This window comes from Pleurodeles waltl, chromosome 8 (assembly GCF_031143425.1).
Source record: "Pleurodeles waltl isolate 20211129_DDA chromosome 8, aPleWal1.hap1.20221129, whole genome shotgun sequence".
Classification (NCBI taxonomy): Eukaryota; Metazoa; Chordata; class Amphibia; order Caudata; family Salamandridae; genus Pleurodeles; species Pleurodeles waltl.
Genome location: NC_090447.1, coordinates 1,110,417,005 through 1,110,561,183, shown reverse-complemented (window position 1 = coordinate 1,110,561,183; position 144,179 = coordinate 1,110,417,005). Strand labels below are relative to the sequence as shown.

At 45.4% G+C, this 144,179-nt stretch overlaps 1 long non-coding RNA gene across 1 annotated transcript; it reads left to right on the top strand.

Annotated features, from left to right (window-relative positions):
* Positions 1 to 30,314: 30,314 nt before the first annotated feature.
* LOC138249189 (uncharacterized) lies at positions 30,315 to 132,873 on the top strand. The gene is made up of 3 exons (XR_011194768.1): positions 30,315 to 30,399; positions 31,139 to 31,202; positions 132,714 to 132,873. It is a non-coding gene; the product is annotated as an uncharacterized lncRNA (long non-coding RNA).
* The last annotated feature ends 11,306 nt before the right edge of the window (positions 132,874 to 144,179 follow it).

Here is a 144,179-nt window from a genome sequence, read left to right as displayed (position 1 = left end):
CCAACCCCATCAAAAGCACGGCGGAAGCAGTACACAAAAGGGGAACCACTCAGCTTTCAACACTCTACAAAGTACCAGAATGCCATGGAGCCCGAACAAGAGGTCCTGTAGATGCTGGTGTATCTGCTAATACACCAGAAATATCAAAGAAGGCTGCGGTGATGACCACAGTGAGTAGTGCACCTAGCACACAGGGAAGGGAGGGAGGAAAAAGAGACTGACACACACATGCAACATGCAACACCCCCACCCACACCCTCACCCACAACACCATACAAACAAAAACATGCATCAACATTACATTTACACCACATAACTCCCTGGAAGAAAGCAAGGACAAAAGGAATTGAGTGCAAATAGTGATATTTAGAAATATGCAAATAAAGTTAACGATTGTAAACAACAGTTTATACAAATATTTAAAATAAGTACAGAAGGCCGTACACTGTCCTTTGCAAATGTTTAGGGCCCAGTGTGCAAAAAAACATGGGAAAAGCCCACACTTGACTCCTGCCTCAAAACCGACAGAACACTGCAGGGGCATCAGGCACAAAACACTCAGGGGGAAGGGGGGGGACCTCAGCCAGAAGATGGTACTACGCCACTGCTCCTAGAGGGGGCAACATGCCCACAGCGATGTCCTGGCTGTGGTACAGGTGCTGGAAGTAGTGGAGGGAGACACCAGGCCGTCTCCTGCAGCCTCGGACAGCTGCCTACTGAGGATGATGCTGCTGACTGTTGTTGTGGCAGAGGTGGTGCAGGTGGCAGTGCAGGGGGGGCGGTGCAGGTGGCGTTGCCTGCGGTGCTGCTTTCCACGGTACAGGTTGCTGGTCTGTTGGTACGGACGATGGGCACCAGTCCCTCACCTGAGGCTCCGAGGCCTGAAGTGCATAGCCTTGGGTTTTCTTCCCCTTCCCCACCTTGGCAGACGCTGCTGGGACCTTGGCACTGACAGATGCTGTTTTGGAGGAGGCCTTGCTAAGTGGGTCGTGCTTTTTGGCTGTGCAGCATGCTGGCACCTTCTTCACCTTAGTAGGTGGCCGAATGTGTTGGTCCTTTGCAGAGGTAGGTGGCACACTGGCAGCCCTGACGGGAGCCCCCTTTGATCCCCTGGGACTTGCAGGTACCACAGCGGACACCGATTTGGTGGCTGAGGTGCTGACCTGGGATCTTAACACCCTGGCCCGAGGGGAAGGACTGGGAGAGGAGGCATGGGAAAGAGGTCAAAGTTTGCAAGGAAAGGTTTTTTAGACACACTGGGATGGGAAGATGGAGAGGGTTTGGGAGTGTAGGAATTGGGAGTGGTTGTAGGAGGTGTCTTTCTGCTGAGTTTGGGTAAAGGGTGCTAGGGCTGGATGCTGTTGTGAGGTGGATGGCTGTTGGGTGGGTGGGTGCTTGCGTTTGTGTACATTGAGAGGAGTGGTCACAGACACACTGGGAGAGGACACAGGGGAGGTGTGCATGGTTGTGGGGCTGGTGACTGCTTGTGAGGGGTGTGTTGTGATGGGCGTGCTGGTGAAGGATGTAGTGGATGAGGATGTAGTGCATGCAGGTGTGATGGAGACGATACTGGGAAGGGGTGGACGATGAGGAGGAGGGGGACACAGTGGAGGCTGTGGATGTTGGCTTGTCTGCATGGGAATGGTGCTCGTGTGAGTGCCTGTGTGATGAAGTGTGGTGCTTGTGTTTGCCTGAGCCACTTCTGTGTGTTGATTTGGGTGATTGTTGGTCTGAAGGTGTACTTGGGATAGGCTGAGGTTGAGGGGATTGGGAATGGGTAGAGGAAGTTGGAGGGGGGAGGCTAGACACAGGGACAATGCCTGCCATTGAATCTGAGGCCAGAGACGGAAATGCTCTCTGTTGGACTGCCATGCCAGAATGAATGCCCTCCAGGTATGCATTTGTTTGTTGCAAATGCCTCTCGACACCCTGGATGGCATTCAGAATGGTTAACTGCCCAACAGTGAGGGATCTCAGGAGGTCACTGAGGGCAGCAGGGCTGACTGGGGCGGGGCCTGAGGTGCCCGGGGCAAAGGAGATGCCCACCCTCCTGGGTGAGCGGGCACGGGAAGCATGCTGAGGGGCTGCTGGGAGGGCGGTGCTGGTAGGGGGGGTGGCGGCTGTACCTGTTGTTGGGGTGGGCACAGAGGTGTCCGTATAGGAGCTTCCATCGGAGGAGGAGTCGCTGTCACTGGTCTCCCCTCCAGTCCCTGTCCCACTGGTGTCTTCACCCTCGGTGGATTAGGCATCATGAGCCATGTGGGATGCAGCTCCCTCCGTCGTCGGTGCCGCTGCTCCTTCGCCAGATGATGCTAATGCACACAAAGACAGGGTGACAAAACAAAAAGAGGGGGGAGAGACAGAGGATACACTTGGTCAATGCCAGCAGCAACACTACCATTGGCTTACACAACACACAGGGAGCTGCCATATGCACTAGGCCATGCCCAACCAGTAAGTAAGGTAGTCACAAGCCCATGGGGTACAATGCCTAATGCCAGCATCTGCACACATGACACCCACAGGACCCTGCCCAGTAGTATATGCCCACTTACACCATTTGGTTTGGAGTACTTCAGAGCCTGCACACAAGGGACCTACCCTGCCATGATCGCCCTGGCCTAGGGGTACCCACAGCCCCCACCCCCACCCAGCTAGCTCCTAAAGTGCGCAGTCAGGATTCAGAATTCTCTTGTGGCTGCTGTGATGCCCTCAAGCGCCCATCCAACGCCGGATAGGCCACCACCAGGATGTGGAACATCAGGGGTTCATGGTGCGACGGGCACCCATTCCACGTTGGGAGGCCAGCCCCAGCTGGCCCTCTGCCGTTTTTTTGGTCCAGCAGTGCAGGTCCTCCCACCTCTTGCAGCAGTGGGTGCTCCACCTGTGATAGACACCCAGGGTCGGCACCTCCTTGACAATGGCACGCCAAATACACTTTTTTCTGGTGGGCACTGACCTAGAGGGAAAATACAGCAGAAAAGGAAATGTCTCACCCATCTGGACTGGCATACTCATTGCCCTCCAGTTCCCACCCATGCCCTGACGCACATACACTGACCACTTCTCATACAACACTCAGGCCAGGACGCATCAGCTCCCCCCAACATATGACTTACATTCACACCACTCCAAAAATGCACTGCCCACACATCATGCTCACAGTGTACTCACCTGTTTGACTGGAGGACCGCAGAGTAATGTGCACTGGGGTAGGACCCCATCCTCCAGATTCTCCAAATCCTCTGCAGTGAAGGCAGGGGCCCTTTCCCCAGGCACTGTAGCCATTGTTGCTTCCAGACTCAGGTCACAGCAGCACTTGCAATGTAGGTCCTCTCCCGTTGACGGTCAGGTAGTATGAGAATGAATAGTTAGGAAGATGGAACTACGTCACAGCCGGCATACATCGCCATTGGCTCCTGAAACCCATAGGGCCCAATGATTACCAATGCGAAGTTGCTCGGGGCACAACGCCAGCGCACTTACCTCATTTCAACTTGTCCCTCCTCACAGGTCAGGCAGCCACCATTTCAGGGGGGCACATGGCATGGCACCTAACTGCATCACAGTAGACATTGGCCCATCAACTGACTCTCGACTTCACATACTGCTTGTGTGACCTAAATTCAGCAACAGTTGTGCATTCTTTGTGGAAATATGATTTTCTGCTCACCGTTATCCTCCATGGGCTACAACCGCTGAGGCAGATGATGAGATGGCGGCATCCTCTGGTGTACAGAACCCTGTTGGACAGACACATTATCATCACATACAGACTTGATCGTGCCACAGTTCAAGAACTGTGTGCACAATTGGAGCCAGACCTGATGTCAGCTATCCGCCAGCCCACAGGAATACCACCTCTAGTGCAGTTTCTGTCAGTGCTGTATTTCTTGGCAAGTGGTTCCTTTCAAACTATAGTGGCCATGGCATCAGGAATGTCTCATCCAATGTTCTCCAAAGTGTTGTCCAGAGTTTTGTCTGCCCTGCTGAAGCACATGCGCAGCTACATCGTGTTCCCTCAGGTGAATGATTTGGGCACAGTGAAAGCTGACTTTTAAGCCCTGGGACATATCCCGAACATCATTGGTGCCATTGATGGTACACATGTGGCATTCCCTCCCCCCCCCCCGGAGAAATGAACCGGTTTATAGGAATAGGAAAAGCTATCACTTGATGAATGTGCAGATGGTGTGTTTGGTGGACCAGTACATCTCCCATGTGAATGCCAAATATCCTGGCTCCATGACGCCTATATCTTGAGGAATAGAGTATCCCCTATGTGATGGGCCAACTCCAGAGGCACCGGGTGTGGCTAATAGGTGAGCCCAAGGTCCCCACCCAGTATAAGTAGGTGTCTGGGTATGGGATTGTCCCTAAGGGTTAGTGTGTGTCTAACAGTTGTTCCTCGATATTTACAGGTTACCCCAACCTCTCATGGCTACTGACCCCAGTGAGGAATCCCAGGACAAGGGCAGAGGAATGTTACAATGAGGCACATGGGCATACAAGGAGGATTTTTGAGAGAACTTTCAGCCTTCTGAAGGTCAGGTTCCGGTGCCTCCATCTGACAGGTGGATCCCTGTACTAATCACCGAAGAAGGTCTGCCAGATCATTGCGGCATGCTGTATGTTGCACAACCTGGCCTTGAGATGTCAGGTGCCTTTTCTGCAGGAGGATGAGCCTGGAGATGATCTTGTGGCAGTAGTGGAGCCTGTGGACAGTGAGGAAGAGAAGGCAGATGAAAAAGATGTGGACAACAAAACAAACAATATACAGCAGTACTTCCAGTGATACACAGGTATGAGACAGTAACTAATCTTTACTTTTCAGTAATCTTTTGGACATCGTACATGGCAGCCTCTTACCCTCTGTCTATGGACACTGACTGTACCATTTGGATTCTCTATTTTCAGATCTGTGTGCCCCATTCTGGCTCCTGCTATATGTACTGCTGCCAACCAAAGGTCATCCTGTAGTATATTTCACTGAACAAAGATGTTGCAATGCTTTGATGATGTTGTACTAATATATTTTTGATTCATGACACTGACTCCAGTATGGTTTTTCTTTCAAGGGTGTTTATTTTTGTGCCAAAAAGTATGGGGGTATGTGCAAGGGGCTTCGGTGATGGTGGAGGAATGTCCTGTTAGAGTCCAGTCCATTGGTATCACAGGTGCATTGTCCGAGGGGACATAGGAAGTGGAGCAATGGCAGTTCAAGGTGGACAGGGTGACATAGTGGGACAGAAGGGTCTTATTTCTTGGCAGGGGTCTTGGCAATGTTCTCTGTCTTCTGCCTGGATTGCAGGGAGCGTGGTTCTCCTTCTGCAGGTGCTGGTGGGCTGTTGATCCTGTGACGGGGCCTCCTGTCCACTAGCACCGGTGGAGGTGGAAGGCTGTTTTTTGGTTTGGCTAGTGTCACCGGCTCTTTGTTGTGCCACTGCCTCCCTCGTGGTCTTGCCCATGTCAGCCAGCACCCCTGCAATGGTGACTAGGAGGGTGTATATTTTTGTTAGGTCCTCCCTGATTCCCAGGTACTCTCCCTCCTGCAGCCGCTGGGTCTCCTGTATCTTTGCCAGTACCTGGCCCATGGTCTCCTGGGAATGGTGGTATGCTCCCATGATGTTTGAGATTGCCTTGTGGAGGGTTGGTTGCCTAGGCCGGTCCTCCCCATCACACAGCAGTCCTACAACAGCTTCCCTGTTGTCCTGTGCCTCTGTCCGCTGAACCGTGTGCCCATTGCCACTGACCCCAGGTCCCTGACCGTCCTGTGTTTGTGAGGTTGCCTGGGGTCCCTGTAGTGGTGGACAGACTACTGATTGACGTGTCCCGGGGATGGTGGCATGGGCCCACTGGGTGGGTGCTGTGCTGGTGTTTCCTGAGGGGGAGGCTCAGTGGTGGTTTGACTGGGGTAACAACTCTCTGGAGGTCCCTGATGGGCTGGGTTGGTCATCGTGATCCAGGCGTGCAGAGCTGCTGTCATCACACTGGGCCTCTTCAGGGGGGGCTGGATGTGGCTGGCACCTCCTCTCCGGGATGTTGGGTAGGGGTCCTGTTGGGATGCAAATGCATTGTCAATGTATCTGCGTGTGCCATCTTGTGCATGGCTGTGCTTCCCTCTATGAATGTGATTTCTCTGTCGGCTAGGCCTTGTGTGAGTGGTGATTTTCTGGACTGGGAGAGTCTCTCTATTGGGAATTCTGGGGTGATGGGTGCCCATGCAGGTCTGTGATTGGTGTCCATGCATTTGGGGGTGCATGCAGGGCTTGGTATTGGGATGGATGGGTTGTGTTAGTGGGGTATATATGAGTTGGTGGAGTGATGGGGTGGGGGTACGAGTTTGTGATGGCATGCAGGTAGGGGAGATAATGTAGTAAAGCTTTGAGTTACCAGAGTCCAGTCCTCCTGCTACTCCTGCGAGGCCCTCAGGATGCATGATCGCCAAGACTTGCTCCTCCCATGTTGTTAGTTGTGTGGGAGGAGGTGGGGGTCCACCGCCAGTTCTCTGTACAGCAATCTAGTGTCTTGAAACCACTGAACGCACCTTCCCCCGTAGGTCGTTCCACCTCTTCCTGATGTCATTCCTTGTTCTTGGATGCTGTCCCACAGTGTTGACCCTGTCCACGATTCTCCGCCATAGCGCCATCTTCCTTGCAATGGATGTCTGCTGCACCTGTGATCCGAATGATTTCCTCCACCATGACCCTTAGCTCCTCCTCAGAAAACTTGGGGTGTCTTTGGGGTGAGTGATGTGTGTGAGGATGTGTGGGTTGAGGTGTGGGGTGCTGTGTTGTGGTGTGTGCTGTGAGGTACATGGATGGTGTTGGGTGATGGTGCTCAGATTGAGTGGGTGCTCCTGGCTTGTGTCTCTCTCAGTTCACAATCTTTTTTTTCTCGTAAAGGGTTGTTGGAAATGTGGGTGGTTGTTTTTATTGGATTGGGTGTGTGGGTGTGGTGTGTGAATGTGTATCAGGTGTGTGAAGTATGAATTGTCCAATATGGTGGTGTTTTGTAAATGTGTGTGTATTTTGAGCATGGCGGTATGTACCGCCAATGGTTTACCGTGGTTGAAAGACCGCTGCGTTGATTCATGGGTCGTGATACTGTGGGCGTATTCCTGTTGGCGTAACGGCGACGGTTTTGCTTTCGACAGTTTATCACTGACCTTTGGTCTGGTGGACTTGTGTGGGTGTCTGTTTAGTGGCGGATATCTATATGTGGATCATAATACCCGTGGTGGGTTACCGCCGCGGTCACAATATGTTGGCGGCCGTCAGCATGGCGGTAAGCAGCATTTACCGCCAGGGTTGTAATGAGGGCCTATATGCCTAACATAAAAACTACAAGGGGTAGGGTCAGCCAAGGCTATCCCACCAAAGAACACAAGGAGCAGTGAGAGAAATTGTGCTGGCATGTGAGTAGGGCCTTTGGTGTAGACTGCACCGTATACCAGCTGAAACACCAATGAGCGGATGTGGTGAGCTGAGACGCCGAGCTACTCTATCATCTTGACATGGAAGTTGGTGACCCAGTTGGTAAGTACATATTTGCTATCCCCTTTTAGTTGTGTGCATTTTGAAAAATTATATAATCTATTTCTCAACGCGAAGGGCAGATATTTTGGGGGGTAGAATGGTGTAATACAAGTTAAATCTGTCAAATGGTATCATCATGCCTATGGGAGCTGTTTGCAGTGGCCTAGCAATAGGCCCTTCAGCTGTGCAGTACAGGGGAGGCCCAGGGGTCCCGGAGTCCCTCTCTGGCGTAGTGCAGGGTGTGTGGTCCCGTTGCATGAGAGCTCATGACTTGGTCCAAGGCATGAGGGCCACCTGCCATGTACGTTGCAGGGAGGCCCCTCTCAAATTTGTCAAGTCACTGGCAGTACATGGTTTTTGGTACACACCAAATACATTCACATGTACATATGTACATGACCCCAATTCACATATGAGCCTGTATAGAGCAGGAATGTTTCATCTAGAAATAACCTGCACATATAACATGTGAGGAGCAAAGTAATGAAAAATCACTGAACATTTTAACAGTCTAATGTGTGTTGAATTGTTCAGCACACATATAGGGGGTTATTACAACTTTGGAGGAGGTGTTAATCCGTCCCAAAAGTGACGGATATACCACCAGCCGTATTATGAGTTCCATAGGATATAATGGACTCGTAATACGGCTGGTGGTATATCCGTCACTTTACCGTCACTTTTGGGACGGATTAACACCTCCTCCAAAGTTGTAATAACCCCCATAGAGTTGTGTGTAACCTTGCCTATTTAATAACTTCCAGAGGGTGGTCCTTCCAAGATTGAATGTTGATATAGTTATCAAAAGCATGCACCCTTGCAACATGTAGCAAGGAAGCATGTTTTATGCCTGCTCTGCACTCTACAACAGTGACATCATTAGTCTGATATTGTCCTTGAACTCTTCTATATGGCATATATCTGTCCATTTTTAATCAATATCAACTTTGTCACATGCTCAGAGTCAAACTTGCAAACTATACCAGATATTTGTGATGTCATTGTTATATGCCTCATATGTACACAATGTGTGTGTTCAATATTTGCAAAGCAATATTCCATGTTTTTGTCTTGTAGGTAGTCCTGCACCATACACCTGGGGTGAGGTAGAGTCCCTCAGGAATGCTAATGCTACCAGTGAGTATCAATAGAATGCGTTTTTAGCTCTGTAAGGATTTTTAACATTGTGAAGTGTATGGGGTAGCATCATTCACCTGTAAACAATTTATATTACATGTTAATTCAGTAGAATGTGCAGTGGATAAGGATCAGTGTCAATGTGCATGTAGTGGTAATGTATGAAGACCCACATGATTGATGGCTTGTTATCTGCTGTGGTAATCTTTGGCCAGCTACGGTTTGGATGCTTATAGCACATGCACCATCACAAGCCCCAATATCTGCAGATGGTCAGACGTTTAATTGTCTAACACCCATACCATGGCACAAACACCAAAAAATTGTGTTCCAAAATATGCTACAGAACAATAGCATGGGATAGGCTGAGATTTGTCTGGAGCGGTTATGCTTGCCTATGTCCATATTTGAGCATGGTGTGGGTGCAGTATGACACATATCCCAGATAATATTAACAATTGTCAACATTAAAGTGCCATTGAATACTACAGACAGTGAATATCTTTACTAAAATACTTCTGTTATTGTTGTTTAGCATCATACTATGCTCATGCATGCAGAAAATAGTTATCCTCGCTCCCAAATTAGTACAATGTGAAAGACTATAGGCATTATCAGACATAGGGGCTTATTCTGAGCCCGGCGGAGGGAGCCGCCAAATGACCGCACCACGGTCATAAGACCGCAGCGGCCATTCAGACATTTCCTCTGGGCCGGCGGGCGCTCTCCAAAAGAGCGCCCGCCGGCCCAGAAGAAATGCCCCTGCAACGAGGACGCCGGCTCAGAATTGAGCCGGCTTAGTTGCAGGGGTGCGACGGGTGCAGTTTGCACCCGTCGCGTATTTCAGTGTCTGCATTGCAGACACTGAAATACACAGTGGGGCCCTCTTACGGGGGCCCCTGCAGTGCCCATGCCATTGGCATGGGCACTGCTGGGGCCCCCAGGGGCCCCGCGGCACCCCCTACCTCCATCCTGTTCCTGGCGGGAGACCCGCCAGGAACAGGATGGCGGTAGGGGGTGTCAGAATCCCCATGGCTGCGGAGCGCGCTCCGCAGCCATGGAGGATTCCCCCGAGCAGCGGGAAGTCGGCGGGAGACCGCCGACTTTCCGCTTCTGACCGCGGCTGAACCGCCGCGTTCAGAATGCTCGTGGGAGCACCGCCAGCCTGTTGGCGGTGCTCCCGTGGTCGGTGGCCCTGGCGGCCACCGGCCGCCAGGGTCAGAATGACCCCCATAATTCTGTTAAAAAACTAAAATGATTTATGATTCACACATGTAACAGTAGCTATGTGTGTAGCTAAAGTTGTGTGACCATGTGAACAGTCAAGGAATCACAAAACAACCTTCCTCCTTATGATCAATGCTGCATATGTAGTTGTGAGGGGGTACAGTTAATCATTATCATTGATTAGAGTAATTACATTGGCCAGATGGCATATCACTGTGTGGAAAACGAGATGCATTGCAAAAATGAAAAATGAAACATTTTCGTTTCATTTTTTCAGAGCAGGCAGTGGTCCATAGGCCCACTGCCTGCTCTGAAAAAATGTTTGCAGTGCCATTCACAATGGGGAAGGGGTCCCATGGGGACCCCTTCCCTTTTGCGAATGGGTTACCACCCATTTGGCATGGGTGCAAAATGCGATTGCAAATTCTGCATTGCAAAGCGACTTACGATTAGGAAGGGAACACCCCTTCCTAATTGCTACTCACAAATCCGTTTTGCGATTGAGTAACCAGGTTACCGAATCGCAAAAAGATGTTTGTGCATTGTGATGTGCAAAATGATTGCTACATCTGGGCCTTAGTGAGGAAACATTGCTCTTTTTCATAAAAAATGAAGTTTAGTGGTTTACTGATGAAAGGACTGTACTTTAGAACTTCCCCCAATTTGATATCAACAAATTAAGAGCTATGGTAGAGTATTATTTAATATCTGCAGAAGCATTGAAAAGAGCTATTGACAGTGCTCACTGCTGTCAATAGTACTTAAGAGTGCCTGTGTTTTGAAGGGCCACAACCTGCTGATGTGGAGGGCAACAAAGGTGTTGATTGTAATTATAATGACATTTATATAGCACTTCTTACCCCTGACAAGGCATTAAAGCAGATTACTGTGAGTAGACACTACTCCGGAACCCAAGGTTATTGTTTAATCTAGTGGTTAAATGTTGGTTATTGCAATTATCTCATGTGCTCTTCAGGAAAAAAATGCATGCATTTACATTTACAGCTAATTTGTTATAGATTACATTAATACCAGTTAAATGTGATCATCAAAGGGGCTGAGTGGTTTTTAGGTGAATGGTTGGTGGGATAGATAAACTGGGAGAGATTTGGTAATCTTAGGCATTATTATTGTAGATAGTGTTAGAAATGGGGTCTTTGGTTGGCAGTCAGGTTACCCCCTGTCCAAGCAAGGACCCTCACTCTAGTCAAGGTAAATCACGCACAATCCAAATGATCCTGTGCCCACCCTCTGGTAGCCCGGCACTGAGCAGTCAGACTTAACTTAGAAGGCAATGTGTAAAGTATTTGTGCAATAAATCAGACAATAACACAATATAGCACCACAAAAATACACCACACATTGTTTTAGAAAAATATATAATATTTATCTGGATATTCACAGGTCAAAAACGATTAGAATGTAATAAGTATATGTTGAAATATCACTGGGAAAGTAATAAAATATGACTTTAGAATTGTAATATTACTGCAAAAGCAATGTAAAGTGTCTTAAAGTCTTCTAGAAATAACAAGTGTCTCTTGCAGGGCAAAGTACCTGGTTTGCATTGAAAAATCCTCGCAAGGGGCCGCAGAGGAGATGCGTGGAAAACAGGTAAGTGTGTGTCGGTTTCTCCCCTTCGCACAAGGACTTGCATCGATATTTTCCACGCTGGGAAGCCGTGCGTTGATTTCCAGTATGCGGACTCGGATCCTCTTCGGGTTGTGGGGTTTTCGGACACCCCAGGGTCGAAGCGCGGAAAATCCTGGCCTTGCGACGAAGTCACAAGCGCTGCGTCGATTCCAGAGGGCGATGCGTGGAAATTTCTCCTGCACGGCAGGCACAGTGTCGATTCCTCTCTGGAAGTTGGGCTGCTTCATTCCGGGTCAGCTGTGCGTCAATCCAGTGGGCCGTGTGTTGAAGTTCTGGTCGTGTCGCAGGTGCTGCATCGATCTTCCTGTTGCGGAGTCGGGCAGCGTCATTCCGGATTCAGTGTGCGGTGATTTTTCACCGCAGTGCAGGCTGTGCGTCGTTTTTTGCAGGCTGTGTGTCGTTTTTCTGTGACAAGGAATTTCTTGCATAGAGGAAGTCTTTTCTGGTCCTGAGACTTCAGGGAACAGGAGGCAAGCTCAAACCAAGCCCTTGGAGAGCACTTCTGCAGCACAGGAAGAGAGCAGCAAGACAGCAGGGCAACAGCAAGGCAGCAGTCCTTCACAGAAAGCAGTCAGGTGAGTCGTTTGGGCAGCCAGGCAGTTCTTCTAGGCAGGATGGAGGTTCTGGTTCAGGTTTCTTCTCCAGGGAGTGTCTGTCTTGGTAGGGCAGGGGCCCTGTTTTTATACCCAAAAGTGCCTTTGAAATGGGGGAGACTTCAAAGGGTGGCTCAGAAGTGCACAAGTTCCCCTTTCAGTTCACTCCTGTCTGCCAGGGTCCCAGAATGGGGGTGTGGCAGCCATTTGTTTGAGGGCAGGCTACTGTCCATTGTCATGTAAGTGTCAGACCCTCCACCCTCCCAGCCCAGGAGGACCCATTCAAAATACAGATGTATGCAAGTGAGGCTGAGTATCCTGTGTATGGGGTGTGTCTGAGTGAATGCACCAGGAGCTGTCAACTAAACCCAGCCAGATTTGGATTGTAAGGCACAGAAAGATTTAAGTGCAGAGAAATGCTCACTTTCTAAAAGTGGCATTTCTGAAATAGTAATATTAAATCCAACTTCACCAGTCAGCAGGATTTTCTATTACCATTCTAGCCATACTAAATATGACCTTCCTACTCCTTTCAGATCAGCAGCTACCACTCAAACACTGTATGAGGGCAGCCCCAATGTTAGCCTATGAGGGGAGCAGGCCTCACAGCAGTTTAAAAACGAATTTAGGAGTTTTACACTACCAGGACATGTAAACTACACAGGTACATGTCCTGCCTTTTGCCTACACGACACCCTGCCCTATGGGTTATCTAGGGCTTACTTTAGGGGTGTCTTAAATTTAGAAAAAGGGGTGTTTTAGACTTCGCAAGTACTTTTAAATGCCAAGTCGAATTGCCAGTGAAACTGCACACACAGGCCTTGCAATGGCAGGCTGGAGACAAGGTTAAGGAGCTACTTAAGTGGGTAGCACAATCAGTGCTGCAGCCCACTAGTAGCATTTAATCTAAAGGCCCTGGGCACCTAGAGTGCACTTTACTAGGGACTTATAAGTAGATTAAATAGTCCAATTGGGCATGATCCCATGTTACCATGTTTAAAGGGAGAGAGCATATGCACTTCAGCACTGGTTAGCAGTGGTAAAGTGCGCAGAGTCTAAAAACCAGCAAAAACAGTGTCTAGAAAGTGAAGGGAGGCAGGCAAAAAGTTAGGGGTGAACACCCTAAGGCTGTCAGGTCTAACAGATAGGGTTTTGAATCAGGAGAGTATGTGGTCTATGAAATGAGGTGTCAGCCTTTTGCAGAATTACAATAAGAGAGAATAAGATAGGTAGGCATGAGACTGAGAGGAGACTATAGTCAGAAATAGAAAGCATGCAGAGGATGGACTGTAAGAAAAGAGTCACTCTGAACAAAGAAAGGAGAGGAATCAAGCCTAACTGGAACAAGTAGGATTAGGTCAAGTTCCGTTTTTTTCTAAGCAGGGTTTTAGGAGTATAGTGGAGGGCGGCTTTCTGAGACAGCAAGCAATTTTAGAATGTAAACTGTAGAAGGCAATCTGAGGACGTTTACTGTAAAAGGAAACCATTATACATAGTGATCCATAGCTGGGGCAGGCAGCTTAACACATGCAAATTTGAGTATACACATCACTTGAATATTAAGGGGCTTATTCCTGAGAGGATTGCACTGCTGGAGCATCACTTTTTGTGAATCTCAAAGTGACTTTGAGGCCACACAAAGTCACTTTGCCTTTCTCTGCACAACGGAGGCATTACTTGGACGTTGCAGTGGGTTGTTCCATGGAACACCCAGGGATTCTGATGTTGTCCCAGATTTACTTAATCACATAAACCTGAGGAAGTGCCAAAATCTTATGCCTACTGAGTTGAGACATAACAAGGAGAAATATTTTCATTGCTCCTCATTTTTTCTTCCTTCCATGTGTGCTGCAGCACACATAGAAGGAGGAAAGCGCTTCTCAGGATAGTTTTTGTGCAGGAAGGTAACCCTTCCTGCAAAAAACAATCCTGCATGCAACGCAGGCATCCCTGCACCGTGGTGCAACTGTGCCTGCGTTAGCATGAGGCTACAAAAACAGGACTGTAGTGCGTAAATACTGTCCAGTGCTGCCCTTTCACTTTGCAGTAAGGCCATGTAGCAAAATGACTTGCACTGCTGCCCTATGCCCAAACTCTGTAAATACATTCCTTACAGTTTAGCTTGCTATATGCCACCCTAGTCTAGCCCTTTCAAAAAACATAGTCTGGAGTATGCCAACCTTTGTAATGGGTCTGTATGCTGCACAAAGTATAATTTATAAACCTTGCAAGAAATTCTGGACATATCTTCACAATCATGATGATGACTTTAGTAGTTCACCTCTACTCTTTCTTAAATTAAATTATGAACCAGTGTGAAATTTGATTTTGTGTTACTTCACTAGTTATTATTTGTACAGCATGACTTTCCCATTATTGATGCATAGCTGCATGCTTTACGGCTGTGCATATTTCTTTTACACAATTTGATCAGATATACAAAAAGTAGCCATGACGAAAAACAATCAAGTCATCAAAAATACGTCTGAGTCAAACATTTCCACTCTCAGTCAGGTCTATATTAATACTGCTTAGCCATTACATCTCAAACTCTCTTTATGGTGTGGCCTCCTAAGAGCCACAAATATACATTTACTTTTCTGGCTGTGGAATTCTGCCAGCAGTGGGTGAAATGGAATTTGTGCTACTCATTACATGCATGTGGTAGAAAAAGAGCTTCTTTGTTGACAGAGTGCTACTGGAAAGACTAAGGGCCTCATTATGAGTTTGGTGTTTAGACTGCCGGACCGCTATGTCGGAGGTACTGAAAACATCACCATATTGGCGGTCTTACCGACCACCATATTATGAGTTACACAGGCAGGCCTGTTGACCGCCAACAAAAAAGGGCAGGCCGGCAGCAGCACGGAGGCCCGGAAATAGGAGGTCCAACATCCAGCCCCGACAGAACAGTGACCAACCACTGACCGTAATACAAGCCCAAAGTCGCAGTGGTGGGCACCTATGATGGTCAGCCAATGGCAGTCTGAACCACAGCGGTTCACGGTCACCATAATAATACACAACTGCACATTGAATAAATTTGAAAACAACACAGCTGCCGCACATTGCCACAATGGACACATCTGCAAAGGACACTATAAAACAAACCCCTTTGCACACCACTATCCTTTGCATTTACACTGCGGGACCACGCAAGGCAAAGTGACTCTTTTCCCATACTGCACAGGTACTGGCCACTATTTTTGTCACCATCCCATACAAGACCCTGCACACACTTTTGTCCAGTCACACCCTTTTGCACTAACCACCTTTAGTAAGCCACTGTCACTTTTTTAAATTTCAATTTTGTTCTTTTTTTCCCCACCATGCCATTTCATGTTTCACAGATGAAGAGTTGAATCATGGTGGATGAAATCCTAAGAGTAGAGTTTGGAGCGCTAGTTCAGCACACTCTACTCAGTAGGAAAATGGAAATGTGGGACCGGATATTGATGGAGTGAATGCTGTAGGCACAAAAAGAAGGACATTACGAAGCGGTGGAATGTCCTCAGGGGAAAGGTCCATTCCCTGGTCTCCGGGCACCAGTTGGAGGCCTAGAATACTGGTAATGACCCTTCCAGTGCCCCATTACAGCTCTATCCCTGGGAGGAGAAGGTCTTGGCCATCCTGAATGCTGAGGGCTTCACAGAAATACTTGTGGGAGTGTAGACTGGTAAGTCACAACACTGAAAATGTCATGCATGCTCACTTTGCAGCTTTTGACACCTTCAATGTCACTCCACTTACTTGCCAAGTACCCACCTATCCAAAGACCCCTGTCTGGCATCTAACAGTTGAAGTGTACTCACCCGGGGATAACATCTGTGTATAGTGTGTGTATTACAGGGTGTTACATGACTACAACTCCCAGCAGGCACTGTTCTATAACTCCAAACACCAGGCCAGTGTACCCTTCACCAAATACCCTTGTTTGTTAACTCCTAGTTGTAGTGAACTCACCTGGGAGGATAACAAATGAATAGTTTTTGTTGTATGAGACTGACATGACTGCCAAATCCAGGAGGCACTGTAACTGCTACTCCACTCAGCCAGCCCTGTGTTCTCTTCACCAAATACCCTTTTTTGTTAACTCCCAAATGTAGCGTACTCAACTGGGAGGATAACATATGGATAGTGTATGTAGAACAGGGACTGACATGACTGCGAAGGCCAGGATCCACTGTTACTGTAACTCCACTCGGCCAGCACTGTGTCTTCTTCACCAAATACACATGTTTGTTAACTCCCAAGTGTAGTGTACTCACCTGGGAGGACAACATTTTATAGTGTGTATAATAGAGAGAGTGACATGACTGCAACTCCCAGCAGGCCCAGTTTCTGTAGGTCCAACCACCAGCAAGGTGTTCTTTTGTCCAAAGCCCCCTGTTTCTTAACTCTCTATTGAAGTGTACTCAGCTGGGAGGATACCATTTGTATAGAGTGTGTACTACAGGGAGTTATATTACTGCAACTCCCAGGAGGGCCTGTTCCTGTAACTCCAATCACCAGGCCAGTGTGCATCTGTCCCAATGCATCTGTTAGTGACCACTCAAATGAAGTTTAATTTAGTCACCTGGGAAGTTACCAATTTTCAATTGTTCAGAAGTAGAGGGAGTGACTGACTGAAAAGCCCAATGGGCCCTGTTTTTCTAACTACAATCACCAGCCCAGTATCTACTTGTCATAATGCATCTTCCAGTGAACTAGCAAATGAAGTTTACTCACCAGGCATGTCACCAATTTTCAAGTGTTGGGAAGCAGTGAGAGTGACCTGACTGCAACTCCCAAGAGGCATTGTTCAAGTGACTTCAAACAGCAAAACAGTGGTCACTTGTCTAAAAGCCTTTGTCTGCTAACTCTAAAATGAGGTTTACTCTCCTTGGAGGTACCAAGTTAGAGATCATGTTCAAGATGTGTCTGCCCACCCAGCTCCTTCTTAAATAGCTAACCCAAGATGAAACTATTAAGGACAGGAAGGACAGCTTACCCAGTGCACAAACAATGATCCCAAAGGCCACAAGATGCATCACCAGAATGGTATTGTCAGCAGATATATTCACACTGCACTGACCACATGACTACAGTCACATACACCAACAAACTCATGGGTCTGCCTGCATGAAAATCAACTAGGCCCCAACATGGTCAAAGTTGCATCCTGACCAGCCATTGTCCTGCCTGCACTGGTGGCAAGATCTAATTCTCAGCCTATCCTCCCAACTGCTAATGACCTGCACAATTCAGCAGCTGCTTGACTTTACTGGAATTGGCATGCTTCACAAATGTCAGGTCAATACATCCAATGGCATGGGTACCTGTCACAATGGGACAATCTGCAAATCACCTATGTACAAGGGCTTCTCAAAAGGTCACTGTAAACTTTGGGAGGTAGATGTCACAATTCAACCAGTAACATTGTATGTTTCACATTAACAGGTCAAGCTGCCACTGGGCACACAAAGGCCACTGAAGAGAAAGACACTACCCCAATGCTTTCATTCCTCAGTGAAGAAGACACTGGATATTGAAGACAGTTCCGGCCCATCTGGACCACCTGGTCAGACCCCAACAGTCAGTTTCACTGTGGCCACATCATCACCTCCCAACCTGGTTGCCTAAACATCAGAGGCAGCCTTTCACCCCCATCCTGTGCCCCCTGGACACTATCTACCATCTTGGGCCACCCACTCCATGTTCCTGAGACACAGCACAAGACCTTGGATAATGATGGTCCTGTGAAAAGTGGGAGGGGCACCCTGAGGCAGAGGCACAGGCCTGTGAGGGTAGGGTACATGGGAGGATGCTGTGGGCCAGTGGGGTGAGGCCACTGGGGATGCTCCTGGCCAGGACCCCATCAGCCATAACTTGGTGGTCTGTCAGGAGTCCCAAGGTGTGATGGGCCAGGTACATGCAGCACTGCAGGAGATCAAGCAGCTGCAGAGGGACATCCATAGGGATATGTGTGGACAGTGGGAGGCCCACAATACCCAAATAACCTCCCTAACAGGGGTCTTGAGGGACATTAACAGTACCTTGATCAGGGATCAACACAAATTTGGCCCTTCCTTTGATGGAGCAAAACAAGGCCCTTCATTGGTGACAGCCATTGGAAGGGAGGCCACTGTTAGGGGAAGAACCTGCCTCAGACACCCCTGCCTCTGTAGCTGAAGACCCCCCCCCCCCACCAAGCAAGCGTGGATGTCCAGCAAAGACTCCAGAAGGGGGGGATGGCAAGACACCCACCATTGCCAGCAAGTGACCTCTTCCTAAAGAGCCTCCTTTATGTGCCACATATCCACTCTGTTGATGTTTTTCAACCACCTTCCATTCCCTAATGGGAGGCGTACACTGGACTTTGGTCTCACAATTGTGTGGCATCTACTCCAATGATTTCATCCACCATGACTGAACCTTTTACTGTTCTTTTCAACTATGTCCCAATTCAATTTTAAAGCACACAAATCACAAATTAATTGTCTGCTTGATTCTGTTCCACACTTTACTATGTTGAGATGAAAGACCATGTGAAGCAAATGAGGTAGAAACAAGGTACTAATGCAAGGAGGGATATGTTCCAGGTACAGTGACCTGCTAAGGATTACTAACAACACACACAGACAAATTACTACAAGTGTTGGATCACACCAAACATTTTATTTCACTGTACAGCACATAGGCTGGTTATATGTCTGGACTGTCAGAGCCAAGAATGGCTGACTCATTTTGTATCAAGGTACATAATAAAATGTATAGCCCCCCAGACTACAGAAGGAAGGACCCTGTCAGACACTATGCTATAGAATAGTCTAATAGAAAAGTGAATGGTGTTACTAGCTTGTGTGAGCCACATCACATACCGAACCAAATGAATTCAACATCACATAAACCAAGGTACAGATCAAGGCCTTGATCACAGGTCCATCATGATGCAAGACTTTGCATCTTGTGGTATGACATAAACATATGTCAGTGTTGTCACTTAGGCACTGTGGCCTGCAATGATGGAACATAGCTACACTCCATACAGGTCATAAAAGAATAGTGTTTAGCCTATTGGAAGGGTAAATGCCATGCTTGCACTTGATTACAACATATTTCATGCCCACATGATCACACACATGATGCAATCGGCCCAAAGCAGCACAATAAACAAGTACAATGTGCATTTCTGACCTTCCACCCAAGCACTGTTTAAGCTTTCTTGACACAGGTCCCATACACCCCAAATCTGTGACCTACATTACCTAGAACAATTCAAGTCCACTTCCTATGTTGGAACAGCATCAGATACCTGCCAATGTCACAACTCAGAAATGCCCACATGGGGATGTCATTGTGAAGGTACCTGTACAAAGATAAAACAAGGATTATAGGCTTGAAAAGAAATCCTATTACACAATTCATTTAGCAAGCATCTGGAAAGAAAATTACATTGCAATGAGACAGTAGCTACATCAAGGTTGGGACATGGCAAAAGCTAACACTTCAAGCACCCCTTGGCTGAATATTGTAGAGTATTAGCTCCCAGTACTTGCCAAAACACTCTACTCCACACAGTCAAACAATTACAGTTCTTCGTACCTTTACAGTCATTATGTCTCGTGGCATGCTTACACTCAAGAAAAGTAGCTATTGATGAGATCTTCCCACAAGTTGCTTCTTCCTCTTAACCACTGTCATCCTTACTTGGCATCTGAGGAGTCTCACCCAGTGGCACTGCAGACTGCCCCTCTTCTGGGATGCACAGGATATTCCTCTGCAGGGAAATGTTGTGGAACATGCAGCATCCCACAGTGATGTGACACACTTTTCCGGGTGAGTAGGGGAGGGCGCCACCTGTCTGGTCCAGTCACCTACATCTGGCCTTCAGGAGCCCGATAGCATGATCTACTACCAGCCTTGTTCTTATATGGGACTCATTGAAGTGGACTTCCCCTGGCATAGTTGGATTCCTTATTGACATCAACAACCAAGGACAGTTTGGGCATGCAGAGTGTCCTGTGAAGGTATGGGACATATGTGCAACAGTGATTACCTCTTATCAAAATTGTGGCACCAGATATTGCACACACAGAACCAGAACAGATGGGACTCTCTGGGTACAGTTGTGACATCAGCTGGGGAATAGTGCTGCTATGCATAATGAAGGAATCATGGACTGAACCCGGATAATGAGCACAGGCCTGTGAAATGTACAGATCCACCAAACATAATGCTTGAACATTGATGGAATGGAAGTTCTTTTTGTTGCAGTATACTTGTTCATTGGCATGCAGTGGGATGAAGCCAACATGTGTGCCATCAATAAGTCCAACACTTGTGGGAGGCATGCAAAACCATAAACGTCAGCCTTCACAGGGGCTAAATCCTCACATCGGGGAAACTGGATGTAGCTGTCCAGGGGTTTAAATATTGCTGGCAAGACATCCTTCAAAAACAGACAATAGGTTTGGACATATAAATACTATTACAATACAATACAATACATGCCAGCTGACTGGGCCACTGTATGTTGGAAGGATCCTATGGCTAGGAAGTGCAATACTGACATGACTTGTACAATGGGTGATATGCTGGTTGAATAACTAATAGCTGGCATCAGATCTGGCTCCAACTGACAACATAGTCCACTATTGTTTGCTGATTCTGATGATATAGGAGTATGCTAACAACCAAAAGACGTGAACCCTCATACCATATCATTCAAGGCCCTCTGAGATTTTTCTCAACAGACTCTCAACCATGCATTCTACACTCAACTGTGAATGTTACCACCATGGGGTGATTTAATTGGTGGCGTTATTACAGGGTCTCCATTCACTTCACTATCCCGTTATCCACATGAACTGAAGGATAGTTCAGTGAGAAGGTAAGGGAAAGAATGAGAGTTAACTTGACCTCATGTCCTAAATTCCTATTTATTAATGTCCATAAAAAGGATAAGGGTAAGATTGAAAACAGGGGATGTTATAAGAATCAGCAATGAAACCTATACAACTAAAATAAAGGTCGACATGTTTCAGCCTGACACAGACACTTAGAGTCCATGGCTTTCATCAGGACCTATTGTTAATTAGATTACCTGCAACATTCAAGTAATCACCAAATGTAGTTATGGTTTGGGGTTCAACTACTGCTGCAACTTTGAGAGCACAGAAGGGAATGTAAAATAATCAACAGACAAGGAAAATATCATCAATATTATTCATTATGTTCTCAACCCATATTCCCATTGCCCACTCCGTGAAAGCTATATTTCGAGTGCATTAAAAAAAATAACTTAGTCCTAGGTGAAAAAAAGGTGCCATTGTGATATTTTTATGTACATTTATTGACTGATCATACTTCACTGAACATTAGGAACTGCCTTTGATAGCCGGCAGAAATCATCATGATGGTAGGAGGTTGCAACCACTGCGGACACTGCCATTGGCTAATGTTCTTGCTAGTGATTGTTGTGGGTCAATGACTGTGTCCGCTGGTGGTGAGAACTGCGTACATGGCAGATGTGAGTGCAATGTTCGGCAGAATCACTCACTTGACTCCTGACACTGCTGTCAGCAAGGCCTCCACTAGCGAGCTGCTGTGCACCTCCTCTGGGAGGAAACATGCCATGTGCAGCAGGTAATAGGGCCTCTTTCGTCTCTCCAGAGGAGCTGATGAGGCTTATTACTGAGGTCCTATCCCTGTATGGACAGCTCTATGGTGTCCCAGAGGAGCAGGTAAGTACCTCATGTGCACAGTTTTCTCCGTATTTCACCATCCGTTCTCTGCTCACAGGCTAGATTGTCGCCATGTATGCCAGTTTGACTACTCATGTGCCTGTAGGTGCAGACTGTGCGGCATCAATGAAAGAGTCAATGTGAAGGTGTTGGTGGCCAATACCATATGTTGAGTTCATTCACATTGTGTTGTCTGGCTTTGTGGGCAACTAGATCATCCTTGTGTTGGGTGTGAAAAACTAGGTGAGGAGACATTACTGCCATTCACTTACATCTCTTTCCTCATGGTTTTTGGATGTGTCAGACAACATGTATGTGCATGACAGCGTGAGCAGCATATGCATGTTGCATGAGTCAGTTGAGAGTAATGTGAGCAATGTGTATGGTGCCGCAGAGATTTCTTCAGATATCTGTACTTGCTGGACTGTTGTTTTGAAGGCATATCATGAATCTCTGCTCTTCAGGTGCCACACACAGCACATGCCAATTAGCTGTTGGCTGCATGATGTACAGTCATGCATGGAAGTGGTGGGAATGTAATGTCACATATGTTCTGTCTGCTCAGCCTGCTGAGACCAGGGCCTGTCACATTTATCTCCCAGTATGAGTTTGCATCTAGGATGGCGTGGAGTCACTGTAGCTATACATCTGTGGCACTGTGGCTACTCACTGTACCCCAGCAAAATCTATCATGTGGGCAATATGTCACTCTGATGTAATATCCTGCCCAAAATGCCTCATTTTTTAAAATAGTTTGGAGATGGATCCGCAGGTAAGTTTCTGATCTTGTCTACATTTGCCTTAGCATCATTGTCAATGTGTGTAATTGACTCATGACAGGCTTCTTACTCCTACAGCCCTGTTGCCACCTTCACACAGGTCCTATTTGTCCTGTGCAGGCTTATTACATAAATTACATTCCCAAAGTGCAGACAGTGTGTTGATTCCTGGGAGGCCATGATATGTGACTCAGTAGATTAGTCATATAGCAGAAATTGGAAAATGCATGCCTTTGTTTTTTGGATGCCATCTCTCTAGGATGGACACACATGTCCAAAACATGTTCTGTGCTCGAGGTAAATACCACAGAACCCCGCCCCCTGAAGTGGCATGAGTCTGCATTTGTTAGGCCACATGTCCACCCATGGACAGGGTAGACACTTTCTGTACCAACCATGCCAGTCGATTCATTTTTACCCATGTGTGATGTTTGAGTTTGTACTCTGGCAGTACAGTATGCAGAGATTCATTCTCACATAGTGTGAATGTGATGGTCTATGAATGCCAAAGGAGTTTATCCTTCAGAAGCCACAGTTGTGCAATGTGTCTCATAGTGGTTCACATCTCTGTCATGTTGCTAGATGGCCCGCATGATGTCAGTAAGCTTGCTTATTCATTGTAGGGCCTGAGTAGGGTGGTGGGTTTGGTTGTTCTGCAGATTGGGAAATTTATATCTGTAGTCATGGCTCTGTACTTATTGGCTTGTATGTGTCACACTTGACAAACAGGAAAGTTCTAGCCTGATGTAACTGACATGTACCTGACTCAACTATTTGTGATGAGGCTTGTGAACATGATCTCTTGATTTGTCTTGTGCATCCATGCAGGTCAATGCCCATCAAAAGTAGGGAATATGGAGAGCCATTGGCGAGAAGTTGAGGACTCTGGGGGTCCACAGCTGGAGGAGCGCCCACTGCAGGAAATGGTCGATGGACCTGAGACACTGGGCCTGGAAGATCGTGCTGGCCCAGCTGGGGCTGTCCTCTCTACGTGAAACAGGTGCCTGTCAGACCATGTCCCCCCCAATGTCCCAATGTACCACATTCTGGTGGTGGCCTATCCAGAGCTTGATGGGTGTTTGAGGGTAGCACAGTAGCCACAAGACAGTGAGACAGGGCATATCCCTACTTCTCCCATTGACAAGTGATTGAGTCAGGTTCTGACAGCTCCCCCTGACAATTAGAGATGAGCCATGTGTCACACAGTAGATGAGTGATTGTTTAGCCATGTTATGTGTTGTGCCTTTGGGTACAAGAATACCCACAAATGATAACCAGGAGCCGGAGTGTGATACCACAAAAGAAACCTTAGTTGTTAATCTATCAGGTACTCTCCTGTCTCCATCTGAACTCTCAGTCCTTGAGAAAGGTTTGGGTTTTGTACCAACCCCCAAGGAAGACCAATTCCGATTGAAATGCGAAGTCACAGACTTATTCCGGATGGTCGGGTTACACTTCTTTTTCAAAGACCGCCCTCTACCTGATCTAAGGTGTGACACTAACTTGAGGAATCAGTCCACCTTCATGCCCCCATCCACTTCGGTCCCGATAGAAGTACTTACCTTCGAAAAGGTGGTACGCCATGAAGTCCTACAATTAAGACCTCCGCATCCCTTTCAGAATACATCAAAAATGGAAAGGGCAGCTATCCATTCTCTGTCTGACAACCCGGACATTACAATCAAACTTGCGGACAAAGGGGGCGCGATTGTTGTGCTTGACACTACATTCTACAGACAAGAATGTCTCAGGTTGCTTAGTGACAGCAGATACAATGAACCCATATCTACTGAACCCACTGCACACTTACAACGTACAATTCGTGGGATGATTATTGAAGTGGAACTAGCTGGTTGGATCACTCAACAAGAAGCAGAGTTTTTGGACACTAGTAACCCCAAAGTACCCTATTTCTACAGTCTTCCGAAGATCCATAAATGCAACCCATCACCTGGCCGCCACATCGTATCAGGGATAGGATCCATTCTGGAACCTTTGTCCAAATTTTGTGATTTCATTTTCCAGCCCATTGTTCAAGAGACTTCTACTTTTTTGAAAGACACTAAAGATACTTCGAACTTACTAGAAGACATTAACAACAACGACACCACCGACATGTTGATATGCCTCGATGTCGAAGCACTATACACAAGATATATTCCAGTCAACCACCTGGACTTACAACACCCCTATCAGCTTCATTATGCAGTGTGCTAGTATGACTCTCAAAGAGAATTTTTTCCAATTTGAAGATCAATTCTACCACCAAAAATAAGGTACTTCTATGGGAAGCACTTTTGCGCCTAGACTAGCCTGCTTATATATGTACTCTTTTGAACTACGGCATATATTGACTCCAACCCAACCCTTTTTCTCCAAAATCAGACTATAGCGGCGCTACATAGATGATATTTTGGTAGTATGGAAGGACGATATAGAACAGGCACAAGCCTTTACGCAGTGGATCAATACTTTGGATATTCACCTGCATTTTAGCGCTATCTTTTCTAACAAAGGGCCTGATTACAACTTTAGAGGAGGGTGTTAATCCGTCCCAAATGTGACAGATATCCTGCCCACCGTATTACGAGTTCCATAGGATATAATGGATTCGTAATACAGCAGGTGGTATATCCGTCACATTTGGGACGGATTAACACCCTTCTCCAAAGTTGTAATCAGGCCCAAAGTGTCCTTCTTTGACCTACGTATCACATTGCTGGACGGAGTTTTACACTCCTCCGTGTTTCACAAACCTACTGATAGGAACAGTCTTCTTCTATATGACAGCCACCACCCTAAGGCCTTACGAAGTAACCTTCCTTTTGGCCAATTTTTGAGAATTAGACGTAACTGCTCAGAGCTAGCTGACTTTAATGCACAAGCAGATGTTTTATGTGGTAAGCTGAAGGAACACAACTACCCCAAGTCCATCATTAAACGGGCTAAAAAGCGAGATAGTAACATTCCTAGAGATACTTTGTTAACCAATACGACGCGTGACTGACAGTCTAGAATGACATGCGTGACCACTTTTACTCCGTTGAGTAATCGTATTAAGAAGATCATTCAGAGACATTGGCCTATTCTTAATAGCTCTGGGGAATCTCTAGAACACCCCCTTTTTGCTTCTAAACAAACCCAGAACATTAAGGATCTCGTGGTACATACTAGACCGAGACCTTGTGGCCAACTTGCTGCTTCCATTACTGAGAATTGGCTGGGTGTTAGGGGGCACCACCCTTGTGGTGGATGTAATGTTTGCCAGCTCACCACCAGCACTCAAGAATTGGATTTGGGTGAACAAAGGAAATGGCAGTTAATAAGACATACTAACTGCAGTACTAAGAATTGTATATACATGATTACGTGTCCCTGTGACTTACGATACATAGGCACGACTACCAGAGTGGTCAAAACATGCATGAATGAACACCATAGCACTATCAGGTATCATAGGTCAGCCACAAAAATGACAAACCATTACATTGAAAAGAATCACACACACAATGACCTGAGATGGGTTATTCTGGAAACAGTTAAGGATACCAGGGACAGTACCACTCGGTTATTTGAGAAGGAACAACATTTGGTTTTTAGATTGAAGACACACCAATTAGGTCTTAATGATGATATACCTTGGAACAGTTTCATTCATCGATAGGAGTACCCCCTTTTTCCGGCTCTCTGATCAATTCGATTATCCTGATTGCAAAATTACAAGAACTAGGGGCCAGATGTATGAAGAAATGGCTTTGCGAATCGCAAATAACGATTTTTAAGCAAATCAATATTTCCAAGTCGCAATAGGCCATGTATCATAATTGCGATTCTGAATTAGCGATTTCTTAAAAATCGCTATTTGTGGTTTGTGAGGCCCATTTACCGAATCACAATTTGCATTTTTACAAATTGCGATTCGGTAATTGAAAATCGCAAATTGCGAGAAATTGCGCGAAAGCACACCTGGAGGAGCCTGATGACATCACAAGCAGGAAGTGGGTCATCCCAGGCAGTTTCAGGTGCCACACCCAAACCAGCACTCAGAGAGAGTCAGCCCAGCCACACTGAGCAACACTCTGAAGGAGGCAGCACACCAGAACAAACATGGACACCTCTGCCCAAGGAAAGGAGAAGGGAGAAAGAAAGTGTAAGCTTAAATTTAGCGAGCAAGAGCTGGAGGTGCTGACAGAGGAGGTGGTCAGGAGCCATGACCGGCTTTTTGGCAAAAGCTCACTCCAGGTGCCTGAGAGTGAGAAAAGGAGACTCTGGGCAGACATACAAACAAAGATCTGCACTGTTGGAGTGGCACAGCGCTCGGTAGAAGAAATTAAGAAGAGGTGGTACGACATACGGTCCAGTGCCAAGGAGAGGGTGGCAAGACGACTGCAGGAGGCCAGGAGCACAGGAGGCGGCCCACCCACAGAGTCACCCTCCACCCCGATAGAGGACCTAGTGGAGTCCACACTCCTCCCTGAAGCAGTCAGTGGGGTCACTGAGATTAACACCTCCGGCACACCAAGTACCAGCAAAGGTAAGTGCAATATTGAATTGTAACCCCATATGTGTATGCACAAAAGGCCCTTAGGAATTAGCAAGTAATGTAAAACATTGCGAGAAGTAGTCCATTCCACATCTTAGAAGCAGCACAACAATGCATTATGGGAGTGGCAGTCCACAACCCAGAGCTGAAATTAGCACATACAATGTAATTAAGTAGAGCGACACCCAGAAGAACACAACACCCACAATACAGTGAAGAGAAGTACCTGTACCTTTATTACCATTGTGTGACCATAATTGTAACAAACATAACTGATATGCTGCATATTGTTGTTGCAGGTGGGCCAGGCCCAGCAGCCACAGCATGTGCCAGTTTAGGGGAGACTGACACCCATCCTGCTTCAGACTGCAATACAAGTGGGTCTCTGAACATTGCGCCACTCCGAAGCAGGGCCAGGGCACTGCAGCTGCTAGAACTCAGTCAGGACTCCGATGAGCAGCAGGAAGGCCCACATACACCATCCCCAACTGGCAGATGCACCCAGATGCAGGAGCCCAGTTCGCAGCAGACCACAGCACCCCTCAGGATGGCTACAAATGCAGGTGCACAGGCATATGAGGCAGGTGAGGGAACCTCCTTCTTTGGTGGCCTGGAATCGGCTATGTTGCAGCAGCAGCGCCTGCAGAATAAAAAGATCACTGCATTACAAAAACAGATGCAGCAACATAATATCAACATGGGGTGCCTGCATTGCCAGCTGGGGTGCCTGAATGCAAACATTGAACAGCTGCATGAGGGACAGGTCCAGGCAAAGCAGGACACAAGGGAGCTCACTTCTGCTGTGAGGGAACTATGTCAGGAGTTGCGCCATGACAGGGTGAGCCACCGCAGGCAGGAGTGGCGCTTCATGAGCATGTTCGGGGGATTTTATGGCTCTGTGACTAGGCTGGCTAATTCCACCTCCCACATTTCACATCGTGCAGTGGCTGAACAGGTGGAGGCAGCACACAGCAGCAGGGATGTGGCTCACGGACTAGTCCAAATCACAAATGTGATTGACAATATCATGGGAAACAGGTCAGCCACACCAAGCGAGCTTGGACTGGGGGACACGGAGGACACATCCAGCCTCAGCAGCCTAGCTCTGCCAGCAATGGACACCAGAGGCAGACAATCGAGGTGCCAGTGAGGCAACTGGGCACTCGAGTGGCGTGCGTGGCCGCAATAAGTGACTGTAGTGGCCAGAGGGGTAATGAATACACTATGAAGGAATAGTGCTTTACTGCGAACTGCTATTGATTTTTTTTTAACTCACTTTTGTTGGTATTCGTTGGACTTTAAGGTAATACATTTACTCACTACAGGTACATTTGTCAGTGCATTTGTGTTTACATACTTACATCTGGAATGGTTGTGTGTGATGTCAGCACGCCTTTGCCTTCCCTCTGCTGCACTGGTCCTGTCTGCTGGCTGTAGGGGTGGTATGGGATCATCATCCTCATCTGAGTCTGGCTCCGATATTTCCACAGGTATGCTCCTGGTGGTAGCTATATTGTGCAAGATTGCACAAGTAGCCACTATTCTACATGTCGTCTCTAGGCTGTATTGTAGTACCCCTCCACTTTTGTGGAGGCACCGGAAGCAACTCTTCAGCAGGCCAAAAGTGCGCTCCACCACGTTGCGGGTCGCCCTGTGTGCTGCATTGTATCTCCGTTCAGCAGGTGTAGTAGGATTTAGGTAGGACGTCATCATGTAGGGGCGCACTGCGTAGGCACTGCTCCTGGAAGGGACAGAGGGTATATTGAGTAACTGAGCCATCTGACATCAGCATGCCATCAATGCGCCAGTGTACAGATGGACAATACCTAGTAGATATCCTTCTCCAAACTCCCCAGCTAGCAGTCTTGTGTTAATGCCGCTATGGCGAAAGAGGTATGAATCATGGGTGCTCCCTGGGTACCTGACCACGGGATCAGTTATGATGTAGGAGGCATTGCATATCACCTGTATGTTCATTGAATGTTGGTATTTACGGTTGAAGTACACATACTCTGTGGCTGATGGTGGACAGATTGCAACATGTGTCCCATCTATGGCACCTAGGACATGGGGGGACTGTGCTATCTGGTAGAAATCTATTTTTGTCTGCTGTATTTCCTGTGGGGTGTGGGGGAATCTGATGTACTGGTGTATCCTGCTCAGCATGGTGTTCATAAATGCATTGAAAAATCTAGAGAGGGTACTCTGTGAGACCCCTCCAGCTGCTGCTATGACCCCTTGATAGCTCCCTGAGGCAAGTAGGTGGAGGGAGCATAATACCTGCACATGGGTGGGGATACTGTGAGTCCTATGTGTTATGCGCTGCAGTATGGGTTGTAGCTCAGCCATCAGATCAAGTATCATGGCTGAGTTCAACCTATGCCTCTCAAATATTTCCTCCTCAGTCTGGTCAAAAAGTATAATGCGCTGCTGTCTCCTCCTCCCTCTCCTCAAACCTGCCAAGATCCTCATCCTCCTCGCCATTACGTAGAGTGCAGCCATTGTGGAAAAGAGTCTGAGGCATTCTGGGCCTCTTTATATAGGTTGCACCTGGTTATCACCTGGTTTCTCTTAGTGGTATTTTGCATGTGAAAAATTCCATTATGCGAAAAATCGCAATTTGCAATTTTTTGGTGCATCGAATTGCGACTGGAAATACCGAATCGCAAAATGCGACCCGCAAAACCAGGTCGCAATGCAAAAAATCGTAATTTTTGTGATTTCTTATTTTTGGTCTGCGAATGCCTTTCATGCATCGCAGACCATCGCAGACCACGTTTTTGCATTCGCAAACGGCCGATTTTTGCGATTCACACCGTTTGCGTGTGCAAAAAAGTTTCATACACTGGCCCTAGGTCTCTTCTGATTATGGTAATTTCCTAACATCTTTACCGGTCCCCATGGCACTGCATTAAGCATTAACTTAATAACACAGATCCCAGGACAATGGTTTAATGTGTTTTTCTACACATTGCTTTGCAATCTTTTTGAAGTTCAGAGGTTTGTCTCCCTCTTCTAATATGCCCTCCCCGCTTGTTGTACCTTTTTAGTGTCTACTACCTCTCAGAAGGCAGAGACACAATAGTCCTTTTTCTTTCTCTATGCTTTTCCCTTCTCTCAAAAGCTCCACCTTCAACCCGAGCCCCAGTATTCCGGGAGCTCCAAGCCAAAGTAGGAGTAACCGCTAATCGTGGTTAATTCCAAGTAAGTGCATGTTTCCTGTCTTCTATTTTGTACCTTTTCACTTACAGCACTTTTACAACTTTTGGATACCCCCGCCTTAGTTGTACCGGCTCCCCGGTTTATGCAGCCCGTTATATTTATTCAAGCCGGCATGGATTCCAGGGGGGGATTATCCACATGCCAGCTTCCAGGACCGCGTACTATGGTCCCGACGTCTATATTTAGATGCACTTCGTACCCACATGATTATTTACATTTGTATGAGAGATGGAGTTCTATTTCTTTAAAACCTCGGCATTAGGTCACGCCGAGGTTTAACACCTGTGCCGATCATCTTGTTGAAGCATTCTAGTACCTAGAATACGTACACGTTTATCGAGCCTTTACAAATTGTTGGTTCTTGGATTTCTGACACTTCCCTGTAGGAGAGCCTAGACCAGTGTTATTTATGCTTACCTGATCAGATCAAGTGATTTTTGTCATCTCTGTTCATACACTATACAGACATGTTTATTTTCTCTGCCAAGAAGGGAGTGTTCCGTGATAGATTTCACCAGTAGGGTATATACCTGATAGATACTAAAAATAACCTGTTTTATTTAGACACCTTTCAATTTTTTCAAGATAGCGTTAAGGATGTACCATTTAAATGCATCAAAGATATTTTCCCTATTCAGAGGGACGTTCTTGGCCTGACCTTGTATTGACATGATGTATATTTTCAGTCTAACAGTTCTTTATTTTGCATCTCTATACTTAGACCATATTGGACCACTCAAGCTTGGTACTTTCCCCGATGGGGCCCACCCACTAATATGAGGAGGGTAAGCACTTGTGAAAATTTTGCCTCATTGTGTGTATTTTTAAAACGCAAATATTTTTTTCCTTCACTGTTGTTTTTGCATATTACGGAAGGGAGTTTTCACATGTATGCGGCCTTGATTTGTTGATTCACTGCACATAATTGAGTGTTTGCTACCTGTTTACCAATCATGTTTTTTCTTTTCATAACTCTAGGTTCCTGCTAAATATAATTCGCAACAGATCATTAAGACTATTAAGCAAGAAACATGTTGACCATGCTTTAAGAGTAGTACAGGGGATCCTGTATCTACTTCACCATACTCTAAATTTAGGGAATTAGTGACAACTGCTGATACTTATCTCGTATTTGATATGGGGAGTTTAGACCCTAATTGATTGTCTCCCCTCACTCCTCTTTTTAATCTTGACAGAGGTTGAATATCACAATAAATTATGTTTTACCTCTAGTCATTTTTAACAGCACTCTTCTTTTTCATACCAATTCTCCATCACTACACCTTTTTGACTGGCTGGTTACCATTGGAAAGATCTCCGGCAAAGAGCCCCCCTGTGGGGCCCGTCAGGCATTGCAGTGCCGGCCTGATGAGGAGCAAAGCCCTATGATGAAGCATGTCACCAGATGGTGAGTGAGGGCTCTTGCTTCAATAATTTGAACACCCAGGAACCTTTGAACTATTGGTTCACACCCTTGTAGTGGAACTGTGTATATACATTTTTGCTTTACATATTTGATGGGAGTACTATACACAGGACCAGGAATTCATTTCCGAACCTCCCACTCCACTCTAGCCCCTCTCTTTTTTGTTGTTGGATGTGTTGTGCCTTGCCTATTGTCTCAGGGACCAAGGACATAACAGGGTGGAATTCTATAACCACCTGCTATGCAGGTATGACAATGGCTGTGTGCATCTATCAATCAAGTTCTGTTTGTTGTAGTGGGTGTAATTTCTACTCAACATATCACTACTCCTAAATGTTCCAGGCCAAAGGTAAGTCGGTGATGGATCACTGTCTTTTACCATGTGTCTGGGTAAATGTGTATTTAGGCAACTAGCATACAGAGGCTAGTTGTCTTAAGTGTATGATGGGTGCTGGTGCCTCAATGCAAGCTGTAATGTGAAGATGTCCAACATACATATAACAGGGCTAACATTGTTCTTTGGATGCAGCTATAGATTCCTACTTTCCATTGGTAAGTAGGAAATGTCCATTAACATGATGTATTTGCTATCACTTTTACCAACATTCATTATGTATACATGTCCGAATGTGTCCCTTTCTCTGTATTATACATTTGGGAGCTGCAGTTTCATGCATGGTCTACCTTTGTTGATGGGATGATTTCCTCACATGTATGAACATGGCACTCTATTTGTGGAATAGGACATTTATAATCAGGCTACAATGTTTTCTCCCTTTTTTTTCTGTTTCAGAGCAGTGACCAACTACTGTATTATCCCACTTTGGTTTCTTTATCTGTTGCAGTGACATACCATTTTTCTCATTTTTTTGGTGCTCCCCTTTCACTGTGGGTGTTTTAGGCTGGTAGCTGTCTGCGTTTTATTGCAGCTTTCTGTTCCTCCCATGTCACTGGCATTTGATTTGGCTCTATTCCAGTGGTGTCCTCGTTAACCTCGGGCCCTTAAAATAAGATTATTTCACAAAAGAAGCACCCAGTTGTTTAGTTCTCTGCTCACAAAAGCCACAATATGCCCTTTGTGGTAGAATGTAGCTAAACCTAGAAGCAATGATGTGAAACTTGCTTAGCCTTGCATTGCATCTCGAGGGGAAGGGCCCCTCCCTGGCAGCACTCACAACATCGCACACAGGGCATTGATTATCTCCTTTATTAGGGCCATAACTCTTTTCAGGCTGCTCTGCTATTTAAAATGTGAAGCAAGAATGCTTGCAAGACTTTTAATTCTGTTAAAATAAAAAGCAAATACTTTTCCGGCCTTATTTTCCAATTTCTGTTCAGATTTCTAATGTCAGTAGCTGCCAGTGACCATAAAAACATGGCAGGAAAAGACAAAATTATGAGACAGGGTTGACCAATTTTTGTGGGGAGAAATGTCCAGTTCAGAAATTACAAAGCCACTAGCTATAACTCAAGAACATGTGAGACCTATTGCATTGCAAATGCGTGTTGTGTTAGAGCCAGGAATGGGAGTTGAAGTCCTAACACTCAAAGTGCAACCCAGTGCATCCGGAACCATGGGATGAGTTGGGACTCTTAAAGGACCTTCAACGACCTTCTGGAAGAAAATACTGAACTTTGGAGAACTTTTGGAAAAAGCTTCATAAGTGGACCGACCCGATGTCATGAGTTAAGCCGACTTGACTTGGAGGTTCATCTGGCTGAAAAGCTCCGGAGCGCCAAATTTTCTGGAATCCACTGAGGACTTGTGGAAAGGCAATCTGATGATGTTGATTCAAAATTAGCCTGCTGTGGAGGGTTGTCTTACGTCAGAGAGAAAAAGCTCCAAGGAAGTGACAAAGGCCGAACGTAAAAAGTTGATTGAGGCTTTCCACGCAGCATATCAAAGGAGGGCTCCATGAGGTTGTATCCAATTTCAAGTCCAGCCCAGATGACGTTTTCCATCACAAAAAAAATCTAAGTCCGAAGGTGGAATTCTTCACCGAGGTCTCCTGTAACGAGTATTGGAAGAGGGCTCCAGGGAGGTCAAATCTGACTTGCGACTTCATCCCGGTGAAGAAAATTTTCAAGAAAAAGACTAAGGGCCTGATTATGACATTGGCAAAGGGGGTTAATCTGTTCCAAATGTGACGAATATCCCGTCCGCCGAATTACAAGTCCATTATATCCTATGGAGCTCAAAATATGGCGGGCAGGATATCCGTCACATTTGGGACAGATTAACCCCCTCTGCCAAAATCACAATCAGGTCCTGAGTTCGAAGGTAAAACTTTGACTGAGGCTACCTGCTCACTGTAGATGAGCAGGGCTCCATTGCGGTCGGCCTCAAATTTAGACTTTGCCCCAGTCAAGTGTGACCAGATGTCTAGATTGGCACTTTTAGTTTCTATGCATTAAAAAACATTTATTCTTTAAAAATTCATTTCTCCTGTTCCATTTATTAGATATTTGTTGTTTTAGTGTCATTTTAAAGATAGAAATATAATGTATTTTTATAAACTGAAGTTGCATTCTTATTGTGTTTTTTGTTCTACTTATTTATTGCTTTGTATTTTTTAAAAGCTTTTTACACCTGTCTCCCAAGTTAAGCCTAACTGCTCCTTGCCAAGCTGCCAAGGGCTGAGATAGGCTTAATTTATTGAGACCTAACTGAACCTAGTGGGGTTAGTGACCTCTTGATAAGTGTAGGTACCTACCTGCCCTTAACAATAATCCACTTTCTAGCACCCATGCAGTTGCAGTTGTACGTGCTTTGTTGACTTGCACTTCCACATTGTGCAGATGGGCATGTCATTTTGGTCTAGTACTTTGTCACTATGACACATGTAGGGCCATATCTTGTGCAGATGTTGCTTAAGGGGTGTGTGCAAAGTGATATGTATCCAAGCGCAGGCTCCTTCCCTGAGTGCTCCTGATGTCCCCATAACTATTGTGCAGTTATTGTTAGCATCATCCTCTTTGTATATTTGCCTCTCTGTCTATTGTGCATGCCATTGAACCTTCCACTGTGCTGTGGTGTGAGTGATGTGTGTGTCCCCATTGCAGGGCTGTTTAGTGGTAGTGAAGTTTGTGTTCCATGCCACATCCATACATATGTGTGTTGTATGTGATGACAGTCCATGTCCTGTGAGGTTGTGAGATGTATTTTTATATGTAATGTTGGTGTGTTGCTGGTGATGTGTGAGGCAATGTTGTGTTGCCTTCACTATCCCTGTGCCTGAGATGTGTGGCCATGTGTGACCCTTTGTTTTGTGTAGTGTTGCAGTGCAGTGTGAGTGAGTGACCTGCCTAATGTGGGTGTATTGTGACTGTGAACTCAGTGCCCATAGCGCATCCCCCCCATATGATGTGAACGACAGTGGAGAGAGCTGTTTTTACGGTTAATGACACAGGTAGGTGTGTGTACTTACAGTTGGTTACACCCACGGCAGCTTTGATTTTGTGCTCCATTAATGATCAGCAACAGTGGCAGATCATGCATGATGGGTTCCATGGTGGTAGCAGATGTTTAAGGCTGCCTGCAGGTGAGTGTCTCCCTTTACAGTCCCTGTTTCAGCCTTCTGGGACATGGTGGCTGGACTGTCATGGTCACATTGGTGGTGTGCAACCTCGTATTGTGTCCAGCGGCAGCCTGTTTGTGCAGCCTTGTGACCGTGGCGGTCTGTGCTGCCTGGTGGGCTGGCGGCCAGTGCAGTCTTTTTTACATAGTCCAGCATGACTCATGATATGGCAGTTCTCCACTTACCAGAGGCTTCATTACTTTCAGCCCAGACCACTTCACACCTCATTATGGGGGCTTGGCTCAGGCTGCTAGAGGATTACAAATCAGGGAAGGGCACTACAGGGCTGATTTTAGTAACTTTCAGAATGAGTTCTAAAACTTGTTCCCGGTAAAAGTTGTAATTAATCTAACATTGGCAAGTCATTGGATTTATTCTAATTAAAAATTTGATATTTAACATGACATATGTAACTCTTTCCAAGTGGAAATGAGAATGTATTATTTCAAAAAAAGTCTTCCAATGTTAGCCTATTGGGTTAATGCACTACAATAGGAAGAAAAAAAATTGTCACTTCTTCCCTCACCAGGGCTTCCTAAACAGCTTTTATAATGTCTCTGCTTATATTTACACTGCACCCAATCCTTGGGTGACTGTGCGGGTAACGTATATATACAAATTGGGTAGTTTGAGACTTGGAAGTACTTTCAATTTCAAAGTCAACTTTAGGTTTAATGTTAATTAAAAAGCAGCCAACAAGGCAGTCCCAACTTTAGAATGACACCAGACACAACAGCACTGCACCCATGGGGGACCAGACTTCACTGGGGTCCCTAAACCTACATGCCCAACCATGCAAATGGAACTTACAGGTAGGCTGTCAAAGCCAATTATAATTATGCCTAATTTTCATAAACCTTTTAAATAAAGCACTGCCCCCGGGGCTGGTTAGCAGTAACCACCAGTATCAGTCAAAAAATGGGTGTGATTAGGTCCAAACTTTCTTGCATATATATTTCTAATTTTGTGACTGGAGAATGCATGTGTGTTTACTTCAACATGATGGAAACATATGCATTACACGGGGAATATGACATTTTAGTGATAAATTATATCTAATGAGTAACAGAAATTGAACTAACCATGGGGTCTTGTGACCTTACTACATCGCTGAGATGTCTGAAGTTTAGAGGTTACATTGGTTGTATATTCAGTGTAAACCCACATGTTTTATCGTCTAGTGCAAATACTACAATATATTTGATTTATGTATTTGCAATGATGGGTACTGTTTATGTCTATGATATGGCAATTTGTGTTAAATGATTACACACACAACTGTATGGATACATTCCACTTTAGGGATTGCTATGCAATTTTGTGTATGTATCCATTGGCATGCAGGCAGGTGGGACCAGACTGGTGATTGTTAATGATATGTTGAGGTGTTTTATTTTGTTTTGTGCATTGCACATCATTACACTATTGCTTGCAAGTATTTTATAAACATGCACAACCCCAGTGCTAATGTAAACAAGCAAGTCTAAGGATGACTGATAAAACAGTGACTTACCTTCAGGTCCGGTGACAACAGGGTTGATTTTTGTCTTGGTCCTATAGCAGCAGCATAGCCACAACTTGTACGATCAGATTCATGACGTCAGGAAAGTAGAAAAGTAGTAAAGTGGTCAGTTTCATTCTTTTATCCCTCCACATCCACCAATTTGGGTGTAGTGGATTAACCACCACAGTTGATTCTGAGGGAAGGCACATTATGATTGGCTCAGTTGTAAAAGTGGATAGAATTTTTATGGTGGTAAAAGTGGATGGACTTTGAACTATAACTAGCACTCAAAGGTAACTATAACTCAAGCCCTTGCCATGCACTGCTAATTACCCCAGATATTACAGCACTGGTGACATCTTTTATAACAGCAATAAAATATCAATGAAACATTAGCTGTCAATTTATTGAAGAAACAACTGTGCTTGGTGGGAGCAGGAGATAAAGTTACTTTAGGTTGTTTGTTTTAGTTATTTGAAATAACTCCAACTATAACTGCTGAATTTTCATGGTTTTGTGCAAGTATATTCAGAACCTAATTATTAACGTCCCTGCAACCTTTGTTTTTTTAAAGTGAATATATATATAAATGGAGATGACTTCATGAACTAAATATATTGAGAATGGTAGGGTCCTATGTGGTTTACACATTCTCATCCTGCCCTCATTGAGTGAAATGGATGTTGGTTTATTAGAAGAGTGGAGAACACAGACATCAGATTGCTCCGCCAAACTTATGGGCACTCTTATCACCCAAGCTAAACGACACATGGATGAATAGATTAAAATCATTGAGGCTTTGATAAAATTACTGGAAAAAGTATCTAATCAGGATGAAGTGCAGTCGTTGTTAAGCAAAATGGGAGAACAAATCACTAAACAAGAAGAAGAGATTAAAACACATAAAGCACACATTCAATAGAGATATATTGGATTATGAACATGGCAAAATGTATACTTTTGCATGCAAATATGATACTCAAAGGATTAAAGAGAAAATGAACAATGGAAAACAATTGGCTGCCAGTTATAGCAATACTGATATAAGTTCAGATCTGTGATCTTCAGCAGGTGAGGCACCACTGAACAAATTGGACTGTCGAGGAGAGATGCGACTTCTGCAAATGGCAACACCACAATCAGGCAGAAGCAGAGGACTAGGTCGTGGAGGCACAAAACGAGGCCGGGCAAGGGGAAAAGATGCAAAACACAAAATCTAGATTTAGGTCCAAGTTTGGTGACAAAATCCACTGAATCCAAAAAAAAACCTATTTTGACTGATAATCAAGAATGGATTCTTAACTTAGGGCTCAGTTTTTGTCCAACCATTGATTGGGATTATGCTAAAACTGAAATTGAAATTTACAAGTTTGAATGAAAATGATGTCTTATCAAACATTTTGCAGTAAAACCCTCGGACCCCACATTAGATCAAGCACTACGGAGTGAGACTTTCTCAAGATTCACAATAAGTGATACTTCTGATCTTGTTATGATTAAGGATCTAGTGGATGACAATGTATAGATTCACAGAATATACGTGCTAGTGATTGTACTGATATTACAAAAATGAAGATGATGGGATTTACCACTGATTTGAACATAGCTAGCTCTTTGAAACCTTCTAGCAAGTTTAATCCTCAGTTACACAGTGGAAATCTAATCGATACATTTAATGAATTGACAGTGGGAGACATCGATAAAATTCCAGAAGGAATCTCAGATAAGGAATATAAACTCTAGAAATTTCACTTCCAGAGACTGGAAAGATTTGAACTATCTCAAACATAATCGCTCTATCGTTATCAAGCCGTCAGACAAGGGTGGTAATATTGTTATCAAGGATTTGACCGACTATACTCAGGAAGCCTACTGGCAATTGAAAAATAGTGAACATTATGAGAAGTTACAGGTAAATCCCACAGCCAAATATCAATAAATTTACCATCAGCTGCTATATAATTGGTGGACAGATCAACTTCTGGAATATGAAGAATATCAATATTTAAAAGTTGATTTTCCAAGAACTCCATGCATTTATTTTCAACCCAAAATTCATAAAAATTAACACCATCCTCCTGGAAGGCCAATTGTAAGCATGAATAACTCTCTTTCTGCAGAATACTTCTAGATACTTAGATCTCTTTTTATGTCCATATGTAACTGAGTTGTTGTCATATTTATGGGACACCACTGACTTTTTATCTAAGATACACAACATTCCTTGGCAAGAAAGTTATCTGTTGGTTACCATGGATGTTTCGTATCTCTATACATCAATTAAACATCAATATGGCATGAAGGCATGTAGGTACTTTCCAAGAACACAGCCTATAGAATCTTTGCAACATACTGAAATGCACATGTCGATATTAGCATTTTGTCTTATGCACAATGCTTTTCTTTTCAACAATGAATGTTTCCTGCAAAAACAAGGTAGAGCGATGGGGGATTCTTTTTCCTCCCACCTATGTGAACCTTTACATGGGATGGTGGGGAAAAGAAATAGCATGGTCTGATGCATATAATATCTACATGAAATATGAAGTATTGTTTGTGAGATACATCAATGACCCTTTTCCCATGTGAGATGGCCAGAAAGAAGCCCTACAAGAGTATATCAATCTGCTCAATAACAATGAATTAGATATTTGATTGGAGACCTTGTTTAGTAGAAATAAGGTTGTGTTTTTGGATGTCATGATTGAAGTTAAAAATGACAAATTAAAAACTTCAGTTTATAGCAAACTGACTGAAGTGATTCCATACTACATGGTAATAGTGGGCATCCAAAGGCATTGAAATGGAGTATACCATATAGTCAATTTCTGCGGGCTCGCAGTATTTGTTAAGATGAAGCTAGTTTTGAAAAGGAAACCATGGACATGAAGCAAAGATTTTCAATTTTTTAAAAATGAAGCAATTGCAAAAAATCCTTTGCCTAGACAGTATTTTTAATTTAACCATCAACATTTAGCACTTAACGTAACGCAATTGGCATATCTTACTACAAGGTGAACACATAAAAGAGACAATTAGCCAACATCCTCAAATCACTTATCGAAAGACTCAGTTACTAGGTGATCATTTGCCTAAGAGTTTGTTTGTCAAAAATGAGGATACGAATAAGACATTGTGGCTAACCAACAAAAGCCTGGGTTTTTGGAAATGTGGCCATTGTATGGCCTGTAAATTTGCTATGAATGTACAGAGCTTTCAAACATTTGAGGGTCGAAAGTGTATGATCAGAGATCACATCACATGTGAAACCGAAAACGTAGTGTATGTTATAGAATGTGGCTGCCAGAAAAAATATGTAGGAAGCACCATTCACAAATAAAAAATCAGGTTCTTGCAACATCTCAGAGCCATTAGAAATCAAGATAGAACGTATCCCCTGGCCAAACATTTTTGGGACATACATGGAGGAGACTGCAGTTCTTTGATGTTTTATGGTATTAGATTGATTAGAATAGGTCCCAGAATGGGTGATAGAACATTGGAGCTGAGACAAATGGAATCAAAAATGATTTTATCTCTTGGTTCAGAGAATCCTTGGGGACACAATCTTGATGCTGAATTATATGTGCACTTATGAATAGAAACAAAAGATTGGGTCCTACTATGTTCATTAAGAATCAGTGATCCATACATATAGTTGGAATATAGTCTTGTTACTTTACACCACTGCAATTGGTAGGGGATTGTTTTTAAAAAATTGCTATCAATACAGATGTGTAAATAGGTTAGATTGGATAGTAACAGAAATAATGATGAACATTCAAATTTGCAACATTGGTATTATGTTTGTAAGGTATTTTAAAATTTTTATATTAGCACTAGGCACTTTAGTTTAGGGGATTTGGCTGGACTCTCAAATGATATTTTAAGATAAGGTTACATAGATGTTGGTGATAATCAGCCTTGATATGGTCTATTAAAATTATGAGGAGAACTGAGGAGACGAATATTAGTTATATGGCAGATTGAATTTAGGATCACATGTACCATTACTAATAGCCGATGAGACTGAGGAGTTAAATGTCACTGTGATTCAACATCTATTTGCACAGGGGGATTGTTGAAGATATTTTAAATGACAATGACAATTGTTAGTAGGGATCCAAATATTAATATTACTGTTTCCCTTGATCATATTTGGTCATGTGAGAGATCATTAACAAATATGATCCATTGCTAAGTTGCAGAAGTATATGATGCACATGTCACTTTACTTTCCCTCTGTTAGGTATTAGATATTTTGATATATGAGAATGTTATTCGATTTTAAAAAAAATATCTGCGTATAATTGGTATACATATAATTAGGCTGTATTATGTCAATGCAACTGTTATATTTATATTTATATTTATAGATAGGTTTGCTTCAGTTGACAATATTCTGATGAAAATGTCATGAAATTGTGGAAGTATATGATGCACATGTCACTTTATTTCTCCTCCAGTAGGTATTTGACATATAAAAATGAAATTCCCCTTTTCTCTAACTAAATGTCTGTTTACAATTGGTATGTATGTTTTGATATTGCACAATTAGGCATTAATATGATAATGTAATTGATATATTTATATGTAAAGATATGTTTGCTTCAGTTAACATTATCATGATGAAATTGTCTGGAATGACCTGGTAGATATTTGAATAGGGAAGTTTAAACAGTATAACATTTTTGTTATACATATATATTATGATTGGTAAGCATCATCATTTTTTTTGTGTGATAGTTATGGACAAGATATGAAGTAGATTGAAGATAGTGTTCTCATTTGTGATCTATTGTCAACAATGATTCAATATGAACAGTCGATGATGAATAACTAAAACAGATCGATATGTTAAAAGATGTATTTGAGGAGGACTTTGTGTGGTGTTGAATTGTCCAGTAGAAGGTGTCAGCTCTTTGTTTGGAGGGGGTGTGTTGGTGGCACACAAGTGGGAAGGGTATGCCCAGAAATGGGTCCCTTGTTCACTGTGCCACTGGATACAAGCTAGCCTGCATGATGAAGGGCAATACCAGAAACCAGTCCCAGGATGCTTGTTTCCAGTCCAGGGGGGACCTGGATTGGCAGTTCGGGCTGGACTGTTCCCATGAGGAACAGGGTCAAGACTGATTTGCATATGGCTGGGCCCAATCTGGGGGGCATGGTAAGCAAAAGAACAACAGATTAAACCCAGATCTGTGATTGGGGATGAGTGTTTGCATTGTTCAGCACTCCGTCCATCATCATTTTGTGTTGCTAAACTTGCCCTAAGTGGTAAGGGTATACCCAGACATGGGTCCTTTGCTCACTGTGCCACTGGATTCAAACCAGCCTGGCTGATAAAGGGTGATACCCTGAAACCGGCCCCAGGATGCTTGTTTCCAGTCCAGCGAGGACCTGGCTTGGTAGATCGGACTGGACTGTTCCCATGAGGAACAGGGTCAAGACTGATTTGCATATGGTTGGGTCCAAACTGGGAGGCATGGTGAGCAAAAGAACGATGGATTAAACCCAGATCTGTGACTGGGGGTGAATGTTTTCATTGTTCAGCACTCCGTCCATCATCCTTTTGTGTGTATATATATATATATATATATATATATATATATGTATATATATATTTCCTGGGCCAAGTTTCTAAATAAAAAGCGTTTTTTTACTTGCCTATATCTTTGATGCCAGTGAACGAATCTTTCCCCAAAAAATTCCCAGTCCTGTCTGCTGCTGCCTGGAAAGTTTTGGGCGTGACATGTCTGAGGGGGGGACGAGATAAAAGTGGGATCCCAAAACACGTTTTCCGTATTAATTTTACCTTAGGGACTTTGAACAGCAATAGCAAAAAAATGCTGGACCGAATTCTGTCAAATTTGTCAGGAAGGTCGGTCTTGATCCAGAAAGAGTGTTTATTTTTTTGTTTTGGTGTAATTCCATCCAGTAAACATTACAGGGAAGTTATAGTTAGAATCACATTTTAAGTGTACCAATCCAAAGAAATGCACCTGTTGTAGTTAGAATCACTTCATGTAACTAGAACTCCTAGAACTCGTACCCTAAGGCCACAATGAGCTATGGGATTTTTTTTTTTCAGCCTTTATTTATTTATTTTAGTTATTTACTATTTAGTATTATTTCTTTTTAAAAAAAAAGATAATAAGCCTTTCACGGTGTCCCTGACACTGCTGGAAAATGCCTTAATGCTTCCCACCATGGTACCAATGCTTCAGCAAGCAGCAAGCTGCTTTGACAAAAGCTCCATGCTTGCTGAAGCATTTTAACTCTGTCCCCTGCACATATGCAGGGAACAGAGATAAACGCTTCAGTTTTTGACAGTGGGACCTGCTTTACAAGTCACACTGTCAAAACCCCAAAGTGTTTGCTTCAAAGCTGCAGCCAAGCTACAGCAAACAGCTATGTCCTGGGGGTGGGCACCCTAGGGCGGTAGCAGGAGGAAGTCCTGGGGGTGGCAGTCCCCAAGGCCCTCAGTGGCTCCAAGGAGAATTCCAATGAGCAGATAGCCCTGGAAGTAGTGGTCCCTGGGGCTTGGGGATTGTATAAGGACCCCCCTTTTAAAAAATATATATATATTTGCTATAGGTGATGGTGGTCCCTGCGGCAGCAGGGGCATGGACCCTCTGCATAAATAGCACTGAAAGCCCTGGGGAGGTGGCGGTCCTCAAGAAGGTTGGGGGGCCATGGACCCCCCACATTTTAATGAACAAGAGCCCTGGAGAGGTGCAGTCCCCAGTGTAGCAGGTGGGCCATGAGCCACCCCTGCATTTTTAAGAATGAAAGCCCTGAGGAAGTGACAGTCCCCAGGGCAGTGGAGGGGACCACAGGCACCCCTGTATTTTTAAGAATGAAGCCAAGTCTCAAGAAGGCTGCCAACACTTCCTAGTTTGAAGTGTTGGCAGCCAATCCGAGCTGTGCATTTCTCTGCACACGATATACAAATTGAAATTTCCCTAAATTTCTCAAAAACTACTGAACGTATTTACACCAATTAACAAAAAGCACAATCTGCGTACTTATAGTTTGCTTTCTGCCAAATCTGATGTGATTCCGTCCAGAGGTTCTAGCTGTAGGCATGTTGACAGAACCTATGGGAATTATAAAGGGAAACTCAACATTTTTTGTGCACCTTTTTTCTCGTTCCCCCGATTGACGGATCACCATGAAACTTTCCAGGGTCACCAGGATGCAGCAGCCAAGCCACAGCAAACAATTTAGTTTTTGACAGCGGGACATGTAAAGCAGGTCCCACTGTCAAAAACAGAAGAATTCATCTCTGTCCTCCACACATGAAATGCTTCAGCAAGCAGGGAGTTGCTGTTAAAGCAGCTTACTGCTTGCTGAAGCAATGGTACCGCAAGAGAAGCCTTCCTCCACAGTGCCAGATAGCCTGTAAGGGCATTTTTATAAAATGCATAAAAAAAAAAAAAAAATATGGTGGTCCCAGTTAGCCCATAAATGGCTACAAAAAAATAAACAAATAAAAAAAAAACTATAGCTTAGCGTAGAGGAAGCTAAACTTTCACAATAAGCAGGAACAGTTGGAGTCCAGCCAGACCAAAATGTATTTTATTTTTAAAAATGAGAGATACATTTTTTATTTTAAATTGTAGAGAAATATTTCATTCTAAGTGAATCATACATCAAAGCCTAACAAAACTCTCTATCTCTCTCCCTCTCACTTTTTTCTTTCCCTCTCTGACTATCTTTCAATCAATTTCACCCACTTACAGATTCACTCAGATACTTCCACACCCACTCACAGACACACTCAGACACACTCAGACAATTGTGCATCCTCTCACAGAGCCATTCAGACTCTCACACACCCACTCACAGACCCCCTGAAACCCCCATGCACCCACTCAGAGACTCACTCAAACACTGACACACTCACTAAAACACTGATGTACGCACTATCAGAAAGGGACATCTTCTAGCACAAAAACAATTCATGGAGGTGTTTTCATCTTTCTAAGTGTGCTTCAGAATGCAGCACACATAGGAAGAGAAAAAAACTAGGAGAAACATAGATATTTCTACTTGTTATGCCTCCCTTGGGGAGGCGTACAGTTTTGATGCATTTCCAAGTTTACATATCCTTGTAAATCTGGGAATGGGTCAAAACCCATGGATGCTGCATGTGAAAACCCACTGCAAACCCCATGGAATGCTCCCCAACGCAGACTAAGGCAACACAATGAGTTGCGCTGCCTTGCCCTACTTAATTTCTATGAGGCCATGAAAAGGCACACACAGTGGCTTTGTGTAGCTTCGTAGAAATAGGTTTGTACTCTGTGTCACCTGAGCTTCAATAAAAGTGATGCTCCAGATGTGAACAGGACACATTCATTTTAGTTTTAAGCGTGGAGCGAATATGTGATTTAACCAGAAACACAGGACGTCGAGGTGACACTGAAACTCAAACCTGGTTCTCCATTTGCAAAGTCTGCAGCTCTTGCCATAATACCACATCCTCTCCCCGAAGTATAACAAATAATCAAGTGACCAACTGAATAAAAAAACATAAATGATTTAAAAATGCTTTGTCGCTATTTGAGAACCCAGAAAATATGTCCTTGTTTTAGGGTTTTAGAGCACTAGCCATAATTTCCACAAGGATGAAAACCCTCTCCTTTTTCTAAAGGAAATGCTTCAGGTTTTACAGTTTTAATTACATCAAGATGATGCCATGTGGGTCACACTTTTGTAATAAATATAAAATGTTAGGAATATAGTTGTTCATAAGAACACTGTGTGGAAGCAGAGGTCAGGGGCATGGACTAGGATAATTAAGGGCTGGGAAGAGGGTGCAGAGGCAACACGTTGACCGTGCTGGGTAAGCAGGAGGGGCAGTGATAGCACAAAAGACCATAGAGTGAAAGGGAAAAGGGGGGCAGTGGCAACAAATCAACCATGCAGGACAGGGAAGAGAGGCTGTGGCAATTTAACAGATCACAGAAGGCAGATGGAAGAGGCAATAGCAGTACAACCATATATGCCAACAGACCTGACTCTGGCAGAAGATTTCTCCTGTTTTTAAGCCCAAAAGGGCTTTATTCATCTGTCTTCTGTCTAAAATCCCCTCTTTTTCAATGTAAGTCAATATGCAAAATCAGTTCCTAGTTTTCTTTTCCAAAATCTCCCTCTTACCAAGTTCAACATTTTGGCAAGAATGGTATAGTGGATCACCACGGTCAGGAGGAATGGGGTAAGAACAAGGACTGGAATAACAGAGGGCTGGAAAGCGATGGCCAGAGTCACCAAACTGATATCACAGGGCAGGAGTCAGGAGTTGCTACAACACAATACACCATACAGGGCAAGCTGGATGGTAGTACAGCACAATAGACTATTGAAAGCAATAGGTAGGGCAGAGGGCCATGCACATGGACAACAGAGAGCAGAGTGGATAGAGGCAAGGGCAGAAAGCTGACCATACTAGATGGACAGGATGGACAGTTGCACATAACAGACCAAGAAGGGCAAGACAAAGGTGACAGGGGCATGACAATGGACCAGAAAAGGCAGGAGGGAGAAGATAGGGGCCTGCAGGTGGAAAACAGCTGGCCGGGTGCAAGGGGGCAATGTAGGAGCAGCAAACTGACCATAGAGGGCAGGCGGCAAGGGCACTGGAAGCATAGCAAACCCTGGAGGGCAACAGTGAGACTATAATCGCATACACACAACGGAGGGGAGCTAGAAGGGGGTCAGGGGCAGAAAGCTGACAACACAGGACAGGTGGGAAGGGCTGTGGCAGCACAGAAGTTCAAACATTGCAAGCAGCAGGGTTAGTGGCAGTAGTTGCCGCAGTGGGCAAGACGGAGGGGGCAGGGACATGCACAAAGTACCATGGAGGACAGAAGGGAGGGATGGGGGCTGGACACAGACAAAAGAGGACAGGGGTAGGGGCTTCACAACAGACCATGCAGGACAGCAGGAAGAGCAGTTGCAGCACAACAGAGCATGGAGAGCAGAAGGGAGTGGCAACAAAATGGACCATGGCTGGCAGGAGGAAGGGGAAAGGGGCATGGAACCTGGACAGACAGGAGAAAGTTGAAGGGATATGTGGCAGACATCTGCCCATTCTAGGCAGGTGGGAGGCACAGTAGCAGCTCAACAGAACACTCAGGGGCATATTTTCAAGCACTATGTGCCACCGGTGCATCTCTTTTGAGATGCACCTGTGGTGCATTCTGCAGACCCATATGTACAAGGCAAGGCAAATCCACTTTGAATGTTTTTTTCATGCGTTTTGGTAGGTGTTTCATGGGCATTGCAGTGTTTGTTCCGACGAAACTCCCATGGATTTTGGTACATTCCGAAACTTACAAGAATCTGTTAAGTAAACCTGGGACTTCTTCAAACTGAATGCCTCCCCAGGGCAAGCACAAACAGAAGAAATAGCTTTTTATCTCCTTGGTGTTTCCTCTTTCACAGAAAGAGGAAAATGCCTCTCTGGATTGTTTTTGTGCTGAAAGGTGTGCCTGCCTGGACAAAGACAATCCTGCATGCAACTCAGGCACCCTTGCAACATGGTGCAAGCGTGTCTGCATTGAAGCTAGGCAGCCATAAGGGCACCAGCACTCAGAGACGGGAACAGGAATAAACCATTTTTTTAAAATGTATGTTCATTTCTGCCCTTTCCTTTGGTTCATGGCAGCACAGCCTGGTCACTTGCTGTACTGCCCTGGGCCACTGGTCACTTGTTGTACTTATGCCCCTCTCGATATGGCTCTGCACATGGTCCTATGTGGTGGTATTTCACATGCTCTCAGATGAGGAACTGATATTCTGACAACCCTATTCCATTCCATTGCTTTGCATTCCAGATGTGGCTGCATGGACCCAAGAGAAAGCTACTAGTGTTATGATGTAAGGGTGCATGTTTTATCCAAGTCAGAGTGGTCAGGGTTTAAATGCCCTGCCATGTTGTGGTGTTCCAGTCCAGATCTTTTGTATTGCATTGTGGGACTTGTAGTCCTGTACACTGATGTTGTACATTGCCCAACAAACCCTAAAATCCAACGGTGAAGTTGGATTGGTGCAGCACATCACACAGGGACTGAACACACATGACAGATATGGACTGGGATGTGCAACATGTGAGTGCCTTTTTAAGTTACATTTCTACGATGTGTGATTGGACATGTGGCCATTTTCATCACTTCCCCTACATTCAGTGCAGTGCATGACCAACATGAACCTTGCCCACAAGAATGCACAATATGCATGCCACACAGCACAACCAGGCGGACTGCTATGATGTTGTGTGGGTAAGGCTGACAGCAGGAACAAACTGAATAAATCAACAAGCCCGGTTCACTTTCAGAAGAGCTGTGGCCTGAGTAGTGGCCACAGGGAATACTAGGCACCTTTGTGACTTGGGGAAATGTTGATGCAATGTGCACAGTAGTGCTGTAAATTCATGAAATAACAATAGGCATAGACATCATGAAGAGAAGTTCCAATCTACAAGCTCAATGTTTACCTTATCTCAACATATCCAATCTGGGAGGGCAGGTCGGCCAGCTGTAGAACTGCTGTAATGTGTGATATGTCACTTCCTTCCAACCAGCATTCCCCCAAGTCTCCTGATAAAATGATACCTCACATGTGTGGGTAGGCCTACTGCCTGTGACAGGATATGACCCAAAACTTTTTGTGGAGACATCAAAATTATCTACATCACAAAACAATCTGGTTTTGCAAGGGGGTAACCTGCTTTTTTTGTCCTGGCTCGGTGGCTGTCAGAAATGGGGTCTTTGGTTGGCAGTCAGGTTACCCCCTGTCCAAGCAAGGACCCTCTGTCTAGTCAGGGTAAGTCACACACAATCCAAATTATCCTGTGCTCACCCTCCGGTAGCTTGGCACTGAGCAGTCAGGCTTAACTAAGAAGGCAATATGTAAAATATTGGAGCAATAAATCATGCAAAACCTTAGTATAAACACCACAAAAATACACCACACAGGTTTAGAAAATATATAGAATATTTATATCGTTAAAATAACGTAAAAAACTAGCAAGATTTGATAAGTATAAGTTGAACTATCACTTTGGTAATGATAAATAGAGTCTTACGTTCTGATTTGCGTCCAAATTATTTGTACGGGACCGCAGAGGAGGAGATGCATGGAAAAAGGGGAGGTGTGTGTCGGTTTTTCCAGGCAGACACAGAAGATGCATTGATTCTTTTCCACCGGGCAAGGACTTTGCGCTGGTTTCTGGCATGCAGGCTTGGATCCTCGCAGGGTATTTGGACGCCCCAGGGACGATGCAGAGAAATCCTGGGCTTGCAGGAAGAAGGTGCAGGAGCTGTGTCGATTGCAGGGAACTTTCTGTCACATGGCAGGCACTGCGTTGATTCTTCTCACAGAAAGTTGGGCTGCGTCATTCTGGGTCGGCGATGCTTCAATCCAGTGTGCCGTGCATCGAAGTTCCGTTTGGAACACTGGTGCTGTGTCGATCTCCACTCTGGGAGCTGGGCTGTGTTGTTCCTGCTCAGCGTGCAGTGATTTTCTCACCACAGGGCAGGTTGTGCATTGATTCTGGCAGGCTGTGCATCGATTTTCGATGCACAAGGAGTTCTTTTGCAGAGATGAAGTCTTTTTGGCCCTGAGACTTCAGGAACAGGAGGCAAGCTCAATCCAAGCCCTTGGAGAGCACGTCTCAGCAGAGCCAGAGGGCAGCAAGGCAGCAGGGCAACAGCAAGACAGCAGTCCTTTAAAGCAAAGGAACCAGGTGAGTCCTTTGGTCAGCCAGGTAGCAGGTTCTGGTTCAGAGTTCCTTTCCCAGTAGGTATCTTGTCAAGACGTGTCTGAGTTGGTAGGGTCATGGACCCTGCTTGAATACCCAAATGTGCCTTTGAAGTTGGGGAGGCTTCACAGAGTGTCTTAGAAGTGTACATGGTCCCCTTTCAGTCCCATCCTGTCTGTCAGGGACCCAGCACGGGGTTTGCCAGGCTATTGTGTGACATGCAAGTATCAGGCCCTCCACCCTCCCAGTGCAGGAAGACCCATTCAGAATGCAGATATGTGCAGGTGTGACTGAGCATCCTGTGTTTGGGGTTGGCTGATTGAAATGCACAAGGGAGCTGTCAACTAACTAAGTGAAGAGAAATGCTCACTTTCGAAAAGTGGCATTTCTAAAATAGTAATATTAAATCCAACTTCACCAGTCAGCAGTATTTTGAATCACCATTCTGGGCATTCTAAATACAACCTTGTTACTCCTTTCAGATCAGAATCTACCACTCAAACAATATAAGAGGGTAGCCCCAATGCTAGCCTATGAAAGGAGCAGGCCCCACAGCATTGTAAAATAGAATGTAGGAGTTTTACACCACCAGGACATATAGAACACACATGTTCATGTCCTGCGTTTTACTGACATAGCACCCTGCCCTATGAGTTGCCAGGGCCTACCTCAGGAGTGACCTATATGTAGAAAAATGAGAGTTTAAGGCTTGGCAAGTACTTTTAAATACAAAGTCGAAATGGCAGTGAAACTGCACACAAAGGCCCTGCAATAGCAGGACTGAGGCATGGTGCTGCAGCCCACTGAAAGCATTTAATTTACAGGCCCTGGGCACATGTAGTGCACTTGAATAGGAACTTACAAGTAAATTAAATAAGCCAGTTGGGTGTGAGCCAATGTCACCATGTTTTAAGGGTGAAAGCATACGTACATTACTACTGGTTAGCAGTGGTAAAGTGTGCAGAGTCGAAAAACCAGCATAAACAGTGTCAAAAAGTGGAGGGAGGCAGGCAAAGTATTGGGGGTGACCAGCCTAAGGCTGTCAGGTCTAACATTGCAATCTAGGGAACCCTACCAAACAAAGACTTTTCCTGAAAACTAAACACCTGGGGAAGTCCAGGGAGATGTGGCTTGTTTTGATTCCCCCACTATTTTCTTGCCCAACATCCCCTCTAAACTTCAAATTTAGTTCAAACAAATCACTTTTCCCACACATTTCTGTGTGGGATCACTGTGCTGGCCCAAATTTCCTACCACCTAGTGTTCCCCTTGGCATCCAGAAAAAAATGAAACCTCACTTGTGCACTGAGCAGGGTTATCCTAAAAAGTATAAAAAAAACTGTACATAACAACATGCTTTGGTGTCCCCTCAATCTCTACATGTTTCTGGCTGTTTCCTGTTGTAGACACTTGTCCCACCCACACAAGTGAGGTATAATTGTTAGTGGAAGACTGAGGGAAAGGCTGATTGGTGGGAACTTTGTGCTGGTGCACATAAATGTGAGACAAATGTGATGTTTTAGCTAATTTGCAGGGGATTTTAGGGATGAAACCATTGGATGATCTATGCAAGTCACACCTCACTGGACTTCCCCGGGTGTCTAGTTTTAAGAAACGTCTGGGGTTGAAAGGTTTTCCAAGATGGTCACCAAGCCGGAACCAAAAACGTCTCGACAATAGATTTTAGGTGGTATCATGTTGCAGGTAGTAGGCCTCCCCACACAAGTGAGCTACCATTTATATCAGGAGACTTTGGGGGATGCTGGGTAGAAGGAAGTGTGTGGCTCCTTTCAGATTCCAGAACTTTACATTACCAAATTCTAAGGAAGATGTGTTTTTTTAGACAAATTGTGAGGTTTGTAATGGATTCTGGGTGACAGAACCTGGTGAGAGCCCCCCAGTCACCCCATCCTGGATTTACCTAAGTGTCTGTTATTTAAAAAATCTACAGGTTTGCTAGGTTTTCCTAGGTGCCGGCTCAGCTAAAGCCCAAAATCCACAACTTGGCACTTTGCAAAAAAAATGTCAGTTTTCAGTGGGAAAATGTGAACTGTCCATGTTGCATTTTGGGGTGTTTCCCGTTGCGGGCACTAGGCCTACCCACACAAGTGAGGTACCATTTTTATCAAGAGACATGGGGGAATACTGGGTGAAAGGAAGTTTGTTGCTCCCCTCAGATTTCAGAACTTTGCATCACTGAAATATGGAGAAAATCTTTTTTTTAGACATATTGTGAGTTTTGCAATGGATTCTGGGTGACAGTGCCTGTTGAGAGCCCCACAAGTCACCCCTTCCTGGATTACCTGAGGTGTCTAGTTTTTAAAAAATGTTCAGGTTTGCTCGGTTTCATTAGGTGCTGGCTGAACTACAGTCCAAACCACACAGCTAAGCACTTTGCAATAAATTCATAAGTTTTCAGTGGAAAAATGTGATGTGCTCACGTTCCAATTTGGGGCATTTCATATTGCAGGCACTAGGCGTACCCACACAAGCAAGGAACCATTTTTAACGGGAGACTGGGGGAACACAGATTAGCAGACCAAAAAGTTTAGCATTCCAGAGCACCAGCCAGGTGCCATATTTATGGAGTGGCGCAAGCCGGTGAAAAGGGTGGGCTAACGTAAAAAAAATTACATTAGCTGGGTGGGGCTGGCAGTATGGGAGAAGGGGGTTTTGTACCAAAAAATGATGTTAGGCTGGTTAGAGTAAAAAAAGATGACTCTAACCAGCCTAGCATCATTTTCTGACGCAACACCATCCAAACCACATGACTCCTGTCTTAGAAAAGACAGGAGTCATGGCCACCACCCCAATCACCAGCACAGGGGACCAGTATCCCCTGGGCATGGCCACTGCACCATGTGCCATGCAGGGGGCCTCTAGTTGGGCCACCAATTGCACGTTAATTTTAAAAAAATCACTCACCTATACTTACCCTACTTACCTGGAATGGGGGCCCCCCATCTTCTGTGTCCCTCTTCTGTGGGTTGGGGTGTTCCTGGGGCTTGAGGAGGCCACCCGTGGATCCATTCCACGTTGTTCAACCATGGAAATGGGTCCACAGGTCCCCTATTGCCTGGTCTCACCCAAGTATTAAATAATGGTGCAAAGCATGCTTTGCACCATTATTTAGCCCTCCTCCCACCCATGCATCATTTTATCATGGGGGATAAATATGGGGCTATGGGATTAGCACCATTTGTTAGAAGGGAACGCCTACCTTGCATCTCATTGACGCAAGGTAGGTTCATTCATCTAAAAAAATGGTGCAAACTCCAATATTTTGACTTAGACGGGTCTAACGTCAAAATATAAATATGGAGTCAGTTTTGCGCCAAATTTGCGTAAAAAAAAAATTACACACATTCGGTGCAAATGGGGTATAAATATGCCCCAAGTTTTTTTTATCAATTGTCTTTCTCTGCATTTGCGCCTTCCAAATGTCAGACAGTGTGTAAGAAAGACATACTTTTGAAAACTGCCCTGTAATTCACATGCTACTATGGGTACCCCCGAATTCAGAGATGTGGCAACAACCTCTGATTCTAAACTCCATATTGCGTGCATATTTGGAAATTCATAGGTTTCCTTAACACCTATTTTTTCACTATTTTAACAAAGGAATTGCTGTATACCTGGTACACAATGAAAATGCATTGCAAGAAACAGATCATTTATGTGCTCTCTGTACCTTGGATTTTTTGTGAACCTACAAGCCCTTTATATCCCCACACCGAGAAGGTTCCAGTGGAGTAATGGTATACCGCTTTCAAAAATCTGCCATAGCTGGAAAAAGTTACAGATGAAAACATGGACAGAAATTACAGTTTTTTTTCCAACTCAATTTCAATTATTTTTTATTTCAATGTATACACTGGTGGTATGCTAGGTAAATTAATACATGTTATAGTTTTAATGTTCACAATTGTAGGCAGATGGAGCAGCCACTGATTTGTGGTGCATGCCTTGCGGCCACCCATCTCAAAAATTGCCCTGAGCAGTCATTGGAGCTCTCCATTGCAGTGGCATAACGCAATGGGCCCCTCAGCAAAGTACCCTGGCCTGGGAGCCTCTGAGCAAGTCAGGGAGAGGGCGGGGTGGGGTTTCATGTATTTTGCATGGGGCCACCTCAAGTTTCGTCACTGCTCCTTTGCAGTTGTGCCTTAAAGGATCTACACTAATGACCCCCAATGAATAAAACATGTTGTCTACTTTTCAGATATGTATAGTTTTCTGGTGTCTACCATTGGTTTTACCCTAATTTTTGTTACTAACTGGAAGGAGGTTGAAAGAACACCGAGTAGGGAAAATGGGGTATGTCCCAGTAAAACGCTAAAACTGAGTTGAAAATTTTGATTTTCTGAGTCTAGTGTGCCTGTTCCTGAAATCTAGGACAATGGTGATTATAGCACTACAAACCCTTCATTGATGCCATTTGCATGAAAAAAGGTGCTTTCTACTGCAGCACCTTTTTCCGATTTTTTTTCCCAACAAAACTTAATTTTACCTCTATTTTGGCTAATTTCCAGGCCCCCCCAGGGGAATTCACAAATCATGGGATGTTGGAAAGGAAGGACAAAAATTTGGCCTGGATATCTTCTGTGGACAAAAAGTTATGGGGCCTAAGTGTGAACTATCCTAAATAGCCTAAAATAATTCTTAACATGGGTGGAGGCTTAGCAGCAAAGGGGTTTAAGCAATTGTGATCAAGTTTTAAAATACAGTATGTTCAATTATTTGGAATGAGCCAAACACCATGCTCAACCCATGGCTTGGTGAAATCTGAGTGTGCTTCCCTGCAACATTAATGGCAGGTGGCCCCCACAGTTTGATTTAAGTAATGGCCTTACAAGCCAGGTGACAACATTCCCTACACAGTGCCGGATGGGTCCCACAGCACCCCAGGGCATCCCCAGCACTACATGGTATGTGTGGGCTATTGTTAGGCCACTGTGAACATGCCCCTGTGGCATGGTTTTTGTTTTTAACCTAATTTGTCTGTATCATGGCATACTACCCCAAAAACATGTCTGACCCTTCCAGTAGAGAAACCAATAAAGGTTTTTTGCAGAAGTCACACAGCTACAAGTTTATGGAATATAGATACTTACCAAGAGGATCACCAACTTCCATTCCAAGATGATTTATCAGATTTGCCTCCACATCTGCCCGTCTGTGCTTGAGTTGGTGAACAGTGCATTAGACTCCAAACATACAGCTCATGTGGAAACAAACCTCCTCCTACCGATTCTTTCTGCCTCAGGTAGGGTGACCTTGGCTCACCCTACCCTTGTCAAGATCATGTTGGGGAGATAGTGGACCAAGAGCCACAACAGGCCCCTAAATTGCTCCTCTGACAGGTTCCTTGTACTGCCCTTCCCCAACATAGCCCTAGCTAAATTACCCACCTTTAACTGACTGCAACTAAATTGAAGCAACCCCTTCCCCCTTAACCCTAAACCTACAAACCCCTAGATAGACATACAATCATCAAAACATGGACATAACAATACAAAATGCTAATGCAATACACAAATAACAATATTTGAACACAACAGGGACATCACAGACACCGACAAGTCCAAAAAACGGAAGCAATCAATAGAGCACACAACAAACACCTTTAGCTGCCACCACAGAGAAAAAGACTGCAAGGGAAAATGAAAATAACTTCACACTTCCAGGTTTGCAGCATGGCAGGGCCATTGTGTTATTTCCGGGGTAGATGCAACACTTTTTCTACAAATGCTTTGTTTTTCTGATGGATTGGCAGACAAATAGGCAATGCATGATTTATGCACAATGCATGCCAAATGCACAATGCATTGGTTTTAATGCATTTGCGTTGTTACGTGGCTTCTGACCAATGCTTCAGGTGCAGTGTGTCACACAAAAGGCCCAGTGCATGCGTTTTGATTGACGGACTAGCCTATTATGTGCGATACAGTGTGCAGTGAACTGTGCAATGCAGGTAAACACTGCAAGGGATCACTTTTCTTGCTCAAATTTTCTTTCCAGATTTGCTTGAAGACTTGGGATATGTTGCAGGTGTATGTTAACAGTGTGCATATGTGCGACTCATTGCGTTCATGGTGCAGACACAAAAATATATGTTTATGAAATACACAGACCTATTGTTCATTGCAGAGACCTTGATAATATTTATATATTACAGTTTGTGTTATGCTTGGCTGAACATAGGTAGCTGCATAGTAGGCTTTTTGATTTCAGAGATATCATAGTCCCATACAAATGTAATACATATTGTTATACATGGTCATGCCCAAACTTGAAGATCTGTTTGCATTCCTGATATAGGATATGTTATGGATGCAATACACACTCAGGGAATAACATACACTGGCTTCTTCAGTCAGCCTACAGTGTATGGGGCATCAGGTTCATAGACTGACTGCCTCGATATGAAAGGTATGTGGCTAGGCAAATATGACACCTGTTAATATGCGCAAGACATAATTTTCCAGATTAAAATACCCAACAATCATCATATAATGTTGTGATATACACACATCTACTGTCTGGGCTTGATGACTGGCAGAATATGTGTGGCACATGCAGAAACGTGTTTGCTAAAAATGTTTGCCTATACTTTGATCATCACAAAGCCAGATTGAGTAGCCTTAACAAGTGTAATGACCCCAAAGTAGGAATATGTTTGTCATGTCAATGCATCATATTATTCTTCAACAGAGAGTGCACGCTACCTTGGTCGGAGTTATACCTTGACATCTAGTTTTTTTCTTTTTGTTTTTCTATGTGTCTTGTTTTAATTATCACACACAAATGGAGCTATAGGAGTCACAGCATTGTTTGTTTCAGAGTAAGACACACACATACTGTCACATCCCTTCCTGCATGTAACAGTTCCATCCTTGCCTAGTGGAGATGTAGGCATTATTAGCACTTCCTGGGGACTCTCCCAGCACATTGGCGAACATTCCCAAATGGTTCATTAGTCCATGTACGTTGATGGAATATGTATGCTTCCTGCTGGGGAACCAGTTGGATTTAGCAGCAGGAAGCACAACTTGCACATGTATGCAATCCATAGCCTCCAAGACATGGGAAGCCAGCTATGGCATAGATGCCTTGATTTGTGTCCATTTGTTGTTGCTGTTTCTTGGGGAACATGGGGTACTGAGGTGTCAGGATGATGATGGCATCCAGGATGGAGGGTAAAAAGGCAGCAAAAGATGGATGGGAGATTCCTGCCACTCAGGCTGTGGTGGTTCCTACAATCCAGGAGTCTGGTTCATACTTGATTTATTGGGAGGATGGCTTCCTCTATAGCGAGCCTGATTTTACTGAACCTGGAGCAGCCCATGTGCTGGTGGTGCCCCAGTGCTTCAGAGTCTTCCTACTAGGTCTGACTCATGATGTGCCTTTAGCTGGACATTTGGGGCAGGACAAGACCTTTGAGAGGCTTGTCACCCACTTTTACTGGCCCAAAATGTGCAGGCTCTTAGATGTGCGCTGTAAATCTTGCCACACTTGTCAGGCAAGTGGTGAGAGTGGAGAGAAAAGTAAGGCTCCCCTCCAAACTTTTCCTGTTGTCAGCATCCCCTTTGAAAGGGTTAATATTGACATTGTGGGGTCTCTATACCCCAGGACAGCCATGGGAAACAGGTTCATCCTGGACTTGGTGGACCATGCCACCAAGTACCTAAAAGCCATTCCTGTGAGATCAATAACTGCCCCTGTGGTGGGATATGCATTGATAGAGGGCTTTACCTACATGGGTTCCCCAAGGAGATGGTATCTGACAGGAGTACCAACTTCAAATCCACATATGAAGTCTCTGTGGAAGTAGTTTGGGGTGACCGACAAGTTCACCACTCCTTACTACCCGCAAGGAAATGGTCTGGTTGAGAGATTCAACTGCAACTTAAAAGGCATGATTATGGGTGTTAGTCAGAGCCATTGAAGTGTAAGTGGGACGTCCTCTTGCCATGCCTTCTGTTCGCCTACGGGGAGGTGTCACAAAAGGGTCTTGGATTTAGCACTTTTGAGTTTCTATATGGCCACCCTGTCAGAGGACCATTGAGTCTGGTTAGGGAAGGCTTATAGAAAGCCTCCAGTAAGCAACCCCAAGATGTATTCAGTTACATGCCGGCTTTTAGGAATCAGACTGCCCGCTTCAGGAAGCTCACTCAAGAGAACCTGGAAGCAAGCCAGGAAGATATGAAACTGTGGTATGACAAGAATGCCACAGTGGTTGAGTTTCATCCTGGAGAGAAAGTGTGGGTGATGGCCCCAGTGGAGCCTCAGGCTCTCCAGGACAAGTGGATTGGGCCTTTTGAGGTAGTGCATTGCAAGAGTGGTGTCACATATCTGGTGGATTTGTAGACTCCCAGGAACCCTTTGAGGGTCCTGCATGTGAATTGCCTCAGGCCTCACTTTGAGAGGTCTGAAGTGACAATGCTCCTTGCAACAGATGATGGGGTGAAGGAAGAGAGTGAGCCTCTTCGTGACCTTCAGTCTGCTAAGAAAAAAGATGGGTCTGTGGAAGATATGAACCTCTTCCCCTCACTGACCCCAAAGCAACAGAGGAACTGTCGCCAGGTGTTGTGACAGTTTGCCTCATTATTTTCCTTGATCCCAGTGGTCACTCCTTTGTGTACACATGATGAGGATACTGGGGATATTCCATCTGTAAAACACTTACAGGGTGACTGACAAGATCAGGACTAGCACTAAAGGATGAGTTACACAAAATGTTAGCCCTTGGGTTTATTGAGTTCTCCAGTAGCCCTTGAACCAGCCCAGTGGTCTTGGTCCCAAAGGCTGCTGCTTCTGGTGCCACTCCAGAACTCAGGTTCTGTGTGGACTACGTGGATTCAATACCATCATGAAGACTGGTGTGCACCCCATCCCCTGAGCAGATGAGCTCATTGATTGGTTGGGAGCTGCCAAATATCTCAGCACATTTGATTTAATGTCTGGGTATAGGCAGAATGCTCTAACTGAGGGGGCCATGGAGAAGTTGGCATTTTCCACCCCGGATGGACACTATCAGGATTATGCCCTTTGGGATGAAAAATGCCCCTGCCACCTTTCAGAGGTTAGTTAATCAGGTTTTGGCTGGATTGGAGACTTCAATGCAGCCTACCTGGGTGACATTGGTGTGTTCTGCTCCAGCTGGGAGGAACACCTGCAGCACCTCTGCAAAGTGTTGAAGGCTGTGCAGAAGGCAGGCCTCACAATTAAGGTGAGCAAGTGCCAAATAGGGCAGGGTCTGTAGTGTACATGAGATACCAGGAGGGGACTGGCCAGGTGGCATCCCTACAATCCAAGATTGAAACTATTCTGGCTTAGGAGCCACCTAACACCCAGACTAGGGTGAGAGACTTTTTAGGTCTAACACGGTTCTATAGGAGGTTTGTTAAGGGGTATGGCACCATTGTTGCTCCCTTACAGAGTTAACTTCAAAGAATAACCAAAGAAAGTGGTCTGGACTGAGGCTTGCCAGACAGCTTTTGATACCCTAAAGGCAGGCCGTGCTGAAAGCACCGGAATTCTCTACAGAATTTGTTGTGTAGACTGATGCTTTAGAGCATGGTGTGGGAGCAGTTTTATCACCGCTAATTAAAGAGGGTCTACACCAGCCTGTAGACTTCATTAGTAGGAAGTTACTTCCCCGGGAACGTAGGTGGAGTGCAATTGAGCGTGAAGCTTTTGCTGTGGTCTGGGCACTGAGGAAGCTAAGACCCTGCTTGTTTTGGACTAACCTCTGGGTTCAGACAGACAACAGGCCCTTCACATGGTTAATGTAGATGAGGAGTGAGAACTCAAAACTGTTGATGTGGTCTTGCTCCCCACAAGGAATGGACTTTACAGTGGACCACCGCCCTAGAACAGAACACACCAATGCTGATGGTCTGTCCAGATTCTTCTGCCTCTGTGATGAGAATTCCCATGAGGTTGGGTAGTTTTCCCCACTTTCAGCTGGGGGTGACACAAGTTAGACCTGTCATCCTTGGCGTGATCTCCCCTGTCTTTTTTGCCTCTGCTTCCTATGTTTTGACTGTGTGCTGGACTGTCTTTTTGCTGTTTTTGGTACTCTGGGCAACTTTACTACTGCTGACCAGCGCTAAAGTGCAAGTGCTCCCTGTGTAAGTTGTATGTGCAATTGGCTTTTCCATGATTGCCATATTTGGTTTACTAGTAAGTCCCTAGTAAAGTGTACTAGAGGTGCCCAGGGCCTGTAAATCAAACACTACCAGTGGGCCTGCAGCACTGGTTGTGCCACCCACATGAATAGCCCTGTAAACATGTCTCAGACCTGCCACTGCAGTGTCTGTGTGTGCAGCTTTCAACTGCAAGTTCGACCTGGCAAGGGTACCCTCTTGCCAGGCCAAAACCTTCCCTTCTTACACATGTAAGGCATTCCTAAGCTAGGCCCTAGGTAGCCCCATGGGCAGGGTGTACTGTATGTTAAAGGTAGGACATGTACTGATGTCTTGTATATGTCCTAACAGTGAAATAAGATGAGAGCTGCCTTTAAATAACTTTTAGATGCAGTTTCCCTCTGGGAGCAGATTGAGATGTGGAGTTTGTGTTCTCTGAACTCAGAATTTTAAAATCCATATTTTGGTACAGTTTGTTTTTGGAGTGTCAGTTTGATAATGCCACTTTTAGAAAGTGGGCATTTTCTTGATTAACCCACTCTGTGACTCTGCCGGCTTGTGTATGGGTCTCTGGGTCAGACTGACAGTTAGACAATGACACAAAGGGAACTGGGGTGTAGCCTGCATATCGTAATGGGCCATCAGGGCTGGAGTGAAGAGAGGAGTGGTCACTTACACCTGAATGGGCTGTGCCTGCCCTCAATCAATGCAGTCTCCAACCCTCTGGTGTGAGTCTGGAGGCAAGCCTGGGTAAGGCAGGATCTTGTGAACAACGGAGACTTTCCTTTGAGGTATGCCTACTTGAAAGGCAGAAAGGATAATAAATAGTGGACCCAAAAGCCCAGATTTTCAGAATACTTCTAGAACCAAGAGGAACGCCTACCATGAAGAAGAGCTTTGGATCTGGGGGAGCTGTCCTGACCCTTTGCCTGTGACTGTGCTTTGCTGGGTTGGCTTGCAGTTGCTGCTTCTGTCTGGAAGAGAAAAAAGACTGGACTTTGTGGTATATTCCTGCTTGTGAAGAATCTCCAAGGGCTTGGACTGAGCTTGTCTCCTGTTTTGAAGTCTCAGGGCCATCAAAGACTTCCTCTGCCAGCACTTCTGCTGTGACTTCTGCCCTCCCAAGTGGTGCCCTATCCAGACCTTGGGCCCTTGAAAGGTGAAGCTGGTAGAACAAGGGCTGAAATCCACAAACAGGACACCGTGTGGAGAAAATTTCAATGCACCACCTGCATCGTGGCAGTAAAAATGATGCAAATCCTCACAGCGCAGTTTTTCCATCACCGTGCAGCCAGATTTCACATGCATCATATCTGGCCATCAAAATCATCATGAACTTGTGTGGATCCGAGGTGCCCCATCCAGAAAATGACGCTTCGCCAACCTGACCAGAGAAGAAATGACACATGGCCTCACTTGTAGTAAGGAATCGACACATCGCTGACTTTTCCGATGCACGCTCACCAGTGAGGCTTTGTTTTTGACACAAACCAGGTACTTTGTGTAACAATGGTTCCATTGTTTTCTATGGCATAAGACTCTTTTTAATTTAAAAAAATCATATCTTGACTTGTGTATGTTGGAATTTTGTCATTTTGGTCTAGTTTGATTCAGTTAAATATTGCCTATTTTTCTACACTGGTGTGGTGTCCATTTTGTAGTGTTCTCACTGTATTACTATGTGTGTTGGTACAAAAACTTTACGCATTGTCATTTGAGATAAGCAAGACTGCTTGTGCCAAACTACCAAGGGGGTGAGCAGGGGTTATCTACGTGTGTACTCCACTGCCCTGACTAGAGTGAGGGTCCCTGCTTTGACAGAGTGCAAACTGACTGCCATCCAGACTCCATTTTTAACAACCACTCTAAATTAACATGGGTGTTATTTGTAACCTCTTGGTTACACATGATCTCTACAAAAACAAATTACCCAAAGTGGTAATTTTCCATAGTAAATCGATCAGTGACTTTCATGTTACACTCAATGCTCTGCAGCATACACAATAACTTGCCATGATCGTTCACAATTATTCATAACAGGATGACCTCACCAGCAAATATATTAAACACTCAACCGCTGATTTAACACACATTTCGACAGCATTTGCTTCAGCACATCTGCTATTATGAAGTACATTTTGTTTGTAACCAATAAAATAAGCGGAACAGATTTACTAATGTTTTCTTGGTCGCTCAGTTTTCTATAATATGACTTTTAAGAAGATTCAGTACAGAATGTCCAGAAAGTGCTTATATGCTTTTTCAGACGTTCGACGGTTTTATTGAGAGCCTACTGTTAATGATCCTAATGTTCACCACCATTCATTCGAACAGGTATACTATGTTGCAAAGGTCTTCACCTGGCAAAGCACATTATGTTCAATTCAATAGCCCTTTCATGAAGCAGGAACTAGAATCTTTTGCCACCACAAATTGTTCTGATAGATCACCGAGTTTGGAAGCATTCAGCTAGGATTTGACTTTAGTGTTGAAAACGTCGGCATGGTACATACAATTTATTTTTTAAAATGTCCTTAACAATTTTCTATTTGAGAACTGGGATTCTATCCAAGGCGTATCATGGAGGTGGTAAAGAAATGTTGTGTCCTTCTTGATGTTCCAGCAGATTCAGAGGGTAATTTGAGTGGCAGGTGGGGCCCATCATCACTCATTTTTGAGGACTAGCACAGTGGCGTAACGAAACTGAAGGGGGCCCCTCTCCCGACTCACGCCAGGTGCTGGAATGAGGGGGTCCCCTGGAGTTCGCTCCCCCACCTACGCCAGTGGACCAGTACTTATTTTTCCTGAATATACATTCACCGAGGGCCAGAGATAGAAAAACACAAAAGGGGAAAAGAAAGAGTAAGAGAAAGATGGAAAAACAGTGAAAAGGGACCAAAGCAGGGATGAAAAAAACGTTCGAAAATGAGACAAGGAATAGGGAGTGTGTGGTGGTGGATGAAAGAGGCATGAGGTGAAATCAAGATTATTAAAATCTGGTGTTCGGCACCCTCGATATTTGTAGCGGGCCTCTCGGCAAAACTTCGGGTCCTGCACTTATTGTTTAACAAATGAAGCACTGATTACATTTGGCTTTTAAAAACTACACATCCGCATACTAAAACGGGTGTCATATTTACAGGAGAGTTTCATGGAGCACTTACAAAATGGGTGACTTTAACAAGAAAAGGAAAAGTCAGCAGATGTGTGATATGATGCACAGTTATATTTTAATTATTCCTGTTATATGCTAAAAAGGAACACTGGAATTGGTAGGGTTGCTAAGAGTGAAGACATTATTGTCCTTTATCTCCCTTTGGAAATAATTTATGTATTTTTTTATTTTTGGAAATTCTGCCCTGGGTAAGTCTAAGTCCCACATTCATCAGTCTCAGATCATTACCATCTCTTGTCTGATGTTTCCATATTCAAAAGGCCCCTTCATCACAGCGATAGCACATACTTATTTGTGCAGTTTGCCATTATCATGTTTTTTCAATCGTGTGAAAGCGTTAATAAAGGATTTCACATAACACTTTAGGAATTTACATCTTTGTTGGAACTAGAATACTCTGTTTATAGTGCACACCCCATTCTACACAGATATATAACTTCACAGTATCTAACTCCATCCTCGATTTATGATGATTTATAAACAATCTTGAATGTGCTCCTCAAATTGAAAGAGATAATGCTAACGATTAGATGAACTATCCTCTATTTGCATTGATGATGCATTGTAAAGAATGAATTAAGTACGAGAGCCCTTATTAGAAGGACTACAGTCTGGGTGTACAACGAACCTAGGGCCATATGTACGAACACATTTTCCCATTGACACAGAATGGGAAAAACCCTTTGATACATCTGGTCCCTACAGTGGGTACATGTGCTGCTGAGTACTGCAGAGAGACAACTGGGGAAATAGCGTCCTCCCATTGCAGTTCTACCTTTCCATTCTGAGTTCTGCATAGTGGAATGCAGAATAATGTGACAATAAACGTTTTACCTGTGACCGAGATGCAAAGTTCAGAATAGTGAGCAGCAGTGTACCTTCATCAATAATGCTATGGGATGTGAGACTAAAGCTAAGATTTTCACACAGCAACATAGTGTACCCAAGAGGGCCGGACCGGGCCAGAAGATAGGACGAGGCCCTAAAATAAAACTGGACCCCATCAGTGAATTAGATATAACAAAATGTGCCCTATTTACAAATTGGGTCAATTTTGAACTTTTAAAGACAAACTGTGTGTCTTTTCCAAAGAATGGAAGACTGAATGGATTCGTGCTTGTTGCAGGCAATATTTTTTTTAATATCAGGGAAATCAACAATAAAAACTACTGGCTCAGCAGAACATAAAAAGGTCCACAGTAAGCCAGCAAATCCGCCCACACACTGAACTCTCAGACCAGCCTATTGGGGACTGACTAATTCCCCTACTGGGCAATGTGACCCTGGTACCCAAGGGAATATGACTGTGGGCAGTCTAAGGCAGCTGTGGACTCAATGCAAGATGTAAGTATATGCATTCAGGTATTGCGGAAAGACAAAGCGGGAAAAGGAAGCTAAAAGGGCAGTGGGGTACAAAGAGCAGAGGATAGATGGGGAGAACCCGACTGAAAAAAAATAAGAGAATGGCTAGTGAGGAGGTAAAACAAAACAAAATATCCAACCATTTCCTCACATTTTATAGCAGGACAGTCACAGTGTTGGTTTCTTCTTTGATGGGGAGAGAAGGCCAGGAAGTGTTACCTCTGGTCCAGTATCTTCCTGACTTGAATCAGGCCTTAATAATTATTGCATGTTATAAGCAGTTGTTTGCAGTGGGTACATAATCCCTTTCACTATTTTGTCAGGATTGTAACTTGTGAGATAGAGATTACACAAGCGTCCAGTGGCGGTTTAGTTAGAGCGCATTGGGCATCTGCCCCTCTGGTGTTCAGGCCCTTCAATGCTGCACTTATAATTGCCTGGCTGCTTCCTCTGCTTCCTCTTACCTGCGAGCATCATCAGGGAGCCAAGCAATAAAGGGATGACAGTTGAGCATTGGGTGGGAAATCTCTCTCTTAGGGCTTTCCTTTTAATAGTCCTTGATTGTATCGATGAAGATGTTACAGGAGTGACACCATCACGCAGATTAAATTTATTCTGAGGACGAAGGGCGGGGAAGCCCTCGTAGAAGCTCACTTCACACGTTCAGTAAAAAAACGTGCATTTTGTCAAAGTCCCTCTTCTGTGTTTTACGATTACATGCTGCTTTCTTGAACTGTGTTTTGGTGTTCAGGTGATTGGAACCTCCAGTGAATGAGCTTTATCATGTAACTGGTGCTTCATACTTTTCAGGGAAATTCATCAGTGAGCCTTTTTCCCAGTAAGTTATGTATCTAGCACTTTTAATTACTAGACATTAGTGAGATAGGGTAAGCTTTAAATCTTTGTTCTTGTCTTCATAAAGCATTTTTGATATCACCCTGTTCATCAACTCTTCTTGAAATTATTTTTAAGGCATGATCTATGTGGCGTTGTCTCAAAATATTTACAGGCTGATCTGAGCAAACCCAAGCCTAAGCAGCCTTGTTCACAAAATGAAGTGCTGCTTGTTTCCTGTTCTGGGATGGGAATATACTTCTTTATTGATACATGGTATCCCATTAGTACAGTTCCTTGGAGAAATCATCTCCTTCCGTCTTGCTGAACTCTTCTTTTAAGAGTTGGGGCTCCCTTGTTCTACTTGCTCTCTTAGAGCATTTCACCTTATTTTTTCTGTCCCACAATTTCCATATTACACCAGCCGTCATTGCAAGGATAGCTTCATTATTTGAGCTTTCTTACTGAGATCATAAATCTATGACCTAATAGTTTTCGTACACCATTAATCACTGCTCGCAGTGCCCTTAGTGAACTTGACCCGAGCAGCATTAATAAATTTGATCAACAAAACATTCAACATCATATTGGCAGGATACAGGGACTTAATAACAGCCTGTGGGCAGGAGCAGAACCCCAATTGCTTCCACTTGTTACGCAACAAGGATCTACTGTCTGTCTGCAAAGCCACATACAGGCATACCAACATTTCAAAAGATTCTTCCAAGGTACCACAATCCCTATGCATTACACCCTCCCCTGGTTTGAGCAGCCAGGTGGATAAATGCTTAAAAAACACCCAACCACCCATCCTTAAGGCCATACATTTCTCTTTCAAATGAATGCCAGAAGAGCAGGAGAACCCCTTAAACCAACAAGGAAGTTCCAGACTTACCAGAAAGGAAAGGTCATGAACCCCTTGGGTGCCTTGGAGATAATGGTCGCTCCCCATGGGGACACATTAATGTTGCCCATTTCTGGCCCCTTGGGGGCAGATCGGCTTATTTTATTAGGCCCTTCTGGCCCCAAGAGATGAAGAAAGCACACTAGACACCATGGAATAAATGTTTTTAAAAAAGAGGGTGGGGGTATGGCCATACTCCCACCCCATATAAATGAGGACAAAGTTGTTCTGCCCACCGGTGAGCAGATGGGGCAATTACCCTCAATCCACTCCCCGGGGTGGCTGAAAGACTACTAGATGTCAGGGAGTGGTGGCTACCAATCAATAGGGGCATGGTTATGCCTCTGCTCCAACTGAAAGGGGTAACAGTTCATTAGCAGGAGCTTACTTCCCAGGGAATGTAGGTGGAGTGCCATAGAACGTGAAGCGTTTGCTGTGGTCTGGGCACTGAAGAAGCTAAGACCCTACTTTTTTGGGACTCACTTCCGAGTTCAGACCGACCACAGGCCCCTCAGATGGTTAATGCAGATGAGGGGTGAATGTCCAAAACTGTTGAGGTGGTCCATTTCCCTACTGGGTATGGACTTTACGGTGGAACACTGTCCTGGTACAGAACACGCCAATGCTGATGGTCTGTCAAGTTTCTTCCGCCTTAGTGATGAGAACTCCCATGAGGTTGGGTAGTTGCTCCCCACTTTCTACTGGGGGGGACACATGTTAGACTTTTCATCCTTGGCGTGGTCTCTCTTAACGTTTTGCCTCTGTTTCCTAGGTTGTTGATGTGTGCTGGACTCTGTTTTTGCTGTTTTTGTTACTCTGGGCACTTTACCAAGGCCAACCAGTGCTAAAGTGCAAGTGCTCCTTTACAAAATGTGTATGTAATTGGCTTATCCATGATTGGCATATTTGATTTACTAGTAAGTCTATAGTAGAGTGCTCTAGAGGTGCCCAGGGCCTGTAAACCAAATGCTACTAGTGGGCCTGCAGCACTGGTTGTGCCACCCACATAAGTAGAGCTGTAATCATGTCTCAGACCTGCCACTGCTGTGTGTGTGTGAGCAGTTTTAACTGTAAATTCGACTTGGCAGGTGTACCCACTTGCCAGGCCTAAACCTTCCCTTTTCTTACATGTAAGGCACACCTAAGGTAGGCCCTAGGTAGCCCCAAGGGCAGGATGCAGTGTATGGTTAAGGTAGGACATATATTAATGTGTTTTATATGTCCTAACAGTGAAGTATTGCTAAATTTGTTTTTCACTGTTGTAAGGCCTGTCCCTCTCAGAGGTTAACATGGGGGCTGTCTTTAAATCTGGTTAAAGTGTAGATTCTCTTTGGGAGTGGATAGACATGTGGGGTCTCTGAGCTCATAATTTAAAAATGCATCTTTTAGTGTTTGAAAATGCCACATTTAGAAAGTGAGTATGTTCTTGCTTATACCATTTCTGTGACTCTGCCTGTATGTGGATTCCCTGTCTGGGTTAGTTTGACAGTTGGGCTGGTTGCACCTCTCACTAGACAGTGACACAAAGGGAGCTGGGGTGTAGTTTGCATTTCCTGATGAGCCATCTGTGCTAGGAGGGAGGGGAGGAGTGGTCACTCACACCTGAAAGGGCTGTGCCTGCCCTCACACAATGCAGTCTCCAACCCCCTGGTGAGTGTCTGGGGCCTGGCCTGGGCAAGGCAGGATTTCACATTCAAAAGAGACTTTGTTTTGAAGTAGGCCTACTTCAAAGGAACAAATGGGTATAGGAAGGGCACCCAAAACCACAGACTTCAGAACACTTCTGGAAACCAAGAGGAACCTCTGCCTGGAGAAGAGCTGAAGAGCTGAGGAAGAAGAGCTGCCCTGCCTGTGACTGTGCTTTGTGGAGCTCTCCTGCAGCTGCTGCTTCTGCCAGAGTGAGAGGGCAAAGACTGGACTTTGTGTGCCTTCCATCTTGTGAAGATCTCCAGGGGCTTGATTTAGCGCTTTTCTCCTGTTGTTTGAAGTCTCAGGGACAGCAAAGACTTCTCTCTGCCAGCACCTGGAGTCTCTGGAGAGACTGGACACTTCTACTCTGCCAAGTGGTGCCCATCCAGTTCCTGGGACCCTGGAAGGAGAAGCTGGCAGCCTAAAAGGAAGAAATCCATGCACAGAATTCTGTGCGGGGAAAAGATCTGCACAACTCCGATCGGTGTCTGAATAATTGACGCACTGCCGGCTTCGCGGCTGAAAATCGACTCTCGCCTGCAACGCGACCCGAAGATCGATGACCAGAGCTGGGGAAATGACAGGCAGCATTACTGATGGAGGCTGGTGAGATAGCAACCTGTGCTGCGTGGTTTTCGGATCATTGTGCAGCTGGATTTCCGACACAAACACAGCTAGGGTGCGTAAAAACAACGCAAGGTCTGCCTGAACCCGAGAGTGCTGACCGGATCGATGCCTCGCTCTGCTGCAGAGAGAAGAAACAATGCGCCCTGACCCACTGAAAGGAGAAACAATGCAAGGTCTCGCTTGTGAGTGAAATCGATGCATCGCAAGCCCTTATTGATGCACACTCGTCCGTGCAGGGTTATTTTTGACGCACCCAAGGTACATTTTCATGCTAACAGTGTTAGTGTGTGTTTAAAACTACATGAAGACTCTTTTTGCTTTTTAATTGATAACTTGACTTGTGTATTGTGGATTATTGTCGTTTTGATCTTGTTTTGTTTAGATAAACATTTTCTATTTTCCCAAACCTGTGTTGTGTCATTTTATAGTGTTTTCATTAAGTTACTGTGTGAATTGGTATAAATACTTTACACCTAGCACTCTGAAGTTAAGCCTACTGCTCGTGCCAAGGTACAAAGGGGGTCAGCATGGGTTAGCTGAGGGTGATTCTCTTTTACCCTGACTAGAGTGAGGGTCCATGCTTGGACAGAGGGTAACCTGACTGCCAACCAAAGACCCCATTTCTAACACCTATCCACACAAGTGAGGTTCCATTTTTATCTGTAGTCTTGGGGAAATGTTGGGTGGAAGGAAATTTGTGTCTCCTCTCAGATTCCAGAACTTTTCATCACCGAAAGTTGAGGAAAAAGAGTTTTTATGTCAAATTATAAGGCTTGCAAAGGATTCTGGGTAACAGGACCTGGTGAAAGTCCACAAGTCAACCCATTCTGAATTTCCCTAGGTGTCTAGTTTTCAGAAATGCACAGGTCTGCTAGGTTTCCCTAGGCTTTGCTAGGTTTCCCTAGGTTTCCCTGAGCTAGAGGACAAAATTCACAGCTAGGTACTTTCCAAAAAACAAGTCAGATTTCAATGTAAAAACATGATGTGTCCATGTTACATTTTCTGTCACAGGCAATAGGCTACCCGCACAAGTGAGGTACCATTTCTATCGAGAGACTTTGGGTAACACGGAATAGAAGAACAAGTGTAATTGCCCCTTGTCTTTCTCTACATTTTTTCCTTCAAAATGTAAGACAATGTGTAACAAAGAAGTCTATTTGAGAAATGACAATGGATTAAACCCAGATCTGTGACTGGGGGTTTTGTGATGTTGCTTTGTGTGTCCTAAATGGCAGGAGTATGCCCAGACGTGGGTCCCTTGCTCGCTGCACCACTGGATTCAAGCTAGCCTGGCTGATGAAGGGCGATTCCCTGAAACAGGTCCCAGGATGCTTGTTTCCTGTCCAGGGAGGACCTGGCCTAGCAGTTCAGGCTGGACTGTCTCCATGGGGATCAGGGTCAAGACTGATTTGCATGTGGCTGGGTCCAAACTGGGGTGACTTGGCAAGCAAAATAACAATGGATTAAACCCAGATCTGTGACTGGGGGTGAGTGTTTGAAAAGTTTCAACACTCCGTCCATCATTTTATTTTGTTTTGTGATGTTTATTTGAGAAATGCCCTGTAATTTACATGCTAGTATGAGGACCCTGGAATTCAGAGATGTACAAATAACCACTGCTTCTCTACACCTTATCTTGTGCCCAATTTGGAAATACAATACCAATTTGATTTCCTTGATACCTATTTTTCACTCTTTATATTTTACCACATGAATTGCTATATACACAGTATAAAACCCATTGGAAGGTGCCTCTCATTTTGTGGCTCTGGGCACCTAGGGTTCTTGATGAACCTATAAGCCCTATATATCCCACAACCAGAAGAGTCCAGCAGACGTAACTTTATATTGCTTGGAAATAGGTGGAAAAAGTTCTAGAAGAAAACGTTGAAAGGAATGGCTTTTTTTTTTCACCTCAACTTCAACTTTTATTTATTTATTTTAGTTATAACGTTCTGTAGGAAAACCTTGCAGGATCTACACAGATGACCACTTGCTAAATTTAGAATTTTGTCTACTTTTCAGGAATGTTTAGCTGTCCAGGATTCAGCATTGGTTTTACACCCATTTCTGCCACTAACTGTAAGGAGGCTGGAAGCACAAAAAATAGTAAAACTAGGGTCTGACCTAGTGAAATGCCAAAATTGTGTTAAAAAATGTAGTTTTCTGATTGCCGTCTGCCTGTTCCTAAAAGCTGCGAAGATGGTGATTTTAGCACTGCAAACCCTTTGTTGATGCCATTTTCAGGGGAAAAAAACACATGCTTTCTTCTGCAGCACTTTTTATCCAATTGTTTTGAAAAAAATGAAATTTTAACTGTATTTTGGCGAATTTCTTGGTCTCCACCAGTGTAACCGTAAACTCTGGGTAGCTCTAGAATCATTAGGATGTTGGAAAAAAAGGATGCAAATTTGTCATGGGAAGCTAATTGTGGGCGAATGTTATGAGGGCCTAACTGCGATCTACCCTGAATAGCCAAAAAAAGGCTCGGCACCTGAGGAGAAAAGGCCTGGCAGCGAAGGGGTTAAGAATTTCCTAAAAGCATCCTAATCAAAGATACTGTACAAATTCTGGGGTCCAGCATTCCAAACTTGAAGTCAAAGGAGACCTAGATCTTGATCTAATTGAGCATGAAGCAGCATAAGGGATTATGAGATTAGACAGACAATTAGGGCCCTTATGAACTAACAAAGGAGCCTTCGTTGGAAGTCAGTGCAGTGCTTTGCGGACCTCGGAAATATGTTTATATTTCTGGAGGACAGTAAACAAGTGCAGAGTCATATTCTGGATTTGCTTGCACTTCTTGTTTGTTTTTCTGCTGAACAAAGATAGTCGAGCTTGCTCCACTAATGAAATAGACTGTTTTGGGGAAATGTATAGTAGAAAAGAGAACAAACATACCATGTGAAATTATATTTCAGAATTCAGCCTCTGATTCCTCCACTCTACAATTTTTTGAGTCTGAGGAATAGGAGTGTGTAGGTCACCCTTTAGAGATGGCCAGATATTTTGAGACCAACAAGATGGCTCTCAATCAAAGATCAATTTTACTTCCATTTAATTTAAAGAAATTGTCAGGCGCCCATGGGCGAGCTGCTGAATAACAATCCTTCAGTTTGCCTATGTTGCGTAAATGCTTAGGGTCAAATTTTAGCAGCAACTGGGTATCACCAGTGTGTGACGACTGTACGAGGAAACAACGACTTCAAAAACAACTACTGCCTTAACAACGAGGTCGGAACACCGACCTCGTTGCTACTACTAATGATTTTACCACAAATGCATTAACAACGATATTTCGTTGTAAAGGCATTCCTGATAAAATCATTAGCAATAGGCACCATTCACCCTACATCCCAAACCCAACCCCACCCCAAAACCTAAAACCCTCTGACCCCCCACCCACTCCCCAAAATCAAAAACCCCCCACCCCCCCAACCCCACCCCAAAACCTAAAACCCCCTGACCCCCACCCACTCCCCAAAACCAAAAACGCCCCACCCCCCAACTCCACCCCAAAACCTAAAGCCCCCTGACCCCCCACCCACTTCCCAAAACCAAAAACGCCCCACCCCCCCAACCCCACCCTAAAACCTAAAACCCCCTGACCCCCCACCCACTCCCCAAAACCAAAAACGCCCCACCCCCCCAACCCCACCCTAAAACCTAAAACCCCCTGACCCCCCCACCCACTCCCCAAAACCAAAAACGCCCCACCCCCCAACCCCACCTCAAAACCTAAAACCCCCTGACCCCCCATCCCCTCCCCAAAACCTAAACCCACCACTTACCTTCGCCAACTCACTTCTTTGTACCTTAACCACGCATGTTCGTTGTTCAGAACATACGTAGTTAAGGCACAAAAAACCGGAGTCGTGGTTAAAAAAAGCGTTGTTGCGCTTTCGTTAACCACGACTTTCGGAAAAAAAAAGTCGTAAAAAAGGATGTTCCCTGTGTGTGACCAAACCTTGAAGCTATAATTCTGGATCAGCAATACCGCACTGATGGCCACTAAACAATAACTCAATATGAGCTCCACAAAGATGGTTCCAACACAATCTTTTATGGATGAGGCAAACAAAAGCAGCCTCAATTACTGCAGCCAAAATGTTTCTTTTTATGTGCAGCTCCCTATAAATGAGTGGGAAAAAAGGGTTTTCATTCATAATATTTTATTTTAATTTTAAAGCAGACCTATTAAGTAATATACATTTACCTTCCTCAGACCCTTCCAGTTTCAGAGCAACAGACATACTCGTACTTTTTTCTGCAATTTCCTTAATACCCAGAACCAACAACTAGCTGTTAAGGTACATTTGCATTAATGATTTGCCGGTGTCACTAAATAGTGTCAAATGAAATGAATCAGTATTGGGCATCAAGAAAATCTATACACTTTTTTATATAAGTGAGAATTACACAAACCAAAGGCCTTATTTACAAGCAATGATGCATCACTGCTGTAACACATCAATACATCAAAATTACTTGCGCTTGCAACAAAAGTCCTTACAACGCCATGGCTAAGCCATATTTACAATATGGGGCTCCATGGTCCAAAGACCGATGGATATGTCAGAAATGCTGACACAACTGTGGGAAGGTTTTCAGCGAGGCATCATGCCCAAAAGTGGCACATTGCTGTAGTTGGTCACAAGACTGGCACAACAACAGCAATGTGTAAAAAAAACAGAGGCACAGCGTCAGAATTGACTGATGCAAGTAGCCTACTGCTGTATAGTGACCAATGTAATATAGTGTGAAAAGGTAAAACAACTTACCTTGGACTTTATTACATTAGTCCTGTATGTCTTGCATACAAGTGGGCATAACATACGTCTGTGTACCTCTATACCTACTTATGTGTAACATATTGTATGAGACTACTATGTGTGTGTATACAAGTCATTAATGTTGTGTAATGTGACATTTACTGTGTTACCTACCTTATGTGTGCACTTACCTGTTGAGGGGACGTGTTTTTCTTGAAGATGACATTGTTGGAAGTGACTTCAGCTGCTCACGTTCGTATGCCACAGCCAATGTGTCATTCCTAAGTCTGGGTTTTAGAGGCGTGGGAATTGTGATGCATTGCAAGTGCAGTTTCCTGCTTCCCAACGATGCATCACTTTTCCAAAAGTTTATAAATACCACTGCGTCAGATATATGGGGGAATTTTACATGGAAATGCTTTCCTTGTATATATGAATTCTAATGCGATGCATCCAATTCCAACAAAGGTAAAAACCAATGCAGGCCCACAAAAAGTGACCCATCTGCCCAGATGCGTCACCTTGTAAAAATGGAGCAAAGAAAGAACTCAATTGGCGATGCGTGCTCCTTGTGAATAGTCCCCCAAGTTTGAGGGAGATTCTACAAAATCATGTTTTTGACAATACTTATTTCTATTGCAAGTTTAATATTTTGCATAACTGAAAAGATGACAGCAAATGTCTTACTACCATTACTTTCCCCACTCGTTAGGAGCAAAATCAGTACTGCACTTGTGTGGAAGGCCCTAACATAAGCACATTTAAACAGCCAAATTCAAAAACATGTCAAGTGTAATTTTGAATGGGAGAAAAGGTTATAAATTTCAATAAGAATAGCTATTGTATTTGGGCCCAGCATCGGCCAGCTCCCATTGACCTAAACTAGCCACATATATCTTAGAGAACTAGAGACCCAGGAGGATACAGGAATGCATGACTTGTATTAGTTCCACCAATTTTAGAAATTCAGAATGCCCTCCAACTTAAAAATGATGGGTTAAAATAATTTCTTTAACTTTATCCACACCAAAACATCAGAGTTTATCTCAATGTTCTGACATCTATTAGTTCCACACTTTTAATGCAAATGAAATTCAACATTTGTGAGAAGGTATATGAAACTGGACAAGAAAATGCCAGTTAATATGAAACCTCGTCAAGGGACTTTGCCCCCATTTTTTACCAATGGTGGTGTTTTCTGACTCTAATCATGCCTTGGGATCTGCTAACCAGGCCCAGTGCCAGTTCTGGGATTAAAAGGTATATGGTAATTATGTACACAAATGGTACTGACAATCTACCTGGTGGTCTCTAGTATATGGTAGGGCATGCAGGTTTAGAAGTCCAGTAGATTTAATGCACTTATGTGTGTGCACTGTGCGCCTGCTGTAATTTAAAAGCCAGCACTACCTCACAGGCTGCTTCTAAAATAAAACTATGGCAAATTAGACTTTGGAATTATAAGTACTTCTAAAGTACTAAACTACTTTATTTATATAGTTACATCATCCCTAAGCTTTTCCCTAGGTACCTCAAGGACAGGGTGCATTGTAATTGTAAGCAGGGACATTATAAAAGATGTTTTGTATGCCCCGGTGAAAGAAAATTTGCAGTTTTGTTTTTCCCCATTGTAGGCTGTTAGCTCCATAGGCTAATATAAAGAGGATTTATTAAACTTTAATAAAATCTACCTTTGGATTAAAATGAACAAGAACAGTGATTTCAAGTGTCAACATAATAGATAAAATAAATCCGACAACTTGTCAAGGTTAGATTTATCATAACTATTACAGGGAAAGAGTTCTCAAACTCGTTCTGAAAGTTGCCTAAAAACTGTCCTATGGCAGCCTCTTATGTTTGGTCAGCCCTAGACAAACTGAGCTGCTCTGATGAAGGGTTAAGTGGCCTGGGCTGGGAAAGAAGGAGACAACTGATGCCAGGAGAACTGCAGTAGCAGATGCCAGGACAGAAAGGAGCTGGGTAGATATTGGAAAACGGCCCTCTTTGAAGGATCTAGCCCGAACTTTTTGCCTTCCTCCTCCTCTTTTTCTGATTTCATTTTTGTTGATGTTAGGACTCTGGGCACTTTACCACTGCTAAAGTGCATGTGCTTTCTCCCTAAAGCATGGCAACATTGTCTCATACCCAATTGGCATATTTAATTTTCCTATATGTCCATAGTAAAATGCACTAGATGTGCAGAGGGCCTGTAAATTAAATCTTACTAGTGGGCCTGCAGCACTGATTGTGCCACCCACATATGTAACCCCTTAACCATGTCTCAGGTATGCTATTGTCAGACCTGTGTGTGCAGTTTCACTATCACTTCGACTTGGCATTTAAAACTACTTGCCAAGCCTTAAATTCCCCTTTTCTTACACGTCACCTCAAGGAAAGCCATAGATAACCCATAGGGCATGGTGCTATGATGTGAAAGGCAAGACATGTACATATAAGTTTTACATGTCCTAGTAGTGAAAATACCCCAAAGTCGTTTTTGACTACTGTGAAGCCTGCTCCTCTCACTGGCCACCATTAGAGATTCCCTTATATGCTTTTAAGTGGTAATTTCTGATCTGAGAGGAATAGACTTGTAATATTTGATATTGTTGGAATGGTAGTAAGACATCCTACTTACTGTTTAAGTTGGATTTTACATTACTATTTCAGAAATGCCACTTTTAGAAAGCAGGAATTTCTCTGTACTTACTGCCATCTGTGCTTTACAACCTGTCTCCAATCCACGTCTAATCTGTGCTGGTTGACAGCTCCCCTTGTGCAATAAACACAGGATACCTAGCTGCATCTCCATTCAACTGCATACAGATGGGTTTCCCTGGGCGGGAAGGGTGGAGGAGGTCTCTCTTACACTTCAAAGGCCAGTGGCCTGCCCTCACACAAAGGACTGATAACCTCCCACAGGGCTCCTGGCAGACAGGGATGGGTTGAAAGAGGAACTTGTGCACTTACAAAATACTCTTTGAAGTTTGCTCCACTTCAAAGGCACTTTTGGGTGTGTATATGTACTGGGCTTGTGAATTTTACTAATGGGGTCTCTAGTTGGCAGTTGGTTGCACCCTGTCCAAGTAGGGACCCTCACTCTAGTCAGGATAAGGGAGATACCCATTCAGATAGTCCCTGGTCATCCCCTTGGTAGCTTGGCATGAGCAGTCAGACTTATCTCAGAAGCAGTATGTATAGCATTTGCACATGACACACAGAAATAAATAAAAACACTACAAAAGGACACCACACCAGTTTTAGAAAAATAGCCAATATTTATCCATGTAAAACAAGACCAATGCCCATATTTAGTTTTGTATCAAAAAGTATAGCACTGGCTTGCCTCATTTCAGAGTGCCAGCGAAGGTGTCAAATTTATGGAATGCTGCAAGCCGGCTCAAAGGGTGGGCTAGCATAAAAAGAAATGACTTTAGCAGGGTGGGGCTGGTGGTATGGGAGAATGGGGTTTTGCCCCCAAAATTGACGTTAGGCCGGTTAGAGGCAAAAGACTGCCTTTAACAACCCTTATATCATTTTCTGACACAAAAGCATCCATACCACATGGCTCCTGTCTTAGAAAAGACAGAAGACATGCCCACCACCCCAATGGCCAGCAAGGGGGACCAGTGTCCCGTGGGCGTGGCCATCGCACCCTGTGGGCCCTGATGGCACTTCAATTGAAAGAAAATATACTTACCTATACTTACCCTACTTTCCTGGTTTGGGGTCCCGCATCCTCCGGTGTCCATCTGGTGTGGGTGGGAGTGTTCCTGGGGCTCGAGCAGGGCACCTGTAGATCCATTCCATGGTGTTCAGCCATGGAAAGTTATCCACTGGTCACCTACTGCCTGGACTGACCTAGGTGTTTAAAGTGATTTAAAGGCAGTCCCCATGTTAACCTATGTGAGGGATTGGCCTTGCAACAATGAAAACCAAATTTGGCAGCATTTCACTGTTAGGACATGTAAAACACACCAGTGCATGTCCTACCTTTTAAATAGACTGCACCCTGCCCATGGAAGTACATAGGGCCTACCTTAGGGGTGCCTTACATGTAAAAAAAGAGAAGGTTTGGGCCTAGCAAGTGGGTGCTTTTACCAGGTTGAATTGGCAGTTCAAAACTGCACACACAGACACTGCAGTGGCAGGTCTGAGCCATGTTTACAGGGCTGCATATGTGGGTGGCACCATCAGTGCTGCATGCCCACTTGTAGCATTTGATTAACAGGCCCTTGGCACCTCTGGTGCACTTTACTAGGGACTTACCAGTAAATCAAATATGCCAATCATGGATAAACCAATCAGAAGTACAATTTACCTATGGAACACTTGCTCTTTAGAACTGACCAGAAGTGGTAAAGTGCACAGAGACAATAAACCAGCAAAAAGAGAGTCCAGTAAACCATAAAAACAGGGGGTCAGAAGGCAAAAAGACAGGGGAGACACGCCAAAAAGCTGCCAGGTCTAACAGTGACCCCACCATATCCGATGCTTCTGGATCTACAACTAAACTCTGTCAGAGTGACTGCCTGGTTGACCAAAGGACTCATCTAGACTGCTTTGCTACAAGGACTGCCGGCTAACTCTGCTGGAAGGACTCTGCCTTCCTCCTCAAGTGCTCTGTACGGGCTTAGATTGAGCTTCCCTCTTCTTCTAAGATATCACTGCTATCAAAGACTTCACCAAAGAGAAGAAAATCCAGTGTTTTGGAAGACTGAGGCAAAGCCTGCAAAATTTGACGCAGCCCTTACCAGCTTGATGCAGAGCCTGCTCCACAGCTGAAAAAACACTGCATACCTGCCGGATTGACATAGCGCTGCTGCCTCTGCTCAATCCATTCTAGGTTTTCCATGTATTGTCCCTGGGCATCAAAATATCCCTGCATTGCAGTGGGGAACTAAGGCTGCGCTCCTGAAAACCGACGCACTGCCTTGCAGTGTGGAAAGAAAGAATACATCACCTTTACTTTTTGATGCCTCTCCTCCTACGTGGCCTCTCTGACGCATCCCAGGTACTTTGTGTTAAAAGGATACAGCCACTGATTCTTGAGGATTGAGACTCATTTAAACCTTCAAACTGTGATATCATGATTAGTGTATATTGAATTTTTGTTGCTTTGGTCCTATTTTTTTCAGAGAAATATTGTCTTCCTAAACTGATATGCAGTACTTGTTGTGGTGTTTTCACTGTGTTACTGTATGAGTTATTGCACAAATAATTTACAAATTGCCTTTCAATATAAACCTGCCTGCTCTGCGCCAAGATTCAGGAGGGTGAGCACAGGATAATTTAAGTTGTGTTGTGACTTACTCTGACTATTATTGTGGTCCGTACCTGGACAGGAGACATACTTGTGCCAACTAGGGACTCAATTTTCTAACAGTAGATAAATTGGTCATCAAAGGGAAAAAGACAGTTAGGACAGAAACCAGACCCACCCCCATTTCCGGTACCCCAACCAGATGGGAGCCCCTGTAATTGAATAAGGAGAGGGGCTGAAAAGGGAATGTAAGGGAAGGTTAGCCACACCCGTGGGTGAGATTTGCCAGACCTGAATCTCCAAGAGAGATTTTCTCCATTTTAGATTTTTGTGGAACTGTGCTTCCTGGGACAAAAATGTGCCATATTAAGGAAGTTGTCATCATTTAGGGGGGCAGCCTGTACCCCATTGGTCAAGGGCACACCACTGCTTGCCAGCCCCGAAACCTAGATAAATGTGGGAGAGCAGCCCAGCTACTCAGATTCCTGCCTGGAATATCAAGAGAAGAAGGGCTGCGCTGCTGAACCCCTGGTCTGCACCACAAGAGACTCCACTCAAAAGGACTGCATCTGCTGCACAATTTGGACTTCACAAAACAGAACTCTGCTTGACTTCAAAAGGATCAAGGAGGAAAAGTGCTTCAAGAAGTGCCCTGCATCAAATATACCAAGACAAGCCCAGATGGGCTTTAAATAATTTGAGCAGGTACTTTGTGAGAATTATAGTTCCAAGCCTCCAAGAGGCAAAGCAGAGCATCTGAACTCTTAGCTAGTGTTGTGTACCCTCAAAGACCCAAATGAAACATCTGGAGAAGAAGGACTGTCTTCTTGGACCCTTGGACTGCACAAGAGAGGACTGCACCCATCAGGACAGTATCTAATGCACTCACTGGGCTATACAAAAAAAGGACTTTGCTTGTATTAAATGATAAAGAGCTGACTCCCTGATCAGCAATAGGTAGAAAATGCTGGAATGGCTGCAGCATCAACAACAAGGGCAACTCCAGGTGACAAGCTTCACCTGGATTTTACTTGGATTGACCAGGTGAAGTATGGGAGTTGTAGTCCCAGGCCCACAAAGCAAGCCAACAATTTTAAACACTTGACCGGTGATGTGGACCACTTTCCCCCATCAAAAACACTTCTGGAAGTAAGGCCCTGATTTATGCTTTTTGGTGCAAAACTGCACTAACACAGTTTTGCAACAAAAGGTTTGCACCATTTCTGTGCACCAAACAGGAACCATATTTATGGAATAGTGCAAGCCGGTGAAAAGGGTAGGCTAGCGTAAAAAAAATGACGTTATTCGGTTGGGGCTGACGCTTTGGAAAAAGGGGGTTTTGCAGGTTTTGCACCAAAAAAAGGTTAGGCAGGTTAGAGTAAAAAAAAAAAAAAGACTAACCAGCCTAGAATCACTTTCTGACGCAAAACCATCCATACCACATGACTCCTGTGTTAGAAAATACAGGAGTCATGCCCACCACCCCAATGGCCATCACAGTGGACCAGGGTCCCCTGGGCATGGCCATTGCACCCAGTGCCATGTGGGGAGGACCATTTCAGGGCCCCCAATGGCCCTTAAAACAAAATACTTACCTGTACTCAGCTATACTTACCTGGGATGGGGTCTCCCATCCTACGCTGTCCCTCTGGTGTGGGTGGGGGTGTCCCTGGGGCCTGGGGAGGGCACCAGTGAGCTTATTCTATGGTGTTCCACCATGGAAATAGGCCCACAGGTCCCCTAATGCCTGCCCTGACCCAGGCGTTGTATAATGGTGCAAAGCAAGCTTTGCACCATTATTTGACTCCTCCTCCCCTCCGTGCCTGATTTAAGCACGGCGGCATAATTATGGCTCTTTGGAAATAGAGTCATTTTTTGCACGCGAACGCCTACCTTGCATCTCATTAAGGCAAGGTAGGTTTCCACGTTCAAAAAATGAATTTTAACTTCATAAATTTGGTGCTAAATGGGTCTAGTGCCAAAGTACAAATATGGAGTTAGTTTTCCAATGAATTTGCGTTAAAGAAAATGCTGCAAATTTGGCGCAAAACAAGTATAAACATGCCCCTAAGGTTGAAAGTGTTACATCATTGGAGAGCAGAACTCCTGACTTTTTCCCTGTCCAGAGTGACATTGTTTAACCCTTTGAGTGCTCTTTGCCTCTAAGTGCTAGTTTTACTTCTACTCTTTAAAAATCCATATCACTGGTTCCCTACATTGGATTTTGGTTGCTTTGGTGTCATTTTAGTCATATAAACATTTCTCAGTTTTATAAATTGGTGTTGGCTTTTTACTATGTGTTGTGTCTTATTTATTTACTGTATTAGTATTTTTTTACGATTTGACACACCTGTCTCCTAAGTTAAGCTTGTCTGCTCACAGCCAAGCTGCCAAGTCTTGAGCAAGGATTAATTTATTAATATATTAACTTTATTCTTAGGGCCAAATTTAGAACTCAGCTTGTGGGTTACTCCATCACAATGGTAACAGATATCCCATCTCTACTTGGGGGACAGGTTACTCTGACACAAAAGTGAACTCAATATAGATTGGTTACGTCTTGATTTTTTATGAGGAGAAAAATGAACTGTAAATAACAAAAATTTCATCAGTGAATAAAAAAATAAATGATTTGAAGAGCGACACCAAAACTCATTTATTCTTACCGTTGTAATACCCGCTATCTGAACGTTATGGTATAACTGAAGAGCAATATTCATAAGAAAGCAATGTGGATGAGTCCAGCCGGAATCAAACATCGATTGCTTCTAGCCATCAGCATGAAACATACTGTTGAACACAATAGACCACAAGAAGGTTTGAGACATAGGATGGTGATGATGTTGCCTTATGGAAAACACAACAGTCAACCTTTGAATGAATTAGGTATAAATAGCCAAAAGAAATTAGCACATTTGATGGTTAAAGATGAAAAACATGATATGGGATGTAAGAAATAGGAAAGGATGAGCAGCAACAGAAAGGAAAACAAGGTGAAGGTTCAATTTCAGTAAGAAAAAGCAGGTAATGTATGAGAAATGGTTCAGAAAAACTGTCACATAATTTAAACGACTTCACTATAATACTACTGTAGAAAATATATTGCCACAGAATTGACAATAACATAAAAAACTCGCCTCATATAATGTTTTTTTCTGCTATATCCATGTAATGTGTTGGTTAATGTAATTGTAATTTAGTGTGATGCTATTAATTGTGTTTGACCAATGACTTTGGGGGTCATTCCAAGTTTGGCGGGCGGCGGTTGCCGCCCGCCAAACTTACCCCGTCAAATGACCGCTCCGCGGTCAGAAGACCGCGGGGGCCATTCAGACTTTCCCGCTAGGCCGGCGGGCGCCCGCCAAGGGAGCGCCCGCCGGCCCAGCGGGAAAGGCCCTGCAACACAGAAGCCGGCTCCGAATGGAGCCGGCGGTGTTGCAGGGGTGCGACTGGTGCAGTTGCACCCGTCGCGATTTTCACTGTCTGCTATGCAGACAGGGAAAATCATGCTGGGGCCCTGTTAGGGGGCCCCTGCACTGCCCATGCCAGTAGCAGGGGCTCCCAGGGGCCCCACAACACCCGTTCCCGCCATCCTGTTCCTGGCGGTAAAAACCGCCAGAAACAGGCTGGCGGGAAGGGGGTCGGAATCCAAGCAGCGCCGCCATGGAGGATTCTCCCAGCTGGGCGGGGATTATGAACTCCAGGCGGAATCCTGGCGGGAAAGTGGAGGGGCCGGAGGTATGGCTGTGGCTTTTCCGCCACGGTCATAATTGCTGGCGGAACACCGCCAGCCTGTTGGCAGTGTTACTGCCAACTTACCGCCAGCCGCCAGGGTCGTAATGACCCCCTATATGTTTTGTTCAGTTTAGCTGCCTATTGGCTTTAACATGGAGTTAGCCATTACAGTCTGTATTCAGTTTAGCTGCCTATTGGCTTTGGCATGGCATTAGCCATTACATTCTGTATTCAGTTTAGTTGCCTATTGGCTTTGACATGGCATTAGACATTCAGTTTAGCTGCCTATTGGCTTTGACATGGCATTAGCCATTACATTCTGTATTCAGTTTAGCTGCCTATTAGCTTTGACATGGCATTAGACATTACATTTGTTATTTAAGTTAGCTGCCTATTGGCTTTAACGTGGGGTTAGACATTGCAGTTGAGACATTGCAGATGAGCTGTGTTTTTCCAAGCTGTGTTTTTCCACAAGATAGACCAAGCTGTGTGTTTCACACCAGACTATAGCTGATAAGAGCGCGTAGATTTTGTGTTTACCTCGCAATCCCGTCTGAGAACGAGTGAGCTCGGATGAATTGGCCACTCTCCTAGTTTCTTCGGTTCTCACACTGAGTCTGCTTTTAAGGATGACTCTGGACTGCTGCAGGGGTGGATTGAATCTGCTTGACTTCACACAGGAACGGAGACGTCGGTTGCCTGTCTCCCGTTTGGGTAGAAAATCTCATTCTCGCAGTTGACCGGAGTCATCAACTTGCAGACCCCAGAAAGATGAAGCTGAATATAGGCCCTACAGCTTTGCCCCTACGGTGATGAATTTTGACTTTTATGTTTTGCTTTGAAGTTATGCTATAATATAATCACATGTATTTGCTGTGTACATTGCAACTAAGAAGTACTTTGATATATTTTGCTTTCATTGCTGCGACTACTTTTGAACGTGTGCTTCCAATCTACTAATTTCATCTCTCAAGAACCTCGTGGTGAAGGAATAATAACAATAAATGTCCAGAGTGACATTGTTTAACCCTTTGAGTGCTCTTTGCCTCTAAGCGCTAGTTTTACTTCTAATCTTTAAAAATCCATATCACTGGTTCCCTACATTGGATTTTGGTTGCTTTGGTGTCATTTTAGTCATATAAACATTTCTCAGTTTTATAAATTGGTGTTGGCTTTTTACTATGTGTTGTGTCTTATTTATTTACTGTATTAGTATTTTTTAACGATTTGACACACATGTCTCCTAAGTTAAGCTTGTCTGCTCACAGCCAAGCTGCCAAGTGTTGAGCAAGGATTAATTTATTAATATATTAACTTTATTCTTAGGGCCAAATTTAGAACTCAGCTTGTGGGTTACTCCATCACAATGGTAACAGATATCCCATCTCTACTTGGGGGACAGGTTACTCTGACACAAAAGTGAACTCAATATAGATTGGTTACGTCTTGATTTTTTATGAGGAGAAAAATGAACTGTAAATAACAAAAATTTCATCAGTGAATAAAAAAAAAAGTGATTTGAAGAGCAACACCAAAACTCATTTATTCTTACCGTTGTAATACCCGCTATCTGAACGTTATGGTATAACTGAAGAGCAATATTCATAAGAAAGCAATGTGGATGAGTCCAGCTGGAATCAAACATCGATTGCTTCTAGCCATCAGCATGAAACATACTGTTGAACACAATAGACCACAAGAAGGTTTGAGACATAGGATGGTGATGATGTTGCCTTATGGAAAACACAACAGTCAACCTTTGAATGAATTAGGTATAAATAGCCAAAAGAAAATAGCACATTTGATGGTTAAAGATGAAAAACATGATATGGGATGTAAGAAATAGGAAAGGATGAGCAGCAACAGAAAGGAAAACAAGGTGAAGGTTCAATTTCAGTAAGAAAAAGCAGGTAATGTATGAGAAATGGTTCAGAAAAACTGTTACATAATTTAAACAACTTCACTATAATACTACTGTAGAAAATGTATTGCCACAGAATTGACAATAACATAAAAAACTCGCCTCATATAATGTTTTTTCTGCTATATCCATGTAATGTGTTGGTTAATGTAATTGTAATTTAGTGTGATGCTATTAATTGTGTTTGACCAATGACTTTGGGGGTCATTCCAAGTTTGGCGGGCGGCGGTTGCCGCCCGCCAAACTTACCCCGTCAAATGACTGCTCCGCGGTCAGAAGACCGCGGGGGCCATTCAGACTTTCCCGCTGGGCCGGCGGGCGCCCGCCAAGGGAGCGCCCGCCGGCCCAGAGGGAAAGGCCCTGCAACACAGAAGCCGCCTCCGAATGGAGCCGGCGGTGTTGCAGGGGTGCGACTGGTGCAGTTGCACCCGTCTCGATTTTCACTGTCTGCTATGCAGACAGGGAAAATCATGCTGGGGCCCCTGCACTGCCCATGCCAGTAGCAGGGGCTCCCAGGGGCCCCACAACACCCGTTCCCGCCATCCTGTTCCTGGCGGTAAAAACCGCCAGAAACAGGCTGGCGGGAAGGGGGTCGGAATCCCCATGGCGGCGCTGCTTGCAGCGCCGCCATGGAGGATTCTCCCAGCCGGGCGGGGATTATGACCTCCAGGCGGAATCCTGGCGGGAAAGTGGAGGGGCCGGAGGTATGGCCGTGGCTTTTCCGCCACAGTCATAATTGCTGGCGGAACACCGCCAGCCTGTTGGCGGTGTTACTGCCAACTTACCGCCGGCCGCCAGGGTCGTAATGACCCCCTATATGTTTTGTTCAGTTTAGCTGCCTATTGGCTTTAACATGGAGTTAGCCATTACAGTCTGTATTCAGTTTAGCTGCCTATTGGCTTTGACATGGCATTAGCCATTACATTCTGTATTCAGTTTAGTTGCCTATTGGCTTTGACATGGCATTAGACATTCAGTTTAGCTGCCTATTGGCTTTGACATGGCATTAGCCATTACATTCTGTATTCAGTTTAGCTGCCTATTGGCTTTGACATGGCATTAGACATTACATTTGTTATTTAAGTTAGCTGCCTATTGGCTTTAACGTGGGGTTAGACATTGCAGTTGAGACATTGCAGATGAGCTGTGTTTTTCCAAGCTGTGTTTTTCCACAAGATAGACCAAGCTGTGTGTTTCACACCAGACTATAGCTGATAAGAGCGCGTAGATTTTGTGTTTACCTCGCAATCCCGTCTGAGAACGAGTGAGCTCGGATGAATTGGCCAGTCTCCAAGTTTCTTCGGTTCTCACACTGAGTCTGCTTTTAAGGATGACTCTGGACTGCAGCAGGGGTGGATTGAATCTTCTTGACTTCACACAGGAACGGAGACGTCGGTTGCCTGTCTCCCGTTTGGGTAGAAAATCTCATTCTCGCAGTTGACCGGAGTCATCAACTTGCAGACCCCAGAAAGATGAAGCTGAATATAGGCCCTACAGCTTTGCCCCTACGGTGATGAATTTTGACTTTTATGTTTTGCTTTGAAGTTATGCTATAATATAATCACATGTATTTGCTGTGTACATTGCAACTGAGAAGTACTTTGATATATTTTGCTTTCATTGCTGCGACTACTTTTGAACGTGTGCTTCCAATCTACTAATTTCATCTCTCAAGAACCTCGTGGTGAAGGAATAATAACAATAAGTGTCTTCTTTAAACTCAGAAGTGCATTCCAGATAGGTTCTGTAAGCTTGGTTATGAGATAAGAGCAGGAAAGCAGAACATTTAGTTAAGCATCAGGTATAAATGTATGCTCTGGAGTAGCCTTCTCATAGATGTCCACCATCTGCCTAGTGCTCAAAGGCTTCAGTGCAAGAATTCCAGGCAGGGCGGATGGTTGCTAACCTGGATCCCTAGATTATTTGCACTCTGGTCTGGTTCATACAGTTTTCAGCATGGTCACAGTACTTGACAGACGTACCTGTAATAGGGAATTGGGCTCCTTACCAGGTACTTGAGTGCAAGAGGCCACTTAATCTTTGCCAACATTCCACTCATTATACAGTGAAGGAGAGTGTCTGTAGTGCTACTTGCAAATAATGATCATAATAAAGTATTAGCATGGAAGTGTGTTTGCTGGGGCTGACTATTCTAAATTCCATGAAACATAATCCTGGCAAGGCACTGCAAAATGCATCACATCGTAGGCAAGACAGCAATAACTGCCACCAATGTATTCCTAATTTCTTGAGTGAGTATAAATGCACTTACTCAAATGCCTGGTTCGATTAGCAATTGTTTCTCTCTGAAGCTTTACACTTCTCTCAAAACATGTTCTGCTTGAACAATTCAATTCCCCAACAAGAGAAAATAATGCAAAATGCTGGACCCACAAACTTTCACAAAATGTCACACACTTCTCAAGGTAGAATTCCAAGACTTCACATACATAACCAAAATCCCCCTAGGCCTAAATGATGCCTGAAAAAAAATCCATAGCATGTCCTTTTGCAGTGGGAATCAAAAGACCTGAACTGACTTTCCAGGAACAGTGAATGTTCTAGAACCTCAGCCTTGTGCAGTACAAATTAAACAAGTGGGCCACCAAAGGCTAGGCATTAATGGGCACTTGAGGAAACATTACTGGTTTACTCGCCTTTATCCCTGCTTAGTAAGAACTATATTTTCTATGTGGCTGTTCCAGGAAAGAAGTGCACACAGTCAATTTTTTTCAGACTGACAGGATATTAAACTATAGGTGCACTGAAGACTGCTGATGATTCTGCAACAATAGGACCTGTTGGCAAGGCCCTGTTCTGAATCAAGGAAGGATATTTTTCTTGCAGCAGTAGTCTTATGGCATACACCATGGGCTTCATTTACAAGATGCCTGCACGGCTAGAGCTGCACTTTCTATGATGGACCCTGCATGGCTTTGCATGGCCTCATAGATATGGAGTAAGGCAAGGCAGAGCAAAGCGCTATGTTGCCTTACTCTACGTCAAGGGAACAGCATTGTCTAGTTCAACGCCTGGCCTGTTTTCCCTACTTCACCTATGTTAATATTAGTCAACAAATCAGTTGGACTTAAGTACTTCTCCGAGCTCAATGTGAACCTTGACAAGACAAATGCTGTCATCATGAACAATAGTGAGAAAACAAACTTTCCTTCTGTCATAGACTATCATACCCATGGATGGGGGACTTTAGCTGTATGTTAAATGGTGTGCTAGATTGCTTCCCACCCAACCCAGCTTACAAGCGTGAAATGTGACAGACCTTGAAGGAAGCTATATCAGACTTAGACTTGTTAGATGTGTAGGTCATGCAAAACCCACACGCTCAAGAATTTGCTTACTACGCACAACTCACCAGTACATACACCATAATAGACATGGTCCTTCTGGATCGATCAAACGCTCATCTCATTGCGGACATACAACATTAGGCAGAGTACTTTCTGACCACTCCCAAAACACCTTCACATACCACTGCACAAGATACAGAGCAACAATACCCACCTGACAGCTACCAATTCAGGCACTCCAGGAGGCGGTGGTCCAACAGGAAACACAGGACACTACCAGCACCTATTTCAAGCACAATGTAAACTCAGCCACCTTAATGGGACTGAATGGGAGGAGATGAAGGTAGTGGTTAGTGGCATGGCCATCATTGGAGTGCCCCCAGGAAAGAGCAATCTGGGTGGTCAGATTACTGTGCTGAGAAGCAGCTTGGCCAGCAACAAAGGTAGCAACAGAGAGAGGCAACTGTCATCTGGCTGACCCTCAAACTCAGATCAACCATTTCAGAAAAAACACAGGAGCTAGAGCAATTGCACAGCACTGACTTTCAGCAACTGTTGCATACGGAGAGAGACAAAGAAGGTAGCAGGATTGACTCATGAGGTAGGGTTGGTCCACTTATGGAGCTTTTTTTCCAAAGGTGCTACAGACTTCCGGATCTTCTTCCAGAAGTTCTTCTGGGGATTTTTAGGTGTCCACAACTCACCCCATCATTCCAGAAGCTCTGAGTTGTTACTTGAGGTTAGGACTCCAACTCCCAGAATGCACCTGGTTCAAATCCCAAAATTACCACTGGTCACTGGTCAGCTGGTCAGTTTCTTCAGGGCTTGATGTAGGGGACTCTGGTCAGCTATTTCCTACCTGTAGCATACAGGGAGCACTTCTTGATGCAGTAAACATCAAGCAAAGTCCTTTTCTTCGTGAAGCTCAAGTGTGCAGCTGGTGCTGTTCTTCTGAGTGCAGTATCCAAGTACAGGACAGGAGTCCAGCAGGGCAGTCATTCATTTTCTTGTCTTGTTCCTGTAGGTATCAGAGGTGGTGTGCAGTTCTGCCCATTTTATCCTTGCTCCTGGGATGGAAAGCAGAAGGGGCTCTGTCCAATCACGTGCAGGCCTCTACCCTTTTGAGCCACAACTTCATTGGATGTGAGGCAAAAATCAATTCCAGTGAGTAACATTCCTCCAAAATCCAATATGGCAAAAATTCAGTCTTAGAATTTAGATCTGGCTGAGCCCATCTACCTTTGTGCCTAAGTTTCCCTTAACATACACCTTCCTTAATCTAATCAGGGGACATCTGTTTGTCTGGGTTTCCAGGAAAAGGGCGATGTACAGATGCTGTCCAAAAAGTCCTTTCCTTATTTGAAGTCCAGTTCGGCTGCTCTCCCCCATCCTGCTCTACCATCTGCTGAGGCAGGTCTCCTCCCACCAGATGCTTCCTTTGTGTCAGCCCAGGCCACTTCACACCTTTTCAAAGCAGCCTCCCTCAGGCTGCCAGAGGCTAACCAATCAGAGGAGGGCACGGCAGGGCTGAAACCAGTAACCTTTAGGGACAGTTCTAAAACTCTTTCTAGGTACTAGTTATATTGAATTCAAAAGTAGCAAGTTATTGGATTTATTATAACTTTTACTGTGATACTAAACATGCCATATTTAGCTCCTTCTTATGGAAAATAAGACTTTACATTTTTGAAATAAAGTTCCTCCATGTTCGCCTAAGTAGCCTATGCACTACAATGGGGAAAACCAATTTAACTACTTTTCCCTCACCAGGACTTATAAACCATTTTTCATAAAGTCCCCGTTTATAGCTATACTGCACCCAACCCTGGGGGCACTTAGGTCAGGCCTTAGGGGTGATTTATATTTTTAAAAACGTAGCGTAGGACTTTGGAAGTACTTTTCATTCCGAATACAAATTTGGGGTTATCTTTAACTTAAAAGCAGCCAGCAAGACAGGCCTGTCCTTAAAATAAATGACACTGGATACCACAGCAGTGCTCCTACGGGTGTATTACCTATGCTGGGGCCCCTAAACCTACATGCCTTACCACATATTAGGGACTTATAATCAGGCTGGTATAGCCAGTTATAAGTAGCCTACTTTGCATATCCATTTTAATCAGAGCAAAGGCCCTGCAACTGTTTAGCAGTGCACAGGGCACCATCATAGTCAGACAATAGCAGCACAAGTGAAAAAATGGGGTAAAAAGTTAGGGGGTGTCTGGAATTAGCCCAGTTTTCCCACAAAGGCCCCCCAGCCAACCCACCCAGGAGACGCAGCCCAACCCTGGGAGAGTCTCCTTGGCTTGTAAGGTGAGGAAGACAGTGAGAAAAGAAAAATGGCTGTCTTTTTCAGGGCCTACTCTGTCTTACATCCGCTTATCAGGGTCACTCCCTCTGGTGAACACATCAGTAAAGGGACCCCATGTTAAACTGAAATGTCCCAATAGGGAGCTTCCTCCTCTCTCTCTGCCAACTTGGGTAGGGAGGTGCCCATCTCCCCTATCCCTAACTTTGCTAAGGCAGCACCTAGCTTATTCACAGAGGTCACACAACACTTGAGCAACCCCACCATGACCAACATGGTCAGGGGGCTACCTTGTTTTTGGTCCTGGTGTCTGCCTCCCAGGCCAAGTGCAGTCCTGCCATGGCAGCAAGCACCCAGCAGAGGCTACTGACAGCTGACAGCTGTCAGAACACAGAAACACATCCTAAGGTCTCCACTGACAGCTGGGTAAGCTGCTTTTGGGGAAACTGGGGGGTCCTTGCACCCCTCTTGCTGTTTATATTTAAGGGGTTACCACATCCCATGGTAGACACCCTTCCTCTATTCTCCCTTCAGGAAGAGCAGGGTCAATACCCTGCAGCTGGACAGCTGCCTGAATACTCAGGATTTGCTTGGGATGAGATGAAGCGTTACCAGTGCCAACTCTGGACTCCCCTGTAGTGGGGCAGAAGGCCTTTAACTCACTGGACCTCTCTTAAAGAGTGGCCTTACTTCCTCTTCTTTTTCCCTTTTCTTGGGGGGCCCTGTCTCCTAACTGCAGGTACTGGCTCCCCAGGACTTTGGGTTGAAGGCGCCGTGGGCAACCGCTCCATCTGGGATCAGATTAACCTCTGGGATGTCACTGCCCAGGATAAAATCTAGTGGAGGTCAGCGCTGACCACCAACCTATACCAGTCAAGTGTACCCTCCCTCTCTACAGGCGCTATGGCTGCAGGTTTAGTGTTGACCTCACCTGGGGCTATTCTGACTCTCCTTGTTTCCCCTGGGACTTACATGTCTCGGGACACCAACGGTCACACACCATGGTGTGACTGGAACATGCATGTCTCAGGCCAGTAGTAAGGAGCCCGTTCACCTGAATTGTGCTTTAGGGGTCCCTAACACTTTACCCTCCAAAGGGACTCACCAGGCTTACCTTTAAGTACACCTGTGCAGTGTGTTTCCAAGTGGTCCCCTTCTCCATTGTGCACCAGCTCCAAGACTTTCAGCCACTGCTCCTGCTTGAACCAGGAACCACCCAAACTTTTTCCGCCTGCCCACAGGATATTACGATGACCTTGACCTAACACATGGTAACCCTCTTAAGAGTGTTGCCTGATTTTATATACATATTTAAAGATTTTCCTAGTCATTCCTATGGTGCGTAATTACACACAAAAGCATATATTTTCTGAACTTTGAAAAATCATGACAAAAGTCCTACAAATGTCAAAAAATCGAAATAATTTTTGTAAATTGGTCTCAAGTTATTCTTCTGAGTGTGTGTCAACATTTAATGATACTGTAAGTCAAACAAATGCTTAGCTCATCTCCAAGATAAGCCTAACTTCTCACCCACACTACCCCCTACAACAAAAGTAGAGCATTAGGTGGTCTGCTTTTTACCTCTGGATACTAAACTGGGGTTGCTTGGACTTTCTGCACAGTATGCATCATTGTGTATACTTTATAGAGACCCAGCCTCCTACATTTGGTGGATCAGTGGTGGACGACTTTGCATTTGCTGATACCACTATGTCACTTAGTGATCACACAAATAATAAAATTTTCTGTAGCCTAGTTACATTTTGCAACTCAACAATTTTTCTAAATATTAAAATTAATTGCTAAGGCCCTTGCTAGGTCCCTAAAACAATGAGTAGAAATTAAAAACCTTTAATATAGTTAGGCCTTAGAAAAAGTTTCCAAATGTTTGCAAAGGTTTTTGAAAGTTTGCACATTTTTTTCCAACAATTGAAAATGTCCCTTTAAGTGAGAAAAATATCTGATGAATTGAACCTGGCTGAGGAGCATAAATTTGCCCCTTGGATGGGACTGAGGTACCCTCAGGTAAGGGGTCTCTGCAAAAGTTTTCAAATTCACACTGGTGCTTATGCTGCCACAGGAAAGCTCAGGCAGCTTGTGGCAGAACATGAGACTGCACACTTCATAAACAGAAAATCAAGAACACTCCAAGGAAGCTGAGGATGATGAGGTAAGGTCCTCCATCTCAGAAGTAGGTGCCCCCTCAGAGGAGGATTTGGCTCTAGAAAGGTTAACCAAAAGATTGGCTTTAGAATCTCAGCATTTGGAGATAAAAGACAAAAGGAACAAGTTGAGCCTAGGACCCATCTCCGGTGGCAGCATTTAAATAAATAGGGAGAAGGAGAAGTATTTCAACCTCAAACTCTCTAAAGGAGTTGTCCCAGCTTATGCAGAGGGTGATGGTATCGCCAAGTGGTTTTCTGCCTATGAGAGAGCCTGCATAGTCAGGGATATAGATAGGAGACAGTGGGGCTCTCTGTTGTGGGAATTGTTCTCAGGTAAATACAGGGATAGACTTCGACATTGAATGAGGCAGATTCTAGGACCTATGACTTCCTGAAGGCTACCCTGATTGAGGGCTTTTGACTTACAACTGAAGAAAAGAGAATTAAATTCAGGGAGACTTAAGAAAAACAGAGTTAGTCCTGGGAAGAATTTGTGGACTATTCAGTTAAAATACTGGATTGTTGGTTAGAATGTAGCAAGGTACAATATTTTGACTTTGCTTTATAATTTCATCATGAAACAGCATCTTTTGAGTAATTGTTACTATGAGAAGCTACATCTATTCCTGGTAGAGTAGGTCTACTTTCTCCTCTAGAGTTGGGGAAAAGGCAGACCACTGGGTCAAGACAAGTGTGACCAAAATAACCACTGTTGGGGGAGACCAAAAGAAAAAGGGACAAAAAGAACCCCCAAAGGGAAAGATGGGAACCAAAATGAAAACATAGAGTCTTCATCAGACCCCCAAAGACTGTTCAGGAATGTGGGCTGGAGATTCTATATTGCCTAAGAGTGGGTACAAAGGTATAAATGTTGATCCCAACAAGACTTGGTGCTATGATTGCAAAAATAGAGGGCACCAAACTGGAGACCCTAGTTGGAAAAATGAAAATGTCTCTAGTTTACCTGCAGCAAATGCAGTTGTCAATCTCCAGATGGAATCATAGTTGTGGGCTGACCATGTCAGTGAACCCACTGAGGCAACATTAGTCACAGAGCAAAGTGTACACTTAACCTATGCTGCCTGGACTATTAACATGCAAAAATGCAGGCAGCACCCTTTGATTAACGGGACTAAGGTAGAAGACTTAAGGTGACACAGCCCTGGTCCACTCAGATCAGTACCTGTTAGTGAAAGCTTATCCTGTCACCAGTGCTGACAATATCACAAAGATCCATCCCATGGTGATGGTATATTTTGACTGGGGTTGAGTAGCTGGACAAAAAGAAGCGGTTGTGTCCTCTTCCATCTCTGTAGACTCTCTGCTTAGAAATGATTTGAAGCAATCTCCCTGGGTTGAATTTGAACTAAGGACCCATGCAGCAATGCTTGGGCTCCCTAAATGGGGTTGTGTCAAAACAAGTGCACAGACGAAACTCCAGAGTGAGCAAGAGGTGTTGGATCCTGAAAGAATGGACCAGCCCTCCAAGAAAAAAGGCAAGAAGACTGGGTGACCAGCATCTGAACAGAACACAAGTCAGAACCGCTCTTCCCAGGAAGAAGACTTTTTAACCTCAGAGGGATCTGAGCCTGCAGAGCTTGGGCTTTACCATCCAGAGCTCTCTGGACCAGGGTGACTCCCTATGGAGGATCTGTGCCAGGGACAAAAACCCTGTCCCACTCTTGAAAGCCTGAGGCAGCAAGCTGCATAGGAAGAAAAGGGTGGTGTCAGTGGTACCCAGGGGGTTTATTCGGACGATTGACTCCTGTTCCCTGAGGCCAGAGACCTCAAGCCTGGTGCAATCAGGAGGGTGGTAGTGCCCCAGCATTATAGAGAGTTTCTTCCCTCTAGCCCATGACATTCCCCTAGCTGGGCATCTGGGCCAAACCAAAGAATGAAGTAGGCTAGTTAATCACTTTTACTTGCCTGGAATGTCCCAGAAGGTGGAAGACCTGTCAAGCCAGTGGCAAGGCAGTAGGCCCCCTGCAGGCACCCTTATTCCCACTACTTGTGGTTGGGGTGCCTTTTGAAAGAGTAGCGGTTGATATTGTTGACCCCCTTGACCCTGAAACAGCTTCAGGAAATAGATAAATTTTAGTGGTAGGGGACCATGCCACTAGATACCCTGAAGCCATTCCTCTTAGGACCAACTCTACCCCTGCAGTAGCCAAGGCCCACCTGACCATTTTTTACCAGGATTGGCCTTCCTAAAGAGGTAGTATCAGACTGGGTCAAACTTCATGTCTGTGCAATTAAAACACATGTGGAAGGAATCTGGAGTGACTAATAACTTCACTACCCCATACTATCCACAGACCTTTGGACTGGTTGAAAGATTTAACCAGACATTCAAAGGCATGATTGGAGGACTCCCTTAAAAACTAATGGGATGCCTTACTTCCATATATGCTTTTTGCCTACAGGGAAGTGCCATAAAAGGGAGTAGGGATTCCTCCTTTGAACTTTTGTTTGGGCATCCTGTTCGGGGTCCATTGAGTCTTGTGAGGGAAGGCTGGGAGAGGCCTCTCAAAGAGCCTAAGCAAGACATTGTGGACTATGTACTTGGTATTCATTCCACGATGGCTGAATACATGGAGAAAACAAGCAAAAATCTTCAGACCAGACAGGAGCTTCAGAAGCACTTCTAAGGCATAAAAGCTGCAATGGTAGAGTTTCAACTAGGGCATAAAGTGTAGGTACTAAAGCCCGTGGCTCCTAGGTGTCTTCAAGACAGGTGGTCTGAACCCTACCCCTTACTAGGTCATCTCCCTAGTTGACCTTGGTAGTTGCAGGAATCCAAAAAGGATCATACATGTCAATTGCCTGAAGCCCTATTTGTAGGAGGCTGGCCTGGTTTGTAGTGGGTTCCTTTGGTGCTTACACCTTATATCAGGTCCAATAATCCCTTATTAGTGAAATGTAGGCAGTGTCTGGAAGCTAGGCTCTGTAGAGGTAGCTGTAGCTGAGCAGCCAATGCTTACCTAGGAGACATGCAAACCTCATGCAATACCACTGTAGTCACACAGTACTCACACACATTAAAGAAAATTCTCAGTGTTACATAAATAAAGGTACTTTATTTAGGTGGCACAAATGCTACAAATACCATAGAGACTACATTCCCTTAGGAGGTAAGTAATACACACATTATGCACACTAGTATGCAGAACTGAGAATAAAAACAGTTAGAAAACAGTGCAATTAGTAAAATACACAAGTTACAAATGGACCTAGGAGGAACACAAACCATATACTAAGAAAGTGGAATGTGAATGTCAGTTTCCCACCTAGGCAAGTGTGGTGTGTAGAGGGGAGCCAGGAGCATTAGTAAACACCAAAGGTAAGTAATAGAACTCACCCCAGAGCCCAGGAAAGCAGGAGTAAATCACAGTAACTTTCCTAGAATACGAGAAAGAAGATTATGCAAGATACGAAAGAGACTTCAAAAGATCAACACTGAATTTCTGGACCTGAAGACTTGTGGAAGACAGGGGCCATTTCTAAGAAGCACTGAAGAGTCCAGGGAGAACAGGAGCCCCTGCTAACCCGGATGAAGGTGCAAAAGAAGAACCACTGGTGAAGAACAACAGTCAGTACTGCAGCCAAGAAGACGACTGCTGGTTCCTGTTTGGTGCAGATGATGTCCCACATTGGATAGAAGATTGCAGTCTGGTTTGCGTCTCTGGATTCCACCAACAAGCCTTGGCACATGCAAAGTCGTGGTTAGTGGAAAATGGCGCCGCCCGGGACCAGGAGGGACCTGGTGGACTCTACCCAGGATGAGGAGCCAGAGAGGGCTCTTAGCAACTCAGAGAGTCCACAGAAGACCAGACAGCATGCACAGGAGTCCACAGCAGGGGGACAACAAAGGGTCCCATGGCACCAGAGAACCACCCAAGAAGCTGTGCTTGCAGGATAGAGTGCTGGGGGCCGGAGCTGCATAGTTTATAAAGAACTTTGGGGAAGGATGCCAACAAGCTTTGACAACTTCAAAATAAGCGGTACACAGGGGTACCGTCTTGCATGGGGAGGCAAGCTGTTACCTCCACCAAAGTTGGACATCAGGACCATTGGTACCACTTCAGTCCACCACTTGTGATGCAAGATCCACGCAACTCGTCAGGAGGGGGGACCCACCTTTCTGGTTGTCGTTGCAGAGAGGTGCCTGCTGAAGCAGGGGAGTGACTCCAAGGGGGATTCCTTCATTCTTCTGGTGCAGCCTGAAGACATGCTGTCCTCTGAGGATGCCTAACTAGGAAACAGTTGCAGTTGCTGGCAGGTGCTGAAGATACAATGATGCAGAAGTCATCTTTGCTTCTTTGTGCAGTCTGTCTAGTTCCTAGAGGGTGCAGATGCAGTTTCGTTGGTGAGAAGGTGAAGTAAAGGACGCAGAGGATTCCTGCTTGCGTCTTGCAATCCAAATACCCAAAAGAAAGACCCTAAAAAACACTGAAAGGGAAATAAGTAAGTTAAACAGGTAAGCACCTATCAGGGGAAGGCTCTGACATCACCTGCTGGCACTGGCCACTCATATGCCCCCAGAGTTCACTGCCAACTTGGAAATTCAAGATGGCAAAACCCAGGGTCCCTCTGGTGGAGCTCTTGGCACCCCTGTTGGGGTTGTGATGGACAGGGGAGTGGTCACTCCCCTTTCCTTTGTCCAGTTTCGTGCCAGAGCAGGGACTGGCGGTCCTGAACTGGGACTGGATTATGCAAGGAGGGCACCATCTGTGCCCTTCATAGCATTTCCAGGGGCTTTGGGAGGTTACACCTCCCAAGCCTTTAACACCTATTTCCAAAGGGAGAGAGTGTAACACCCCTCTCCCAAAGGAAATCATTTGTTTTGCCTTCCTGGGCTTGAGCTGCTCAAGCAACAGGAGGGCAGAAACCTGTCTATGAGGTGACAGCAGCTGGAGCTGCCTGGAAAACCTCAGAACGCTGGTATGACAGTACTGGGGATCCATAGTGTAGCCCCCCGAGAACATGGAATTGTGCAACTAAAACTGGAATCAGTATTGAGGTACAATACCCAGTTGTTAGACACCTTAAATAGCCTTATTCGGGGTTACCATTGTGAAGCTGGACATAGGTATTGACCTATGTCCAGTTTACGTGTGAAATGACATACCCGCACTCAAGAAGTCTGAGAAAATGGGCCTGAATGATGTGGGGGCACCTCAGCAAGTGCAGGGGTGCCATCACACACAGGTACTTTACTCCCAGTCTTCAGGGTTGGAAGATCTGATAAATGGGTGACTCATAGGTGATGTGGCACAGTGTAAATGGCTGTGAAATAGTGCATGCCCTATTTTACCCAGGCTACAGTGGCAGTCGTGTAGAAGCCTTTGCCTGGGCTGCCTATGGGTAGCAAAAGAAATGCAGCAGCCCAGATCCACTTGAACCCCAATGCCCTGGGTACCTAGATACATGTACTAGGGACTTATAAGAGGGGATCAGTGTGCCAATTTAGAGTGAAATACTGACTTACCAGTATGTAAGGACACATTTGGAAACAGAGAGGACATGGGCACTAGGGTCCTGATTAGCAGGACTCCATTGGCAATTTAGAAAACAGTGAAACACACTGTCAAGCAGGCCATAAACCATAAGCACTGGATTCGTGGCTAGCAGGATCCCAGTGACCAAGTCAAAAACACACTGACATCAGGCAGAAATTGGGGGTAACATGCCCAAAAGAGGGTACTTTCCTACATATTTTAATACCATTCACCAGCACTAACTCACATACAAATCCTTCACAGAAAACCACTACATCAATATCCCCTCACACTATTCCACAAAAAAACACACGTCAGCACGTCATAATAACACATACTTTCATTCTTTCCATCACACCCACTCCCACCCTTATGACTACACAAATAATACAAATCCTGCCCCATCTTTACTCCTAAGTTCTCACTATTCACAGACATCTACCAGAAGCAACCCAATACAGCAACATTAATTCACCCACCTCGCATCCACTGTAGAATTTAGAGCCTTACATTATGATCCTCATGCTCCTCCACCACTTCTAACCCATACTCCTTCCACACTAAACAGAAATAAACAAAATAAGCAACATGGCACTCTGAACAACTTTGCATCCCCTTGTTTATTACACAAGGGGCTACTCTATATAAAAATACTGCACTCATCATGTCCCTCTCAGCCACCAAGTCCACCACCAACACACACAGACCCAACAAAATGCCTCCTAAGCCTGCTGTAAGATGAACACTCCTAAGAAAAACAGGATTATTGTGACAACAGTTATCACAACTAACAACAAACCTGCTACAAGCTCAAAATATACTTCTCACCCTTTTTCAAAACAAAATAACACCACCACCACAAACACACATTTTCTAAACTGCCTGCTCATAAAAGCTTGATCACTCTTAAAAAACAAGCACCACATCTGTGACCTGCTCACGGACACACAACCTGACTACTTACTATTCATAACGGAATCATGGTTGGGAGAGGACATGGCCCCTGTGTTGCATGGTGCTGTTCCTCCAGGCTATCAAACCATCACGTATTATATTCGAAGAAGCAATAAAACTCTGTAAAACAGACAACATTTCCAGACAAGGTTGAGAGGCCCTCCTCACCAGATGCAACCCTACACCAACTTCCTCCTGTACATTTTTCCTCCTTTACAGACCTCCACCTAATAATTCAACATTCCAAGACTGAATTCTTATAGCATTATACTCAAACCTATGCATTCTTGGGGACCTAAACATCCGGTTTGACAAACCAAGTATGCCCCATCCAAAAGCTATCACCATTGGACTAGTCACTTTGAACCGACATTAGATTGTACACAATCCCACACACATTGCTGGACACATCTATGATGTCATTTTTGCAAAGCCTGAATCAGTTACTGTTCAAAGTATCACACCAATCACAATCTCAGAATCACCATTTGGTAACTTTCCAACATTAAACACCACAAATCAACAGCACAGCACCTTACATACATGCATCGATCGACTGATAGCATCTCAATTTTGAAGACTTAGAAACACAACTAACAGCCAACACAGATCTAGATGCAATTAATCATGTTCCAAAACTTTATGAGTGGCTACAGTAAGCTTTTGATATCCTAAAACCATTCTAAACTAAGAAGGACAAAAGAAAACCAACACCTTGGAGAAACACAGAACTTAAAAAGGTAAAGCAATAAATCAGAAGACTGGAACGGAAATTGGCTCGAAACAAACAACAGTCAAGACAAACTTCAGCTACACAAAGTTAATAGAATATGCAAATCATCATTCAAATAGCTAAAAAAAAGTACTACTCAAACAGAATTATAAATGCTAAATCTGCAACTAAAGAATTTTATCAAATTCTCAATTAATTTCGAAAACCTAAATGCATAGAAGGAAGTCATCGCACTACTCAAGATTTCACAAACAAACTGGTAACTTGTTACTCAATCAAGGCAGACACATTGTACTCCTAATTAAAACAGAAGAAAACCATTAGCACCAACCCGTTTCCTAAAATCCACTCCAAAAGTAAACCAACCTAGTCTCTACACTCCTTCAAACAAATATCACAAGGTGAATTTATGGATCTGGTCAAAACAAGGCCTTCCCGCTGCCCTTCTGACCCTTGTCCACCACATGTCTTCAAGAACATTGTTTTATCTACTTCTGCTGCAACATATGTAAGAAGAATCATCAATAACTCTTTAACTACAGGAACTTTTCCTGAAGACCTAAAAAAAGCATACATACATCCGTTCTTGAAGAAAAATAAAAAAGACCAGCATGACCCCAACAACTACAGACCAATTATAAATGGATCTTTCCTGGGAAAACCGATAGAAAGAACAGCATTCATCCAGATGTCACAATTAATTGAAGACAACTCTATACTTTCAGACTGCCAAACTTGATTCCATCCAGGGAGAGTCATTAAATAGGCACTCATCACAATCTGGGATTATGTTAAAAACTCACTCAACCATAATGGAGTTGCTACACCACTTCTCTTGGACCTCTCAGCTGCCTTTGATACAGTTGACCGTGACACCCTAATTCAAAGACTCCATGAAGCCGGCATACAAAGGACTGCTGTGGACTGGATTACATCCTACCTTCAAAACAGAATTAATATTATTTATCCCGTCCCTTCTCATCCAAACTCTACCTCACAAAAGCAGGTGTCCCCCAAGGGTCAATCATCTCACCTATGCTTTTCAACATCAACATGATGTCATTACCAGAATTAATCAATGATTCTCAACTCACATGCTACAATTTTGCAGATGACACACAAATATTACTTAAAATGGAATGCCACAAAGACATTGAAAAATCACAAATCTTCAGTTGCCTCTGACCCGTTAATCAGTGGATGACTTGCCATCTCAAACTGAATGTTTCCAAAACAGAAATACTCACATGTGGAAACTGGAAAAATTATGACTCGCTGTGCTCCTTGCCTGATGATCAGGGACCACCTCCTCAAGTATCCAAGGAAGTTAAAAACCTTGGAATTACCATGGAATCCAAGTTAACATTGAATGCCCAGTGGACAAGTTAGCACAATCAAGCTTCATTACTTTGAAGAGTCTGCAACACATCTTCCCGCACCTCGGATTTCCACTCAAGGTGCAGGCTACTATCTCTCTTGTACTATCTAAACTGGTTATGCCAACGGCCTCTACCATGGATCATCTCTATTGGTTAAGAAAAAACCACAATGTGTTCAGAACTCAGCTGCCAGGATACTTATACATGTAAAGCCAAAAGCCCACATCGTCCATGCCTTGAGAGCACTACACTGGTTACTGGTTGCTAGAAGATCCACTTTCAAGCTGCTTTGTATCACCCACAAAGTTATTCATGGAACAGGACCACGTTTCATCAGAATCGAAATAACCACATACATTCAACAAAGAAACCTCTGATCAAGATTGGCACCCCATCTTAAAACACCACCATACAAGAAAAAGGCAAAAGGTGGTATATCCTTCTCTGTTCAAGCAGCCAAACTATGGAATTCATTACCCCCAAATATAAGATCCACGGATAACTATCTTGCCTTTAGAAGATTACTCAAGAGTTGGCTCTTTCCTTCATAACTACCATATTCAAACAGCAATGGACTGCATATGCCTGTGTTGATAAATATTTATAATCTGATTTTATGCATATTCTAGATATGTATAGTTCTTTAAGATATGCTTGTTCATAATAATAAATTATACACATATTCTTTAAGTCTGTTTAACAAATGTATATTTACTCACAGTTAAATATATATATATATATTTATATATATATATATATACATATATATATCAACAACATTCATGAAATACTTCACGAACGACCGCACTCCGGGATCTCTTATTTCACAAAATTCATTTATTCAGGCTCTGTTAACTTCATTTACAGCTCAACAATCACCTGCCCTACGCGTTTCGGTCTGAGAGACCTTGATCACGGGCATTGTGTGTGTGCGTATGTGTCTGTGCATGTGTGTATATCTATATATGTGTGTGTATATGCATATATATAAGTGTATATTATTCTATGCTTAACATGTGCATAGGCCATTGCATGACTCCCAGAGAAGTTGTCATACTGGATACTTATCAGTACCTGCTTTCTTTTTTATATCACAATGAGCAAATGTTATCTTAACTATTTAAAAGCAAGCATTTTGCTATTGAAAAATTGAGGAAAGATAAATGAATGTTAGAAAAGTACCCTTATTAATAAACTTCAAATATTACAAATCTTAAAAGTCTGTGTTCATACAATGCAACTTTACTTTTCATATTATTATACCCATTATTATATTCCTTGCACATATATTCCCTTACTATGTATTTACATATCTATTTATTTATTACTCTAGTCCTACTGTACTGGAGATAAAATAAACAAAAATAAATAAAATTAAACCTATAAATAAAATTACGACAATAAATAATTAAATTAAAATAAATAAACAAAAAAAATAATATACAGTTTTCTCTCTTATAAGCTTTACTCTGTCCCCCATCACCCTATGTCTCGATCAATCCATCCTCCATCCCCACTCTGAGTAATCCCAAACCCATTCTACTACTTTTATCTCCAAAATAACACTGCCTAAGCTCTTCCCTCCTCTACTGCATCTAGCTCACCCCAAACCTCAGTTTACTACTGTGATCTCCTAAACAACCCTACTAAATTCTCCCTCAGTTATCTCACCTTTGACCCATCCAAAATCCCTCCTGCTACTATAATCTCCCTAACCCCTTTCAACAGACTCTACCCTCCTTCATCTCTTCTTTACTTATCCCTAGCCTCATCCTATTACTATAAACTTCCAGTTAAAACTTCCAGATTCTTCCGTCCTCTATCCCTCCATTACTCTAGTCAATCCAGCTAAATAACTCACATATCCTCTGCACAAATTAACTCATACTAAAACTAACACTGTACTCATATTTCCCTATACTAATCCACCACTAATTCCTCTTGGGTTCCGGAGTAGTGTGCTACTCGCCAAAAAGCACTTTGAAAAGGCATTGACGCCTCGTCAGGGGTAATAAGCACTATATACAATTACAATTACAACTGACTCCTGGTAGGACTAACTGGTGTACCCATGGTGTGGACACTGTTGACAGCTTGCCTGTCAAAAACAAAATTTATAGGCAGTTAGCCCATGTCAGAGAAAGCATCCAAGTTGAAGTCAACAAGATGCTGGATTTGGGAGTCATTGAACCCTCTAAGAGCCCCTGGGATAGCCCATTAGATTTATGTGGTCATTATGACATTGGCGGTAAAAGCCGCTTACCGCCGTGCAGAAGACCGCACCCACACCGCCGCGGCCGCGGAATTCCGCCACATCAATTATGACTCACAGCTTGGAATCCGCCAAAATTCAGACACCCACACAAGTCCGCCACACCAAAGGTCAGTGACAAACAGGCGATAACAAAACCTCCACAGTCACGCCAACAGAAATACGCCCACACTATCACGACCCTCGAATCCAGACGGCGGTCTTTCAACCGCAGTATTCCATTGGCGGTACACACCGCCGCGCTCAAAATACACACACATTTACAAAACACAGCCACATTGGACAATTCCAAATACACACACCTGATAAATATCCACACACCACTCCCATCACTCAATACAATATAAAACACACACCTACATCACCCACAAACCCTTACGACAACAAATCACGAACGAAAGCCAGAGAGAGACACACCAGCAACAACACTGGCATCAATAGGCACACAACACCATCACCCACATAACTTCCACGCACCTCACACAACACACCACTACATATCAGCACACTTATCACCCCACACACCACCCCACACATCACCCACACCACCCCATGGCACGGCAAAGACACCCCAGGTTCTCGGAGGAGGAGCTCAGGGTCATAGTGGAGGAAATCGTCCGGGTAGAGCCACAACTATTCGGATCACAGGTGCAGCACACCTCCATTGCAAGGAAGATGGAGCTATGGCGAAGAATAGTGGACAGGGTCAACGCAGTGGGACAGCACCCAAGAAATCGGGAGGACATCAGGAAGAGGTGGAAAGACCTACGGGGAAGGTGCGTTCCATGGTCTCAAGACACCACCTGGCGGTTCAGCGGACTGGCGGCGGACCCCCACCTCCTCCTCCACAACTGACAACATGGGAGGAGCAGGTCTTTGCGATTCTGAATCCTGAGGGCCTCGCAGGAGTAGGTGGAGGAATGGACTCTGGTAAGTCAAATCTTTACTATTACATCCCCCACCCTACTTGCATGCTATCACATACCCCCACCCTCGCCCTCACCCCCATCACTCCTACTCCTCACATATGTCCCAACATCACAAACCACACATCCCAACACCAAGCCCTGCATGCAACACAAAAGCATGGACACCCATCGCTAAAGCATGCCCACTGCACATACCCATACACCCCACTAAACCATCATCACACAAGGTCCCACACAGGAATGCTAGCACTGGGGTACACAGTCACCCACCCATTGCACACCTTAACACACACAGATGCAGTAATCATGCCTTTATACCCCTGCAGGACCCCTAGCCAACGTCACCGGACAGGACGGTCCACACATGTCCACACCACCAACAGAAGAGGCCCACAGTGATGACAGCATCTCTGTCCAACTGGATCTAGATGACCAGCCCGGCCCATCGGGGACCTCGGGACAGTCGGTTCCCCACACCCAGTTACAGGCCACTACAGAGCTTCCCCCTCTGGAAACACCAGCACAGCACCCACCCAGCGGGCCCATACCTCATTCCTCAGGACACGTCAATCCGCAGTGTGTCCACCACTACAGGGAACCCAGGCTAACCCACCACCCCAACAACAACAGGGACCTGGGGGCCGTGGTAGTGGGCACACGGTCCAGGGGACGGAGGCCTAGGAACACAGGGGAACTGGGAGGGCTGCTGTGCGACAGGGGGCAGACAGGCCCAGGAATCCCACTCTCCATGAGGCCCTCTCCTTCATCATGGGAGCCTACCACCACTCCCAAGAGACGATGGCAATGGTACTGGCCAAGTTTCAGGAGACCCAGCGCCTGCAGGAGGAACAGTATATGGGTGTCAGGGAGGAACTCAGAACCATCAATTCCACCCTGTGCACCATCGTAGGGGTGCTGAAGGAAGTACTCAACACCAGGAGGGACACTGTGGCACTACAAGGGGCCCCTGATACTAGCCTGGACGATGAACTGCCCACCACCTCCGCCGCCGCTGGTGGACAGGAGGCACCGCCACAGGACCACCACACCAGCACCCCACCCCCTGCAGAGGGAGAACCACCTCGCAATCGGTCCCTGAGATCCAGGAACAAGACAGAGAACGATGCCAAGACCACCGCCAAGAAATGAGACCACCCTGATTGTCATCCTACTGTCCCACTTTGTCACCCTGTCCATATTTAAACTGCCCCAGCTCCACTTCCTATGCCCATTTGGGCAATGCACCTGTGAGACTAATAGACTGGACTCTGCCATGGACATTCCTCCGCCATCACCCCTCACCATTTTGCTACCCCCTCCAATTTTGAGCACTACAATAAACACCCTTAAAGCACAAAACAATCTGGAGTCAGTCTGTGATTTCGGAATACTGTATTAGTAATAACTGTGGGAAAAAGCTCTTTCATTTGTAATGTCAACATACCTATGTCACACAGCTCTAGTCCATGAGGAATCAAAGCAGATGTCACACTGTGGGACCCAGATCTGTGAAATCGTAAGGGAAAGTGACAACTCAGTGACCATACACTGGGGGAAAAAGACAGTAGAGAGGTAGTAGTGTTCAAATACATGTAGTAGGCAGGTTTGTATCCTTACCTGTGTTTCACTGGAAATATTGCTGGATCACTGAGTCCCTGTTGTCCATGTCTTCTTCCTCTGCTTCCTCGTCTTCACTGTCCACAGGCTCCAAAGCTGCAACAACACCGCCATCTGGACCATCCTCCTGCATAAAGGGCACCTGTTGTCGCAAAGCCAAGTTGTGAAGCATACAGCAGGCCACGATGATCTGGCACACCTTCTTTGGTGAGTAGAATAGGGAACCACCTGTCATATGGAGGCACCTGAACCTCGCCTTCAGGAGGCCAAAGGTCCGCTCGATCACCCTCCTAGTTCGCCCATGGGCCTCATTGTAGCATTCCTCTGCCCTTGTACTGGGATTCCTCACTGGGGTCGGTAGCCATGACAGGTTGGGGTAACCAAAGTCACCTGCAAATGGCGAGGGACAACTGTTAGACACACACTAACCTGGAGGGATATTCCCAGACCCAGATAACCATTCCCACTGACTTGCTTCCAGGTGCTCACCTAATAGCCACACACGGTGCCTCAGGAGTTGACCCATCACATAAGGGATGCTGGTATTCCACAGGATGTAAGTGTCATGCACTGAGCCAGGGAACATGGCATTCACATAGGAGATGTACTGGTCTGCCAAACATACCATCTGTACATTCAAAGAATGATAACTCTTCCGGTTTCTGTACACCTGTTCACTCCTGTGGGGGGGACCAAAGCCACATGGGTCCCATCAATGGCACCTATGATGTTGGGGATATGTCCCAGGGCATAGAAATCACCTTTCACTGTTGGCAAATCCTCCACCTGAGGGAAAACCATGTAGCTCTGCATGTGTTTCAGCAGGGCAGACAACACTCTGGACAACACGTTGGAAAACATAGGCTGGGACATCCCTGATGCTATGGCCACTGTTGTTTGAAAGGAACTACTTGCAAGGAAATGGAGCACTGACAGCACCTGCACTAGAGGGGAGAGTCCTGTGGGATGGCGGATAGCTGACATCAGGTCTGGCTCCAACTGGGCACACAGTTCCTGGATTGTGGCACGGTCAAGCCTGTATGTAATTATAACATGTCTTTCCTCCATTGTCGACAGGTCCACCAACGGTCGGTACATGGGAGGATGCCGCCATCTCCTCACATGTCAAAGCGGATGGTGCCTATGAAGGAAAACAGCGAGCACAGAGTCAAACAACTCAGAGGTACGTACCCACAGCTTACACAGAACACCATTCATACTCAAAAAGTGGCCTGTATGTGTGTTGAGTCTAGGCCTAGGTATGTGTGATGCAGTTGAAAATGAAGCCATGTGGGCCCCAGAAATGGCGGCTGCCTGACCTCTAAAGTGGGACAATGATATGTGAGGTAACTGCGCTGGTGTTGTACACCGTCACGGTAGGCGGTCGAAGACCGGGGCGCAATGCTGCATTGGTTAACATTGGACCCTGGGGGTCCCAGGAGCCAATGACGATGTACGCCGGGGGTGATGGTACGCACCGCCGCGAACGTGACTGCCATTTTCTATCTGTTCAATCACTCAATACCTGATCTTTGACAGGAGAGGACCTACACTGCAAGTGATGCTGTGACCTCGGTCTGGAAGAGACAATGGCTCAAGTGTCTGGGGAAAGGGCCCCTGCCTTCACATCAGAGGAGTTGGAGAAACTTGTGGACGGTGTCCTCCTCCAGTACACGCTGCTCTATGGTCCTACAGACAAACAGGTAAGTACACTGGGAGCATGATGTATGGGCTATGCCTGTGTGGAGAGGGGTGGATGTAAAAAGGAACGGGGAGAGTGTGGCGTGCATGAAACGACAGTGAGTGCATGTGCCACATGGCAAGGGTAGGGATGGTGGCCAATCACTTTGACGGTGCAGTTGGTAATAACTTTCTCTTTCCCCTGTACAAATCATGTAGGTCAGCGCCCACCAGAAAAAACATATTTGGTGTGCCATCGGCAAGGACGTCTGAACCCTTGGGATCTACCACAGACGGACACCCACTGCTGGAAAAGGTGGGAGGACATTCACCGCTGGAGCAAGAATATCGTGGAGGGTCAGCTGGGGATGGCATCCCAACATGGGATGGGTGCCCGTCCCACCATGACCCCCCTGATGTTCAGGATCCTGGCGGTGGCGTACTCGGAGTTGGATGGGTGCTTGAGGGCATCACAGCAGACACAAGGGGGTGAGTACACTCGCATTATGTTGACTTTGCGCGCAGTGGAGGGGTCTGGGTGGGGGAGGTGGTCTGTGGGTTTCCCTAGGCCAGGGAGAGTTCCATAGGCAAGTTCCCTCCATAAGGCAGGCCATGTGGCACCCCAGCCCACCTCTGTAGAGTGCCAAGTACACCTAGTCATGCCCCTGTGTCATCTATGTGTGCAGATGTCGTCCATAGCCTTGTAGGCCATTTCACAGGAATTAAACAGTGGAGTCCAAGAGCACGGCGTAGTGCAGGGGGCTTCTGTGTCTGTCGTGTCCGCCAACGGTATTGGCAATGCATGCACTCAACATGTCTTTCTTCTGTCGTTCCCCCCCCCCTTTTTTTGGTTTCCCTGTTCTTGTGTGCATTAGCGTCAACAGGCGGAGGAGCAGTGGCATGAGGGGGCTGCATCCCACATGGCCATGGAGGGCCACACTATGGAATCGGACTTCACCAGTGGGATGGAGGGCAAGGGGAGCTCCACGGCGGGGACAGGAGCTGACACCAGTGACACGGACTCGTCCTCTGATGGGAGCTCCCTTGTGGTGGCGGCAACATCTGTGTCCCCCCATCTACTGGTACAGCCGCCACCCCCCTTCCAGCACCGCCCTCCCAGCAGCCCCTCAGCCTTCCCCCCGTGCCCGCTCACCCAGGAGGGTGGGCATCAACTTCGCCCCAGGCACCTCAGGCCCTGCCCCAGTCACCACTGCTGCCCTCAGTGAGGAGGCCATTGACCTCCTCAGGTCCCTCACTGTTGGGCAGTCTACCATTTTGAATGCCATCCAGGGTTTAGAAAGGCAGTTGCAACAAACAAATGCATTCCTGGAGGGCATTCATTCTGGTCAGGCGGCCCTTCAGAGAGCTTTTCAGACTCTGGCCTCAGCACTGATGGCAGCCATTGTCCCTGTGTCTAGCCTCCCCCCTCCAACTTCCTCCATCTCGACCCAATCCCCTATACCTCAGCCTATCCCAAGCACACCTACAGACCAGCATGCACACACGTCAACACACAAGGGAAGCTCTGGCAAACATAAGCACCACACATCCCACAGGCACTCATGCAAGCATCACACACATGCAGACATACCAACATCCACTGCCTCCACTGTGTCCCCCTCCTCCTCGTCTCCCTCCTCCCTCCTAGTCTTGTCTACACTCACACCTGCATGCACTACCTTTACAGCCACTACGTTCCTCTCCAGCTCACCCAGCACCACACCCCGCTCACGTGCAGTCACCACCCCCCTACCATTCACACGTCCCCTGTGTCCTCTCCCAGTGTGTCTCTGACACCCCCTCCGAAGATACACAAATGCAGGCACACACCCACCCAACAGCCATCCACCTCACGACAGCCTCCAGCGCATGCACCTTCACCCAAAGTCAGCAAACGAACACCGCCTACAACCACAACCTCTTCCTCCACTCCCAAACCCCCTACAGCTACCTGTCCCAGTGTGTCAAAAAAACTTTTCCTGTCCAACCTTGACCTCTTTCCCACACCTCCCCCACCCCGTCCGTCTCCTAGGTCCCAAACTAGCACCTCAGCCACAACATCTCTGGGACCAGTGGTGCCTGTAGTCACCGGAATATGGAGTGCATCGGCCACCAGGGCAACTAGTGTGGCATGGAGCCACAGCATAGACAGTCAGCTACCAGTGAAGCATTAGAAGTTGACCAGTGCCTGGCGGTAGAGGGGGAAGAGTCCAGCCCCCAAGCCGCTCCCAGGGGTCACGATGGGAGTGTGGAGTCAGCTCTGACACTTTCCAAGGTGGGGAAGGGCAACAAGAAACCCGGCAAGTCTGGGAAGAGCAGCACGGCGGAGAAGACCACCATCATCCCGCTGCACAGGAGGCCAGCACCAGCCCAGCTGCCCAGGACACGACTGCCAGCACCAGCCCAGCTGCCCAGGACAGGACCGCCAGCACCAGCCCAGCTGCCCAAGACAGGGCCGCCAGCACCAGCCCAGCTGCCCTCGAGGCCACCACCAGCACCAACCCAGCTGCCCTGGACAGGACCACCAGCACCAGCCCAGCTGACCAGGAGGCCACCGCCAGCACCAGCCCAGCTGCCCAAAAGACCACCGCCAGCACTAGCCCCGCTGCCCAGGAGGCCACCTCCAGCACCAGCCCCGCTGGGCCATGAAGGACCGCCAGCACCACCCCTGCTGGGCCATGAAGGATCGCCAGCAAAAGTCCCGCTGGGCCATGAAGGACCGTCAGCAAGAGCCCCGCTAGGCCATGAAGGACAGCCAGAAAAAGCCCCGCTGGGCCATGAAGGACCGCCAGCAGCTGAGTCCCTGCAATGGAGACCGCCGCCTCAAGCACCGCTGAACAGGGCACCACCGTCTCAAGCACTGCTGAACAGGGCACCGCCGTCTCAAGCACCGCTGAACGGGGCACCGCCGTCTCAAGCACCGCTGAACAGGGCACCGCCGTCTCAAGCACCGCTGGCCCATGAGCGCCAAGGGCACTGACGCTACTGAGTCCATCACGGGGAGAAAGAAGCACTCTGGTCACCATGCCCCCTCCAGAACCAGTGGAGAATAAAATCCACTACCTCTGTCCTTAGCAGGATGAAGCCCAGAGTGCTTAGCAGGATAAAGCACTCTGGGCACAAGGCCCCCTCCAGAACCATTAGAGTATCACATCCACTACCTTTGTCCTTAGCAGGATGAAGCACTCTGGGCACAAAGCCCCCTCCAGAACTAGTGGAGTATCACATCCACTACCTCAGTTCTTAGCAGGATGAAGCACTCCGGGCACAAGGCCCCCTCCAGAACCAGTGGAGTATCACATCCACTACCTCTGTCCTTAGCAGGATGAAGCACTCTGGGCACCAGGCCCCCTCCAGAACCAGTGGAGAAAGGCATCCACTGCCTCAGTCCTTATCAGGATGAAGCACTCTGGGCACCATGCTCCCTCCAGAACCAGTGGAGACTGTTATCCACTTGTGAGACTGTGGCTTTGCACTCCCCAGGATGGAACAGTGGGTAAGCCACCCACTGTAGAGACTTGAGAGACTGTGGCTTTGCACTCCCCAGGATGGAACAGTGGGCAAACCACCCACTGTAGAGACTTGAGAGACTGTGGCTTTGCACTCCCCAGGATAATGCAGTGGCAACCCACCCACTGTAGAGATTTGAGAGACTGTGGCTTTGCACTTCCCAGGATGGAACAGTGGGCATGTGGCCCCCTCGTGGATTTGGCGTTGTGCACTCAACCCGCTGAGGTGCCCCTCACTTTCCCTCCCCGTGAGGTGGCTGTTTAGTTGCTCTCTGATGCCCCTGCAGTGTTCTCTCCGTCATGGTTGGGGATCTTGTGTGGGCCTCGCCCATACCGTGTGGGCCCAGTGTTCCACGGACTTAATTGGAGCACTACCTGGACTACTATGCTTGGTATATAATTTTGTATATGGTGTATATATATATTTCGGCCTACTTGATTTGAATATATTAAAATGGTTACACTCATTTTCTATTGTCTTTGCATTCTTCCGGGGAGTTTAGGGGGTGTAACTGTGATGTATTGATATGCATTAGTGTGTGTGTTGTAGTGGGTGGAGGTGGGGGTCTTGCGTGTTGCGTGTGTGTGTGTGTCACTGTTTTTTGCCTCCCCACTCCTCTGTGTCGTAGGTGCAGTACTCACTGTGGTCTTCGCCGCCGGCGTTCGTGCTCCTGGTCGAGGAGCAGGAAGACTTTCGCAGGTAGAATTTGGAGTTCCGGGTCCATGGTGTCCTCGTTCCTCGTGGGGTGTGTAGAGGTGAGCGTTTTCCCTTCGGAATCCCTGTTTCCGCCTTGTTTTTATCCCCGGTGAATCTGCCCCGGAAAAGGTGGTGGATTGGCATGTCATGATAGTGTGGGCGGTACATTGTCTCCCGCCTGTCTGTTGGCGGTGACTGCCACGCTGTTTGTTTGTACCACCATGGCGGTCGGAGAGTTAAAGTGGCTGTCTTTGTTGGCCATTTCCGCCACTGTCATAATTGCTAATTTTTTACCGCTGGCCTGTTGGCGGTCTCACCGCCGCTTTAACACCGTCCGCCAGGGTTGTAATGAGGGCCTTAGTCCCCAAGCTTCACTCCACGGGTGAGACAAAGGGAATGATGTTCTGTGTGGACTGCAGGGGCCTCAACTCTGTAATAAAAACTGATGCACACCCAATTCCAAGTGCTGATGAGCTCATAGACAAATTAGAGGCAGCCAAATAACTAAGTACCTTTGATCTTAAATTTGAGTACATGCAGATTGACCTCACCCCTGGAGCAAAAGGAGATCAGCATTCTGTACCCCAAGTGGTCACTAGCACTTCACGGTCATGTCTTTTGGATTAAAGAATGCCCTTGCCACCTTCCAGAGGTTGGTGAAACAAGACCTGGCAGGGCTGGAATCCTTTAGTACAGCTTACCTAGATTATATTGTTGTCTACAGCTCCACCTGACATGATCACTAGATTCACTTTGGAAAGGTCCTTGCGGCCCTGCAATAGGCAGGCCTCACTATCAAGGCCTGTAAGTGCCAAATAGGGCAGGGAAAAGTTGTATACTTCGGCTACTTGGTAGGTGGAGAACAGGTTCAGCCACTACATCCGGAGATCCAGTCAATTTTGGCTTGGGAAGCTTCAACCACCCAGACCCAAGTCAGGGCGTTCATTGGCTTGACTGGGTACTAAAGGAGGTTTTTGAAAGATTATGACACCATAGTGAACCCCCCTCACCGAACTTACCTGTTAGAACATACTCAAAAAAATCATTTGGAAAGTGAGTTGCTAAATGATTTTGACACTCTAAAGGATGCAATGTGCTCTGCCCAAGTTCCGAAAACTTCTGATTGCTCCAGACAGTTTATTGCCCAAAGAGACGTCTCAGAGTTTGGGATAGGAGCAGTCCTAGCCTAGACCATTGATGAGGGACATGACCAGCCAGTTGCTTTTATAAGCAGGAGACTACTTCCTATGGAAAAAAAATGGAGTGTCATAGAGAGGGATGTCTTTGCAGTGGTCTGGCCCTTGATTAAGCTTAGGCCATACGTTTTTGGCTCTCATTTCATGGTTCAGACAGACCACAGGTCTCTCAGGTGGCTTCAACAGATAAAATGTGAAAACCATAAACTGCTTAAGTGGTCCATACCACTACAGGGAACATTCTTTAAAGTGGAACTCTGACCTGGGACTGCCCATGCCAATGCACATGACCTTTCAAGGTTATTCCACTTAGTGGATGAAGACTCCCCAGGCGAAGGCTAGTTCATTTCCTCTCATTTGGGGAGGGGTTAGTGTGAGAAAGGGCCTCTTTTGACATCATAGCCCCCATGTTTTTCCTGGAAAATGATGTGGTTTCAAATTGTAAGTGACCTAGGCCCCTGCTAAATAAGTTCCCAGGGCCAGATCTCTTTCCCCAAAACGATACTATGTTTGGCACTTCAGCCACCCTTTTAAGTCTGCAGTAAATAGTACCCCTGGTACCTAGGGCATAGATACTGAAGAGGACCACCGAGAGCTGCAGCACCAATTGTGCCTCTCTGAGAGGTACCACACCAGCGTTATACAGATTGTCATTGCAAGTGCATGAGAAGGTTTATTTAAAAGTTGCAAACTTGACATGGCACTCACCAAGAGTGCCATGTCCACTAACACTGCATGCAGGGTGCACTAAAATGCATGTGAGGGCATATGCATTCATGAGCAAATGTGCCTCTACTGTGTCTTTGTAAAACCTTAAGACATAATAGGTGTACAGGGAAGCATTACAAATACATGCGCTGGACACTGGTCATTACAAGTTCCCCAGCTACATGATGGCCTCTCTGAAAAATGTGTTGTTTAGTTTCAAAGAGCTCAGAATAATAAAACCACACTGATGCTAGTGTTGGATTTATTAAAACGTGTACCCAGAGGGCACCTTAGAGGTGCCCCTTGTAAAACCTAACAGCCCTTGCATGGATGCTGACTGGTCTTAGCCAGCCTGCCACCACCAGACAGACATGGACTCCTGTGGTGAGAGCATATGCATTCAGGAGCCTGAACACCAAGCCTTTTTCTGGGTGGAGGTGTTACACCTCCTCCCCCAGGCCAGCATCTTGCAACAGCAGTCAGCATCAAATGATTTACCACCTTTGAAATCTGACACCTGCCTCTGCTAATAGCAATAGGTTGCCAACCAATGGTTCTTCCCCCATCTTGAGTGGGAAACCGGTGGGAAAACATAGCCAGAGTATGAGGAGTTGTCCCCATCAGCATGCACCACCCCTCAGGTGTGGTAGGCGAGGTGACTACTCCATTTCATTTCCCTCCATCTTGGATGGTAAGAAAATAGCCAATCACAGTCAGGGATGTGACCACTTCCCACAGGAAGTAGTCACTTAGCGGGTGTAGCCCCCCTAAGGTAGGTGGACCATTGACCACTACCAGGTACCAGCTAATGCCCACTAAATTCACTATTTAGTGGGTGTCTCTAGACCTAAAGATCAGATTCTATGAATACAAGAAGACCAGGAACAGAAAAGACCAGAAGCACAAGAACAGAAGTCTTCCTGCACAAAAAAAAGTTGCCAAACCCTCACTGGTGCTCCTAGGACTTGACCACCTCTGCTGAGGTGTTGCCTGGAACTCTGAAGGACTCTACAAACCCCCAGAACACTTTCAGCCTTTTGCAAATCACCAAGAACCTCTCTCAGAGTGATGGCATCACTCTCCTGCAACCTGCAAGCAAGGCACCAGTGAAGTCCAATTCACTGACCGGCAACTGACCAAAAAAAACACACCCAGCAGCCTAATCAACATCCACCCAACAGACCCAAAGGACAAATCCTGCCAGTTTGCCTAGTTTCATGGCACTGCATCTTTAAGGGCCTGAGAAGTCCCATTGCCCCATGTACTGGCCCAGCAGCAAGCACCAGTTGAGGGACTTTAGGGCACCTAACATCACCCCCAGAGTGGCCCAGTTGACCTGCAATCTACCCTCCACGTGACCTGGCTCAAAGGACTCTCTGGCGCACAACTCTTGGTTGACCTATCTGCACCGCACCCTGTCTCCCTGACCCCTACAATGCCAAACCAGCTGTGTTCTAGGGACCCTAACCTCTTGCGACCTCTACCTTCCAAGGTGACCCACCAGACATACCTTTAAGTCCATCTATGCATTGTGTCTCCAAGTGGTATCCCTTCTCCTTTGTGCAACAGCTTAAAGACTTTCAGCTGCTGCTCCTGCTTGAACCACAGCCCAAACCTCTCCTGCTGGCCCACAGAACACCTTGAAAACCTCAACCTTAAAATACAAGATGACACTTGTGAGAGCACTGCCTGATTATATGTGCATTTTTAAAGTTATTCCCTTTCATTCCTATGCAATTACGCACAAAAAGCATATATTTTCTAAACTTTACAAAATCAGCAAACAAAAAAGTGTTTACTGTATATTGATGATCTTGGTCTTAAAATGTTATAAAAATCTAAAGTATCTAAAGCAGTGGTCTTCAAACTTTTTAATGCTGCGCCCCCCCCCAGTTGAAAAATAAGAATCTTTGGGCCCCCTCAGAATTTTTCACAAGATGGCAATGTTTAAATATGTCTAAACCTATTTAAACATTGCAGTGAAGTACTGTTACCTTTTTAAACCTGCAATAACATGCTTCTGCTTAAAACAAAGGCATGTTATCTGTATAATATTTCTTTTGGCCAGCGTTTGGTGCCCCCCCCTGGGATCACTAGAGGCCCCCCTAGGGGGGCCCGCCCCCCAGTTTGAAGAACTCTGATCTAAAGTGTAGACGAGACTGGGACGGAGGAGGGAGGCGAGGAGGAGGGTGACACAGTGGAGGCAGCGGATGTTGGTGTGTCTGCATGTGTGTGTTGCTTGCGTGAGTGCCTATGGGATGTGTGATGCTTATGTTTGCCTGAGCTTCCCTTGTGTGTTGAGGTGTGTGCATGCTGGTCTGATGGTGTGCTTGGAATAGGCAGAGGTACAGGGGATTGGGTCTGGGTGGAGGAAGTTGGAGGGGGAGGCTAGAGATGGGGACAATGGCTGCCATCAGTGCTGAGGCCAGAGTTTGAAAAGCTTGATGAAGGGCCGCCTGACCAGAATTAATGCCCTCCAGGAATGCATTAGTTTGTTGCAACTGCCTTTCTACACCCTGGATGGCATTCAAAATGGTAGACTGCCCAACAGTGAGGGACCTGAGGAGGTCAATGGCCTCCTCACTGAGGGCAGCAGGGGTGACTGTGGCAGGGGCTGAGGTGCCTTGGGCAAAGGTGATGCTCACCCTCCTGGGTGAGCGGGCATTGGGCGAAGGCTGAAGGGCTGCTGGGAGGGCGGTGCTGGTAGGGGGGGTGGCGGCTGTACCTGTAGATGCGGAGGGCACAGATGTTGCCGCCACCACAAGGGAGCTCCCATCAGAGGACGTGTCCGTGTCGCTGGTCTCAGCTCCTGTCCCAGCTGTGAAGCTCCCCTTGCCCTCCGTCCCACTGGTGAAATCGGAATCCGTAGTCTTGCCCTCCAAGGCCATGTGGGATGCACCTCCCTTATGCTCCGGTGCCACTGCTCCTCCACCTGGTGATGCTAATGCACAGAAGAACAGGGAAACCAAAGAAAGGGGGGGGACGAGAGAAGAAAGACATGTTGAGTGCATGGATTACCGCTACCGTTGGCGGACCAGACAGACACAGAAGCCCCCTGCACTACACTGCACTCTTTGGCTCCACTGTTCAATTCCTGGGAAATGGCCTACAAGGCTATGGATGACATCTGCACACATAGATGACACAGGGGCATGAATAGCTGTAATTGGCAGTCTACAGAGGTGGGCTGGAGTGCCATATGGCCTGCCTTACGGAGGGGCCTTGCCTACGGAACTCGCCCTGGCCTAGGGAAACCCATAGCCCTCCTCCCCCACCCAGACAACTCCACTGCGCGCAAGGTCAGCAGAATGAGAGTGTACTCACCCCCATGTGTCTGCTGTGATGCCTTCAAGTGCCCATCCAACTCCGGGTAGGCCACTGCCAGGATCCTGAACATCAGGGGGGTCATGGTGCCACGGGCACCCCTCCCACGTTGGGAGGCCATCCCCAGCTGAGCTTCCGCCATCTTCTTGCTCCAGCGGCGAATGTCCTCCCATCTTTTTCAGCAGTAGGTGCTCTGTCTGTGGTAGACCCCCAGGGTCCGGACGTCCTTGGCGATGGCACGCCAAATATCTTTCTTCTGGTGGGTGCTGACCTACATGAAATGTACACGGGAAAAAGAGAAGTTATTACCAGCTGCACCGTCAAAGTGATTGGCCCCCATCCCTACCCTTGCCATGTGGCACATGCATTCACCGTCTTTCATGCATGCAGCACTCTGCCCCCTTCCTTCTTACATCCAGCCCTCTCCACACAGGCATAGCCCATACAACATGCTCCCTGTGTACTTACCTGTTTGTCTGGAGGACTGTAGAGTAGTGTGTACTGGGGGCGGACACCATCCACGAGCTTCTCCAACTCCTCCGAAGTGAAGGCTGGGGCCCTATCCCCAGACGCACGAGCCATTGTCTCTTCCAGACAGAGGTCACAGCAGCACTTGCAGTGTAGGTCCTCTCCTGTCGAAGATCAGGTATTGAGTGATTGAAGAGATAGAAAATGGCGGTCACGTCCGCGGCGGTGCATACTCGTCATATTCGTCATTGGCTCCTGGGACCCATAGGATACAATGTTAACCAATGCAGCATTGCGCCGCGGTCTTCGACCGCCTACCGCGACAGTGTACAACGCCAGCCCAGTTACCTCACATCCCATTGTCCCACTTTACAGGTCTGGCAGCCGACATTTCAGGGGCCCACATGGCTTCATTTTCAACTGCGTCACACATACCTAGGCCTAGTTCCAACACACATACAGGCCACCTTTTTTGTATGATTGGTGTTCTGGGTAAACTGTGGGTACGTACCTCTGAGTTGGTTGACTCTGTGCTTGCTGTTGTCCTTCATAGGCACCGTCCGCTGGGACATGTGAGGAGATGGCGCCATCCTCCGGTGTACCGACCGTTGGTGGACCTGTTGACTATGGAGGAGCGACATTTGATAATCACATACAGGCCTGACCGTGCTACAATCCAGGAACTGTGTAACAAGTTGGAGCCAGACCTGATGTCAGCAATCCGCCATCCCACAGGAATCCCCCCTCAAGTGCAGGTGCTGTCAGTGCTCCATTTCCTTGCAAGTGGCTCTTTTCAAACAACTGTTGCCATGGCATCAGGGATGTCCCAGCCTATGTTTTCCAATTGTATCTATGTATTGTCAAGAGTGTTGTCTGCCATTTCTGAAACACATGCGGAGCTACATCGTTTTCCCTCAGTGGAGGATTTGCCTACAGTGAAAGGTGATTTCTATGCCCAGGGACATATCCCAAACATCATAGATGCCATTGATGGGACCCATGTGGCTTTGGTCCCCCCCACAGGAGTGTACAGGTGTACAGAAACCGGAAGAGATATCATTCTATGAATGTACAGATGGTATGTTTGGCAGACCAGTACATGTAGGCGGCTGGACTGGCTTGTAGTGAGTACCAAGGGGTATTTACACCTTGCACCAGGCCCAGTTATCCCATATTAGTGTATAGGGTGTCTAGCAGCTTAGGCTGATAGATAATGGTAGCTTAGCAGAGCAGCTTAGGCTGAACTAGGAGACGAGTGAAGCTCCTACAGTACCACTAGTGTCATATGCACAATATCATAAGAAAACACAATACACAGATATACTAAAAATAAAGGTACTTTATTTTTATGACAATATGCCAAAAGTATCTCAGTGAGTACCCTCAGTATGAGGATAGCAAATATACACAAGATATATGTACACAATACCAAAATATGCAGTAATAGTATTAGAAAACAGTGCAAACAATGTATAGTTACAATAGGATGCAATGGGGACACATAGGGATAGGGGCAACACAAACCATATACTCCAAAAGTGGAATGCGAACTACGAATGGACCCCAAACCTATGTGACCTTGTAGAGGGTCGCTGGGACTGTAAGAAAACAGGTAGGGTTAGAAAAATAGCCCACCCCAAGACCCTGAAAAGTGAGTGCAAAGTGCACTAAAGTTCCCCAAAGGACTTAGAAGTCGTGATAGGGGAATTCTGCAGGAAAGACACAAATCAGCAATGCAACAACGATGGATTTCCAAACGAGGGTACCTGTGGAACAAGGGGACCAAGTCCAAAAGTCACAAGCAAGTCGGAGATGGGCAGATGCCCAGGAAATGCCAGCTGTGGGTGCAAAGAAGCTGCTACTGGGCAGTAGTAGCTGAAGATTCTGCAGGAACGACAAGGGCTAGGAATTTCCCCTTTGGAGGACGGGTTCCTCACGCCGTGGAGAGTCGTGCAGAAGTATTTTCCTGAAGAAAGACCGCCAACAAGCCTTGCTAGCTGCAAATTGTGTGTTTAGGGTTTTTGGATGCTGCTGTGGCCCAGGAGGGACCAGGATGTAGCCAATTGCATCTGGGGACAGAGGGGGAGTCGAGCAAGACAAGGAGCCCTCTCAGAAGCAGGCAGCACCTGCAGAAGTGCCAGAACAGGCACTATGAAGTGGAGTGAAACGGTGCTCACCCGAAGTTGCACAAAGGAGTCCCACGCCGCCGGAGGACAACTTAGGAGGTCGTGCAATGCAGGTTAGAGTGCCATGGACCCAGGCTGGACTGTGCACAAAGGATTTCCGCCGGAAGTGCATGGAGGCCGGAGTAGCTGCAAAAGTTGCGGTTCCCAGCAATGCAGTCTGGCGTGGGGAGGCAAGGACTTACCTCCACCAAACTTGGACTGAAGAGTCACTGGACTGTGGGAGTCACTTGAACAGAGTTGCTGGATTCAAGGGACCTCGCTCGTTGTGCTGAGAGGAGACCCAGGGTACCGGTGATGCAGTTCTTTGGTGCCTGCAGTTGCAGGGGGACGATTCCGTCGACCCACGGGAGATTTCTTCGGAGCTTCTAGTGCAGAGAGGAGGCAGACTACCCCCACAGCATGCACCACCAGGAAAGCAGTCGAGAAGGCGGCAGGATCAGCGTTACAGAGTTGCAGTAGTCGTCTTCGCTACTTTGTTGCAGTTTTGCAGGCTTCCAGCGCGGTCAGCAGTCGATTCCTTGGCAGAAGGTGAAGAGAGAGATGTAGAGGAACTCGGATGAGCTCTTGCATTCGTTATCTAAGTAATCCCCAAAGACAGAGACCCTAAATAGCCAGAAAAGAGGGTTTGGCTACTTAGGAGAGAGGATAGGCTAGCAACACCTGAAGGAGCCTATCAGAAGGAGTCTCTGACGTCACCTGCTGGCACTGGCCACTCAGAGCAGTCCAGTGTGCCAGCAGCACCACTGTTTCCAAGATGGCAGAGGTCTGGAGCACACTGGAGGAGCTCTGGGCACCTCCCAGGTGAGGTGCAGGTCAGGGGAGTGGTCACTCCCCTTTCCTTTGTCCAGTTTCGCGCCAGAGCAGGGCTGGGGGGTCCCTGAACCGGTGTAGACTGGCTTATGCAGAAATGGGCACCATCTGTGCCCATGAAAGCATTTCCAGAGGCTGGGGGAGGCTACTCCTCCCCAGCCCTAACACCATTTTCCAAAGGGAGAGGGTGTAACACCCTCTCTCTGAGGAAGTCCTTTGCTCTGCCTTCCTGGGCCAAGCCTGGCTGGACCCCAGGAGGGCAGAAACCTGTCTGAGGGGTTGGCAGCAGCAGCAGCTGCAGTGAAACCCCGGGAAAGGCAGTTTGGCAGTACCCAGGTCTGAGCTACAGACCTGTGGAATCATGGGATTGTGCCAACTATGCCAGGATGGCATAGAGGGGGCAATTCCATGATCATAGACATGTTACATGGCCATATTCGGAGTTACCATTGTGAAGCTACATATAGGTAGTGACCTATAAGTAGTGCACGCGTGTAGTGGTGTCCCCGCACTCACAAAGTCCGGGGAATTGGCCCTGAACAATGTGGGGGCACCTTGGCTAGTGCCAGGGTGCCCACACACTAAGTAACTTAGCACCCAACCTTTACCAGGTAAAGGTTAGACATATAGGTGACTTATAAGTTACTTAAGTGCAGTGTAAAATGGCTGTGAAATAACGTGGACGTTATTTCACTCAGGCTGCAGTGGCAGGCCTGTGAAAGAATTGTCAGAGCTCCCTATGGGTGGCAAAAGAAATGCTGCAGCCCATAGGGATCTCCTGGAACCCCAATACCCTGGGTACCTCAGTACCATATACTAGGGAATTATAAGGGTGTTCCAGTATGCCAATGTAAATTTGTAAAATTGGTCACTAGCCTGTTAGTGACAATTTGAAAGAAATGAGAGAGCAAAATCACTGAGGTTCTGATTAGCAGAGCCTCAGTGAGACAGTTAGTCATAACACAGGTAACACATTCAGGCACACTTATGAGCACTGGGGCCCTGGCTGGCAGGGACACAGTGAAATAATACAACTAAAACAACTTATATACAGTGAAAAATGGGGGTAACATGCCAGGCAAGATGGTACTTTCCTACACAACCCCCCCCCAAACGAAGGACAATAAGACTATCCATGACCTGATGAGTCTTCATTGTCTAAGTGGAAATATCTGGAGAGTCCATCTGCATTGGAGTGGCTACTCCCAGGTCTATGTTCCACTGTATAGTCCATTCCTTGTAGGGATATGGACCACCTCAATAATTTAGGATTTTCACCTTTCATTTGTTTTAGCCAAAGTAGAGGTTTGTTGTCTCTCTGAACAATGAAGTGAGTGCCAAACAGGTATGGCCTCAACTTCTTCAGTGCCCAGACCACAGCAAAGGCCTCCCTCTCTATGGCAGACCAACGCTTTTCTCTAGGGGTCAACCTCCTATTAATAAAAGCAACAGGTTGATCCTGGCCCTCAGAATTAGGTTGTGATAGGACTGCCCCTACTCCTAATTCAGATGCATCAGTTTGGACATATAATTTTTTAGAGTAACAAGGGCTTTTCAGGACAGGTGCAGAGCACATGGCCTGCTTCAGCTCCTCAAAAGCTTTCTGACAGTTTGCTGTCCATAATACCTTTTTAGGCATTTTCTTGGATGTGAGGTCATTATGAGGGGCTGCAATGGAGTCATAGTTCTTAATGAACCTCCTGTAATACCCAGTGAGGCCTAGGAAGGCTCTCACCTGAGTCTGAGTAGTAGGGGGAACCCAATCTATAATAGTTTGGATTTTCCCTTGAAGTGGTGCAATCTGTTCCCCACCAACAAGGTGTCCCAGATAAACCACCTTCCCCTGCCCTATCTGGCACTTTGAAGCCTTGATAGTGAGGCCTGCCTTTTGCAGGGCCTCCAAAACTTTCCATAGGTGGACCAGGTGATCATCCCAACTGGAGCTAAAGACAGCTATATCGTCCAGATATGCTGCACTAAAAGCTTCCAGCCCTTGCAGGACTGTGTTCACCAACCTCTGAAAAGTGGCAGGTGCATTTTTCAACCCAAAAGGCATTACTGTAAATTGGTAATGGCCTCCAATGGATGAAAATGCAGTTTTTGCTTTTGCATCTTCTGATAATTTGATCTGCCAATACCCTGCAGTCAAGTCAAAAGTGCTTAGATACTTGGCAGATGCCAGTGTATCTATGAGCTCATCTGCCCTGGGTATAGGTTGAGCATCAGTTTTGGTTACCTGGTTGAGACCTCTGTAGTCAACACAAAACCGCATTTCCTTCTTTCCATCTTTGGAATGAGGTTTTGGTACAAGTACCACAGGAGAAGCCCATGGACTTTCAGAGTGCTCAACCACTCCCAGTTCTAACATTTTCTGCACCTCTTGCTTTATGCAGTCTCTGACATGGTCAGGCTGCCTATAGATTTTACTTTTGACAGGCAAGCTGTCTCCAGTATCTATAGTGTGCTCACACCAAGAAGTGGTACCTGGCACAGTAGAGAAGAGTTCAGAAAACTGACCCAGGAGATTTATGCAATGGTCTTTCTGCTCAGCAGTAAGACAATCAGCCAAAACTACACCTTCCACTAGAGCATCTTGTTCTGTGGAAGAGAAGAGATCAGGGAGAGGGTCACTCTCTTCTTCCTGTCCCTCATCAGTTGCCATGAGCAGGGTGAGATCAGCCCTGTCATAGTAGGGTTTCAGGCGATTGACATTGAGCACCCTAAGGGGACTCCTGGCAGTGCCTAAGTCAACTAAGTAGGTGACTTCACCCTTTTTTTCAACAATTGTGTGGGGTCCACTCCATTTATCTTGGAGTGCTCTTGGGGCCACAGGCTCAAAGACCCACACTTTCTGCCCTGGTTGGTACTGAACCAAAACAGCCTTCTGGTCATGCCATTGCTTTTGGAGCTCTTGGCTGGCCTGAAGGTTTTTACTGGCCTTTTTCATGTACTCAGCCATCCTTGATCTGAGGCCAAGTACATAGTCCACTATGTCTTGCTTTGGAGCTTTTAAAGGTTGTTCCCAACCCTCCTTAACAAGTGTTAGAGGACCTCTTACTGGGTGTCCAAAGAGGAGTTCAAAGGGGCTGAAGCCCACTCCTTTCTGGGGTACCTCCCTATAAGCAAAATGGAGGCATTGTAAAAGGATATCCCATCTCCTGCGGAGTTTTTCAGGGAGTCCCATAATCATGCCTTTGAGAGTTTTGTTAAATCTCTCCACCAGTCCATTTGTTTGTGGATGATAGGGTGTAGTGAACTTGTATGTCACAGCACACTCCTTCCACGTGGCCTTTAAGTAAGCAGACATGAAATTGCTTCCCCTGTCTGATACCACCTCTTTTGGGAAGCCCACCCTGGAAAATATTCCCAGGAGGGCCTTTGCCACTGCAGGTGCTGCAGTGGTCCTTAGAGGAATTGCTTCAGGATATCTGGTGGCATGGTCCACTACCACCAAGATAAACCTATTGCCTGAAGCAGTAGGAGGGTCAAGGGGGCCAACTATGTCAACCCCTACCCTTTCAAAGGGAACCCCAACCACAGGTAGTGGAATAAGGGGTGCCTTTGGGGTGCCACCTGTCTTGCCACTGGCTTGACAGGTTTCACATGACTTGCAAAATTCTTTTGTGTCCTCTGACATTCTAGGCCAATGAAACAAGGGAACAAGTCTGTCCCAAGTTTTCATTTGTCCCAAATGTCCAGCTGGGGGAATGTCGTGGGCTAGAGTTAGGAGGAACTTTCTGTACTCCTGAGGGATCACTAACCTCCTGGCAGTTCCAGGTTTAGGATCCCTTGCTTCAGTGTACAAGAGGTTGTCCTCCCAGCAAACTCTGTGAGAGTCACTGACATCCCCATTAGCTTGTTTGGCAGCTTGCTGTCTTAGACCCTCTAGTGTGGGACAGGTCTGCTGTGCCACACTCAGCTCCTCCCTGGCAGGCCCCCCTTCACCCAAAAGCTCAGCAGTGTCTGCTTCCAGCTCCTCTGGTGTAGGTTCTGCACAGGGTGGAAATTCTTCTTCCACAGAAGAAGAATCCACTGTAGAGGGAGGGATAGTAGGTAGTGCTTTACTTCTACTAGCCCTAGCTTTAGGGAGCACTTGGTCCATTCTTCCAGGATCCAAGTCACCCTGTCCTTTTTGCTTTTTGGCCTGAGCCCTTGTCAAATCAAAAATATGCCCTGGAATGCCCAGCATTGCTGCATGGACCTCCAACTCCACATCTGACCAAGCTGATGTCTCTAAATCATTTCCAAGTAGACAGTCTACAGGTAAATCTGAGGCAACCACAACTTTCTTTGGACCAGTAACCCCCTCCCCCAGTTGAGATTTACAACAGCCATGGGGTGGCTAAGTGTGTTGTTGTGAGCATCGGTTACTTGGTACTGGTGACCAAGTAGGTGTTGTTCAGGGTGGACCAGTTTCTCTATTACCATTGTAACACTGGCACCAGTGTCCCTGTAGGCCTGAACCTCAACACCATTTATTAGGGGTAGTTGCTTGTACTTATCCATGTTAAGGGGACAAGCAACTAAGGTGGCTAAATCAATAGCCCCCTCAGAGACTAACACAGCCTCTGTGGTCTCCCTAACAAGACCAACCCCAACTAAGTTACCAAAAGTGAGCCCAGCTACTCCCTTGGATTGGCTATTAGTAGGTTTGCTCCCACCACCACTGCTATTAGTAGGGACACTAGGTGTAGCAGTAGGGGTTGTAGTGGTAGGAGGCTTGGTGCTTTTCTTTGGACAACTGGGATCTGTTGTCCAATGGCCTTTTATTTTACATAAATAGCACCATGGTTTCTTTTCTTTGTTTTGATTAGAAGAGGATTTGGGCCCACCACCCCCACCAGAGTGTTTTTGTGGGCCTGATGAAGACTCATTTTTAGATTTGTCCCCACCCTTGTCAGAAGACTTACCATCCTTCTTCTTGTTGCCATCTTTGTCACACCCTGTATGAACTTTTCTGTTCACCCTTGTTCTGACCCATTTGTCTGCCTTCTTTCCCAATTCTTGGGGAGAGGTCAGATCAGAGTCCACCAGGTACTGGTGCAACAAATCAGACACACAGTTATTAAGTATATGCTCTCTCAGGATCAAGTTATACAGGCTTTCATAATCAGTAGCTTTACTGCCATGTAACCACCCCTCCAAGGCCTTCACTGAATGGTCAACAATATCAACCCAGTCTTGTGAAGACTCCTTTTTGGTCTCTCTGAACTTCATCCTGTACTGTTCAGTGGTTAAGCCATAACCATCCAGGAGTGCATTCTTAAGAACTGCAAAATTATTGGCATCACTTTCTTTTACAGTAAGGAGCCTATCCCTACCCTTTCCACTAAATGATAGCCATAGGATAGCAGCCCACTGCCTTTGAGGGACATCCTGTACAACACAGGCCCTCTCAAGTGCAGCAAACCACTTGTTAATGTCATCCCCCTCCTTATTAGGGGGAACTATCTTGTGCAGATTCCTAGAATCATGCTCTTTTGCAGGATGACTGTTGGGAGTACTGCTGCTGCCACCATGGGTTTCTAAACCCAATTTCTGTCTTTCTTTTTCTAGTTCAAAGGACTGTCTATCCAAATCCAGCTGTTGCTTCTTGAGCTTCAGTCTGGTTTGTTCCACTCTCAAATTATTGAGCTCCCTTTCTAACAATCTGTCATCAGGGTGGGTGGGAGGGACATGTCTAGAAACAGAAGTATGATGAGAAAGGACAGAAGGAGACCTGTCCCTAACAGAAGGCACCCTAACAGCTTGGCTCACAGAAACAGCACTTCTACTATGATGAGAATGAATACTCTTACTGGGATGTGAGACCACACTATCTGTATGATGTGACTCAACATCAGTTCCAACTATGCTAGGTTGTCTGCTAGGGGGCAGGCTTGGAAGTTTCCCTCCCACTTCTTTAGTTAGGGGAGCCCCAGAGTCAGAGTGGGAACCATCAGCTAACTTTTCAACAGGAGTGCCAGCTGTGGCCTTATCCTGTTCAATAAGCATATTCACTAACAGTTCTCTAGAAGGATTCTTCCTTACACTTAAACCTCTATCTATGCAGAGACTCCTTGCTTCTTTCCAGCTAAGGTTATCATAAGCAAGTTTGGACAGATCAACAGTTTGGCCTGTGCCAGACATTTTAGACAGTGTTTAAGTGACAGAAAAAGTGAAGAAAAAGTTTTTCAGAACTTTTAGAAAGACAGAACAAAAACTTTTTTAACTTTTTAAGAACTTTTTGGAAAGTTAGAGGTACTTTTCAGCACTTTAGAAAAGAAATGAGAAAAGAAATGCAAAACTTTTTGGTTAGGTGTACATAAACTGAACTTGTTTTGTATATTTTTCTCTTATGAAAAGTACAATGACAAAAGTGGTAAGTAGTTACAGAGCACTTATCCCACCACTGCACAACCAATGTAGGAGGATGGACTGGCTTGTTGTGAGTACCAAGGGGTACTTACACCTTGCACCAGGCCCAGTTATCCCTTATTAGTGTATAGGGTGTCTAGCAGCTTAGGCTGATAGATAATGGTAGCTTAGCAGAGCAGCTTAGGCTGAACTAGGAGACGAGTGAAGCTCCTACAGTACCACTAGTGTCATATGCACAATATCATAAGAAAACACAATACACAGATATACTAAAAATAAAGGTACTTTATTTTTATGACAATATGCCAAAAGTATCTCAGTGAGTACCCTCAGTATGAGGATAGCAAATATACACAAGATATATGTACACAATACCAAAATATGCAGTAATAGTATTAGAAAACAGTGCAAACAATGTATAGTTACAATAGGATGCAATGGGGACACATAGGGATAGGGGCAACACAAACCATATACTCCAAAAGTGGAATGCGAACCACGAATGGACCCCAAACCTATGTGACCTTGTAGAGGGTCGCTGGGACTGTAAGAAAACAGTTAGGGTTAGAAAAATAGCCCACCCCAAGACCCTGAAAAGTGAGTGCAAAGTGCACTAAAGTTCCCCAAAGGACTTAGAAGTCGTGATAGGGGAATTCTGCAGGAAAGACACAAATCAGCAATGCAACAACGATGGATTTCCAAACGAGGGTACATGTGGAACAAGGGGACCAAGTCCAAAAGTCACAAGCAAGTCGGAGATGGGCAGATGCCCAGGAAATGCCAGCTGTGGGTGCAAAGAAGCTGCTACTGGGCAGTAGAAGCTGAAGATTCTGCAGGAACGACAAGGGCTAGGAATTTCTCCTTTGGAGGACGGGTCCCTTACGCTGTGGAGAGTCGTGCAGAAGTGTTTTCCTGAAGAAAGACCGCCAACAAGCCTTGCTATCTGCAAATTGTGCAGTTAGGGTTTTTGGATGCTGCTGTGGCCCAGGAGGGACCAGTATGTCGCCAATTTCGTCTGGAGACAGAGGAGGCATCGAGCATAACAAGGAGCCCTCTCAGAAGCAGGCAGCACCCGCAGAAGTGCCAGAACAGGCACTACAAAGTGGAGTGAAACAGTGCTCACCCGAAGTTGCACAAGGGAGTCCTACGCCGCCGGAGGACAACTTAGGAGGTCGTGCAATGCAGGTTAGAGTGCCGTTGACCCAGGCTGGAGTGTGCACAAAGGATTTCCGCCGGAAGTGCACGGAGGCTGGAGTAGCTGCAAAAGTTGCGGTTCCCAGCAATGCAGTCTGGCGTGGGGAGGCAAGGACTTACCTCCACCAAACTTGGACTGAAGAGTCACTGGACTGTGGGAGTCACTTGGACAGAGTTTCTGGATTCAAGGGACCTCGCTCGTCGTGCTGAGAGGATACCCAGGGTACCAGTGATGCAGTTCTTTGGTGCCTGCGGTTGCAGGGGGACGATTCCGTCGACCCAGGGGAGATTTCTTTGGAGCTTCTAGTGCAGAGAGGAGGCAGACTACCCCCACAGCATGCACCACCATGAAAGCAGTTGAGAAGGTGGCAGGATCAGCGTTACAGCGTTGCAGTAGTCGTCTTCGCTACTTTGTTGCAGTTTTGCAGGCTTCCAGCGCGGTCAGCAGTCGATTCCTTGGCAGAAGGTGAAGAGAGAGATGCAGAGGAACTCTGATGAGCTCTTGCATTCGTTATCTATGGAATCCCCAGAAACAGAGACCCTAAATAGCCAGAAAAGAGGGTTTGGCTACTTAGGAGAGAGGATAGGCTAGCAACACCTGAAGGAGCCTATCAGAAGGAGTCTCTGACGTCACCTGCTGGCACTGGCCAATCAGAGCAGTCCAGTGTGCCAGCAGCACCTCTGTTTCCAAGATGGCAGAGGTCTGAGCACACTGGAGGAGCTCTGGGCACCTCCCAGGGGAGGTGCAGGTCAGGGGAGTGGTCACTCCCCTTTCCTTTGTCCAGTTTTGTGCCAGAGCAGGGCTGAGGGGTCCCTGAACCGGTGTAGACTGGCTTATGTAGAAATGGGCACCATCTGTGCCCATGAAAGCATTTCCAGAGGCTGGGGGAGGCTACTCCTCCCCAGCCCTAACACCATTTTCCAAAGGGAGAGGGTGTAACACCCTCTCTCTGAGGAAGTCCTTTGTTTTGCCTTCCTGGGCCAAGCCTGGCTGGACCCCAGGAGGGCAGAAACCTGTCTGAGGGGTTGGCAGCAGCTGCAGTGAAACCCCGGGAAAGGCAGATTGGCAGTACCCAGGTCTGAGCTACAGACCTGTGGGATCATGGGATTGTGCCAACTATGCCAGGATGGCATAGAGGGGGCAATTCCATGATCATAGACATGTTACATGGCCATATTCGGAGTTACCATTGTGAAGCTACATATAGGTAGTGACCTATACGTAGTGCACGCGTATAATGGTGTCCCCGCACTCACAAAGTCCGGGGAATTGGCCCTGAACAATGTGGGTGCACCTTGGCTAGTGCCAGGCTGCCCACACACTAAGGGGGTTATTCTAACTTTGGAGGAGTGTTAATCCGTCCCAAAAGTGACGGTAAAGTGACGGATATACCACCAGCCATATTACGAGTTCCATAGGATATAATGGACTCGTAATACGGCTGGTGGTAAATCCGTCACTTTTCCGTCACTTTTGGGACGGATTAACACCTCCTCCAAAGTTAGAATAACCCCCTAAGTAACTTAGCACCCAACCTTTACCAGGTAAAGGTTAGACATATAGGTGACTTATAAGTTACTTAAGTGCAGTGTAAAATGGCTGTGAAATAATGTGGATGTTATTTCACTCAGGCTGCAGTGGCAGGCCTGTGTAAGAATTGTCAGAGCTCCCTATGGGTGGCAAAAGAAATGCTGCAGCCCATAGGGATCTCCTGGAACCCTAATACCCTGGGTACCTCAGTACCATATACTAGGGAATTATAAGGGTGTTCCAGTATGCCAATGTAAATTTGTAAAATTGGTCACTAGCCTGTTAGTGACAATTTGAAAGAAATGAGAGAGCATAACCACTGAGGATCTGATTAGCAGAGCCTCAGTGAGACAGTTAGTCATAACACAGGTAACACATTCAGACACACTTATGAGCACTGGGGCCCTGGCTGGCAGGGTCCCAGTGACACATACAACTAAAACAACATATATAAAGTGAAAAATGGGGGTAACATGCCAGGCAAGATGGTACTTTCCTACAGTACATCTCCCATGTGAATGCCATGTTCCCTGGCTCAGTGTATGACGCCTACATCCTACGGAATAGCAGCATCCCTTATGTGATGGGTCAACTCCAGAGGCACAGTTTGTGGCTATTAGGTGAGCACCTGGAAGCAAGTCAGGGGGAATGGTTGTCTGGGTCTGGGGATATCCCTCCAGGTTAGTGTGTGTCTAACAGTTGCCCCTCTCCATTTGCAGGTGACTCTGGTTAACCCAACCTGTCATGGCTACTGACCCCAGTGAGGAATCCCAGGACCAGGGCAGAGAAACGCTACAATGAGGCCCATGGGCGAACTAGGAGGGTGATAGAGCGGACCTTCGGCCTCCTGAAGGCCAGGTTCAGGTGCCTCCATATAACAGGTGGATCCCTATTCTACTCACCAAAGAAGGTGTGCCAGATCATCGTGGCCTTCTGTATGCTTCACAACTTGGCTTTGCGACGCCAGGTGCCTTTTCTGCAGGAGGATGGTCCAGATGGCGGTGTTGTTGCAGCTGTGGAGCCTGTGGACAGTGATGAGGAGGAAGCAGAGGAAGAAGACATGCACAACAGGGACTCAGTGATCCAGCAATATTTCCAGTGAGATACAGGTAATAATACAATCCTGCCTACTACATGTACTTTAACACTACTACCTCTCTCCTGACTGTCGTTTTCACCCAATGTATGGTCACTGAGTTGTCACTTTCCCTTACGGTTTCACAGATGTGGGTCCCACTGTGTGACATCTGCTTAGATTCCTCATGGACTAGAGCTGTGTAACATAGGTATGTTGACATTACTATTTCAATAACATTTTGTCACTGTAATTGCAAATAGACTATTTCAAAATCACAGACAGACTCCAGATCATTTTGTGCTTTAGGTGTGTTTATTTAAATGCTCAAAATTGGAGGGGGTAGTGAAATGGTGAGGGGTGATGGCAGAGGAGTGTCCATGGCAGAGTCCAGTCTATTAGTCTCACAGGTGCATTGCCCATATGGGCATAGGAAGTGGAGCTGGGGCAGTTTAATCATGGACAGGGTGACAAAGTGGGACAGTAGGATGACAATCAGGGTGGTGTAATTTCTTGGCGGGGGTCTTGGCATTGTTCTCTGTCTTTGTCCTGGATCTCAGGGACCGTTTGCGGGGTGGTTCTCCCTCTGCAGGGGGTGGGGTGCTGGTGTGGTGGTCCTGTTGCGGGGCGTCTTGTCCACTAGCGGAGGTGGTGGGCAGTTCATCATCCATGCTAGTGTCAGGGGCCCCTTGTAGTGCCACAGTGTCCCTCCTGGTGTTGAGTACTTCCTTCAGCACCCCTAAGATGGTGCCCAGGGTGGAGCTGATGGTTCTGAGTTCCTCCCTGAAGCCCATATACTGTTCCTCCTGCATGCGCTGGGTCTCCTGAAACTTGGCCAGTACAGTTGCCATTGTCTCCTAGGAGCGGTGGTATGCTCCCATGATGGAGGAGAGGGCCTCGTGGAGAGTGGGTTCCCTTGGCCTGTCCGCCCGCTGTCGCACGGCAGCCCTCCCAGTTCCCCTGTGTTCCAGTGCCTCCGTCCCCTGGACCGTGTGCCCACTACCACTGCCCCCAGTTCCCTGTTGTTGTTGGGGTGGTGGGTTATCCTGGGTTCCCTGTAGTGGTGGACACACAGCTGATTGACGTGTCCTGGGGACGGAGGTATGGACCCGCTGGTTGTGTGCTGTGCTGGTGTTTCCAGAGGGGGGAAGGTCTGTGGTGGCCTGTGCCTGTGTGAGGGAAACTGACTGTGCAGAGGTCCCCGATGGTCCGGGCTTGTCATCTAGATCCAGTTGGACAGAGGTCCTGTCATCACTGTGGGCCTCTTCTATTGGTGGTGTGGACATGTGTGGACCCTCCTGTCAGGTGACGTTGGGTAGGGGTCCTGCAGGGGTATAAAAGGTTGTTTGTTAAATCTGTGTGTGCAATGGGTGGGTGACCGAGTACCCCAGTGCTAGCATTCCTGTGTGGGAGCTTGTGTGATGGTGGTTTAGGGGGGTGTATGGGTATGTGCAGAGGCCATGCTTTGGTGATGGGTGTCCATGCTTTGTTGTTGCATGCAGGGCTTGGTGTTAGGATGTGTGGTTTGTGATGTAGGGACATTTGTGAGGAGTTAGAGTGCTGGGGGTGAGGGTGGGGGTATGTGCTGGCATGCAGGTAGGGTGGGGGATGTAATAGTTAAGATTTGACTTACCAGAGTCCATTCCTCCACCTACTCCTGCGAAGCCCTCAGGATGCAGAATCACCAAGACCTGCTCCTCCCATGTTGTTAGTTGTGGGGGAGGAGGTGGGGGGTCCGCCGCCAGTCCGCTGAACCGTCAGGTGGTGTCTTGAGACCACGGAACGCACCTTCCCCCGCAGGTCGTTCCACCTCTTCCTGATGTCCTCCCGATTTCTTGGGAGTTGTCCCACTGCATTGACCCTGTCCACTATTCTGCGCCATAGCTCCATCTTCCTAGCTATGGAGGTGTGCTGCACCTGTGCTCCGAATAGGTGTGGCTCTACCCGGACGATTTCCTCCACCATGACCCTGAGCTCCTCCTCAGAGAACCTGGGGTGTCTTTGCCTTGCCATGGAGTGGTGTAGGTGGTGTGTAGGGTGGAGTGTGTGGTGATAAGTGTGGTGATATGTAGTGGTGTGTTGTGTGAGGTGCGTGGAAGTTGTGTGGGTGATGGTCTTGTGTGCCTGTGGATGCTGTTGTTCTTGCTGGTTGTGCTCTCTCTCTGGCCTTCTTTCAGACTTTTTTGTCATAGGGGTTTGTGGGTGATGTGGGTATGAGTTTTATATTGTAATGGGTGTGTGGGAGTGGTGTGTGTATGTGTCTCAGGTGTGTATATTTTTTATTGTCCAATGTGGGGATGTTTTGTAAGAGTGTGTGTATGTTCAGCGCAGCGGTGTGTACCGCCAATGGAATACCGCGGATGAAAGATCACTGCGTGGATTCGTGTGTCGTGATAGTGTGGGAGTATTTCTGTTGGCGTGACGGTGTCGGTTTTGTTTTCACCAGTTTATCACTGACCTTTGGTGTGGCGGATTTGTGTGGGTGTCTGACTTTTGGCGGATTCCGAGATGTGGGTCATAATAGCTGTGTCGGAATTCCACGGCTGCGGCGGTGTGTTGGCTGACTTCTGCAAGGCGGTAAGCGACTTTTACCGCCAATGTTGTAATGAAGGCCTATGATTGTTATGAAGATTCATTCAATGCTGCAAAGACACTATTCACTGTTCTGTCTTTCAAATATGCTTACAGATGTTTAAAGATGAGTTTCAACAAAAATAAACTATTGCTGCTGAAATAGCTGGTGAGCGTTCAAAAAGTAATCAAAGTTCTGCACTACCAAGTCAAGATCCTCTTGGAGAACCGAAATTCAAAATGAAGCAGCTATAGCAATTAATAAAGTGGAGATTACCATGAATCAGGTAAGAGAGGAAAGTGTGGATTTTGAACAGTCAGTGGAACAACTGAACAATGAACAGAGAGAATTTTACAACAAAGTTAAAACTAAAATAGAACACAGATTTCTCCATGACAAAAAAGCATGTGAATGTCCTACATTTAAAACAATATTAATGTATATCAGTGGACAAGCTGGTACTGGCAAAAGCTCCCTAATTAAAGTTTTTACTAGTTATCTACAGAAGGCTACTGATTCAAATGTGTTATGTGTAGTAACAGCACCAACAGGATTAGCTGCTCATAACATTAAAGGAATGACTTTGTATAACTACTAATGTTCTCTGTTGATCATGACAGTAAAATGGAATATCAGAAGTAATCTGGTGACGCTTGACATGAAGTATCAAGAGTCTTGAAAAAGGTGATTATTTCACATGATTGAAAAATTGAGCATGGTATCAAACATAATGCTGGCTTTCATACACTGAAGAATGCTCGAATTTTAAGACCAAGCTATGATGTACTATTTGGAGGTAGACATTTAATTGTCTTTGGTGACCTACTCCAACTTACCCCTATAAAAGGAACAACCCATTTTCTAACCTCTTCTGGATAATGAAACAAGAAATTCCCCAGGAAGTATTGGCAATGTAAACATTTGGTTAAACTTTGAGAACAAAGAATTAGTAAAAAAATAACACCAGTCGTCTGATATCAAATATGGGGACATACGTGAAAGATATTAGAGTAGGAGTTCTTTTAAAACAGGGTGAACATGCTTTGGAAAGTCTGCTCGCATCTTACATAACTGCACCAGAACTAATGTACAATTTCATCATAGAAGAGAAATCTATAGCTTGTTCATTGCCAACAGTTCAGGAGTTCTTAACCTTTAATGAAAAATGACTATGGGTGGAGAAAAAAGACATTTTGGAAATTACAGCTATTGATTAAATGGAACATCAATGAGTCACAATACTACTGACAGATAAACCACGTGCAAAATTTGATTTTTTTGAGAAATCAGAAATCAGTATCGACAACAGCAGGATTAAAAAAGTGTTTCTGAGTCTGCAAAAACTGTTGAGTTATTTTATGACGTAATTTAAATATTGAGGAAGGCTCAGCAAATGGTGCAATGGATAAAATTATTGATTTCATTAATTTTCCAAATAGAGATGAAGTAGAGTATTTTGCTATAAAATGTGATCAGTTAGATGATGTCAAGAAGATTGGCCAGTGTGTGGTGAGATTTTTGCTTGTAAAACACTAATACATCAGACGACAACAGCTTCAAGTCTCTTTAGCATGTGCTGCAACAATTCGTAAGTCACACGTTTTAAGTGTAGATGCAGCTTTAGTAAATATTGAAAGTAATGTATTCAAAGAACGATTGTCATATGTAGCATTGTCATGCATTAGAACTTTGTCCAGTTTGTTTTTAATTGACTTTGATGAAAGCAAAGTTAGTGCTGACATAAACTCTATACAGGAGTATAATCGGTTACGAAGTGTATATGCTCCTCATTTAGGCCAGTACACTGTTTATGAGAAATGGATCTGCCCAAATCGGAAGATTACAAAACAGTCTACAAACCGTCAAGAAAGGAATGATTGAGAAATTATAGGTTACAGTTAGAAAACATTTTGGGTGTCAACTGCTATGCAAATGTTGCTTTCTATGTACTATTCTATTTACCCCATGTAGTAAACCAAAATGAACAAAACTCAGATAAGAAAATGTCCTATGCACTATATAATTTACTACAACTTTTAATGAATGACAGAGTGTAATGCAACTGCTTCAGAGATCCAAGATCTTTTAGCTATATGTACAGGTTCAATAATGTTTCCTCTCAACAAGACACACAGGAATTAATTATTGTTATGCTTGGGTCTTAGAAGAAAAATAAGGAAATATTGACAATTGTTTCGGACTCAGTTACAAATTAACCCATGACTGTGAAGACTGCTCTTTTACATTTAGCACTGAAATCAACTCTAAGTGATTTCTCTACTTAACATTACCAGAGTTTAAAAGCGCATCTTTTTACACATTGTACAGGAATGGTAACCAAAATATGACCTGACCATACTTCAGCTCTGAACTTCTCTCTACACTGTTTCCTTCAAAGAATAGGAAAATACTTTCTAGTAATGATACAACATTGCAGACCAGATGTTTACAAATTGGAAACTCAAATTACAAACTATAGAGCTGTACAAATGTCACTTTCAGGAAGAATTTTTACTACTTTGGCTGACACATTTCATGAAGGAGTTCCTACAACTTCTGGACACTACACTCTGTATTTAAAAAGGAAAAGTGGATTGACAGAGTGCAATGACAGCAACCTAAAATACAAACAAAAACTTTTGTTAAACTACCAAACTTATATATTCTCAAGACCAAGGTTGTAGTGTAAATATATGGATTAAAAAGTGTATCATCGTGTTTCCTCTTCATGGTCTATCTGTTTCTTAGACATTATTTGGCCCATTAAAATAATGGCCCTCATTACGACCCTGGTGGATGGGGGAGAAGTGGCGGTAATACCGCCAACAGGCTGGCAGAAAAAAATTAAACTATGACCATGGCGGTTACTGCCATGGTCCTCCGCCACTTCTCTACTGTGACCGCCAGGGCGGTGACGACTGCTGGGCTGGAGACTTCGGTCTTTTTTAATTACATTGTCATAATGCTTTACAGTAATGCATTGAGTATTGATATATTTTTACAACTGCAGAGATTAAATACTAAAATAAGTTTATCTTTGGGGTTTTTCCCAATAGTTGCTGCAGTTGAATGATGTTAGGTATCTCAAAAGACCTTTGAAGCACATACATATTGCTGACAAATACCATGGAGATGGTTTTAAAGCATAAACATAATCTTGCTATAACTTTCTATTACTTTTTTAGCCTATTTCCTACTAAAGCCTACAGTTTAATTCAACCATCTTTCAGGTAAGTACACACTTTAATTAATCATTTAACTACAGTCACACAACTATTGACTCGGTCATACACTACTCACATACTCACTTACTCACCCATACACTGCTCATGCACTGAATCATCTGTACACCAGTCATGAAACCAATCAATCATCCAAACATGCACTTTTACACTCAGTGAATCACCAATACCCCCCTCATACTCTCACACTGGCACCCATACATGACCCATACACACACGCATGCACCCAGTCAATCACACATTCACATCTGATACTCCCATTAAGTCACCTATACACTACTAATACACTTGCTTACTCACTCATTCACCACTCATGCACTCAATCACTTGCCCATATATGTACTTAAACACTCAGCCAATCAACCCTACACTACTCATGCACTCATTCCCTCATCCATGCATGTACTCAGTTGATCACCCATACACCATTCATGCACTCACTTACTCATACATGCATTCTTGTACTCACTCACTCCCTCATACATATGCTCCTGTACTCACTCACTCACCCATGTACTCACTCATATACTCTTTCAGTCACCCACACACCACTCACGCGCTCTCTCACTCATAGAGCCACTCATGCACCCACTCACTCACCTATTCAGCCATTCATGAACCCACTCACCCAGCCATACATGCACTCACTTATTCACATATGCATGCACTCATATGCTCAATCACCCATACAACACTCATACACTCACTCACTTCCACACAAACACACACATATACACACAAATACACTCAGTTAATCACCCATACACTACTTATATACTCATTCACTCATACGTACATGCATGCAATCACTGACTCACCCATATAGCTCTCATACACTCACTCACTCATACACACAATCTTAGATTTACTAACTGATTCGCTCATGCATGCACTAATGCACTCACTCACTCACTTATATACCTCTCATATACTCTGTTATTCATACACACACTGTTGTGCTCACTCACTGCCTCATACATGCACTCCTGCACTCACACAAACACCCATATACCAGTCATGTACTCACTCATACACACACTCTTGAACTTACTCAGTAACTCACACAAGCACTCATGCAGTCACTCACTCAGCCATATACCAGTCATATACTAACTCATTCATATGCACACTCTTCCATTTGCACTCACTCATTCTTATATGAACTCATGCACTCAATCAATCACCCATACACCACTCATACAGTCACTCACTCACACTGAGGCACTCCCTCACTCACCCATACATGCACTTGTGCACTCACTTACTTACTCATGCATGTACTCATGTAGTTAGATAATTAATCACACAACACTTATCTACTCATTCTCTTGTGCTTGCACTCATGCACCCACTCATCCATATACCACTCACACACTCACTCACTCATAGACACACTCTTGCACTCACTCATATATTCACTGAATCAACCATATACCACGCACACACTCACTCATACACCCACTCTTGCAGGCACTAACTCACTCAGTCATACAAGCAGTCATGCAATCACTCACTCGCCCATATATCTCTTAAAGAATCACTGCCTCACCAATAGATTCACTCATGCTCTCAGTTAATCACCCTTATAGCACTCATGCAATAAGTCACTAACCTGTACACAATCGTGCAGTTATTTAGTCAACTGCACATGGCGTCTTTCTTAAATATAAACACATATGCAGCTTATCTATGTTTTAACCTTAAAATGCGGTTATAAAAAGAAACTTTTTTTCCCTTCATTTTTTCTGGAACTGTTTTTTTCATACGATTTTGTATATGTTTTGTATTTGTTCTAAATTAATAGCAGCAAGGGCAAAAAACATTATGAAAACGAACAGAAAAATAGTAGAGAATTTGCACAATAATAATAGAAACAAATCAGCAGGTATGTTGTCTTGCTGCTTCCAAAATAACAACAAATGACTGCTCACCAGCTGTCAGACTTGTATTGCATTCAAGGCAGTAGGTTCCAATGTGCCTTAACTTAGGACTCATTTCTGGCTGTTTCTTTACAACTTCTGCTGGAACATGCTCTCCATGAGCAGGTGGTGCAGCCCTAGACGTGGATGGTGCTCTCCCTCTCTCTTTTTGTGTTCTCCTCAGGTCACTCTTGTAGCATGGTTTAGGGGGCACAACAAGCTAGTTATGCAACACAATTGTTTTTTATTGCTTCCTTTTAAAAGAGTCTTATTGCACAAGCTGCATTTTGCAAAATAGGCTACTGTTTTGAAAAAATAACCAATGCAATACTTTTTTGTCACAAATAACGCCTGCAGTTAAAAGTTTTGCTCTAGTAGTATAGAACACCTCCAATGAATGGCTCAAATCACAGATGGAACATTCAAGAACAAAAAATGGTTGTGAACTTCCTTAAAAGATTAATGAAGGCTGTCTCCTCCAATCATATCTGTCTGTTTCCAGGTCATATAATGTTTGTGATGATTAGCATCATTGCAATGTCATCATGTTGATCGACGTCATCACAATAATATAAAAAACAATGTAAAAGTACGGAACATTTACATTTCTTTAATTTATGGTGTTTGAGCATGACATTGGCATAAAGCTATTGTTAAAAAAATAATTACAATATGTATATATTTATATGTTTTAGACTTTTAAAAAACGTGCCATGTTTGCAATTTTTCCATGAAACCGGAACATATTTTGTGGCGAATTTGCAAAGAATAAAAATAATTTAAAAAAAAAACATTTATCAACCTATAGAAACAAATAGGAATGACACAGAGACGACTATAAAAATACTCATTTACTATGTTGTTTGCACAATGTTACCTGTTTTTACCTATACTTAACAGCTGATGTTTTCGAGGAGAGTTTCTCTTGTGCTGTAATGAACTGTGTAGGAAAACTAGGATGATTACAGAAACCCCCTCACTTTTTTCCCCCACTTTTAGATGATGCTGGTGTTTTCTGACCCTGACGGATCCCTGGGCACTGCTAAACCGTCCCAGGGCGAGAGCTCTTTCAAATGGTATATGATATTTAAACCTATTTATAATTGGCTCTGTCAATCTACCTATAAGTCCCTAGTACATGGCATGGCAAGTAGGTTTAGGCACCCCAGTATAGTAAGTGAACCCATAGGTTCACTACCATGGTATCCAGTGTCATTGGAAAGGCAGGTTTGCCTTGATGACTGGTTTGAGTTAAAATTAACCCCAAATTCGACTTTGGAATGAAAAGTACTTCTGAAGTGTAAAACTACCTTACTTTTGCATACAAGACAGCCCTCAAGTCTGCCCCAGGAGCCCTAAGGTTGGGTGCATTATAAATATAAGCTGGGACTAAATAAAAGATATGTCATAAGCCCTGGTGGGGGAAAAACAGCCACACTCTGTTTTCGGAGTTGTAGTCAATAGGCTGCATAGGCTAACATTGGGAAACTTTATTTTAAAATAATAAAGTCTTATTCCCAATAGAGATGAGCTAAATATATCATGTTTGGTACCAGAGGAAATGTTTTAATAAATCCAACAACTTGCCAATGTTGAATTTAACATAAATAGCACAAGGAAAGAGTTTTAGAACTTGTTCTGAAAGTTACCAAATTCAACTCTGTAGTTTCCTTTCCTGTTTGATCAGCCTCTGGCAACCTGAGAAAAGCTACCTTAATGAGGTGTGAAGTGGCCTGGACTGAGACAAAGGAAGCATCTGGTGGGAAGAGAATAGTACAACAGATAGCAGTGCAGGATGGGGGAAGAGTAGCCGACCTTCAAAGGAGGGTAATCCACTTGGGACAGAAACAGGACCACTCCAAATCCTTCTCCCCCAGACAGATGGGAGCCCCAATGATTCAATTAGAAGAGGGGCTGGAAAGGCTGTGTTAGGGACACTTAGCAACATCAGTGGGTGGACTCAGCTAGATCTAACCTCCAAGGATGAATTTTCTTAATGTTGGATTTTTAGAGAATGATGCTTTCTGTGATTGATTTTTGCCACACTTCACAGGAAGTGGTCACCTCAGAGGGTGGTGGCCTGCACTCTATTAGACAGGAGCACCCCCTTGCTCCCCATTCCAGGAGCAATGATAAATGTTGCAGAGCTGTCTCACAATTCTGATCCTTGCTGGCAGAAGACACTGGAAAAGAATGACTGCCCTGCGGAACCCCTGGTCTGCACCCAAAAGACCGCACCCACAAGGACTGCACCAGCTGCACACTTTGGGCTTCATCAAGAAAAGGACTTTGTTTTGCTTCTGCAACTCCAGGAGTGGACTCCATGTAAGTTAAAGGTACAAAGGAGCTGGCCAGGGTCCCCTGCATCAAGTAATTCAAGAATAGCCCACCTGACCAGCTTCCAGTGGCTATTTGAGGATTCTGACCAGGTGCATTTTAGGAACAGTAGTCCCAATTCCAAAGGAGCAACTCAGAGCCTCTGAAACTTTTAATAAAGTTTGTGGACACTTCAAGGACCTAAAAATGACCCCTGGAAGAAGATCCAGAAGTTTGGGTGTTTGAGGCAACTGTTGTACAAAGCTCCACAAGCTGAAGCAGTGCATTGTTGGAGTTCCAGAACCCAAGAGGCAAACCAGAGCCTCTAAACCCTGGGACCACTTTCCTGAATCAAGAAATAATTCAGAAAATAAGTGTTACATCATGGGTGGCCTGAACTCTGGACTTTGTCCCTGTCCAGTGCAACCTTTTTTTACCCTTTGAGAGTTATTTACTTCTAAGTGCTAGTTTTACTTTTAATCATTAAAAAAATTATATCTCTAGTTCTCGGCATTGGTTTTTGTTGTTTTGGTGTCCTTTGAGAGATACATATATTTCCTATTTTTATGAATTGGTGTTGGATTTTTATTGTGTGTTATGTTTTACTTATTTACTGTTTTGATTTTAAACGCTTTACCACTTGTCTCTTAGGTTAAGCCTAACTGCTCGTAAGCCAAACTAGCAAAGGTTGAGCAAGAATTAATTTATTGAGACCTTGACTAGACATTAGGTGAGATTGTGTCCTATTCCTAAGTGTGGGTACCTACCTTCCCTAACTAATAATTCACTTTCCAACAAGGCAGACATCTTGGTTAGCACCAGCATGTCCAAAACGGTACCTGGGAGTGACTTCTAGAAGGGTGGCTCAGGTTCGTCTCAGCAGAGTGGATGTCACGGGAGTCCCAGAAAAGTCGCAGGATAATGAGTAAGGAAAGGTTCCCATGTTCCTTCTGAAAGGAAGTATCGGGGTTATGGTGGGCAGTGGCCAAGGGCGCCCCATTTCCAACTCTTTTGCTTTGATTGTTCTAATTTAGGGCACATGAGGGGGACCCTGTTTTCCCAAAGAAACCACCCACCTGGGAAACACCACAGGAGTAGCCCATGTGGCCTTAGTGGGAGGCAGTCCACAGGGGTAGGAGATGGAACATACCCTAGTCTCCTTTAGTTGGGAGATACTCTCTGATGGGGAGCTTGTGATCAATGATGGGGGAGTTTTGTCTGCCAAAGAGGCAAAGTGAATGGGGTCCTTTTCACTGTTCAGAGGGACACTGGGGCCAGCCAGACCATGGTAGGGAAGAGGCTGGTTTCCCTAAAGCAGTACACTGGTCACATGTGTAGAGTAACTCAGGACTAGGGGCAGGTCTTTGTCCACCTCATTGCCCTAGTATCCCGGGAATGGGATGGGGAAGTGACCCAGAGAAGTGTCAAAGTTGGTCCCCAGGTGGCCAGGGAAGTGTCAAAGTTAGTCCCCAGATGCCCATAGATTACCTTCTGGGGAGTGAGTTGCAACCAGTGATGGAAGAGCCAGGAGTGGCATCCCCCCGGGCACCCTGAAAGCTCAAACATCTGAACATATCACTTCTAAATGGAGAATAACAAAATCCAGATAAAGGGGCAGGGAGAGGAAGAACTCACCCCTGATTTATGTTCAGCCCCAGGGTACAAATCCTGGGCTAAGTGACCAGTCTCAGTTGACCACCATTGAACCGGCTGGGGGGAGAGTAGAGAACGGGTATGAAACAGTTGAGGGTATTACCCCCCCCCCCCCCATTTTGAGAAACCACAGAGGTCAGAGACCTCGATGGCCTAAGTCCGTGATTTGTTATACTGACAGCTGTCAGTAGCCTATGTTGGTCCTTATCTCCTTATGGACAGAATTTTCCTTGAGAAGGGGACTGAAGCCTGATCCAAGGAGTTGAATGGGGCACACCACTGTGTTGGCCATGGTGATACTATCTGCCTGCTGGGACGCATCTGTAAGAAAATTAAGGATAGATACTGCACAGAGGGGGCCCAAAGGTGAATAAGAGGGTTCCCCATGGGTCAGTTCAGTGGTTCAGGAGAGTGTAGACAGAGAGGTCCAGCTGAATTCAGAGAGACATAGAACTGACAAGTGCCCCTGCAGTAGAGAGCCACTGACCATGTTCTATGGCCTAAGCAGGGACGTCTGTTAAGGTACTGATTAGTCCACCCTGGCTTTAAGCTGGAGGGGGTCATGTTGGAAATGCCCCTCTCTTTATGGTCACTCCCAAACTGCTTGCCTCCCTCCTCCTCTTTTTTCTGGACTTTTGCTTTTGTTGGCCTTAGGCCTCTGTGCACTTTACCACTGTTCACCAGAGCTAGAGTGTGTGTGCTTTCTTCCTAAAACATAGTGTAATTGGTTTAAACCCAATTGGCATATTTAATTTACTTGTAACTTCCTTGTAGAGTGGTATATTGTATACCCAGGGCCTGTTAATTAACACTACCAGTGAGCCAGTTGCCCTTATTGTGTCACCCACTTAATTAGCCTTTCAAAACATGTCTTATGTCAGCCATTGCAGCCCGATTGCAGTGTCCCACTGCCATGTCAGGTTGGCATTTAGGACCCCTTAACAATCCTTAAACTCACCTTTTATTACATATATGTCACCCCTAAAATATGCCCCAGGTAGCCTATACGGCAGGGTGCTATGTAATTCAAAGGTTAGACAAGTACTTTTAAGTTTTACATGTCCTACTAGGGAAAAAATCCCAAATTAATTGTTCACCCTTCCCATCAAATAACATTGGGGAATCCTTATTACAGTTATGAAGCTGTAATTCCTAAATAGGAGGGATGGATATCTTATGTTTGATACCTATGAACTTGTAATGATAATCCCTCTTTAATGGCAAAGTTAAATGTATGATTACAATTTTGAAAATGACACTTTTAGAAAGTTGGCATTTTCCTGCCTTTAGCCCTTTGTGTCTGCAGCCTGTCTTGGGTACCATGACTGCTTGAATTTGACAGCAAGATCTTTGTGAATTCCCCAAGACAGTCACGCAATAGGGGGATTAGCAAAGTATGAATGATCCTTCAACTGGCAGTGTGGGTTGTGAAGCTGAGCACAGCCCCACTGTCTCTTGAATAGGCTATGTTCTGTTTCCTCACAATAGGCTTAACAGCCCTGTATTTTCATTGCAGCATGCTTGGAGCCAGGTCAGGGGAGACAGGGAACTCCCAGAACTTCAAATAACCTTTCTAGAAACTTCTCCCACCATCTAGGAGATAGGCAACAGGTTATAAACATAGCGAACTCAAAATCATTCTTCAGTTCACTACTGGTTGTGTGAAAGGGCTCTCAGAGGACTGCCTGATGCTGTGACCTTCTGTGCATTCTGCCAGACTTTCGCTGCAACTGGAAGGACTGCTTTGCTGCCTGGAGCCTGCCTTGACCCTAAGAGACCAGCCCTGCTTTTAAGTCCTGCATCTTCACCTGCATCTAGGACTTCTAGAATTGACTCTAAGGGCTAGTTTGTTGGCATCCTGTTCAGAGCCACAGCGACGTAATAGGCTCCCACCATCTTGAACCCACACCTGGATCCAACCTAAGTGAGACCTGAACCCTCAAGCGGGCTCCATCCACTCCTAGACCCTTGGCTGTGGTGCTAAAGGTACCCAGAAGGCAACTTCCAAAATTGAAGGCAGACATAATTTGGTCAAAAAGTATTTTGAGAACCAGGATGGTAGCGGGAACAACCTGCTTGCCTATTCACCCAAACTACATCACTGGTTGGACTAAAGTTGCTCTTTCTCCCTCTATGTACTTCTCCATTTCATCAGTCCTTCACCAAAGGGGTATCCATCCCCATGGAACTGTATTCAGCAACAGCCTTCTGCTTTGTCCCGTTGTGGATTTTTGACTTCCATTTTGGCGACAAGAATGAATATGAAATCTTCACAGTGGCTCTGCTTCACTTGACCCGATGTCCACATTTGCCGCTTTTCTCTTTCAAGAGCTATTTTGAACCTTAAACTATAAAAATTCATAACTCTGGCTCTAACAATTTGATTTTTCTTGTTATGTTGGTGCATACATTTCTTAAAATGTACTGTATTTTACTACATTGGTTTGGAATT